General features: G+C 42.1%; 5 protein-coding genes across 7 annotated transcripts in view; all 5 read right to left on the minus strand.

Annotated features, from left to right (window-relative positions):
• Positions 1-15,793: 15,793 nt before the first annotated feature.
• srcin1b (SRC kinase signaling inhibitor 1b) lies at positions 15,794-56,160 on the minus strand. The gene is made up of 18 exons (XM_071545760.1): positions 55,910-56,160; positions 53,849-53,876; positions 48,402-48,428; positions 37,761-37,962; positions 35,540-35,669; positions 34,701-34,872; positions 29,861-30,789; positions 29,207-29,296; positions 28,919-28,959; positions 25,889-26,049; positions 25,593-25,768; positions 24,610-24,740; positions 22,614-22,761; positions 21,523-21,820; positions 20,462-20,807; positions 19,746-19,903; positions 18,433-18,579; positions 15,794-15,952 (listed from the first exon to the last, which is right to left on the minus strand). Exons 1-18 carry the CDS (start codon positions 55,951-55,953, stop codon positions 15,794-15,796), a joined length of 3,387 nt encoding a protein of 1,128 aa, XP_071401861.1. The 5' UTR covers positions 55,954-56,160.
• Positions 56,161-86,582: 30,422 nt separating this feature from the next.
• grb7 (growth factor receptor bound protein 7) lies at positions 86,583-101,144 on the minus strand. 3 transcript variants are annotated; one of them, XM_071545729.1, is made up of 15 exons: positions 101,000-101,144; positions 97,894-98,068; positions 96,757-96,883; positions 93,379-93,535; positions 93,166-93,287; positions 92,125-92,199; positions 91,559-91,696; positions 91,166-91,276; positions 90,349-90,447; positions 90,006-90,089; positions 89,765-89,875; positions 89,327-89,384; positions 89,112-89,199; positions 88,778-88,862; positions 86,583-88,609 (listed from the first exon to the last, which is right to left on the minus strand). In XM_071545729.1, the coding sequence occupies exons 2-15, from the start codon at positions 98,058-98,060 to the stop codon at positions 88,463-88,465; spliced, it is 1,569 nt and encodes a 522-aa protein (XP_071401830.1). In that variant the 5' UTR covers positions 98,061-98,068; positions 101,000-101,144; the 3' UTR covers positions 86,583-88,462. The 3 variants fall into 3 exon arrangements, with proteins under 3 accessions (XP_071401830.1, XP_071401829.1, XP_071401831.1); XM_071545728.1 differs by having other exon boundaries at positions 88,769-88,862; XM_071545730.1 differs by lacking the exons at positions 96,757-96,883; positions 97,894-98,068; positions 101,000-101,144 and adding an exon at positions 95,823-95,899 and having other exon boundaries at positions 88,769-88,862.
• A 1,762-nt stretch (positions 101,145-102,906) lies between these two features.
• Positions 102,907-108,331, minus strand: arf2b (ARF GTPase 2b). Its single transcript, XM_071545726.1, has 5 exons — positions 108,264-108,331; positions 106,866-107,023; positions 106,349-106,459; positions 104,062-104,186; positions 102,907-103,863 (listed from the first exon to the last, which is right to left on the minus strand). Exons 2-5 carry the CDS (start codon positions 107,011-107,013, stop codon positions 103,702-103,704), a joined length of 546 nt encoding a protein of 181 aa, XP_071401827.1. The 5' UTR covers positions 107,014-107,023; positions 108,264-108,331; the 3' UTR covers positions 102,907-103,701.
• Positions 108,332-121,975: 13,644 nt separating this feature from the next.
• On the minus strand, positions 121,976-139,809 carry grnb (granulin b). The gene is given in 18 exon segments (XM_071545743.1): positions 121,976-124,135; positions 125,303-125,560; positions 126,439-126,672; positions 127,261-127,524; positions 128,033-128,269; positions 129,204-129,437; positions 129,899-129,996; positions 130,698-130,854; positions 131,672-131,716; positions 131,718-131,764; positions 132,038-132,167; positions 133,258-133,367; positions 134,140-134,281; positions 135,177-135,290; positions 136,468-136,608; positions 138,149-138,289; positions 139,296-139,385; positions 139,688-139,809. Coding segments are annotated over 17 exon segments (2,502 nt in total). The 5' UTR covers positions 139,299-139,385; positions 139,688-139,809; the 3' UTR covers positions 121,976-123,988.
• Positions 139,810-140,007: 198 nt separating this feature from the next.
• The window catches only part of LOC139666500 (protein FAM171A2), a 10,207-nt gene continuing 6,035 nt past the window's right edge, over positions 140,008-144,179 (minus strand). The window contains exon 8 of the mRNA XM_071545750.1: positions 140,008-144,092. Coding sequence (XP_071401851.1) covers positions 142,601-144,092 — 1,492 coding nt within the window. The 3' untranslated portion in view covers positions 140,008-142,600. The remainder of the gene's footprint in view (positions 144,093-144,179) is intronic.

A 144,179-nucleotide genomic window follows, 5' to 3' on the forward strand; every position in this document is an offset into this window, starting at 1 on the left:
AATTTAGCACAAAATGAGCAGAACACAAGAAAACTGCCAAACTGTGCAAATGCATCTTTGGACTGTTGACACTTGCTCTACATCTGTTATATTCTGCTGTTCATGCTTTAAACAGCCAATTGCAGTGTCAACTTACAACTTAGAATTTTATAGTTGATTTGCACAATGTTGACAACAGCATGTGTTAGACTCGTGTTGGCTGAATGCTACAGCTCACTTCAAAAAAGTGCAACAGATGCGGTCAAGCACAAACACTGTTGCACATAAGCACTGACAAAGCAGTGGAGTGACAATGTAGGCTATCGCTTTCATTTTTATGACATTATTGGGCTTCAGTTGATGAAATGGAGTGTAACAGATGGAGAAGAGAAGAGAAAGGCCACTATCTTATCACAAGAGAAGCAGCACACAGAAAAACAAAAATAAGCTCCAAAATGGCCACCTGGGAACAAACCAAAACTTGATATCTGAGAGCGACCTCTTGTGAAAGACATCAGGTTTAAATCCTGGACAAGCCCTTGTTGAGATATTTTTACTCTTCCTGGAAGTTGCAGCTTTAGAGGTTGGTCATTGCGGCAGGAGAACAATTTGTGCTTCGCTGCCCATGACCTCTGGTTCCTGCAGATCTTTAATTCATCAAATGAAACTTTCTTGCAAAAACAAAAGCTTCTTGAGTTTATCTCCTGAGAACATTGCTTACTTGGCTGATTATGCTGTTTCCCCCCTGTTTTCTCAGGTTCAGTGGTGTGATGGTCAGCACTCTGGACAAGCAATTTGAGTTTGAGTGACTGTGTATTTAGTAGTCCGCTTTTCCAGCCAACCTGACTTGAAATATTTGGTTTGTCAGTGTGCAGCCACTCAACTCCGACCATATTAGACAGAGGTTTGTCTTATTTGAATATATATTTATTAAAAGGAGTCTCATGAGAGGAAGAGATGCACACAGCAGGAGGCTACATACACTTCTTCAAAGAGAAAGAGATTGAACCAGTCCTTTATGTATCTTCCAAGGACGTACAGAATGTGCTGACATTAGAACAGGTCACCAAAGTAGAGTAGAAGCAACACATGTTATGGCACAAGGGTTACAGTGAGGTGACCATACATCATGAAAAATTACATTCCCCAGTTCAGCTTTAATTTACTCTTTATTTATCATAATGTTATGAAGGACAACAATGATGAGAAACAATTATCTTTTCCATGAGCACCTCTGCATACATAAAATGATCAGCAAAACATATTTAGTAGAATGCCCACACCAAACACAACAGAACACATACATGAAATTACATAATTTAACAAGACATACTGCAACATTATCAAGTAAAATAAAATAAGAAAATAAAAGTAAAAATAAGGGCAAATGCTTATCACTTTACTGAATCAGCACAAAGAACATTTTCTGTTACTCTGAAGAAATTTCAAATGAACCTTGAATGAACATGAAAAATATCACATCATGGAGCCCTGATTTAATAATAGCAGTTTGAAAGGTAGAAAAGCAAGAGAAGATGTAGTTTTGTCGACTTCATGACTTACTGCTGTTGTAACAGCTTGCCTCAAGATTTTCTCAGTGAAGCTAAAAGTTTCACTAGTTCTGCTCTCATCTTCTCAAATTCCTCTGTGGTTTGCTTACATCGCCTTGCTGCTTCTTCAATATGAGTGTCAGAGAAAGTTTTCTTCATCATGGTTACAGCAGCCAGAGTGTTCATGCTCTGTCCAGCAACACTCTGTACAATCGCGCTGAAGGACATTTTGTGCAACATGTCACTGCTCTTTTTGATGGTTTTCAGCTCTTCCACAAGTGGTTTTATAGTTTCTAGGAAATCTTGTCCAGTCTGGTGAATGATCTTTACTTCCTTTATCTCCTTATTTGACTCTGTAGTTTCATCTAGAGGGCAAAACTGATTAACTATTCCCCCAATTGTAGCTGCTGCAAACCCTGCACCGCAACATGCACCAAGTGCACCACCAATCCCACCGCCTACTATACCGACTGTCCCACCACAAATACCTCCTATTGCACCACCAGCTGAACCGCCAACAGTGCTCCATACTACATCACAAACTACACCATGAACCGAACTACCAACTGCCTCAGCTGCGCAACCGACTGCACCGCCAACAGCACTGAACACTGTGCCTCCAGCTGTGCCACCAATTACACTACCAACAAAACCACCAACTGTACCAACTGCACTAATATCACCACAAAATTTGGCAGAAGCTGCCACACGTGTAGCAGCCAATAATGTAATAACTACCGTTAATGTAATAACTGCCAATAACGTAATAATTTTTCCGTTCTGAATGTAATAAAAGTCGATAATGTAATAACTGGCCAATAATGTAATACCTTTTCTGAGCCAATAACGTAATAACTTTTTGCGCATAATGTAATAAGTTATTACATTATTAGCTGGGTTAAAAAAAAAAATCATGAAAATGTAATAACTGGAGCCGATAATGTAATAATATACTTCTATCACTTTAAGTTTTATTTATTGGCTATTAAGTGTCACACTTCCATGACACTTACCCTTACTGTTGCCTATTTCAAATAGCTGCTCAAAAACCTGACCACACACACACACACACATACACACACACACACACTAGGAATTAGGACTATTTATTTGTTTGTGGTACATTAATCGGTTGGTGAAAACTAAGTCTTCGACACAAGCTCTGAAGGACCAGGGTTGAAGATTAATTTGAGATGCAGCTCAGCACTGTGTCAAGTTTTTCTAGTAATAAATCTGTAATAAACATCGTGTTTTGGTTAGGCGCCTATTCAAATTCTGAAAGTTTAGAGTGTATAAGGGCTTAGAACATTGTAATGGAAGTATATGATGGCCATTCCCATGCTCAATTATGTCTCATAAGTTGCTGCAGCAATTGTTGGGTTGATACCATTTGTTACACATTTGGTGCAAAATATAACCATTTTTGACCACTTAAGCATTGATAAAAATGGTCAAAAATCCCTCCAAAATACTACATTAAGACACCAAGACCTTGAGGAACACCATAGAAAAATTCATGCTGTGCTTTGGTATTAAAAACTATTGACATTTGAAGATTTCTGTAAGAATTGCATTTTTCTGCGATTGGATGGCAAGCACTTCTGTTCTGGAAAGTGTTCAGAACCCCCCCCATTTTTTTTTGTGTGTGTGTGTGTGGGGGGGGGGGTTCTGAGGGGGGTTCTGGGGGGGTTCTTTTGCCAAAAACTGCATGGGATTAGCATAAAGTGGGCATGTCTGTAAAGGGGAGACTCGTGGGTACCCATAGAACTCATTTTCATTCAGATATCTTGAGGTGAGAGGTCAAGGGACCCCTTTGAAAATGGCCATGCCAGTTTTTCCCTTACCGAAATTTAGCCTAACTTTGGAGTGTTATTTAGCCCCCTTCGCGACAAGCTTGGTTGGTACCAATGCATGCCTTAGGTCGTCTAGTTACCTCCACCAAGGAGGTTATGTTTTCGGTGCTGTTTGTTTGTTTGTCTGTTTGTTTGTCTGTTAGCAGGATTACGGAAAAACTGCTGGCCCGATTTTCATGAAACTTCGTGGAAGGGTGTAGCATGGGCCAAGGAAGAACCCATTAAATTTTGGAGCGGATCCGAATTCGACTCACGAACAAGCAATAATAGCATGCACCTTGGCGGAGGTCTGCGCTCTCCGAGTGCCCTTCTAGTTTTATATGATACCAGTATCTTCACTCTAGCTTTAAAACTGAGCCAGCTACAGCCTCTGGAAGACAGTAATGTCGGCCGAGGGCGCAGACACCCCCGCAGGCCTTAATTAGAATGATCTCACAAATTTGTATATCCTCTTGCACTAAATATATAAGAAATGTTAATCTATGTGTATGAATCTCAACTAAATAAACTGTATTTGCTAAATTAAATTAAATCACTAATTACCTTTCAACATGTGTGATAAGGAAGACAGAAGTTTGCAGACAAAGGAAGAAAGCCTAATGTCAGAGTCACATGACTGGATAACTTCTGGATAACATCTAGTGGTCAATTATGGGGACTGCCAAAGAAAATACACGTCTTCAAGAATGATAGATATATAGATATAATTTGCTTTGGTTTTAGAGTCTTTGTCGAGCTTGTCATGACTGTGTATTCAAATAGCCAGGGATGTAAATAGGGCAAGTGTTCTGATTTGGTAATACATTTTCATGTAACCTTTCAGGAGTCAGGTTTGGGAGAGAGAGAGAGAGAGAGAGAGAGAGAGGGAGAAGAGAGAGAGAGAGAGAGAAAGAGAGAGTGCTGAATAGCTATAATAGTGTGGTTGAAACAGTTTCCTTGAAAAAGTGATTTAAATATGTTTAATTAAAGATGACATTTTTCATGAAAAGAAATGGTGGTCTTTGTATTCGAGGACAAAGCATCTTCAAAGAGGTATAGATTTCATATTATACAACATAAGAGTAATTGTCTGTGTTTGCGAACATGTGTGCTCGCTCTTCATTTGGTATTCAAATGGTTAAGGAGTAGAAGGCAGGGCTGGAGATAAGTCTAACCATCAAGTACCACAAACAAATAAATAGTCATGTAATAACTTATCACATTATGCGTAAAAAGTTATTACGTTATTGGTTCAGAAAATGTATTACATTATTGGCCAGTTATTACATTATCGACTTTTATTACATTAAGAACAGAAAAATTATTACATTATTGGTAGTTATTACATTATTGGCTGCTACAAGCACCAACTGCACCAAAGGCCCCACATACTCCACCAGTAACCGCCCCAACGGCTGCACCAAGCACTGCACCTCCAGACACACCAAACAAGCCTCGCACTTTCTTGCGCTTATGAGTTTCCTCATGCATGTCATGAACACTGACAGCTATCTCTCTGATCTTCTCTGAAGCTGTTTGAAGACAGTCTCTGTGTTGATCGTAGAGATCTGCGAACGATGTCGAACTTTCTAGGAGTTTGCCCTTTAGGTCAGTGGAAGACACAGTCGACAGTGTGTCCATACTGTCACTTTCAAAACCAACTTCTGGATTTTCCATGCTTGATGTTTTCCGCAAAGATCCACTTGATGTATACTTGAAGAAAGTGGAGTGTTCAGTTGTAGGAAGTAATGTGTAATGCTGTGCAGACCGGTGTACTGCTCACTGACTGTGGGATAACTGTCAAGATCCATAAACCAGTGGTGGATTTTCCCCCGCACAAAACCACAGTTCAGTTTGTCCTTGGCAAGTCTGAAGTCTTGTTCCTATTTTTCTGCCTGAGAAAAAAAGAGAAGATTAGGAGCTTGTCTGGCCTATTCTGACATCCCTTATATTAAATATGAGGTACATTCTTTGGTCCAATGCCTAACAAGAAAATATGTACACAGAAATATGTATCCCCCCATTATTATTTCAGAGTTGTCTGTGAACCTTCAATCTAACAGCTTCAAATGGAGACAGAGCATGTGCTAGCCTGCACTGACAGTGCTGCTGTCTGCTTTCCTTTTGTCATTGTTCTGGTTTGGGCAGTTTGCAATCCAAAGCTTGAAAGTTGACAGTTGTAAAAAAAATATTGTTCCTGATCCTAATGCAGCCTTCTGCCCAAACAACTCTTAACGTAGCAAGGACTGCTCTATGCCAAAGTGTGACACGGAGCTAAAAACAAGCTGTTGCTATATTGTCTTGTCTGTCAAATGAATGTTGAGTATATAATGGAAACATTTGGAAGAAATAACATATGTTAAGACTTAGGCTGTTGTAAATAAACTATTACATGCAGACTTATATTGCTGGAAGTAAGTGAATCTACACATTAAGATTGATTTAAGTTGTTATAGTTTCATCCTGTAAATCACATATACATGAATTTAATTTGTACTTACATGTAGAGTTTGTTGCCTACTCCACTTGTTTAAGTGCAGTGCCAACTACAATAGCAATTTTGTTTTTCCTTTTCTTGTAACTTTAGTGATGCTGTTGCTCTCATGTTCTCTAAATAGATGGTATGCACACAGCAAAGAAAAAATAGATCTCTATACTGAAAGACTGATTCGTTCAGTAGAAAAAGAGCTGCTACCAGGAAGTGAAGTGGAGAACGGAAGAATAGAAGGGCAGGTCCGTGCAGAGACAGGAGATTAAAGAGAATAAAAGAACACGTCAAACTAGAATAGCTTTGGACACACAATTACCACATATTCATAATTAGATCTATTGTATTTATTGCATATATAAGATGATATATAAATTGCGTCTTTGCAGTGTTACACATATTTCCAACACACTGGCAATGAAGAGGAGTGCAGGAGTAGATGGAGGAGCTGGCTCTGGATTTCTAATTGAACAAGAAGCCACTGACACCTGTCAGCATGTAGGGTGAGGATGTGGAGGTGGTACAGCCTCACCAGCTCTCAGGGAGCACATCAACAGCAAATTGGACTGGTCTGATCACACAGATGCACTCTTACATGAAAGTACTGTCTTTATTGAGCAGGCTCAAGTCATTTAATGTGTGCAACACATTAGTCCACATCCTCTAGCCATCAGTAGTTGCCAGCATACTTTTATTTCTGCCTGGAAGCGGTAGCAGAGGAGAGGATGAGGTTCAAACTGAACTCCATCTTGCATAATAACTCACACTCTCCCTATGATGAGCTGATGCAGTTACGAATCACCTTTTGCCTCTGGCTCATCTCCCCGAGGCGTAGAGGAGCACTTAAGCGCTCATTAGTGCCGACTGCCACAGTGAACCGAGCCTTTGTTAATTAGGAAGGTGCTGATGTCTGGCTGTCTGCTGCAATGCTCTGGACTGCTCTCAACATCTGCCCTTGCACAGACCTGATCTGCATCCATGCACATGACTTATGCATAATCCTGTACATATCTTTGTATATGAGCTGGTGCCTCTGGATGTATGTTTCTTTCATCTGTAAATGCTAACAATGCACATTTACATGGCTAGACTCATGTCTGTATGGTCTGGACATATTTCTGAGCATACATTACCATATTTCTGTACATATGCACTGCAAAAAATGCCTAGTCATTTAGTCTCATATACTACAGTCATATTGTTATAGGCCTACTGACAATGGGGTGAGATAATTCAACTCATCTCCAATGCAATTTGTGCAGAATAAGGCAAATCACTCCACTGGTATCAAGAATATGACACTTGATTTCTAGAATATTCTTGAAACAAGTTGATTTGCATTGGAAACAAGTGGCAGTATCTCACCTTGGCAGATTTTTTCCACTTTTTTCCAAGAAAAGTAAGATTTTAAGGCTCAGTATTGGATTAAATGACTTGTTAAAATTGACATTTTTGCAGTGTGATACCTCCACCTCTAAATCTAATAATGTGAATACCTTATAATGCATACTTGGAATCATTTCTGTATTTGCTCTACCATCCCTGACACATCCGCTTCAACCTGTAAATCTGTCAGTGAAGATGTGTCTTTACTTATTTGCAGTATTATCTTCAACGTGTTCAATTGCTGTAATTACTTGAATTATCTTACACTCTATTTGCCTTACTGGTCTCTGATAACTCAATTTCTCCACGGGAATCATTAAACTTTCATCTAATCTAAATGAGTGCATGCTGTAACTAATCACGTTAATCATAACAGTGGAATTCAAATCTAATCAAAAGCATGTTTGGTTAGTTTTAGACATTACCAGTTTTGACACACAGTTATGACATTTATTTGTCCATGGGAGGCATTAAAAACTCTACAAATGAAAAAGGCCATTTACTGCATCAAAGGACATTTAAAAGCATCCCATATGTAACATAACATATGTTCATAGCTAATGATTACTTTAATTTAATTTTAGACTAGATTAATTTTATTATGAATTAAAAACTTTGTTTAAAGCATTTACTGTTACTTAGTAAACTGTTAAATAACAACAATTATAGTTAACTATTTCATAGTAAACAATAAAATAATAATTAACTAATATAAAATCATGACACATTTACAATTTAGTAAGGACGGTTATTATGAAGTGTTACCGCCTTCTCTAGTATCAAACCAACAGACTGAAAAATTGAAATCTTATTTCAACTATTGCTTTTATGAGCACATATTAATTATAATCTATCCTCTATTCTATAAATTCATTAAATGTATGCGTCCTTTATACAATACTTGATTGCTGTAACGCAAAATGATCTTCAAGGTACAATAAAGATTTACTCTCTAGACTAGTAGTGATGCCACAATCACCAGGATAAAGATGTAGAAAGAGGCAGATATAACACAAGATGTGCTTGATACACCCAGAGGAACTGGAGAGACAATCATATGCGTATGTGAGCTATATTTGAGAAAGTTTGAACGTCATAATAGACCCTACACACCGTTCTCACTATTCATCAATTCGCCATGAATCATTTCTTGAGAGGTCCATTATCAACCCGAGTTTTATCACTTTATATCAGACTGTGGACAATGGACATGGACAAGACTTTGAAATCTCCTGTTAAGTATCTAAGGAAAAGCCAGGTAATGACATATCCTCATGGCCTTTCAATTACCTACTCAATGTTACATCTTAAAGAATGAGTAAAGATGTAAACAATATCCTGAATGCTGCAGGATATGAGCAGTAACACAAATTTGCTGCCTGCCTGTGAGGTTTACTGCCTTCTTCCTGCCCAATGGATTTATGCAGCATTTCACATGAACTTACGTTTCTGCAATACTACACTACTTGAAGTTATATTGTATGCAGTAAGTTGAGCTGTTAAACTTACATGTACTGGACAAACTGTACAGGATAAACAGGCTTAAAATATATCAACATCTTCTCATGTTGGTTGCAGATCCACATGTAAGGATTTCTTTGTCATGCAATCAAATTATTGTGAATAACTTGAGTCAATATAATTCAGAAGATGCAGCGGATCATTGCAGACACTGAATAGATGAGTCACTTACAACCACCTTGTATAAGAGGGTCACTTTTATTGTCACAAAACCACAACAGGAACGTACAAAAGCAGCAACCTTTGTTTGGTTGATTTTTCTCACACGAAGCAGCAACTTTACTTTCAATACACAAAGTTGCATGGTGTTTTGCACTGTAAGTTGGTCTTTAGTATACTGGTTCTGTAGTAGGTTATCATTCTTCTTCACAATTCACAAACAACACTTATCCCACACGGCAAGCATCACTCTCAGACTCAAGGAACAGTATAGTTGATATACAATATTTCAAATACTCTTTCGCAATAGTTTTAATAATCTTTTTTCTTTATTCTGACAGTAAAAGGGGCCTTACCTACCCATTTGAACATAATACAAAATCTATTTTACTGTACAGTTTTCATTTACTCTATTATACACTCACAAGTATACATAGAATTATTGACAATAAAATGAGACCTCTGTTGACCGAGCGTGCAGATTTCCAGGAATGTATACAGTATGCATGCCATTTTGGATTATTTTTCTCTCTAAAAAAATTCACATAAAAATCAATTTGTATGATGTTACTTGGGTCTATATACATGATTTGAACATCCACAAACAATTTTGAACAATCACACATTCATCAAGAAACCATCGATAGAATTTAAACTGTATAGTCTGTATAGTGTACATACATGGTCCACTATTGATTATAATAGAGGAAGACAGCTACAAAATGGGGTATCCTATCAGTGAGTTGATCTTTTTTAGAGGAAGAAGGATATGTGCTTTCATAATGTGGTGATGTGGTGCTATAAGTAGTTCACAACCGTCTTCCATTGCTAACTGGTATATTCTTTTATACGTCTCTGTGATTTCTATTGTGATCATGATTTGTTCTATGGTTAAAGAAGAAAAAATAATTTCTTAAAAAACAACACAAAAAATCATTTACAGAATAAATGTGTTACATGCTTATGAATCCTCTTTTTCAAGTATAAAAATACAAAAAAGCTTGATTATATAAAACATAGATGACACTTTCTTTTTTACATGTTAATAAAGTAATCTCTTCAAACAATAACTAAATGGTCATATAATATACTTACAATATATCTGTGAAGTGATTTAGGTTATACTTTAACTGCTGTATTTCTATTTTTGTGTTAGATTTTAGTGCTATCTCAGAGACTACTAATACATTCCATAAACGTATTAACTATATATTGTAACTTCCTTATGTAATTTATTTTCTGCCAGTGGTATAAAAACATACTCACAGTGTGAGATTCTGTGGCATGCTCTTGATATTTCTCCCTCCAGCAAAATGTCAAACAGCACATAGCCTGTGGATTATTTATCTTGTCATTTGCATTTGCATTACACCACAGTTTAATGTGTTATTCACGCAAAAACCTTTGATTCCAACTCTCCATATGGCGATGATGTACCTACCATGCCAAAACCAGGGTTAGATTATAACTACAAAGCAATCTTTGAGCAGTAAAACTCTGAAAACATGCATGATGCCTTTAAAATTGTAGCTAAAATATCGTGTTTGATTGTACGATATGCTGGATGATGGATTTGCAGCGTAGGTGTTGAGGTGTTAAAAGATCCCCTGCACTATTTTGACTCTGTTCCCTCATAATAAAATAGTTTACCAAAGTATATATTGCAAGTCCAGAGCAGACAAGAAATGCAACTACTTTCACATGTTTTTATCTTCATCTAATGTGGAAGGAAAGAAGAAAACTATGATAGGGGAAACTTTTTCTCCTGTCTAACTTGATCATTTTAAGAAACTGTCGTGAGTCTTAACATCCCATTTGGCTCCCAAGTGCATTAATTTGGTGACCTCTTGTTGATACGGTCAGACAAAGGTTAAGACGTCCAAGCTGCTCATTGTAAATCTGACAAATTAATTTCAAAATTTGAAGCCTTCAAGAACTGAACTAGTTTTTAGGAGTCCAAAGCCAGAGTGATGCGAGTAGCCACTCCTCACGTAACTAGTCCAGCTGAGACCTGAGAGACCTGAGAAGCAGATAGAAAATGAAGAGAGCAAAGCGAGAGAGAAAGGAATGACTGGCTCTGGTGAACCAAAGTACAGACCAAAAAGATGTGTGGAAAAAAGCTCAAATTGGCTCCCAGTGCAGGGAAACGTCAGCGAAACTGAAGCTTGGCCAGAGGGATGAGTGGGGTTGCTGCAGAAGAAGAAGCAATAACTGACTAAAGTTCAGCACTGCCCAAGATGCAGATGCACAAAGCAAGCAAAGAGAAAAAAAAAATTGAGAGCAATAAATGTTAAAAATCCAGAAACAATAGGTTAAAAAGTTGAATGAAAAAAGGAAGCGGTGAAAAGGAGAGACAAAAAAAGGAAAAAGACAAAAAATCAAACTTTGCAAACAGACAAATGTATTTTTCAGATGAGTTTCTCTCAAAAACCTTCATCTATGAAGCCCTCTGATCTGCTGTGCGTGTCGCTGAATTGCGTCAAGGTAGCTACGGGGGTTGCTGTGTGACTTATGAGTCATTGGAGCTGAACGGTCCCCCCTGCACTACTTCGATCTCCTGATTGGCCACTGGGGATGCCGGGTTTGGTGCATCGGCGTGACAGTCCTCGTGCTTGTGGATAGATCAGAGCGAGAGAGAGAAGCGTATGTGGCTGTCGCTAAGCTGCACATAGGCAGAAATGATGCCGCACAAAGGCAGAAATGATGCTGTGATCATTATTGCTCTGCTGTCAGGGCTTTGGGACAAGCAATCTGTCCTTATTCAGCTCTTCCTTTTCGCTGTATGATGGAGAGGGGAGGGGACGGAAGGAGAGAGGGCTCAGGAATAGGGGGAAATGGAATCTAAGGCAGGGATAGAGAGGGAGGATAACGTAATGCAGAGGAGAGGAGAGCAGAGGAGAGGGGAGAGGAGGGGTTGGGAGAACAGAGAGGAGAATGGGAGGAGAGAGAACGAGCGAGAAAGACAGAAGCGGATGAGAGGAAAGGGGAGGAGCAGAGATCAGAGGAGAGGAGAGGAGAGGAGAGTAGAGGAGAGGAGAGGAGATGAGGAGAGGAGAGGAGGAGAGGAGGAGAGGGGAGGAGATGGGAGAAGCACAGTATTTGATTTGACTTTTTCCCCGCTGCTGGCTAGCAGTTCCACCACATGTAGGGTTTTATGCAGACTTCAAAGCTGCGATTGGCCATATCAATCACACCATGCTCAGCACAGAACAACACTCATTTTCAGCCTGTCTGAAAGTGTTTCAGTGTTGCAATGACCGCAGCCCTTATTAGCCAAGACTCTTGGGTGCTGCTAAGAAAACATTTACTTGCATCTGAGCTGATCTTCTCTTAACATCACAGCAACTGCAGAAGTCTCAAAGGCCCCTTTAAAAACCAAATAAACAAAGTAAGTGAAAAAGCAACCAAAATGTGGACGTTGGCTAGTCCCCCTTTGATGCCAGTGCTAATGAATGGCTTTGCCCATTAGTGAACAAGAGATTTTCCCTCTGATTAGATGTCTATGGGCCACACATGGCTGGTGACGGTTTGTCCATCCAAATGTTCAATGAGGCAAAAGGGTTATGAGGACAAACCAGTTACGTTCACAAAGATTAATGACCCAGGCCGTTTACGGCACCGGGCATGTGGACAAAAGCATGGCTACAGTGGAAATGCATGCCTGTGGGGTGCCAAGTGAGCCGGTAGACTGTTGTTGAAGGCTTAAATTTAGTGTCACTGGTGGCAGGCTGTATTCTGCACATGATGGATGGGTCTTGGGTGTGTCCTTGGGAGGCCTGTATAGCCCCAAGTGAGATATGGTATAGCGGTGCATGGTAACATGACAGAAAACTACTGTAAGTATAGAATCCACAGCGCATGAACCCCACTTTGCAAAGGATAAGATCAAAGTAAAGTCACAGTTTTGGCTAAAAGTGATCAGACGAAGAGGGATTTTTGATGTGTTGGTGAGGCTAAAGGGACTGCTACGCTGCCTGGAAAAAAGATTGGCTCAATACAATACCCTTAAAAAGCTACTCAAGTCTTCTCAACACTCATATTGTGTGTAACTGTGTTAGAGAAGGAGGGAAGATTCCAAGGTTGACAACAGCTCGAGTCAAACGATAAGGGAAAACAGTTTCTGGTGACACGGTGCTCCTTCGTGCCTCGGGGGGACACTGGTACATCTGTGGCTCTCCGAGTGCTCCCAGGAACACAAGGACTAGAGGAGACAGGTGCACCGCCCCTGCTTGCAAGGGATTTAGGGTATAAAGTACACCGCCTCTCTTCATGCAGTAAAGCAGCAACATTTCCATCAACTTCTAATTCATCCCTATTTTTAGATGCGAACAGAAATCAACAGTAGGCACATAAGTGCATCCTGGTCCACTCTACCTATGACTACACAGGTCAACAAAAATATAAAGTCTGTGCTTTGAGATAAAATTTGTAGCATTTGGTCATATTATTTTGGCACTTCTTCCAGATGGATGCTGTTCTGTAGTCTAATAGCCTCTGGTTACTGGACTAGATTCCAAGTTTTGTCAACAAACACTTTCAAAATCCAAATGCATTCATTTGCCTGAGGCAAATACACACATTATACACACATTACACCACTTCTGCTGATCTTGACACAGGCAGCGTGTGAAATTTACTGCATCCTTCACTACAAAAAGGTGTGAAAAATAAATGCTAAAAAAAAAAAAAAAAAAAATCACAGTGAGTCAGATGGTGAACAGTTGCAGCTAATTCTCATTGCTTGATAATGACTGAAACTTTTGTTGCTGCCCAGTAATGCCTCCCATATGTCTGAAAGGGCATGCTCTTTATACAATATACATGGGGTTTCATTTGACCTACAAACCACAATACGGTATGTACAGGACGACAGAGATGCATTTATGCCTACTGATGTTGAACCACTGTAAAATAATCACTCACATTATTTGCATGTTACAAACACAGTAAATTGTACAAGTAATTTTGCTTGTATTGATTACAGACAGTAAACTATATTGCACTGTGTTGAAGAAGTTGCCTGATAGTATATCTGTTTCTGTATGCTATTAACACCATATTTGACAGCATATCAAGCCATGGGTTCACTCCTGACTGTGTAGGAGTTGTAGCAGAAAAGGTTCTTGGGGATTTCTATGAAAATATGAATGATCCCTAAAGTAAGTTACTCTCTCAGATTCAGCAGGTGTATTGAATGTGAGGAGAAAAAACCCAATAAGGGCAATGGGTGCACTTGGAGGCACAAATAATATGCCACATTTGAGTCTGAGACCAGCACAAAACACAAGCTCTCATGAACAGTAATTCTTGCGGTCCTTATCTGGGGGCAGTGTAATGTTTGCCCAGATGGCAACACTGTGTCAGATGGAGGTCAGCCATGTTAGCCATGAGCTAATTACTGTTACGGCTAATGGGAGGTATTGTCAAGGACACTGTGCTTTCTGGGGGTTTTGTAGGTTTTTGGAAAAAAAAAAAAACCTTGAGAAACTCTGAAAGGAATGTTTCTAATGGATGAGGTAAGTTTGATGGTTAAAAAAATAATTTGTAAGTTGGACTCTGGGGAAATATGGGCTCCGTTTCAAGCCAAAAGGAAACCCTTTGAACTTAAACAATCCATCGGAATAGATTCCTGGAACTGCCCCAAATGTAGCATTGGTATCTAGGAGTTAACTAACGGAAAAGATGATTATGGCTATTGAGAGAAATGAGGGGATTGGGGTGAGTGGCTAAGGTGCTCCCCAACTGAGAACGAGAGGCTTGCTGTGTTATCACTGCCTCTCTCAGGGAATTTTCTGAAGCTCTTTTTAGAGGAACTTGGTAAAGGGTGGGTCAAAGCTGTTCCACTCAGCATGTCAGAAGCAGCTTGAAGTGTCTGCAGGAGCAGATAAGACGAATAGAGCTTCACATCTGAGCGGAGCGCATGAGAGTTCACCTGGAAAATACCAAGTCTCGGAAGTGTATTGTGTTTTACCTCTGGTACTATCCACTACCTCAGTCATCCTTTCATTAGGTTATTGTCACTACTCAAATACAGGTTTTGGACTTTACTTTCTCTTTGCATGTTTCTTGTTTCTTTGATTTGTAAACACAAAGCAGGATTTTACTGTGAACTGAAATGCACATTTGACCTGCTATTTGAGAACTCGTCTACAAAACTAACTTTTTTTTACAGGTGACCTTTGAACTTGTGCTTAACACTCATTCAGCATCAATGCTGTTAAGGAAACTCTAAGCAAGCTAATTTAATGGATCGCCTCTTGATAATGCCTGTGCTGGACCTTGGAGGCTCATAATACCTGTTCAAAACCTTATTGAAATACTTAGAACTTATTGAATACTCCCTGCCAACCTTGGGATTTTAAAGGATGGATAACGCAAAAAGAACAGCATGTAGTAATTATTTGATGAATAGAGTGAGAGAAGAGGGAAATGAATCAGGGAGAGAATACATGGCTGGATCGTGGTGGAAGGTCAGCAATTTGACTTTGAGATGTGAAATAATTCCGTGGCATTATTGAAGATTATGTAGCACATTGGAGGCAAAGAATGTATCTGTATAGATCTGACTATTATCATACAGCTAGTTTAATCAGTCACAAGCACCACCAAGACCTTCCTCAGAAAATCAAAACACCAACATACTTGCACGACAAAAACTTGTTCTCTAAGCAAGCTAGGTTAGATCCAGTAACTCAAATGTCAAAACACACATCAACAACTGTTGCTGAAAATCAAGATTTTTGTAGATATTTCCCCTCTCCTTTTGTGTGATCTCATGTTGTCTGCTGGTACAGTTTTTCTCATCTCCCCGAAGTCGCAGGGGAGAAACCTCCGCAGGGTGGAGAGGGGGTCAGACTCTAGCGTGAGAGGCGGCTGTTTTAGAAGTGGAATACCTGCTGCTGGCCCTGGATCTTTGGGAAATCCTCTTTCTGCTTGCGGGTCTTGGGTCGCTCCAGGCTGCCCTGCTGGAGGTGTTTGAGCCTGGCCGCCACAGTGGGCTGGGGTCCCTTGGCCGGGCCGGGTGAGTTACTGGCATTCTGTGGGTGCAAGGAGAAAGCAGAAAGCATCGTTTGAGCCATTTGAATGAGTTATTTTACAATGATGATGGATGGTCGTAACCTCAGGAACCTCACATCATCACACGTACCAGTCTTGTCCATTCTGTTTTTCACTCGCTTTTTGCTCAAGTACATATAAAGTGATATTTTACTTTAGTAGAACATATTCACTGTTCAATGCGTACACCTCTATAGCAGTTCAGAAGCTATCAACCTCCAAAATTAGCTGTCTAGGGGATTTGCTGTCACCACCGGCATTTATGTTTTTTCTCCAGTTTTCAATATTGGTAATTGCGACAGGCAAAATTATTTCTTGAAAAGAATAATCTAGGAAAAAGGAAGAATAATACTACTTAGATATACTTTTCCTTGTTTGTAGATGTTAAAATTTGGTTTTCAAAATGAAAGTAATGAAATGACAAATGACAGAGAGTGTTCAGTTTTAGTGCTTGACCACTCATTAATTATGATATGCGTGCTAAAAAATGGAAAATGTTCTGCCATAGGGAAATATCATTTTAAGGACCAATATAAGAAACCATCATGTTTTCATTCTGCTGACATTAATCACTGTTGGCAAGAATGCAATTTTAATGACAGCACAGTGCCTTAAATACCTTTACTGAGTAAAAAAAGACCTGAATTTAAAACATCAGGTATGGAAATAAATTCCTGCAGAGAAACATTTCCGTCTGAAGTGGTGAACCTTAAAATCCCCTTACTTTCCCCCCTTTACTGTCCTTCATTTTGACAGCTACCTGCTTAGGCGCTGTTGTGTGATAATTGCAACAAAAACAAGACCTTTTACTCAGCTAAATATGTCACTAGAGCTGTCAGCAAGTTATATATACTCTAGCTCTACTTATACTCTGTGTGCATGCGTCAAGCACACTGACTCACTCCAAATCTCACCGTCAATAACAAGGTTGTACGGATATATATCTACATGGCTGGTTAACACAGAAAACCAAACAAAGTTTAGGGCAAGTTTCCCAAACATTTGTACAAAGATCATCTTATATATAATGCATTAAAGCTCTCAGGAAGCCTGCTGCAGAAGGCTGGAAGTCAATAGAGGAGAGGAATTGTTAGCAAGGTTAGAAAGAGAAGTTCAGTTTAACTACCTCATGATACACCGTCTGGATCAATACACAACTTCTCACTCACTACACTCCACTCTACAGCTGCAATCATACTGTACACCATGCTGCATGCTGTTTCAGTGTGAATAGCTATAAAATATTGAATACTGGATGGATATACAGTATGTAGAGTGTTATTTATACTCAATAGTATGCATTGCACTGTCCCGTGAGAGGTCCTGTTGTCTTTCTACCTACTATCAGTATAGTGCTGAAACGATTATCGATTATATTAATTAATCGATAATTATGAATCGATTATAATTCATAGTAAAAATATGTCTAAGTAAGTAAGCAATTTTAAGAATCACTTTGGTGTCTGGTAAATTGTAATGGGCATTTGTCATTATTTTTGCCATCTTCTAGACTAAATGATTGATTGATTAATCGAAAAAATAATCACTAGATTAATCGTTCATGAAACCAAGTGTTAGTTGCAGCCCTACATCAGTATATTTTGTGAAGCTGTCATTAGATCTCTCTTTTTGTAAGTATGTCTCTCTACCAACGTTACCAAGACACATTTATTGTGCTTGGTGTGTTAAATGATTTTGGTTCTCGTTTGACTGAATGGCATATAGTAAAGTGAAGTGAAGTGAATTTTAACACTGAATTTTCCTGTGTTTGACAGTTCGCAGAATTGTTGCACTCTGACAAACTGATATCCAACAATTTTCTCAAAGTGTGTCTTTTGGAGAACCTGTAAATATACAGGTCTTTGAAATCAATGATCGGAACACTGACAAACAAATCGCTCTCTCTCTAAGTCGTTGCTGAGTGAAACCCAACTGTTACAACCACATGTTCTGTGTTGCGCTTTTAGAGGTGCGTTTCATTTTCACTGTGGCTTATCCTGAACAGAGGTAGTTGACACTTATTTGCGCATTAGTAGTTCTTTAGGCTTGAGTAGTAAATAAAAGGGGGAAAGGAAGGTAAAGGAACAAGCATTGGAAATAGAAGCAAGTCCACAGGCAAGGCAGAGTGAGAGGGCTGTAGGTTCAGTAAGGGAAGCTTCACATTTACCTTTCTTCCCAAGGACCCAAAGGTGCAGGGAGGGGAAGCAGTGGCCCTTGGCAGGGTGTTGGACCGTATATTACAAGGGGAATCTTTTACTGAGGCTCTCTGAAATATCTGTACGGTGGGTTGTCGTATGGAACAGTGCGGCAAAGACATGTTATCACATTGATATGGCACATTGCATTCATAAGAAAATTCAGCAACCACATAAACAATTTCCATCTTATTTGGCGACAACTAGAGAGAGACTAATTTATGGTACATCTGGATGCCCAATCATGCATTTCTAAATTGTAATACCTCTAGCTCAGCGATAATCTTCTCTTCATCGTCCTCATCTTGAATGGCCGATGCTGCGATGACAGGCGGGGTGGAGGCGGGTCGAGGGGTGTCAGAGGGGGTCCGCCTCAACTTTACCAGAGTTTTAGGCATGTCGCCATCCTCTTCCTGCTTTAGGCAAAATAAAGATGTTAAAACCTCTACACACAGACATAGACCTATTACAGGAAAAGTTCACATTGTATAAACCCCTGTGGTAGTTTATCCAAAATCAACCATGCATTACCTTTAAATGTGTATTTTGAGTATCACAAAGGCCTCACTGACGATTGTTCCTAAATCCCTACTGTTCATACACTCAGTGGCCACTTTATTAGATATACCTCCCCATTCATGTCAAGAGCTCGCTCTTCTAGACAGTGAGTCATGTGGCTGTGACTCAATATATATAGCATGCAGACAAGGTCGAGAGTGGGCAAGAGGCGTGACATGAACAACTTTGAATGTGGTATGTTCGTTGGTGCCAGCTGGGTCAATGTCTATAGTTTTTGATGCAATAAACAAAAAAACATCCAGACAGCAGCAGCCCTGTGGGCAAAACCTTTTTGGCATTTATGGTTAAATAGGTATATGTTATGATATGAATTAGCTAGCAAAGTGAAGAAGTAATATTTCAACCTGCTATTTCATTGTGACTATAAATGGATATTTCTAACAAGATAATATCACAAAATATCACAAAGCATGCATCGTCTGTAGATGGTTCCAGATGGCTCTAGATGGTTCCAGGAACATGGCAGTGACTTTAGATTATTCCAATGGAACAGGATTTTTGTAGCATGAATGCACTGCTGAAAGATCTGCAGGAACTGCCTGGACCAAGATCCCCATGTGGATGGTTTTCTGGCACCTTGTTGAATCCGTGTCTAGAAGATTTCAAGCTGTTCTGCAGACAAAAGTGAGTTCTATGGTACTAAGATATACCTAATAAATCTATATTGGAGCTTAGGGCAAGTTTCTCCATGGAGAAAGGTCAGGGAGGCTTGAGATTGGATAGAAGCCCGTCCCTGCCTGAGAACTCATAAACCTAAATATTGCCCTTGGCCGGGAGATAATTCACTTTGGTTCAATAGTACGTGTTTCGTTTCCTATGTATGAGACCCTGGTTCCAACGTGGTTTGTTATACATACTAAAGAGCCTGGTATCTTGAGCTGTGGGTCAGGATCCAAAATGGGTCACAGGCCTGTTTCCGTCGAGTTTTCATGAGACTATTAAGACGGTATTCCAAGGTGAGATTTAATATATAATTTATGTTCAGGTATCCCTGATCGACAGTACTGTCTCTCACCTTCAGACTCTTGGTGGTGACAATGACCTCCCCGGTGCGGTTGGTGGTGAGGCCGTGGACCGACGGGAAGCTGCGGCGAGGCGGAGGGGGAGGCGGGGACTTGGAGGGCTTCTCTGTACGGTACCTGGCCACAGTGAGCTCCGCTGTAAACACACAGCAGCAACGATATGGAGTCTTAGTACAGTCATAGCATGATAAGACTTGGGTCACAAATAACTCATAATTGGCTGCTGCTCAGTCATAACAAAAACAAAATTAAAACAGCACACAGATCAAAAATAGAACTTTTTAGTTTATTATTTATTTTATTTACTCAGGGACAAACACATTAAACATTGTTTTATATATAAAATAAAAAACAGATGCCATTCATGCAGCAACTGATTTGCAACCCATGTCCCTGACAAGGCTTTTGGAGTTAAAACAGAAAGTAAAGGAATAAAGTAAAGGAATAGAAGGACAGAAATAGAGGACCAGAAACATTAAAATACAATACAGGTAAAAAAGGAGACTAAGATATTAGTAGTACATAAAATACAATACATTTAAGAAGAACTCAAGTATTAAAATGTGTGTTTTCATAGTAACAAAAATGCACTGCTACAACAGTCCACTTCAGCCATAACATGAGTCTTAAAAAACTGCAACATCGTTATCTTGGAAACTTCATAGACAGTAGTGAAAAAAAAGAAACAACTCACCCGACCCACGCCGTGAGCCAGCCCCATCCATACTGTTCAGCTTCTGGGCGGCCATCTGCACCTTGCCGGGCTGCTGGTCCCCGCTGGGCGTGGCGGTGTTGGTGGTGGCAGCCGCCGCAGAGCCGGTGGTCCCGGCTGCGGGAGAGGTGGCCGTGGTGGAGGTTATAGGGATGGTGATCTGAGGCTTGGGCGGCACGGCCGGCTTGTTGATGTGCCGGGCAGCGAAGTCCAGGTCCGGGATGGCCTTCATCAGCTCGGCCTGTGTCTCCTCCAGCAAGCGGTTGATGTCCTGGGCGCTGAACTGGGTCAAGCTGGCCCGCTTCTCCTCCCAGTCCCGTTCCGCCGCCTGACATATATACAGATATAGACATATATACTAATGGGCTATAACATGCCACAAACCAGTACAGACAGATACAGGCACAGGCACAGATGCAGAAACACACACATATTTCAGACACATTCATTCATGCATACACTGTGCTTTCTATGGTTAACACAGAGATAAAAGCAATGGCATACCTATTGATGCTGGTGTGTGTATAGGATCTCAGTAAGACTTTTAACTACCTTCAGATGCAAGTGTGAATGCAGGCTGACATGTTTACAGTCAGTGTTGAATAATGTACATTGAGCCTTGGATGATATGTATGAATCTGATCCAAAAATGAAGAAAAAGGCATTTAAAATCCACATGAAATTAACTCTCAATACTTTAACTTTCTGGAAAACAGAGTATCTTTCATGATGACTTCATGCTGCACTAGTAATTATAAATTTCCAACCAATAAAACCATCAGATTTTTTAACAATCCCACTCCTCTGAACCCCTCCCATCAAATAAAATAGCCTTTCTCTCCCTGACTCATATTCCATTGGTTTAGACTTTTGAATGATCCCTTACTGTATTATGTCCCGCCCCAACATCCTGTTTCAACAGGAAATGCATCAGATCAAGGAAGTAACGATGCCATTTCATGGGGTCTTTAACACGCCACACACACATGTGCACAAATACATACACATACAAACACACATTATCCAAATCAACAGCTGATTACCAGTCTGACTTCAGCCGACACAGACTTATCCGCAGGACGGCGAGTCGGCAGGTCATCGAGAGCCCGATTTCTAAAAGCCATTGACGGCTGGATGTCCTGCTCCGGGCCTGAGGCGTCGATGTCTCCACCTGACACCGGCATCCAGTTGGCCAGGCCGGCACTGCTGCTCAGGTCATTGAGACTGAGGGGAGGACTGTTGAGGATGTCCAGGTCGGAGCTCCGCCCCGTGTCCTCGCTTCTCTTCTGAGGTTGGCTGGACAGGTCTTCGGGGCCCTTCCACACGCCCTCGGTGACTTGTCTGTACATAAAGGGGGGATACAATACACTACAATACACACAGGAGAGCATGAAGGTCCTGGACGGTGTTACAGAAGCCATTCTGAAACTGCAGTTTACCAAAGTGCAAACTATTTCACAATGGCAGAAGTTAAATTACGTTCTAACTGCTCTAGAAATAACATAGTTTGTCAAACCAACGACACTTTTATGACAGTACTTTATCTATATTCATTGTAAAGCATGATTATATCTGAATCCAGAATGTCGTATATATATAATACAAAAAACATGACGTTATTAGATTCATATCGTAATTAAATCTATCGATCCAGTTTTGAGATTGCCTCAGATTTCTCCCTTTTATTTCTAGCCTGACTTATTTTATCCTCTCCACTTATAGTCTAGTAACATATTCTTTCATGAAGACCAGGATTTTTTAAAATGGACATCTATTTTTTGCAGTTTTTGCAGTGAGTGTCAGTCAGTTGAAGCCTCCAGCTTGTACATCTCAGCACAATGCAAAAGACATTGCATTTCCCATATTCCAAAATGACAGTAACAGCCTGGATTGAATTCTCACGAATTCCGTTTGTCTACACAGAAGTAGGTAAAACTTTGAAGACACATATAGACTTACAGCGATTGAACTGTAGAACAGGCTTACAGAAAATCACAATAAAAACTGAAGCACCATAAGGCTACAACAGGTCTAAAAGAGGAGCAGATGTGCGCTATGCAAGCAGACCTGGTTTATTAAGAACACAATATTCAAGATAACTGAGGGGTGCTGAGGAGTGTTTGAGACGGTGTACCTGCGTAGCGTGGTGAGTGCGTCGGTCATGGTGTTGCAGCGCTTCAGCAGGGCGTCCAGCCGGTGAGGCTCCTCCTTCAGGAACTTAACGGCCTCCACCTCCACCCTCAGCACCACCCGCATCTTACTCTGCAGGCTGGGGAATTGGTCTGGATGAGAAGGAGAGATGGGAGAGATGTGTGTGTGTGAGGGAGGTGTTATCGAGGAAGGGAGAGAGAAAAAAAACACAAAGATCAAGGGAGGAAAGAGACAGAATGAGAGGGGGAGAGAAAAAAAGGCAGACGGGGGAAGAGAGAAAGTGGCATGTCAAGGGGATGCGTTGGGATGATGACATATGGAAGAATGAAGGTGGGGAGCGAGGGAGGTAAGGAGGAAGGCAGGGGAGATTATGGTAGAAAAGACATAAAGGGAAGACAGGATGCTGTTACTGTCACGGCTCTTTGAAGACACTGGATTTTCCTGTCATACCGAGAAAGCTTGGATTCGGTAAAGGTAGGTCAAATGAGAGGGGAGGGCATGCTGGATGTGGGGAGCAGCAGAAATATAAAGGAATAACATAAATAAAGAGAGTGTGTGTGTGTCTGTATCTGATGTGTGCATGCACATTGTTGCTTTTCGACACACTTTGTGCATTTATACGGGAGAGAGAAATTCAAAGCCACCATTTAAAATCAATAAGACTGGGATGAACTTGTTGTTTGTAAAACACGCAGTAAACGTCTCTTTTTTGTGTGTGCACATCGTCACGTCCCCCGCTGGGTCCCAGTGTATTCTCTGCCCCCCCCCCCCCCCCCCGCCATTCCCCCACATTGTGAAACAACCTTGATGATTCTTGTGTGACAGCACCATGCCACGCGCCTCCATTTCTAGACGATGCCCTGCTGTACACTTAATTATACAATAGTCACCCCTGAAAACTGCCTGGTCACCGCTAAAATACTGAATAGAAGCATAATGCTGCATTCATGGGCTCGTAGGTGGACATGCAAGCCAGGAGTGGTCAGTCTACACGATATTATAATGAGCTCTCCTAGGGTCGACCAACATGCTTGTAAATATTCATGTTGGAGAGTGGAGGTATACAGGTCAAAGTGGCAGGACAAAAGGCTAAACTGAAACTTCATGAATATCAATTTATGAAAAGAAAAGCCATAAATATTCATCTGTGACTTTTCGTAGCATAACTTCGGCACACAGCATTGTAGCACTCCTGAACTGTGACCCGTTCCCACCGCAGAGACGGAAACTAACTTCGGGTTTTAAGAGTAACCCATTTTTAAAAGTTTGTCAGCTTACTTCTGCTGGAGTAATTAAAGTAATGTCAGTGAGTATTTACACCTACTTTTAATTGATTATGTGTTATTTTCAGATATAAAAATGTTGAGTTGATATCTGTAATAACAATAAAGAATACTGACATTATACCTTTATTGATGCGAGCTAAAAGAAAATCAACCCCAAACACTAATGAGTATCAGCTGGCAAAGACAACGCCAAAATGAATAATCCATTACTTTTGGGAAGGTACTTGAGTATTTTTTAGCAAGCTACTAATTTACTGTTACTTCTTACAAATCTGAGAAATTTACAGTGCCAACAACATCATTCCAATTTAATGTTCAGTCAGGTATTACAGAAGATATTAGCATTCAGCTTTATCTAAAGGAATCTGCAGATGCTGTCACTAATATTGTTATTTTGTGAAGCTTACAGTGCCATGGGAGGATGCGGTAGATCAAGCATATGAAAGGAAAGTGCTGAGGCATACTGAGCAAACAGCAGAGGGGGAGCAGCAGGGTTGGAAAGCTACAGTTGGATGCTGAGCGTTTGAAGGGAAGTCGTCTTAAAAACAACTACTAGGTGAATTAGGCATTCGTGACAATTCAAGCTTAAAGCAGGCGGTAAAGGAGATGTTCGAGGCAGTGGTGGGAGCTGGCTGTCACACTGCAATCACACCGCATCTCTGCACACACAGGAGGTAAACAGGAGGAGCTTACTCTTGAGCTCGGTGAGCGTCTCTCCCAGCATCCTCAGCTCCTTGCTCTTCTGCTCCACGTCCTGCTCGGTCACCAGGCCGTGGTTGACCGATGAGTTCCTCTGCAGCTCCTCCACAGACTTCTCCAGGTCACTGGGGAAGACCAGGTCACAGATTCATGTCGCCGGACTGGACACTAAACGTGGTAAATGATGTTAGATCTGAGGGATTTAACGAGGGATTTAAACAAGAACGTCCGCTGGCTGAGTTGTGGTAGCAGGAAGCTAGGTGATAGCTTCCTGCTACCACAACTCAGCCAGCGGACGTTCTTGTTTAAATCCCTCGTCTCGTTTGTACGATGCCACAGGAACCCCATCGGTCAAATCCATTTGATTTTCAGCGGAGGCCAAGCCCTCTTGTTAAGTGTGCTTTTAAGTACTAACTGCAAACTGAATCTGTGTCAAAACAATTATTCTTGTTGAGAACGAATAGGGTAGCTAGAATTTAAGAATTAAAGGTAGTGTTTATAGCAGAAAAAAACTAATCGTAATATGGTCAGCCAGAATTAAAAATACACTTTTGGCAAGGTCCATTGCAACCATTGCATCCATTTAGACTCTAAGAGTAGAATTAGGCCCACAACTAAAAAACTGACCTTAATCTTCACAATAACATTAGAGACCATATGGCTTCAGATCACTACTCCTATGCTAATGTCCTTTCTAAGTATGGGCTCCTAATTGCCACTGCAAGCACAACTCATTTATCTAACTATTCCTTTAGAGCTGCAGTCATTCTGCATGCCATGCTGTTTGAATGCACATGGTGATAGAACACTAAATGTATATTTGTAGAATATGTATAGCCTATTGTCCCTGTACTCAGCATGTCAGTATGAACTGTGAAACATACATTGTCAATATGCCTCTGCACCGATGCTACCAAGATAAATTCCTCTACATTTATTGCGCTTCTGCAAATAAAGTGATTCTGTCCTGAACTCACTGCAGCTGCTGGATGAGCAGCTCCTCCTGGTTGAGGTACTTGAGTCTCTCTTCCTCCACCAGGAGGCGCTGTCTCTGGAGAGGGTCCTCCTGGGTGCGCATGGCGTCCAGCATCATGAGGCTGAGCTCGGACTCTGTCTGCCTCAGCAGGGACAGGACTGAGTCCTGGTTCTCCAACTGGGAGACACACACACACACACACACAAATGACACAAATATACACATTCATTCATTCATTGATTCACACACACACACAAACTAAGCAGTATTATGTTTCATACCCACGTGCATACACACCTGCATGTTGCGCAGCTGAGAGAGCTGTTTGCGCAGCGCGTTGGTGTTCTGCTGCAGGCCTTGTAGGTGGAGCTGCATCTGCAAACGGGACACTGTGACTGGCTGGCTGGCTCCGGAGGGCGGGGGCGGCATCAGGGCCAATGGAGCCGATGGTGTCAAAGCTGCCCATCAGAAAGCAGATTTTAATTCAGTGGTCCTTCTCTCAGCTTTGTTTTGCGTTCCTTTATAGCACACTGGAACTGATAGAAGTTGTCCCAAAAATACTGATAGAGGATCTGAAGTTTGTTTTGATGAATGAATAAGGGAATACTTGCCTATGTGGCGTATCTTTGACTATCATCAAAAAAAGTAAAAAAGAAAAAAAGAAGAATAGAGTGCAGAGCAAGACAGAAGCGCTGAAATGGGATGGGCCAGTAGTTAGCAACCAGAATGTCCACCTTGGAGACATTATTAATAATAATAATAATAATAATAATAACAATAATAATACTAATAATAATAATAATAATAATAATAATAATAATAATAATAATAATAATGATAACAATAATAATAATAATAATAACAATAATAACAATAATAATCAGGACATTACCTGCCACACATGTTTTCTATCTTGCAATGCACTCGCTTAAGCTTTAATGGAAGTGGTCCTTCAAAATATTGATTGCTCTAGGTTACAAAGATTTGGTATCAGCAATCCAGGACAAGTTCTATCTGTAGGTCAGGGAAGGGACTACAGTGTTACACACAGATTTAACAATGATAAACAGCATGGGAAGGCTTCGGGGACAAACAGGGCCAGCAGTCACAACAGTATTTCCACTAAATCCAGGTTTCTCACTGCAGAGAGTCCCCAGAGAGCCTGAAAGTATGGGTGTTTCTGAAATAGGAATAACATCAGATATCCATTGAAATGACAATGAATGCGATGCTCTGCGACAGTAATTAGGGTGTTGAGTCACACGCATCATGCTGCACAAGACAAAGGGACAGTAATTAGAAGACAGCCAATCAATAACAGATAGTGGTTTTCTGGGTTGCATTTCAAGTCTACTTCTTTCATCCATGATAAAATCCTGCCTCCAGACTCCAGACTGTGAAGACGTAGCACTCCTGCATCACAGAAAGCCGTTATCCTCAGTTGATTGAATGCCACCAGTTGGGCTAACACGCTCGCTGAAAGTAATATCTCGTTTTGGTGGAATGTTTTCACGTTTCAGTGCAGAAACCTCCACAGACGTAAGGGAGCAGTCAACCTCCAACTTTAGCTGCCCCCGAGGATGCTCTGTCACCACCAGCATTCAGGATTTTTTCCCCCCTCCAATATTGAATACTGCAAAAAATTTAATTCTCAAAAAGTATCCAGGACTTAAAATAAAATATGATACCTGGATCTACTTTTCCTTGTTTGTGAAAGTATGAGTTTTAACTGCAGGTGTTCAAAATGATAATAAACTGGTGCTGAAAGTGGGTTGTCAAGAGCAGACCTTTATGGTGGTTGACATTCACTTCCCAAGACGTATGTGCACTAAAAAAATTTAATGTTCTACTAAAGTGAAATATGACTTAACATAAAATGTCACACCAGAATCTCAACATTTTCATATGTGCCTACCCTACTAATGTCCCACATAATGCACCAAGCAGCACTCACTTCACCTCACAAATAGCAGAACAAATCAATAATTTCATTCTGTAGTGAAGGCAGACTATCCTTTAAAAATGGGGAGATTAAAAGAACAAGGTAAGAAAGAGGTGAAGTGAAACTGAGAGAGTCCAACTGATATTCTAGAAACTCTGAACATGAGAGTGGGAGCTACTGTAGGGGATCTGACCATAGCTAATTCAAGACTGTGCTTTGGCAGGGTGTGTGACGAGCGCAGTGGGCAGTGCCTCCGAAACCCTGCAGTCGTCCTTAGCCAAAAATGTCTTTCTGCTGCCTCACCAGTTCTGATGAATAAGTGGAATGTCCTGATTTCAGCTGCAAGCACAAAGACTGTCCACAGATAACAGTGTGAGTCAATGGAACTGTGACTGGTTGGGGGAAAATATGCAGTTTCATCATTCTGACAGACAGACAAGTGTCTGATAGATCTAAAGATACGAGTGTGAAGCACTGCAGTTTTAGCTTTCAGAGTTGGAGGAAATCTGTGAAGCTTATCTGATATTTAGGAGGAATACAAATTTATGTTCAACAAAAACTCTCCGCAAGAGAAAATATGACACTTCAGCTTTGCAACAGACCCAACATATTCAATCCAAGTCTATCATATAAGATGAAATCAATGTTTCCAATGTTTATACACAATCAGATACAAGGGAATGTTAATTCAACCATAACTTTAAGTCACCACATCTCTTCCACTTGGCTCCTTAACACCGAGGGTAACAGCTCATACTGAAAGACCTCTCAAAAGAAAACAATAAATTGTGTTTTTATTCACCAACAACATGTTCAGCCTTACTCTAACTCTTGGATGTTTGAATGGAACAACTCTGGCTTCTACCAACACCTCACTCTGATCAATCCACGCAGAACAAAGACAATAACAGAAGATGAAAACTTGACAAAACAGCATTTCGTTGTTTAAGATTTAATGAAACTCAAATGGTTTCCAACTCAAAAGATTGGAAAACAGGGGAATTGAAGGACGCCAACTAGGAGGCAGATAAGTCCTTCGGGGAGACACACACAGAGGGGTAGACGGGGGAACAGGTACCAGAGACTTCAGGAACACATAGCTACCTTTCTTTTTTTTAGATCGTCCAGCTAAAACAAGAAGCATGGGCAGCGGTTACACAGCAGCAAAAGCTGACACATACTGTATGCAGAAGCTTGCAGAGTGAGGCACATTGATCACACACTGCATGAGGCACTTTAAGAATTATGAAAAAAAAAATGAAATAGCAGCACTGTGAGAAGGAGTGCTAATTTATGTGGCTATCAAACAGCAGACAGCAGTGGGAAGCAGTGACAGCCAGTGATAGGTTTTTCTTTTTCTTTTTTTTTTCCCAGTGAGCACTTACTGTCAGTTCCTGAGCAGTCACTGGCCGACTCAATCTTCTCCCTAGAAGAGACAGTGTTAAAGTACTTAGAGCCAGAACACACTATCTGCTTAGCTGCTGTTTGCTGCTATATATTCGGTATTTACTTTCCTGAGTGCGTGTGTTTGGGCGTGTATGTCTGTCTGTGGAGTGTGTTTTGCAAGTATGTGATTATGCATGCCCGAATCAGAATATTTTTCTGTGTGTACATGTGCGTGTCTCTCTTTGTGCGTGTGTGAGTGTGTGTGTGTGTGCATGTGTGTGTCTTACGGGCTGTCTGCGTCGGGCCCCCTGCTCAGAACACTCTGCAGCAGACCTGTCAGGCTGGCTATCTGCTTCTCCATAGCTTCCATGCGCTCCCTGGACACACACACCAAAAGATATGTAGCATACTATAAATAACAGCTAGACACAAATTGCACATAATGCACATGTTGTTAGGAATGCTATCATTTCCCCAGTGTTTGCCCTATATTTTTTGCCCCAGTTGTGAGAGGAAGTAAGTATGGTATTGGTTCAACATCCATCCGTGTTTCAATCCTAGATTTGGTTTAGTGTGCCGGTTGTATTGATAAAACTGTTAATTAATAATATATTCTTTATATGACAAAAGCATTAATTCTTAACATTGGTCGCACAGTGCTGTGTGTATTTTTAGAGGAAAATCAGGCTAAATTACAGTGAGTTACTCTCAATTTCATATTGCTTTTAGTAGTGGTGATAAATTTCGAGCTGTGGTAGCCAGCTACTGCTCAATGAATAGAGAGGAATAGCAGGTGTTTGCATACATATCGTTTGCATACATATAGTAATTATAGTATAATGGGCACAGCATGCATAACACAGTCATACTCAGATTATATGTACAATAGCATACATGCAGAAACACAGGGAAACAAATCCATGTGGTACAGGCTGTCCTACCTGGTCTCGGTCTCATTCCCCAGCAGAGGTGAGCCAAAGCCTCCGGCCCCCCCTCCCTCCCCTCCAGGCACGGCCATCAGACAGAGCTGCTCTGAGGCCAGACTGAGCCCTGAGCCCTGGCCCCTGGCTTTGGGACTGTCCCCAAACACAGAGGAGGTCACAGAGTCCCTCCGCAGACTCTGCCTCCCGGGGGATCCCCGGCTGGGCATGGTGCCCGCGTAGGAATCTCTCATGTCGGGCATCTTCTGCGGGGACGAGGGCGGCGGCACCCGGAACCCCATGGCCAGCATGGACGCGGCATAGGCGTCATTATACAGCGGTCCTCCTGGCCTGTAGAGAGCGCCACTTTCCATCAGCTCTCCTTGTAGGGCGGCTGCTGAATAGGAAGTGAGGGAACGCACCGATCCAGCGCCTCCCCCTCCTCCCCCTCCTCCACGGCGATACAGGGAGCCATAGGGATCCGCTCTGGCCGGGAGAGGGGAGTGAGGGCCTCCCGCCATGCTCAGTCGGCTGGTGTCCGGCCCCAGGGAGTAGGGGTCAGCGTAGATCCCCCCTCCACCGCGATCATCCCCCCGCAGCAGTACCATGCTCCTGGACCCGCCCACTTCCTCGTCGGGCTTCACATCCCTGCGCTCCAGGATGGCACTGGGCGAGGCGCAGAAGGCCGACTGGGAGTGATGGGGCTGGTGAAGCTGCTGGGGGTGGTGGGGAGAGGAGTGGTGGGAGTGGGGGTGGGGGTGGGGCAGGGAATGGGTGTGGTGGGGGGGCCCGGCGTAGGAGGACGGTCGGCCGCCACTGTAGAGGAGGCGGGCGCGGGACGGTGAACCTTGGGGAGGCGAGGCAGAGGAGGTGGAGTGCTGGGAGGAGACGGGCGGGTTGCTGAGGCGGCGGTTGGGCGGGGAGTCCTGAGGGGCGTACACCATCTCCCTCTGTCATTAATGAAAGCAGAGATGTAACAAGTATAGAAATCCTACATTTTGTATGCAGGGTCATGCCGAATTTACCAGAACACCCTACCGATTAGTAATAAAGTCTCAAATTATATTTTCCGATGTGTGTTTTTTGCCAATAAGCAAGGCAAAAACAAATTCCCAATTTTTTAATGAACATTGGTGTGGTAGGAGGGCCTTCAAACAACAACAAAAACATAAGCCTCGCCCGCTTCTGTGTTTCTGAATGCAGAAATCTCCGCTGCACGTGTGCAACGGCTGCTCACTTTGTTTCACTCTGTACCATTCAGGACCCTCTGTTGATATTTACTAGTCATATTATGCTTAAGTAAAGCAGTAATATTACATATTTAACCTTTAACTGCTTCAGTATTAATGCAGGGTTGATAGTAGATCCTTGATGGGGACTTTTATAATGGTTACCAATGTAGAAATTAGCTCTAAATTGCACCCTAAACTGTATTTTGAGTTGCAGTTGATAGTTTATTGAGTGGCCGAGCATGAACAGATTATCTTTAGGCGTCTATACCAAATATAACAGAACAAAACAAAGCAGAGCAGAAGAGAACGGAGAGCAGCAGACTGCGGCGGAACTGAAAGCGTTGCATTGGAGGGTACCAGCCAAGAGTAACAGATACAGCAAGGGGACACAAAAGAAGACAAGACTGTAATTGCATATGACGCACACAGCTATCTCCTGGAGACGATGCAAATTGAAAAACCAATATTTCCACATAATAACCCTTAGGCTTCTTTCAATAGCACCCTGTGGACACACTCACAGCAGACTAATGACTCTAGTGCCATCATCTTCCATCTTGTATCTTAGCAACAGCCTCATATCAACGACACTATCCTATAGCATGTCGAAGAGATTCAGACATTTCAGTCTACCTCCAAGGCCCCCTGAAGTTAGCAGACGTCCATCACAGGTAAACTCAACAGGATCGTCCCCTGGCATTGTTCTGAGCCGGCCTTTCTCAAGCTGCGGAAGATCTACCAATCAATCTCATCCTGAACCATACTCTGTCCTCCAGTCCCATGCCTGGATGGAACACTGCAGTCCTGGTCATGCTTTTGCGATCTGTAATCAGGGAATAATCTCAACTCTGCTGGCTAGGGTTCAACATTTGTGCACACACACACACACACACACACACACACACACACACACGTCCCAGTCACTCACCTTGGTAATGGAAGAAGCAGCCGGTGTATCTTACACACATAAAACTCAAGGTAAGCCTGCTGGTTCGATAAGGCTGTAAAACGCTAGGGAGATTTCTGAGCTGTGCACAAGCTGAGGATGGCAACGGAGCCCGGGGGGGGAGAAGGAACAGTTGACCTCCAAAACATACCGGGCAGCTGCAAATCATGCATGCAGGCAGGCAGGAAGGCACACACACACACACACATACATACACAGGCATGCAAACGGAGGCCCAGGGTTTTTGATTGACAAGAACAAAAGCGGCAGATGTGTCAAAACTGCCCTGCAATGGACAGCACTCGTTTCCCTTCCACTCCTTTAGATTCACGCTCCATTTTCTTCACAGTGAGCACTACCGTCCCTTTTTAGATATAGCCATAAGTTCATTGAGCTCCAGTTTATAATTTAGTTTATTCTATAAAAGCAGTATTCTCTAACGCTTTAAATTACTGCTCTCTAATTGCCATAATCACGGTGTAATTAGACAGTAACAAAATGCAAGTTGTTGTACAGAAAATATTAACACTGCAAAATAAAATGATATTGGGCACTGTTTCTCTATCTGTTGGCAGTGGTTTATTTTTCTCCAGCTGTAACCAAATCCATAAAGCATTAGCAAATACTAATCATGCTAATCATTCTGCTGCCGTGCTTGTTTTGCCAGCAGCTCATTGATGATTCAAGATAAATTATCTTGTGGCTCATCAACATGACCACAACTGCTGTACGTAAGGGATACTACAGGTACTGCGAATACTACTACCACAACTACTACTACTAATACTAGTATTAATAGTGATCAAAAGAAAAGAAAGAACAATATCTTCTTTAAACTTCTTAAAGGTCCCATATTCTACACTTTCCAGTGTTATTTTATGTCTTGAGGTCCATTCAAAGCTGTTTGTGTGGTGTCATGTACCAAAAACACTCTCAATCCATTTTTATATTTTCCAGCATCTCTCTGAGCCTTGCCAACAACAGGCTGTTTCTGTGTCTTTAAGGCTCATTAATATTAATGACTCCTCTGTTCTAACCGTTTCAGGAGTGAAATGTGAGACACCACAGCCCGGCAGTGACAGGTAGGGAAAACTCTCCGGTTAATAAACAATGACAACCGCTCAACTGCTTTGAAAAAAAAAGACTTTGTTAGTCTATTATTTCTTACAAAAATGATAATGAGTGAACCTTTGTGACGCCACAAAGTTACGGAAGTCCAAACGGCTCGTTTAGAGGCTCTGTTTTCTAATATGGATTGTGTGGATTTAGTTGGCGACCGTGTATTTTGATACTTTCACCATGTTTAGATAGCACATCCAACTCTCTATAATCAAAGAGGCAAGGGAAATCCCGTTTTACATGATATGGGACCTTTAAAACAAAGTCACAGTAAAAACTATTAGATAGCCTACTCATCTCAAAACCTACACCTACATGCAATGGTGATCACTACCACCACAGCTACAGTACAACTACTACTACAACCACCACCACTATTAGTACTAGTAATAGTATTGCTATTACTAGTAATACGGTTACTACAATACACATCGTCTGCATCCATGACCCAGTCCTCAGCTGAACTGGGCCTCAGCCCACCATCTAGGAATAGTGTTTATGCTATTTTGCAATCTGTCAGCATCCAGCCCAGTCAGCACTGCTGATCCAAAGGATTGGCAGTGGTTCAAGAGTGGCACCAGTGGTGTTGGTGTAAGGTCACATAACTCATTCACGCCCACTTGTTTAATGGAGAGGGGCTGAGCCTAATTTATGCTTGGACACATTATTTAATGCATACTAGTCAAGTATCAATGTTATGCCAGTGGGAGGTGGATGGTGGTGGGGGTGTACATAAATAATCATTTCATAGGGGATTGCCGTTGAATTTAAACTTCAAAATGTATTATTCTTGGGATTATTTGTAAAAGTTCACTCCTATCTCCCACGGGCAGAAAAACAAAACAGTGTGTCCCGCCCACTAATCTATTACCATAAACCAAAGTCTACAGCTCAATTGGTAAAGAATGAAAAGGTGACTGTGAATGCAGCAGGATAATTTTCTTGGCATCAGTTCATCTGGCTCAGAACTGACAGCACTACTATAGGCTAATAAAAAGCTAATTTGGATGAAAAGTTCATACAAATATTGTATAAATTCACAGTCATTCTCTTATTCATTGTCTATGGCAGTGATTCTCAACCTCTTTCATATCAAGGACCCCTAATTTAGTCTATTTTAGTATGGACACCCATTTGATGAGATTTTTTTGTAAACAAAACAATGGTGAAGTTTAACAATTCATGAATTTGCTGGGGACCCCCTGGAACCCCCTTAAGGACCACTGGTGGTCCCCAGACCCCACACTGAGAACCACTGGTCTATGGTGTATGTCTAGGCCAAGCATCGATATGACATCACAGGCTAGAGTCTTCGATTTTTTGATTTTTCGATCTTTGGGTTCAATATGTTCACATTCATAAAGCAGTGATTGGACTTTCCTGCGGCATATATAAATGATAAATGTAAGATGTAAATTCTTAAAATGAGTGGTATTGAGTGCTGCAGGAAAACATATCTGTGTTCTTGCACTTGCGCAAAGATGCAGGGATAGAATGACATATGACATATACGCACACGCACAAACATGTAGACGCATTCACACACACACACACACGTACATACCCGGAGGTCTCCGTTAGCCAGGTGTGGGTTGTGGTGTCCAGGATAGGTACCATAGATGGGCTCCTTGCAATAAATCTTTATTACGCAGCGGTCCTGAACATCCCGAGGGTCCTCCAGCTCATAGAAGACATTACGCGTCTCATCTTTGATCAGAAGAGCCGTGCTGGGACACCTGAACATCAATAGTCATTAAAAAAAATGAAGAATAAAACACTGATAAATTGTCTACGCAAAGACTATTTCAACACCTATTACCCACTAATAGCAAGTGATGTATATTCATTTGCAGGTATATTGGAAGATCTTTAACTGCATGAGGTGCCGATAATGAGAGAATCAACTGGACGCAGACTGTTATTGAGCTCTCAAGGAATTTAATATTCAGCGAATGGAGTTGAGAGTGTCCTCAAGTGAGTGTCCGTCTCTTCACTTTGCTTGTATGCTCACTGTGGCTGGATTGCGTCCAGATTTTGTAGAATTTCAATCACACTGCCAGCCTCACCACTATTTCTAGTTTTGAAGATCCGATAGCATTGTGAACAAAATCCGATTTATTAGGCTACATCCAGACCTGACGCTTTCTGTCACATCCTGGTGTGATCGAATGATAAAACTTTGAAATGCATTAAAATGAAAAGTGTAACTGTAGCCCTAGAGAGTTCAAAAACAATCTAGAACATATGGGCAATTCAATACACATTTCAACAATGTCTATAGTCCTTATATCACATTTTTGAGAATTATGCATACTTCTTCTTCAAGTGCAGTTAAACCCTTTGAGAGAAAACAGTGCTTTCAGTTAAAGTCAGAGAGAGCACTTGGATGTAGCGCCAGTGTACCTGAGCATGGCCATGGTGAGCCTCTGGGGGAACATGTGCACTATGAGGGCCCTCAGAGTCTCCAGGCTGGTCAGCTCATGGGTCAGGTGCACCCTCCGTGTCTCCTCCCCGAGCTGGAGGAACAAGATGCCTGGATTTATGGATGGGGAGGAGGGAAGAAGGAGATCCAAAATGGTTGAAGGGTGGGGGGTGAGGGAGGGGATGAAGATAGTGATTGGAAATTGGTTGAGGAAAAGAGGGAAAACCAGAGCGTGGAAAGGGAAGGAATGGGAGAAAGGATGAGAAAAGGTTGAAAATAAGAAAGCATGGGAGAGGGATTGAAGCAGTTGAACCATTGTTCAAACAGTTGGGAAATTGGGAGGGAATGAAAGAGAGGGAGTGGGAGAGAGAAGCAGTCATTCCACTTGTCAATTCACACATACACACACACACGCATATATAATGTGTTTTCCTTTATAAACATCGCATGGAGGATTGAGAGGATGTTATATCCATAATTGCAATGGACTTTGCCAAATTAATTTTCAACAATTATGCCATTTCAAAACAGGAACTCATACAATTGCTGTAGCACTTTAATAAACCGAGCATTTAGCATTCCTCTCCACTCTCGATAAATATCCAGTCAATAGAGATAGAGAATGATAGTGAACGTCGGTGTAAGTGGAGAACAATACATGGAGGGCGGGAGCATACCCACATGTCCCTGGGCTCTCTTAGTGAATACAAATTAAATCAATTTACAGTTTCAAATATGTCTTGTCCCCAGTGACGGTGTGGTGGTTAAAAACATTAATCAAATAGCAACATGCACACGCAATGCGCACATCTCAAAAAGCCATTGCAGACAGGTGCTGGACAGAGTGAAACCCAGAATATAAGAAGAAACAAGTCCGCACACTGACAGCTCCCATTTCAGTGCTTTGAAACAGGAGCTGTCAGTGTGCGGACTTGTTTCTTCTTATATGTAGAGGTTAAAACCCCAATATCCAGACCCACATGTGCTCCTGCTGGCCTACTGTCTCAATAAAGCAAAAATGTGAGATGAGTGGATTGTTACAAGTTTTAATCTATTATGAGGATGTAAGCAAATTTAAAGGAAAGTGTGCCATTATGGTCAGAATCTCAAAGTTTCTTGTAGGGTAACTCTTTGGTGAAACCAATAATGTTTCTAAGGTAAAACTATCACTCTCCACTGCTCCTTAATTAATACAGAACACATCTAAAGTCTCATGAGAGTGCACATCATTATCACCAACATCATATTAGCTAGAAGCTGCAATGGCTGGAAGTGTGGAAATACAACAAACATCAACAAAAAATAAACATTTGCTTAGTGTCACTATAAATGTATGGTGTAGCCCAATTAATTTTGAGCTGTGTGAGAGTTGTATTCCTTTTACACTTCTACAAGAAAATCCAACTTGCGTAAACTTGGCAAAAAACCTTGTGGATCCAGAAGCTGATTCTGCAGCCCAAACTGCTCAAAGCCCAATGCAGTGCACATGCAAATGAGTGTTCCCCATCATTAGTGCACCAGATTGGTCACAGAAAAGCTGGAGCGTGTGAGAACTTAATGCCTGCAAGTATCGGTTTCCTGAAATTCACCTGTCACAATTAAGAGCAGGGCGGTTTGGACCAAAACTTCTCCTGAGAAACAGCAGTCTCAGGAAATTTTGTGAAATGAGCACAAAACACAAACACAGATTACATGTTGTGCACACAAAATATGTGAAGCTTACAATCCTCCACCACAGATTATGTTGCACGAGCATGAACTGTACACACCATTTTCACCTGTGTCATTTTCACCATTTTCACCTATCACATGAATAGGTTAGCTAACAATTTGAGTTTAGTCAAGTAAAACAACTTTTAACAGTTAAGGGCTAGGTTTTTTTCAGGGTTAAATGAGAAACTTTCAATAAAAATTAAAACTTCTTCATGTAATCCTCCAGTGGTGGGAAAACGTATTTCTCTCACTTTTGTGCATGGAGGACGTATTCACGTTTTAAGACATCATGCTCATTTCACGAAATTTCGGGAGAACAGGCTCAAAACTTCAGTAGCTAAACCTTGTGGGAGGTTAAAAGGTTTTTGGTAGACTCATTTCCACTGTAACTGGTATAACAGATGGACCCATATGGTATCTTTCAATGAAGGCCAAAAGTTGCAGTGTGGCGCATAATATAGGCTATGTTCTTAAAGGCGATGGGCTGACCTGGTGCCCGCAGCTTGGCCTGGCTGGAGGAGCGGGCCAGAGGCAGGCTCTGGCGGAGCCGGTTCATCCGGTTAAAGCCGATGGGGACATCGGCCTCCGACATGGTCTCCAGACTTTCAGCTGACGCAAAGGAAACCCTGCTGGCCTGGTCGGCTAGAGCCGGCTGTGTGGGGCTGGGTCGCGTCACCCGCGGTGTTCGGGCCTGTGAGACAGACGCAAGAAGTTGACAAAGAGACACACACAGGTACAGTAACAGACAAAGAAAGAAAGAGAACAGATGACGAAGAGAGAACAATTATTTCTGCCGTGATGACAATGCAATAATCAATGACTTGACACCAAAAAAGGTAGCACACCACAAAAACAGACAATAGCCTGGGGAAATCAATGCAGAGAAACAAAGTAGCAACTGAAAAATAAAGCTTTTAGTACACAGGCACAGACAAAACAAACAGTTTACCTCAGACAAAACAGCCTTGGTATCTCGCTCTAACAACAGAATCACAACAAAAAGGAAGCTGAATCCCAAAGACAAAATTAGACTTCCACGGACAGAACAACACAGCCAGCCAGACTAAACAAACCAGTACGAACCAGACTAAACACGAGAGTCGCCCAGCAATTGCCCTCAGAATAGTCCACCTGCATTAATCATGACGGACAAAAACTACAAAAGATGTTGCCAGCCACAAGTCTGTTCAATTAAATTTTCAAAAGAGGAGAACAGAGGGTGTAAAAAGGGTGAAAAGAAAGCACTTTCTTGGCAAGCAGCAGCAGTTGCGCAGTGAAGTGTTTCTGGAGAACGATAAAATACACGGATGTTATTATTCTGTACAGCACTGGGAAAAGCAGTGGACCCGAGAGGACTAAAACTAGCTAGCCTCACCACTTCAGTAAAGAATGAAGCAAACAAGACCGATGTACCTCGATGCTAATGACCACAATAAAGCCACACTCTAGCTTGACAGTCTCCTCTGGTGATGCAGATGACCGCTGATATTTCACCTGTCCAATTTGAGCCGCTGGGGGGCCCAAATCGTGAAGGACCCCCTCATTACAGCACTATCAGGAGCTGCTAGAGCAGGTTGCTTTTTAATGAATCCTTACTGACAGACATTTTCCAGCCCAAAGACTACAGTAATGAGCTCCCACAGTGCTGTGTGAAGCCAGCTCAGATTGCCCTATGCATCTGTGGACTCTCCCTAGCCTCACCAACACTGTGGGCTCCGTTTGATTTCTTGACGCTTCAGTGTGAACGAGCTGTCTGCATGCGGGCATCGCACTCAGCCATGCAAGTGTACAGCAACACACACAAAACACTAACATACATGCTCTCAAGTGAATTAAGTGCACACAAATCTGGGAACATGCGCCCATGGACACATCAAGCATCAAATGTACATAGGGAACATGGACACATGCACACGCAGACACGCCTGCACACACAATCTGTTGCACTAAATAATGCTACGTGGGACTTGGCTCCCTCTGCGTTAATAGAGTTTACTGAAAATGCTGAAAACACCCACATACAGTACACACATCTGTCAGCATTGAGAACAGCCTGACAGATTGTGTGTGCTGCTTCTCATTTGTTTGGAGATTTATGGTCTCGGTGTGCGCTTGTCAGCCAGTAGCAGCATACCTTCTGCCTTCTACCTCATAAGCATCAAGCTGTTGAGGAGAAAAGATTGCGGCAACCGGGAATTAGAAAGTTTGTGTTTAGCCGACTGTGGAAAAAAAGAAGAAAGGGAGAGCAGGAGAGGTTAGGGAAAGAGAGGAATGGGGAGCTAAGGGAGCATGCCAAAACGAAAAGCACAGGAGGAATGAAACGCAGAGGGGAAAGAGAATGAGAGAAAAAGAGCAAGGCAAAGCTCTACAGAGAACGGGTGAGCATCTCACAGAGGGATGTAAAGAATAGGGGAGCGCTACATTGGCTGGCTATCTTTCCTAATTAGTTTCCATTTTCCCTTTTAAGATTAGCTGCAGAGGACCTTCTCTTCTAGTGCTCATGAGAGAGAGAGAGAGAGAAAGAGAGAGAGAGGGCAAGCTTGGCTGCACCCTGAACACCAGTGTTTTATTTCCCGCTGTCTACATTCACCCGGATGACATTTTCACCGCAGTGACGCCCAATAAACCTCCCTACAGCCTTTCTCAATGGACCTCATCGCCTTCATCCTCTCCCGGGATCGTTCACACGGCTGTCCCTGCAGTTATCTCATTATAAGTGACTTGGGTTGCAATGATTACTCATGACAGGGAAATGGTTGATAGTAATCTCTACAAGCAGACTTGTAAGATGATAAAATTCACAAATTCATGGAACCTACTATTATCGTGTCAATAATGCCATGTGTAATGGCATGCTCTTAGAAAAGCTAGAAAAATGACTGGAAGACTTATCAGTTTTTTTGGCAAAGGATACTAAAATAAATAAATACATAAAATGAAGGTTCACACTTTAAAAACGGTTCCAAAAGGAAGGGCTCTTAGCTATGTTTCTGATTAGTACTTTTATACCTCTGGAGACCCATCCTTGCAAAACAGATCTTACAGAGGATTCTTGAAGATAAATGTTCTAAGATTTACAGTAACCTTGTTTTAACTCCATTCATCTCCTGTTTTATTTGATTAATGTTCATTAATTTCTGGTGTGAAAATGTAGCATCAAAGACTAAATAATCCACTGAAAGTACTGTTTGAATAGTCAGAGATCAGAGAGGGTTTGCTGAGATCTCTAGAAGGTTGGGGAAACACTCTCCATTAAAATGTCACTAAATCTAATGCAGTTAACAGTGTGATGTTCTGGTCAGGGAAACTCCATCAGCCAACATCCCAGAAGAGATGATTATTTCATCAAAGCATGTTGTTAACAATGTGACAATCATCTCCTAAGCAACTGCACCACTATTGTTCCTATAAAAACTTGATGGGACATCCTGTGTTGCTCTCCAAGAGATGATCAGAAGGTTGAAATTCTAAGAAGAGAAACTATAATAATTTTACTGTATTATTGCCAATAATGACAAATTTCTTTGGCATGTTAAGTCTCAGTCAATGTATACATTAAACTCAGATGTATCCCTCTTTTCTCAGAGAGTGTTCTGCCTCAGTAGCAAACTGAATAACCCACAATGGTGCAAACTACGTATTAGCCTACTAGCTCATATGAACCTAAAGGCATGTGTGAATGCAAAGTGAGTGCAGTGCAGTACATCAAAGCAATGTTTGACCTTAGTATCTCCACGGTGCATGTACAGTATGAGCGTAGGTTCCTATGTGGCACACTGGCACAGTCATACCACGGACTGCACAAAATGTCCTTATTTTTCACTCATATTTTCTTGCATGAAGGATTCTATGGCTCTCATAAAGGGAGAACATTTGGGTGAGACTTATAATGAAATTTAAACAAAGATCTAAATCAAAATGGGCTCTACAGTTTCACATAAAATAAAAAAATAAAAAAACAGTGATGTGAAACACTGAAATAAAACAATGAAAACAGGTGTAAATAACTTCCCCCTCTTATTCTACCTTTCTGTCTGACTGTGAATCTTTCAAAAATAGAACTGGGAAAGTTTCCTTTCAGAAGCAAACTTTCTGAGCTCTCTTTGTCACAATTGTATTCTCCACTCTTGGCCAAGAGATTACAACAGATAGCCAACACTATTACAGTTGTAGGTGACAAAACAACAGAAATCAAATGTTGTAGAATTATGCACTGACATGTTGACATAACATTTGTAACTGTTGACAACATCATCTAGCCTAAAACCAGGAGGTTTCACTCAACTAGAGTCATTTATCTCATTTACATAACAATTAGCCCACAGCTGGCCCATACCCACCCCTCGCTACCAATAACACAGTCTGCGTTAACACCCAGAATCCAACCCTGCCTAGCAGAGTCGCTAATGATAATCACAATAATAACAACAACCTTACGCCAACTCCCCAGTCATTTTTAATTGGAAGATTAAAATTACCTTGACTGTAAGTAAATCAAGAACATACCAGGTAAGCTTCATTACTATTATACAAAATGTTGTGCAGCTTTTGACATCTCATTGGGTTTGTTCATAATTTGTAGTTAACCTGAGTAACTGGCCTATGTCGCCGGATGGTCATTTCATGACCGAGTGGTAATGTTAGGTAGCTAGCGGAGCATGTAACTATAATGTGGTGAGCTGCTAAGTCTGGAATGGGAAGTGAAGGTAATAAAATTAGAGCATAGCAACAACGTCATCAGCTGGTAAGTCATGAAATTACCAAAACGTCTCTAAATAGGTTACCTCTCTGGAATGTAATGTCTTAGTTGGGCTATTGTGTTATTGTCAAGAGAAACTCCACTTCAGTAGGCATTTCTTTAAATGTGTCAATGAGATTAAAGTAATCAAAGAAACCAGCAATACACATTAATTTAAAAATACATGTGTTTCAGTCTGAAGTAATCAAGCAAAATATTCAACAATTAAGTTGTAAGCAATTAAGGAGTAACATCTCACTGAATCTACAGAGAGCAGTTGTGAATTAGGCCTCCCTCATGTTCAGCAGATGCCTTGTATGTACAGCAGGCTACATTATATACATGACATGGTAAGTTTCAATCATGTAGCCCCTTACCTCTACTTCTAGCATCTTGTTTTAAAATATCAAACGATCTTCATCTTCATCATAGTTTGTTCTTGAACTTGGTTTGTTTTTGTCCTTGATATCATATGAGGAATCTGTAGAGGTTTGCAGTATAATATCCACAGTCCTTGTTATTGTCTTTCACAATCCCCAAACCGAACATCATACTTGCCCCTTGCTGAGCGTTATGACCCATCTTGTCATGCACTGATTGGCTGGCCAGACCCAGATTTTCCACCCAAATTTTCCATCGGCCAAAGGTCTTGACTGATAAGGCAGCTGTGCACAGCTGCACCGAGCCCCCCCACCCAGAACCCCCCACCCAACTGCCACGCACCCCACCTCCGAGATTTCACGGGCGTTACAGCTACAGTTGTGGCATTCCATTCCACTGAGATCGGTAATTGAGAGGATCTGAACCCCTGACAGTGTAAGGACATATTGTACTAATATCTCACAAAATCCAGTGTTGTGATTAGAAATGTAACGTTAATTAGCATTTTGTTTTCTATAATGCAACCATTACTGAACCAGGCAAGTTGACTAGCAGGTGAAGGAAGGGAAGAACATCCACATGACGCTCTCACTTGTGAGCTGCCCAATATAGCCGCAGCCATTTCCGGCAGAGCCGCTCCACAGGAGCAGTTGGGGGTTAATTGCCTTGCTCAAGGGCACTTGTTGTTGAGTGAGAGGACGACGCCTCTGGTTCACTTTCCCTGCCCAGATTTCCCCAGCTGAACTTAACTAGTGAGTCAAGCTGGCAGCATTTTGATCACAAGCTTTGTACACTTCGTCAGGGAGTCATTGTTTGACCTTGATATTTCCAGACAATATGTAGATATTACTGGCTCATGCATTTCCATGTTATATAATGTCATATACAGTAAATACAATAGACAATGAAAACCCTTGTGAACAATGCAATCAGCCAAGTCTATATAAATGTGTTGCTATTTTTATATAAAGTATATCCTACTAAAGATACATATGTCATCCACAGAAAATGTAGAAGAAAGTTTCCATACTGTCCTTCCTTTCCCTGTTACAGAGAGTTCATCCTTATTAATGCGTAGCCTGCTAAGTGAACCTTGCTGTCTTGGCAGATGGCAGTGAAGTGTCAGTAAGTGATTCTGGCCACGTGCCCCAGCATAACGCCGGTCGGCAAGGGAGGAACGCTGCAGCAGTAGGCCTCCTAAGCCTTTTAGCGGTGGAAAACACTCCCGCTATTCTCTGACTCAGATTGGGGAATAGCGATTTTCCACCGAACACCATATCAACAGCCAAACAGCGCAAGGGCAACAAAAGGAGTTGTCTGAATGGTTTAGAGTTGAGCTAGCTCACTGGGACAAATGTGGCAGAGGTAGTCTAGGGATGTCCCTCTGTATAGAGATGCCCTGGTCAAAGGGTGTTTACGAGACATGTGGAACACAGATGAGCTCCTTGCAAAGCTTCCAGGCTCCCTGAAGTGTTGCAAATCCTCTCTGAAAAAAGTTTTGTTGTAGATATTTGCAGATGACTTTATCATTCGCCTTTACCATGCCAGCCAGCCAGCCACCCTTGTCCTGTCTTGTTTAAGATAACAGAGTTAACTAGAAGGGCACTAGGAGAGCGCAGACCTCCACCAAGGTTCGTGCTATTATTGCTTGTTCGTGAGTCGAATCCGGATCCACTCCAAAATTTAATGGGTTCTTCCTTGGCCCATGCTACACCCTTCCACGAAATTTCATGAAAATCGGGCCAGTAGTTTTTCCGTAATCCTGCTAACAGACAAACAAACAGACAAACAAACAAACTAGAAGGGCACTTGGAGAGCGCAGACCTCCGCCAAGGCCAATAGTCCAGTCTGCTATGATATGCAAATTTCGTGAGTCGGATCCGGATCCGCTCCAAAATTTAATGGGTTCTTCCTCGGCCCATGCTACACCCTTCCACAAAGTTTCATGAAAATCAGCGCAGTAGTTTTTCTGTAATCCTACTAACAGACAAACAAACGGCACCGAAAACATAACCTCCTTGGTGGAGGTAAAAATCACAATTTACAATCCAGTTTAGAAGACCAAAAGCACTGCCACTAACATGTGTATGGCCCATAAGTGGAGTTCTAAGCTTAAGTAAATAATTAATCCTACATTCAAAAGCCATACATGATTAATCTATCGTTTGATAGTTGCCAAGCTCTTCAGCTGTAAATGACTAGGACACGGTTTGATACCAATAATAATTTACATGAGGGTAAGATCCACAGCATAGACTGCCTTCACTCTGTATGGAATGTTTTTAAGAGGGGGTTATTTTTCTACACCATTCTGCCCTGTTATATCTGGATAACCAATCTACCTGCCAAACTACACACCAATCAATAATCCATTGAGAAGCAGCCATGCAAACCTTTTCTTTATAGAACTCTTTTAAAAAAGTGGAGTTCCGCTCAACTTAAGAATGCTTATCTCACTTTTGCATGCTACATTAGTTCCAAACTAGAAAATGAACAATTATTCAGCTACTGGACAAGGACAAACTCTTGTCTCTGGCTATGGTATAATATGGTAATGGTGTGGTATGATGGTATGGTATGGTATGATAGTACTGAACGTTCCCTAGTGCAGACCAAACCCTCCAAGGACACATGAAAACTGAAAATTCCCCTTTAACTCTTTCCTTTGCTTTGAACAAGCACAAGAAATTCCCACAAGCCATAGGCTCCATTATTATTCCCTCGGAAATGAAGACGGCTGATGAGTATTTGTATTGGAATACTAGAGACTTCAATATGGTCCTCTCTCCCGCCTAAGCCCATAGTCTTTGAGTATAGTACGCTCCTCCAGATTCAACACTGAGGCGAAGAGAGGAGACAATAAGATGTGATTGCTTTTGCAGCTCCAGACAGAAAGACAAGAGCACAAGAGACGCAAAATGGGGCATTAATATTTGTATTAGTCAGGCTGGGAGCGACGAGGAGAGGAGAATTATGCAGTGCTCCACTCCATTGTTACTGACACGGTCAGTGGCAGCAGCAGTATCAGGCTATGGTGTGTGAATCCATGGTCTTCCCTATGGAGTGCAGTTTAAACAAGCAGACAATCCCCTCCGTTTTGTTTCAGGATGTGAGAGAGAATGTCTTGAAATGTGTGTGTGTGTGTGTGTGTGTGTGTGTGTGTGTGTGTGTGTGTGTGTATGCATGCAAACACACAATATATGGATACTTGATTCACATTTACAGTTTCCATGCCCACTGCAAAGTCCATGTGTGCATGAAAATATATGGATGCATGCATCTAAGATATTTGTATGCTAATCTGCCATGTGTCTATAGTGTGTGCATCGCCCGTGTTTGTGTGTGCATTTAGAGAGCTGGCGAACCAATGAAACATCAAAAGGAACCAGTGGGGGACTGTTAAAAACACACACACACACACACACACACACAGAAGCAAAGCTGCTGCAGGGGTTTCTATTGCATCAGAAGAGGAGGCGAGACTCCCTGACTCCCTGAGAGGAAGGGGGGCGATAACCAATCCTGTATAAGCTGCAGGCCGGCAACAAACGGGGGATTCAATAAAGCCAGCCAGCATGTGTGTGTGTGTCACCAGCTAAACAGATGAGGGAAATGTACTGGCGTACGAGCAAGCCACTGCTACTGTACATAACAATTACGAACACACTGCATGAAAATGTGGAATTTGAACTAAAATTGGAAAATACATGCATATGACACAATTATAGAGGACGTTTTTTTTTTTTTAAATGGTTACATCATAATGTATTTTCTAACTGTACAATACTTTTAGTATTGGTACTATCAGTACTATCATGCTCTACGCCATTTCCTACCTTACCTTGTATCAGGCTCATTAACATTTTTTAATTGTATGTAAAATACATTGTAGTAAGTTCTAAGGCAGCACCGGTACTCTTGTTGCCATTTCAGAAAATCCTTCAGCTCTGTCTGTATTCGCTGTATCAGCAATAGGAATGCAAGGGGCCTTTCAGAATATCAAGTAATTTCATGGTTAAGATGCTGGAGGCCTACAGCAAGTGCTTAGGTTAGCATATGCTCAACAGTACCATCTCCCGTGGGCTACATCAAAGTAAGGGTCAAAAGGGTCTGCTCAGTGAACATAATGTATTCATGTGTGAGGTGGAGCTAATGATGCATTATAGCCTTTCTGTTGCTCTTTACAGAGTCTTGTGTGACCTTGTCATGCTTAGAGGGAAACCTTGACATTTGAATTTTAGGGTGCAAATACACCTACAGTTTGTTTTCTTTGGTCAGACCCATAGTTGAAAAGTTTACTTTGTTGCATTTTTGTATTTGGTTCATTTGGATTCACACTGCCCACTGTCATGTAACCTGTCATCGAGCGAGATCGGAGATTTTGGCAGCGGAGCAGGGGAGGTCAAAACAAATCTGATTCCAGTCTCTGTAACTTTAGATAAGAATGATGAACTGTGCTCTTTCCTGTAATTTACCATCTCTGGTCTTCATGCCAGGTAAGAACACTTGAATAAATAGCCAAAAATGAGCACCAGTCCAGACTGCGGTTTGCCCTCGGTTTATGTTGTTATGCTTGACTTTGCAAGTATGACTCACTGCTGGCTATCAGATGTCAACATCCGTCTCCCTATACCCATAAACCTATATGGAATTCTGGATTCGGATTTGTTCTGACTCCCCTGCTCCCCGGCTGACAAAATCTTTAATCTTGCGGGATGACTGGACTCTGTCCAATCAATGAGCTACATATGAGTCCATGTGACTTTTGTTTACAAGCCCTAGTTCACTTGTATTCGGGCAGTGTGAACCTAAACGAACCAAATACAAAATTGCTACAAAGTAAACTTTTCAACTATGGTTTGGACCAAAGATACTGAGAGGTGTGATCAGACCCTAAACATGCCTGGTATGAACAATATCTAAGTCTGTAAATTTTCTTTGCTACATTACTATGTAATGGGAGAAAATGTTATTCTCAGTTTGTAAGAGCTTGTCAGCACTTACTCATCACTCATTGAAACCAATGTCAGTTGCATAGTGCAAACTGCGAACTAGCAAGATAGCTTGCAGCTAGCCGTACGTATTGATTTGAATGAGGACCGCTAACAGCCCCCATTTTTAGATTAACTTAAGTGCCACTTGAGAACACTTTTCATCACAATCTAGCGAGACTAGAAAATAACAGACTCCAACTGAAAATATGAAGGTATTCTTTTGATGGTGACAAGGCATTCACTGTGGGTTTTAATAATCATAGAGATTAGTTTGTAAATCAGATAAAATACAGTGGTAAATCAGACTGGCCAGGTTACTGAATTACTGATAAAACCCAGCTTCAGAGGCGTTCAACAGTCTGAGAGGCGTACCATGTGCTTGCAACATCATGGGTTTGAATTCAGCTCATGTCAACCTCTCTCTCTCATATTTTCCACCACACTGAACAGTATACTGTGTAATAAAGTTGAAATGCCGTTAAAATTACCTTATAAAACAAGACTTGATCAAGAGGATGTGAATAATTGTAATTCTAGCCCTTTCCATAAAATTCTAGCACTTTCCACTTTCACAGTTGTCTCTTTTATTACCCTTGGGACTGCTCAAAAGCTCTTCTACAGCTAATCAAATAATTACCCAGGTGTTACTCTCCTGAGGGCCACAAGCAGTGAAACTTGCAATTGTTGCAGATGAGGTGCAACTTTACAGTCTGTGAGAGGTTTTCAGGAAGGTTATTTCCCTGCCTGCAACCAATCAATAGCTGTGTTCTGTTCAAAGACTTTTGTTAGCTTGCTCAGACAGAAATGCTGAGATCAAAGCTCACAGCACAAGAGCCATATCCAACCTTGGTGAAGAGTGAGGCCTAAATGTGTGTGTCAACATGTGACCAATACTAAATGAGGAGAAGAGAAGACAAGTACGCATGCACATACACAATGGAGAGTGATCCTATTAGAGACAAATCCACATAGAGGCACAGATTTACGCGAAAACACAAACCCAATATTGGCACTGACCTTGAAGCTCCAGTAGTTTGGTTGTTGCTAGGGGGCAAGAAAAAGAAAGAGCAAGGGAGACAGAGGGAGACAGGGAGAGAAAAAGCGAGAAAAAAAAGGATTGAGTGTTAGACATTTTCCCATGCGTTTAGCTGGACAACTCTGTCCCCATAACAGATCAAGGAGAGGAATGGATGGATGGAAACAGAGCTGAGGGGAGCAAAAGGGAGAGGTTGACGGGAAATGCTTTGTCACTCAGTCCCCCTGTGAAGCCACTGAAGTGATAACGCAAAGTGCGACTAATAAAGTTTAATGGTACATTATTTTATGGGAAGAGAAGGGAGAGAAACACATTTTGGATGTCTCAAAATGTCTACACCACTTTGCTCAAAATGAGTGAAAAATTCCTAGTAAAGCATAAACAAACATTCAAATAAATGGTCAAATTTTCTGTACATCAGGCTCAATGAGAAAATGATGGGCTAATTATTGTGATGATAGCCAGATTAACTTCCGTTGTCCTTCACTGCCATCATAATAGGCTTTTAATTGCTTGTAATTGCTTCTCAGCAATTAATCAAATGTTTACAGTGACTTCACACACACTAATGATGCAGGCCCAGGCAGCTCCCAAATTCAACCCCACGCTCTCTCTGTAGACACACAATTGGCTGGCTTGTCCCCAGGAGCAGGATTAAAGCAATATACAGACACAGGATTAAGTAGCTTGACATTTTCGCTATATCTGGGTAGCAGCCAACGTTCATGTCAAAGTTCTTCTGATTCTTTAAGGTACAGCTACTGAGGCTATGTGTGGTTATCCATGACATGACATTCAATTGACAACTTATTGCCCTAATAACTAATGTTATTAGGATTCACTGGCAACTGTACACTGTACTTCCTGGTTCATGTTTGGTCATGATTGGTGTGCAACCAACTCAAGATTCAGTCATCTTGAACTGCTGACTAAATGAAGAGTGTATTGTGTAAATTCCAATAAGGCACAGGTGTGGAGCTCTTGCTAAAGAGCCACAGTACGCTGAAAAATTTCCACTCATCATTTGGGCTGATGATGATGTAATGATAATGCCATCAGTCATGGCATCATCATCAGCATCCAAACACAAGGTCTCTGTGTCCCTGGATCCTGGGTCTTTTTAAATCCTGATGCCGATGAGAAAAAGAGAAGTACGAAAAAGACAGACTGGGAAAGCTCCTGCTAACCTGCAAGACAAATGACCTTGCGAGGATAAAAGGGTATTTTGCAATCTGTCTGTCATAAGCAAGAAGAGATTATTGATATGATATGTAGTCATAACAGTTGACATATGCAATATAGCTGCACATACTGATTCTGTAGCTAAAGATTCATTGTCATCAACAGCTGTCATCTCCCTAAGCTAGTAACCGTTACTGCCTGCTCAATCATGTCAATAAAGTGTAACGTTATGGACATTTCATAATTTCATGACCTAATTTAAAAGGTGCCAAGCAAAATGTACCCATAGCTGCACTAGGACACAATACCAACTCTACAATGACTGATACAAATCCCAGTTGTCATGTGGCATGAGTCACAAAGCCTGCATAGCAGATACAACCAGTCTGTATTTATTCAACTCTTTTTCATTAAGATGCACTCCCCATCACAGCCAATCAGCCACCTTGTTTTGACCTACTCCAAATTCAATGAGGCATCCCCTATGGGTTAATCAGTGTAATGACACAGTGAATGATGCATCTCAACACAGTGGTGAGATGCATCACTGATTCCCTCAAGTTTTGTCAAAATCCAGTCAGCATTGCCTGAAATCTTGTTTGTGACGGACGGACGAACAAACCATGGAAGTTTTCTGTTTTACTGAAACAGGCTTTCCTTAGAGTCATAGTTCCTCAGCATGTTTTGGATAGGACATTTAGTATGAAGGTATTCTTGCAGCAAAAACTAGAACTTGCATAATGGAATTTACATTCACAGAAAAGATTATGAATGGGAGGTGAGGGGGTTTATGGTTCTATGGCAAATGTGTGGTCAATCAGAAGAGAAATTTTATGCAGCTTTTTGCTATTTTTTCATGGCAACCTAAAAAAAATACAGATTTCATCAAATAAACCTCAAATTGTTGGAAGGATATATACTCCAGATCATCCCCAGCGATGTATGTTTTATCACCATTCAGTACTTCATAAGATATTCATATTGGATTGGATTACAACAAAGCAAAAGTGAGAGTGCGCGGATTCAAAATCTGTGACGCAGTTGCTATTGCATTAAAACAAATATTGACTTGCACACTTGTATATATTTTGTGTGACTTTGTGTTAAAGTTAGAGCACAGGTGTATGAATATTTTCTTTAAGTGTAAATTACATCATGTAAGTTCGTAGGTGATTTGCTACAAAAATGCTTTCATAATTAAGGTGTGGTGCAGGTGAAATACATCCATGTTTTGGAGGGAAGAATCTGTGTTTTTGGGTGCTTTTTAGTCCCTAATATTTTGTCTGCTCTCTCCTGGAAAATGCTAAATTGCAACTTTTACTTTTCATCTCTCTTTATTCTGAATAAGAAGTGTAGGAAGCGGGATGGGCTAAGAAGCATTGGGGATGAAAGAGCAACAGGCCTGTGGGCTGCTCTGACCCAGATTCAGATTCAGCTTTGTGTGGCTTGCAGGCCTCCGTCCAAGCCTGCTGTCCAAGTTAGCACAATTGTACCTGATCTGGTGTCACCCAGCCTCAGTCAGCCTCCACTGCACTACAAACAAACAAACAACACAAACAAACAAATAAACAATGATTTTTTTTTTCTCCCTAGGGACGCCGGCACTGGGCTAGCTGGCTGCAGTCCCATCTTCCTGCCTCATCATGTTTCTCTTTGTCTTATTTGCTTTCTTATCTCCATGGTATTGTTCATTTTATTGTTTTGTCCCTGCACCTATTGCACACTCAGCTGTCCTGGTGGGGGATTCCTCTTTGAACTGGCCCACCAAAGGTTTCTTCCATTTTTTTCCCTATAAGGTTTTCTTGGGAGTGTTTCCTGGTCTTCACTGAGGGTCTAAGGTTGGTGGAGCCGGGTAGGTTAGGCTCAGCTAGATAGGTTAGATCGGCCTGTTATATCTTTTCAACAAGCTATTTTGTGTCATTTTGTGTGTTATTTTGTTGCATACTATAATACATCATTTTGTCCTGTGACTGATTGTTGATCAGTTAGATTTAGGCAGTCTCTTCTCTGTAAAGTCCTTTGACACATGCTTGTGATGAAGGGCTGTATAAATAAACTTGACTTGACTAGGCAAAAATCAAAAATCTGCATGCCCAGTGCTGATATGAACTCTTTGGCATCTCACACAGTAATTGGTATTTTGTCCTTGCTTTGTTCAATTGTCTCATGTTCATAAATTCCCCTATTTTTTCATGTTTTGCACAGGGATCTCAGTCATTCTACTGACAAAATCTGCTTTTCAGCCAACTGATCCAGTGATATCCTTGTTCAGTTGTACCTTCCCTAACTGGTAATGTACTCTTGATACCTCACAGAAGCAACATATCAATCACCATGTTACTGACTTACTGTCCATCTCAATATATCCATCATGACCACATGTTCACCGATACCTCCATTCAAGCCATTCTTTTTCTATTTTTGGTGTGAGATGCTTTTATAAGCTTGGGGTTTCTGTTGACTGTTTCTGGAGATGCATAAGAACACTCTCACAATTCTGCTACCCCCACATGGAATAACCTACAGAAAGAAACTGAAGAAATTGTTTAGTTTAAAGTTCGGTCTATGGAAGATGAATAAATGAAAATTGTCTTCTTCGATTAAGCCAATTGAGGACTGTACTACTGTTTTCTCCCTTTCTTTTTCTCTCTCTTTCTCTTTCATTTATTCTGAGACTGTCTTTTAATACAAATTTCTTATTATATGTGTGCTATTTTATTGCTTTTCTGTCTGCAATTTTATGTGTTGCTGCTGTCTTGGCCAGGACTCCATAATTGAAGCGATTCTATATCTCAGCGAGACCAATTTGGATAAATAAAGCGTAATCAAATAAAATAATAGTCATATAGTCATCCTTCTCATAGGTACTTGTCAAAATTTGCTCTGCATAGAAACACAGGGCCAAATAAATCAGGAAAAAGACACCCATCTCGTTATAATCCCTAATATATCTTATCCTTCACACAGAGTTGTGCACTGTGTAATCATCCACTCATATGGTTAATTCACCTTAAATTGGCATGCCCAAATCTACCGCCAAGTCACTCCTCAAATAATTTAATGCACTAACAAGCGGACATTTTTTGGAACATAAAATCTGTCTCATCCAAAACAAACAGGCCCCCTATGTACCGTGACTCAGTGATTACTGCCTGCAATATTTCTCAATCACTTGAGCTGAAATCCCATGGCGCACATATGCACAGAGACAGACAGGGCTTAGAGACAGGAAAGAGCAGAGAGAGAGAGAGAGACAGACAGAGAGAGACAGAGACAGAGAGAGAGAAATGAGTAGAGCGACATGCATGCCTGACCTGCATGCCAAGTAGCCATCTTTGTACCCACCCTCCTTTTTCCTCACTCCCTGTCCTCCTTCCTCTCCAGTCCATGCATACCCAACCTAACATGCACACCAGCCCCCATGTGCACACACACATACACTAATAAACACATGCGTTTATGCCTACAGACATCATACAGACATCTTTTTTTTTTTGTTTCTCCCACTCTTACAGACATGCACACGTGTACACGCACATTCACATACATACATGCGCACACACACAGTATAGATCACCCTCCTCAGTCGGATACTGCGGCATCACAGCCACACCTGGCCAACACCTGCCTGCTTGTGAACAAATAACCCCCCCCCCCCCCTTCCACACACACACACACACACACACACACACGCTCACTCACTCACAATATACAGAGAGGGCGGAGGAGATGAGTTGTGTGCTCATCAGGTCTACCTGTGCCAGTCCCTACGCACACTATGTCACCTATACTGTACGCACATATGCCTCCACATGAGAGCATGCAGACACACACACACACACACCCAGTCAGGTAGTTTACAGCACTCCATCATGTACAGCTATATCATTATCTATACTGTCTATGCACTATATTTTCCTCTCTCTGTCTCCATCCTTATCTTTATCCCTTTCTCTCATGCAGCAGGAGAAGCAGCATCTATCCACACAGTTATGGCAGCACCACAGAGGATTTGGAAACGGTGAAATGTCTCAGCTGAGAGAAAAGGGATGCAAGGACGGGGTTAGAGAGTTACCGTTGCTACTTAATGAGCCTGTCGGCCGCCTGGCGCGTCCTCCCGCTCCACACGCCTCCCTCTTCCTCCTCCCCCCTCTCCATTTTTTCACTGCGGCTCTGTGTCTTTCCCGCGCCCCGAGGATCCGCTAGAGTCCCCCCTCGCTGGTACCCGTAGTAGCGCCTAGCAGGCAGTTAGCATCTCGCTCTCTCTCCCCCTCCTCCTCCTCCTTCTCCTTCTCTCCTCTCTCTCTCTCTCTCTCTCTCTCTCTCTCTCTCGCTCCCTCTGTCTGTGTCACTCTCTCTCTCTCCCCTTGTCCCTGACAAAAATGCAGCAGCTTCAACCTCTCTCTTCCCCTCTCCGTCTCTCCCTGTCGTCCTCTCTCTCTCTCCCACTGCTGCTGCCTCTCAGTCAGTACAGCGTGTGCCGCTTCTCTCTCCTCCAAGCTCAGGCATTGCCAACCATATGATATCACTCAGTTGCCTTATATGGGAAACGGTGGGTTGCCATGACGACAGCAGACTCCACCTGTTTCTCTCTCCCCATCTCTCTCTCTCTCTCTCTCTCTCTCTCTCTCTCTCTCTCTCTCAGTCCACCTTTTTCGCAGGGAGATAGATGGTCTGGTTAGGGTAAATACACACAGCACATGGAAAGCAAAGAGAGGGTGGAGGGGAAGGAGGATGGACTTAAGAGATGAGAGGAGAGAGAGCACACTCAGACGTGATGGATAGAAGTATTCCCACGGAGGTGATTGGAGGGAGACGTAAGGAGGGATGGAGGGATAGAGAGAGCAGACTGCACAGAGCAAAGCTCTAGCAGGCTTTTCTGTTTTGACCATCTGTGACAGGTATCAAGTCAGAGCATTTGCTGATGGATGGGAGGAGAAAAAGGAGGATTTGAAGAGTAGAGAAGGAGAGAGGCGAGGGATTGGATAGGGCAACGAGTTCAGTATTTCACATTCGAAATGATCCATCTATCATTTTTTTCACTGTCTCACTTGAATCCCTGTCTCCGTTTTATTCTGCTGCTGACTCTTTTTGATAATTACCGCTCAAAACTGACCACTGCTGACCTGGCAAGCTGGTCATTAAAATGTCTCTATTGTGTGTCCAAGGCCCTAGAGACATCTCACCACAAAATGTACTGTGCTCCATATTGTGCGTTTTCAAGCCCACCAACATGCTTATTCTTTACCTTAGAAAACAGTCACAAGTCAAAGCACACTGGACACATGTTGGTTTGCATATGTGAACATATGACAGTTCCCATTTCCCATGTGAAAATTACATTTTCACCTGTCAATTGTGTCATATGACAAATAGTAGGCAGTTGAAAAATCACTTAATACACATAATAATTGAAATTTTCACATCTGAAGTAAAAAAAAACGGTCAGAATACAACATGTGTCCAAACAGCACATGTGCATTGAATTCACATGTAGGATTACACATGAGATATCCTGTTAAAAATGCCTGGATAAGTTCATATGAGAAACCCAACTAAGGAAGTTTGCATATACCAATATTAGATGGGATGATCAGGCATAAATAGACCATAAATAGACCCTTGCTTTTTGTGTTTCACCTTCAAAAGCTCAGTTTCCAAGGTAGTATTTGAAATATTCTAGTCGTTTGTGCAGTGGTATTTCTGACAATGAAATGAATTAAATGAAAAACCTTAACCGGGATATGCGTTATTATCCAGAATACTGTACGCATTCACAGGTCAAACACACACATTGTGTCTCCACAAACCAGTGCAGTCAGACACATTTATTGCTAATTTAAAACCTGATAGTGAGTAAAAATGTCTCTGAAACTAGCTCCATGGTTATTTTTGACCTGCAACTTCTATTATGCTTCCCTACCAAGTGTTGATACTACATGCTTTTTGAAGGTATAAAGTGTATACAGTGCCCAAAATTTGTCTCTAGATAGTAAATTTCTTTTGGCCCTCCAAACGATTCTAGGAGGCGGTAAGATATTCTTACTTTGGTCTATTATGCTGAAAATGAATTATAGGTGAGTGATTTTGAGATATCTTGCTTATTATAGGGCTTATTAACAAGCATCTTAATGATATAAGAGATGAAACCACCCATCATAATAATACCCATGTTTCTATGTCAAAACATGAAAGCATCCCTTGTCCAAAGCCTTGTTTTGTGTGTTGCTCTTCAGCTAATTAGGTGTGAGTCATGTACTGTCAAGCTACCTGTCGTCCACCAGCAGGAGAGCCCTGGGACACCGACACGCTGCAGGGGCTGTTGGAGTACTTGTTTTTCTGGAGGTCCATGAAGGCGTCCCGCTGGCGCTCTATGTCAGCCTTGTGGATGCTGTTCAGGGCCTCCAGGCTCTTGGCGGCCACGGCGTTGTGCCGGCGGTCCAGCGAGGACGACGTGAACCCCCCATTCGTGTTATCAGGGAACCGCCGGGCCCCGCGCCCCCCGCCGGCGGCCAGGGTGTGGTAATCCCGCGGGAACTCGGCATCACCGGCAGAGATCATGGGACCCTTTCTCTTCTCTCGACCTGTTGGGGGTTGGGGAGGGGGGGGGGGGGGGGGTCAGGGGGGTCAGGGGGGTTAGAGGTGGGAGCATGGGGACAGGGAGGTGGATTTAAAGAGGAGAGAGTAGGGGGAGATGGGAAGGGAAGGAGGTAGAGGTGAGAAAACTGTACACACATTTGGTGACATTATTAGATCATATGATAAAACTATAAAATATTAGTAACACTTGATTCATGGTGTATGGGAAATAATCTACCTAAACACATTACATTGCACAACAACAATATACTGGGAGTAAGTAGGGAGGTTATTACTAATATTGCAGAGCTTTAATTAGTGCGAAACATTATATCAGATTACACTTCACAGATTTTATAGACACACCCACAGGTTGATAGCAGCAACCTTGAGGCATGTCGAGTCTGAGCGGTAGTGAAGGAGTGTTTATGTGCGGCCTAACACTGCTCCAGCACTGTGACATGCGTACACTGATTTTGTCCTTGAGCAACCCTGCACAGTATACTAACATCTAGAAGAAACGGTGCTCTTTCTCTCTTTTTCTCTCTTTCTTTCTCTCATCTCTCTAACCACTCTGCATACCGCAGGCAGATATTGTGCTGTACACAAACGCAGTGCACACATGGATGCACACGCACGCATGTAAATGAACACACAGGCCGGAGCACACAGACACAGACACGCAAACAACGTGCAAACACACATACAAACACACCTCTAGCTATATAGCCCTTTCCAAAACAGCTGCAACATCTGTCTATTCCGACAACTGCAACTGTCCTGGGAAGCCTGAGGCAGAGCCACTGTTGCACAGCAAGGTCCCCTGCTATTATATGACAGCAGAATTGTCACACGTGTGTCAAAATCAGTCTAAGTAAAGTGACATAAATGGTCATGATGTCCTCCTGTATGGAGAACGGTTTAGTGCCCCCTTGTGACCGTGGATACACAAAGCATGGTGAAAAAGCATAAGGAAATTTGATATTAGTTCCAGTAATTTAAGTCTTTTGTTTTCATAATAGCAAAAAAAACCTGATAGATGTGACATTTTGTCTTGATATTAGGATGTAACGAAGGTTAAGAGTGTAAAGTGTCTAGAAATGAGAATACATTTGTTGACATTACCCTTTAGGGGGAAGCACATAAGACGGAGGAGCAATACCAAGCTGACACACTATTGCTCGAGTCAAATAAATGGAGCTTCAATCAGAACAAAGCCAATCTCTGCTGAGTTTTCAGGCTCTCTCTCTCTTTCACTTGACTCTAGTTAGAAGGAGAGTAGAAAGAATAGATCTGGACACATAGACACATAGATACAGATATGAGTATAGTGTCTAAGGCGTGCACATCATAAACACTGTGTACAACATGCTTTAAAATGGATCATTGTCCATTTCTTACTTGTTATCTGTTTCTGTAAGTAGAGTTTATCCAAAGTGTAAATCACATGGCTTATGGCCTTTCTGCCGGACAGAGGATCTATTCTCTATTGATCTGTGCTATTTGGACCCTTTATTTGCCTGCAGGGCTGCCAAGGAGCATTGAAGCAAGACCTTAAAGTCATTAGCTCACAGTTAAGAAACTATGTAATGAGGTTTATGCAGAATGAGCATGTGCAAGCTCAGCTAATAACTAGAGTAATTTAGTCCCTCATAAGGTATAAGTTGTGCATTATTACAACACATTACTTTAAATCTATCAAAACTATATAATAATGGCACACTGGGTAACAGTAGTATATCAATGATATTGTGGAGAAACGGTGGTAAAACTATACATATGCTCATTTTGTTTTTTCCTGAATTGCTAGTTTCCATGGCCATTTATGCATTGAATTAGAGACACCTGCCCCTAAATTCAAAAAATACATTGGCATCAATAAAATACAAGCATTAATTCATTCATTCCTGCAAAACCGACTTTTTGCACATGGATTTTGCCCGACAACAGCAGTATTTGTAGCTGTAAAGTGTCTGTGGTTTAGTTTGAACTAATGAAGAAAGGTATTTGAGTTGGTCACAGATGTAAATCTTCGCATAGGAGGGATGGGGCATTCCAATGTGTATCCATGGCAGAAAAAAAGAGAGTGTAATAAAAGAGAGAGAGAGTGGGACAGGAAGAGAGAGCATCTAGACTAGGGCTTGTCATTGTAATTTATGTGAAGCCTCCAGTAAACTCCTACAGTGTGGCGAAAAGTATGTGGGACAAAAGGAGGCTATATTTTGCCATGAGAGGGCCTGCTGGTCATTTGCTGCAGGATGCCCACACTGGAGCAGCAACACCTGCTGCTGCACTTACTGTACAAGCCTATTTTATAAAGGACAACTGTGTTAGTATCATGAAGCCTATCACAACATCTGTCCTATTTGTTAATTTGATTTATCCGGGGAAGGGTTTCGCTGAGCATGCATGCTCTTTTACAGCACCGCCCCCCGCTTTACATTCATACAATGACATACATTCACAACTGGGAGCTGCCCAGTACAACTAGTCTTGAACTGTTGCCCACTGAGCAGCTTACTGGGATCAAAGTGATGTCTTGCACAAGGGCAGCTCACTGGTAGCTGGGGAGGGAAAAGTATTAATCCTTCAATTTCCCTGCACAGATATTCCCTGTTTGCCCACGGATTCAAACCGGCGACCTTTTGGTCACAAGCCCACTACTCAAACCTGTCATCACAAAAAGAGTATGCCCTTTGACACCTTTCAGCTCCAATTCGGTGTGAGTTTCATTTTCATATTCAGTTCTAATTTTGATTCTCTCTTGATTTTGATTCTGAATCCATTTCTCTTTTCTTTTTTCTTTTCTTTTCTTTTCTTTTCTTTTCTTTTCTTTTCTTTTCTTTTCTTTTCTTTTCTTTTCTTTTCTTTTCTTTCTGTGGACTAGTCTTTTAGTTTTGTCTATTCAACCAGAGGCACATACCTGCACATATTACTTTAGTCATCATTTTACTCATCCATGTGAAAAAACTGCTCTCGCATCATGTTTTTTCTAAGCTCCAACATGTCATTATTGCTGCCGGTGGTAGTTAATGGGCTGCCACCTCCTCCCAGCTTGCTCCTGGCAACACCTCTGTTATTATAGCTGTGCTAATGCTAACAGCACTACTAGTACAGTTGATGAATTGCCCTTTAATTTTCTCACTATACTCCCATTGTTGAATTTTTTACTGAGATGTTGTCACCCTAGGGAAGATGGTACAATTTGTCAACTTCTTCAACTTCACTCATATGCATATATGTACTTTTATACATGAATAATACAGAGCTAAAATGTGCACAAGCCTCCATGTGTAATACTATTAATATAGAACAATATTGCTATACTTGTGAGGGCCGTCCATTAATTTACTAACCACTAAGCCTAATCCTAAATTCAATTAAACATAACCACCCCTACCTTGACCTTAAAATCCTCTTTTCAAAGAGGACCAGCTAAAATGTACTCACTGGTTCCCACAAGTGTAGTAATACAAGTGTACACACACACAAACACATACACCTCTCTCTCTCTCTCTCTCTCTCTCTCTCTCTCTCTCTCTCTCTCTCTCTCTCTCAAAAACACATACACACCTTCCCTTTAAAGGTCCCATGCTGGCCCATCCAGAAGATTCATTATTCTGTGTTCATTATAGTTGAGGTGGGGGGCTAAAAACCAGTGAGTGATTGTCATTGTGCCATTGATACCATATTTCAGCTGTCCTGGACACATTCCAAAAGGCTGTGCTCAAGGCCACGTCCAAACATTTCTCATTACAGGGGGAGAGCTGCAACCTTGGCCACTGGTGGCCGGGGTCTGACAGAGGCCATTTGTTAGTTTTATGGTTTCATCGCGCTGAGGTCTAATCATTTGTACTTGTCTGAGCTGGAGTACGAGTCCATGCCTTGCCCAAATTTAATTCAAATTATTTTCTTTCTTGACTATTTGACTTGGTAGCTGTAGTGTAATGGATGCAGAGTATACAGTCACTGAAACATACAGGGTCACAGTATATCTGCCCCCAAAACTACCACTACTGTACCATTCTTTAGTCCTTGGTTTGCTTACTGATATATTTCCCTTCTTGATAGTATTTCCTCCCTACCGCGCCTCCCTTTTCCCCTCTGCCTTTTTTGCTCCCTTGTCACTGATTCATTCATTTATTCATGTATTCATTTTTCCATAATCTCAATCATATTCCAACCAGTGGCATACTGCCACTGGCCGGGACTAGGTTAGTCCTTTTCTCTCTCTCTCTCCCTCCCTCCCTCCCTCTCTCTCTCTCTCTCTCTGTCTCTCACTCGCTCTCTCTCCCTCTGCCTGTCTCTGTCTCTCTCTGTGTGTCTCTCTCTCTCTCTCTCTCTCTCTCTCTCTCTCTCTCTCTCTCTCTCTCTCTCTCTCTCTCTCTCTCTCTCTCCCTCCCGCTCTCTCTCTATCTCTATCACAAATTCTCCATTCTCTATTCATCAGAGACTATTGATTAAGGAGGAAAGCACTGTGGCAGGGATGAATGAAAGAGGAACGGTGCTCCTCCATCCACAAATTATAATATCCAGCTCTCCAGGGCACTCGAAAATTAAAATAAAACCCAAACAAGATCAGAACGCGGACGCCGAGCGTGCTATATTTGGAACAAGGTCTGCCTTTGCTGAATACAAAATTTCCACAAACTGTTGCCAGCAGGAAGGCGTTGGATGCAGGATCACAGGGATCCAACATACTGTTGTTACACTTAAAAAGGACAGGAGATTGCCTCGTAGGACTACCTTTGCAACCTCCACCATCCATATTAAGAAGAGGCTGTGCTCCACATTCAGGTACCATGTACCTTAGACTAGATAGGTTCACTATTCACAGAGTCGTATAACCTTTGAGTATAGATTTAGTAGTAGTAGTAATAGTAGTAGTAGTAGTAGTAGAACTAGTAGTATTCCTGCTGTTGTGGCAGAACAATGCCTCTAACACAATGCAATTGATGCCATCAGTCAAGATAAGACATTTGTCAGAAGTCCTCCCTCCATTCTAGCTCCCGCTGCTTTTTCGGCCTCAAGTTCAATTTTCACTTCTAAGAGTGCTCTATAATTCATCTTCAGCTGCAAGATTATTAAAAAGAAAGTGATGGCGTGTCTCAAAATACCAGAGTGACGTTTAAAAATGACTTCAGCATGCCTCCTGATTTGAGAGCCAGCCCAGAGCAATCGGCCGCCAAAACCACCCAAAACCACCAACACCCGCCACCCATCACCCAGTCCTGCGGTCTCTCTCACTCTCTCTCACTCCCTCTCACTCTCACCACCGTTCGCCCCACAGCTGCACCGTAAACAGAGCTGAAGGACACTTTAACCCTCCCCATCTTGTCTCTCAAAAGCCTTGATCGTGGGTCCTGACAGATCGCTTTGATAAGCACAGATGGAGGGAAGGGAGAAGGAGGGAGAGAGAGGAGAGAGACGGGGTGATGGAGAAAAAGAGAGAGTGTACTATTGAGTCCCAGGACAAAATGCTGAAACACATCTGAAGAATGTGTCCAGGGGAAACACGCTGGTGTGTGCCTGCATGTGTGTGTGTGTGTGTCCCGGACAAATTGGTTCTCCTAAAGATAAACATCATTGCACCATGGAAACTCAATGTCCTCTAGCGGGAAAGCACAGCCAGCTCATCCCTCTCCTCTCCTCTCCTCCCCTCCTCCCCTCTCCTCTCCTCTCCTCCTCTCCTCCTCTCCTCTCCTCTCCTCTCCTCTCCTCTCCTCTCCTCTCCTCTCCTCTATTAGAACTTCATCTCTCTCCTCCCACGCCTCTATCCCCCCCCCTCTCCTTTTCTACCCGCCACCCACGCAACATAGAACAACAACCCCTACGTCTTCGTATACCACGCCATATGAATTTCAATTGAACACTAATTATGGCATAAATATTCAAATCGCCTGTAGCCACAGTCCTAAGCCTAGAGCCAACACACATACAGTGGCAGCATGAATCACAAGGGATTGCATAAGATGACAGAATAGTGTGAAAGCACACTTGAGTCTTTTTGCAAAAAATAAATGTCTATTTCTTACACTAATGGGAAGATGTGACTAGTCATACTAGAACGATACTGAAGACTTTTTTTGTCTCCACTGTCACATGAGTGACATGTGAAAGTAAAACCAGAGGGCCCGGGTATTTTCTTTTTCACAATTTAAGGTTTCTGCTCCTCCCCAAACGTGTACTAAGTGCAAAGTGAAGACATAAAAGTGTGAAGGCGGGAGAGCAAAAAAAGCTTTAAACTTGGCAGATGTTTTTTCCTTTTTTCCTTTAGTTCAAGCCTTGACTCCCAATCTGTGGCTACAGCGCCGCTTCACAGGGACAAGAAACCACAGTATACAAGCAGAGTGCTAAGATATAAATAGCCAGCGTCTCCTTGCTAAACACATCCACTACACCTTATAGTAAGGTTCACGGCCGATGTGCTGAATGCCTTTGGAAGGAAGGAATCAGACACCCTGTAATTACAATCAGGAGCATGTTTCATCTGCTGGGGAAGTGGAGCTGAAAAGACCTTCACAGTGAGCTTCGCAAGGTACAAAATGTGCAGCGGTGGTGATTTGTGATAAAATAAAAAACTAAATTTGAGTGTGAAATAACCAGAGAAGTCATTGAGATGGCATTGTTAGTCACACTGCAGTGCATGGATTTCAGGCTAAAAAAAAAAAAAAAATGTGTGAAAGTTGCAAATTGTGTGTGTGTGTCTGCTTACATGTTGTATAATGACGTGTTATTCTTGAGGTTCAGCAAGACAGGCTTTCATAAAAGTACGTTTATAGCTCAGATAGTCCTGCGTGATTCATCCATGTGACATTTATCCACCGTTGATGCTGTTATACGGTCAGTAAGCATTGACATTTATCACTGTATCAACATTAGCCTGGCCTGTATGATGGCACTTTCTTCTGGGTGTCATCTTGGAAAACATGTGCCAGCCAGGCCACTTGTTGCACACTGAGAACAAACCAGTGGGCAGACTTCTTCACATCGCTAGGAGAAAATCTTGAATTGGAAGTTACATCTTCAAAGAGAATAATAATTCATGACAGAAGGAAAAGGGGACTTGGATTCATCATGAGAACTGAAACATGCCCATCTAGTTCAGTCTCTGTTCAATTTGACATCCTCTCTGATCCTCTAACTGTCTCGTATTGGATCTATACTGCATGCTCAGTGAATTTGAGCCCTGCCTGCTATTTTTTTTTCCACCCAAAACATCACTCTCAAATCAGCTCATCTTGGTCCAAAGATTAGGCTCTGAGACACTCAGTGCATCAATTTACCAATACGCAAGATCTGATCTATCCCTTGTGCTATTAAACTAGGATGAGAGCCCACCTGATTTAGATACTGGATGAAAGGGTGATGGATGACTGCAGGTACGTCACTGGGGTTATTCAAGTAGGCACCTCCAATCACAGATGCCTTATTGATTTTACCCCATAACACTTTCAGAGGACTCATTGCAGAAAGTAGACGCACACACCCAAAACTTACACTACCAGTCAAAAGTTTGGACACACACATTTTTACTTATTTTTTACTATTTTTCACATTTTAGAATAATAGTAAAGGCATCAAAACTATGAAATAACACAAATGGAATTATGCAGTGACAAAAAAAAGTATTAAACAAATCAAAACTATCTTATATTTTAGATTCTTTAAAGTAGACACCTTTTGCCTTGATGGAAATGAAAAGGCTTTAGAAAGAAATTCATACATAGGCATCAACTTCACTATATATATTTGTCTAAAAAAAACTAATTTCAAGCATTTAAGCATAAGCCTTTAGATCAAAATGGCTTTCAGAGAATGAAAAACATAGTACATTCAATCAGGTGTGTCCAAACTTTTGACTGGTAGTGTAGACTCGTGGAAAACTATTTATAAGACAGGAAAAGAAAGTCACACTCTTTACCTCCTTACTGTGTTTTTTAATACCCTGACAAAGGCATTTGTGCTGAAATATTGTTCCTTATTAAGAAACACAGTAAGGAGGCAAAGAGTCAGAAGGAAATCTCAGAACCACCTGCCTCTACTCCCACTAACAGCACTGATTTACACTCACTGCACCCACACCAGACTCACACAGTCCACCTACACCTAGGCTCACCCTTCGCCCGCTTCTCACCCAACAACAGGACCGGAGCCCAGTCTGAGGCCACACATCAATCCGAACTGCGAGAGGAAGTCCTCTTAATTAGAAAGTGATATTTTTGGCGCATCTTAGCCCAGGCCACGTCCTGAGGGTGAGTAATTGGTGTCATTGAGTGAACAGTGGGACAGGATGAGTCAGGGATCGAGATCTATTAGTGGCCACTAATCAGTGTCTCAGACCGGGCGCTGGGACCCGGCCAGCTCACTGGACGACTGCTGCCCTCGCTTTCTGCTGTGCGCTCACTGTGTTGGACTGTAAATAAGTGAAAGGCCAGTGTCTTCTGTTACACATTTGACTTCAAAGCATATTACTGCCATTCTACCCATTGATATATAAATAACAGGCCTTTTTCATTAAGCAATTTAAACAATTTGGAGAACAGCTGAAAGCTTTAACAAACGCTTTCCCTTTTCCTATTTCATTCATATTTTGAAAATGTAGACAATTTTGTAGGCAGGGGTTTTTGAATGGCTATATAGTGTATATTCCCTGAATAACTAATTATTTACTTCCATGCATAAAATCATTTTATCAGAGTAGCTGTCACTTTTCAAATGGTGGATATCTCATTTTGTAAGGAAACTCTTCAGTATTAATGTATGCAACGCAAAACATTTTGGCCGCAACTAGGACAAGTCTGAGTCTTTGAAATCCTGGCAGGCATGATTCATTTATAAAAATAAGCGCTGACACAGAACTTAAACATCTTTCATCGTTTTTGGATATAAATATCAACGATTGAAGCCAAAATGTGGTTGCAACTACGTAGACGAGAACTATGATTAAACTGTGTTTTTTTGCTGTATTTAGGTAGATGTTTTCATCAAAAAGAAAAAGCAGAAGAAGACCTGAGAGCAGCAAGTGTGGTTTGCCTGACGGTCTGTTTTGAGGCACAACCTGGCATGCCAAGGTAGCAGTTGTGTTTCTGCAGGAAAGCTTTGAAATGGAATATAGCAGTCTGATCTGTGAAGAAGAGAGTATTGAGAGAACTGAGGTGAACGCTGCCAAAATAATCATAAATGAAGTTGAGTACACATGGACATGGAGCAGGTGACTCAAAATTACAGAATTCACTGAAGAACTTCAGTGAGCAGGCTGCAGTAATGCACACTCATTTAAATTCATCTCATTAAAATCATCTCAGATCTGTCTCAAGAACACTTAAGCTGTAATGTATCAGAAACTGCAGCAATTAATCAAGTATCTTGAGTGAATTTCTCATGGTTTCAAAACGCTTGTGTCAAAATTATTTACTAGAAGTGGTCATTTTGCTCACACATCAACTCAAATACGCTTTGCCTGCAAATGATGTGCTGGGATGATTTGCGCACCAGCCAATACCTAACTGGCAACATGTTACATAAATATTCAACAATGGTCATAAGTCAACTGGTATGGGAAAAATGGAGTGGGCCAGGCAATTAACAAGACTGATGTGCTCTGAGGAAAAGGGAAGCAAGTGGGAAATCCACTCAGCTGAGAAGGCGGTTTCAAAGGAGGAAAGAGTGTGTGTGTGTGTGTGTGTGTGTGTGTGTGTGTGTGTGTGTGTGTGTGTGTGTGTGTCTGTGTCTGTGTATGTATGTTTGTGAGCCAACGCATGCATATTTCAGAAATTCAAAGCTTACAGTTGCCTTGCTGATAAAGAAATCCCACCACCATATGTGCCAACTGCTTACACAAATTATACACAAATCCAAAAATAACTATGAACCCTGCAAAAGCTCATTCTGAGACTTAACGGGAATCTTCTTTTACCTGGGATTTCAAAAAGTCTTTAATCTTTCAAACCACTCCTCACGCAAGAGAACAAATTCAAACGTGCGCTACGACCCAGTGGATCTGTAATTTCACCATTTATCTGGTGCAATAGAGCAATTTCCTTAAACCTGCCCATGCTGTAGGCTCTTTATTTAACAGAGACATGAGGTGAAGCCTTTGCGTTGCTTTGTATGTGAAATGCACAGTGTAAACGCACAACCCCCTTCCCTCTTTCCCACTTCCCACGTTTTACTTCATTCCAATATCGCTAATAGAGCCAGACTCAGACGGCCCCCGGTCTGCCTCCGTCTGCGTTTGTTATCCCTGATCTCTCCCTTACTGTCCGTGTCCCCCGTCTCCTCTTAGCCCTTGGCATGTGAGGCTGACAGCTCAGTGGGCTCTGAGCCAAAGCTAATACTACTGTGTGTTGTAGGTCAGCCCTCGAGGGGTGGGGGGGGGCAAAGACACAATCACAATACAGTTAACAGAGGGGGCATGCCCTGGTGGATCAGCGGGTCATGTTCCTGCAACACTGTGGGGTTGAATCTGGCTCGTAGTTCGTATGTCTTCCCTTTTCTCTCTCCCTCCCGTCTTCCCTGCCTCTCTCCATAGCATAAAACAAACTGGACGCTGGACCAATGCACTACTGGTCACTCACTGCGCTAACCATGCTGTATCTCTTGCTTGAATGCACATAGCTATTAGAATACTGAATGTTTAATGTATATATATATATATATGTAGCATGTTTTGCAGTGTTCACTGCACTGCATAAGGTCCTGCTGTAGGTGGTGTATTATTATATAGTGTGAATCTCTAAGTTGTCAATATTCCTGCACCAACAGTCAAATTCCTGTACATTTATAGTACTTGGTGATTAAAGCAATTATGATTCAGAATCTAAAAAATTTAAGGAAAAAAAATGACTTGGACCTCTAATGACTAATGGTTTCTTAGCAACTGGATACTTCATAGTTTATGGTTTGTCTGCATTACATCAACCAACACACACATTCCCACTGAAGGATAAGATCGTTTTCCATTATGACTGCAATAACTTTGTTAGTGTGCTACCCACAAGACAGACACCACTATCATTAGTTCATATTCTTAATATGAAACTTTAGAGCAACATTGAGATTTGACAGCTTTGAGAACACAATTACACTGAAAATCTTTGGCAAGATCATGACAGCAAGTAGGGCAATAGCTTTGCCTTTTTGTTTTTTTTTAAGAAATCAGTTACAACACTATGAATTGCTTCTGATCTTGAGGCAATTTGTCAGGCAGGCCTGATTCTGTGGTAAACATTGGATCAAAGAAATCATAAGGAAAACCTCAGCGACGACTCAGATTCAACCTCAATTCTGCCACTCTGCCACTTCTCTGAGGAGCAGGACAACTTCATTCCAATGTGTTTCTCCAGGAAGGGAAGGCCCCTGCTGTCTAGAGATTTACAAACTGATATCAAACCGGCATCAAAGTGAATTCTGAAGTCCTAGATTCGTTGCTAGATTCCCCAGGAAAAAAAACATACATCAACTTCAAACAGCTTAAAATTGATTGGGAGGCAACGGTGCTCTCACCGGGTTTGGTATACAAACTTTACACACCTCACAAAAAAAAACTATTCTCTTAGATATAGCAACGAACAGAAAAGCCTGAAAGAGCGCTGAAAGCAAATATAAAATGAGAGACCCGCCTCACGGTGCTCTCAGGCGCCGCTTCTTCCACATTACCATTTCCCTCTCTCAGATCCCCTGCACGCTGATTCTGTGACAAATACAAATTAATTGCACGAGAATGAATAATCTATTTGCATGTCCATTTACATTTCAACCAATTGCAGCGTGTCCCCTCAGCGTGTCTCAGCATGTAGAAATATTAATATGGCCCTAGAGAGCGAGAGAGAGGGAGAGAGAGAGAGAGCGAGAGCGAGAAGAGAGAGAGAAGGGCTGGATGTGCCTTTTAAGAGGAGGTATAGGGGTGAAGTCTTTGCGGCCGGTGTCCCACATACTAGAGAACAACTAGTAGCGCTCATTTCCACCTGAAGGTCAAGCCGGGTTAGCTGGCTGCCTGCCGCATACTTTCCTGGCCCCACATGACAAAACACTGCTCAGTTTGTCTTTTCACTCCTCCTTCCTCTGTCCTCTCCTTCTTCCCTCCATCTCCTCTGTCTATCCTCTAGCCCCTCTCCTCTCCTCTCTCCTGTTTCCATTCCCTCTTCGCTCTCTCTCTCTCTCTCTCTCTCTCTCTCTCTCTCTCTCTCTCTCTCTCTCTTTTTTTTTTAGTTCTCTTGGGGCTATGCAAAGAAGCCGGATAATCTTGGTGCATGCAGCCTGCAAGAGTGTTCTGCAGAGAATGACACTCGCTGGCTGGATCACTACAGCGACGATTCCAAAATCCGCCGGTGCATAATGTGTCAGAAACGAATGGAGCATACCTGGCTATGGTCCTGTGCAGGTTGGTTCCCCTCTTGCCGAGGCTCTACATGGCACTGGTGTGTGTGTGCATGTGTGTGTCTGTACATATGTGTGTGTGTGTGTGTGTGTGTGTGTGAGAGGGAGAAAGAGAGGGAGAGAGAGAGAGAGAGTACTGAGTGCTGTTGAGGAGACAGGAAGAGTGCACTGTGCAGTGTTGAAGATTGGAGGCAGGGTACTCAGTGTGTGCTAAGACAGCGCGTGTGCCTCTCTCTCTTTCCCTCTCTCTCTCTCTTTCTCTCTCTCTCTCTCTCTCTCTCTCTCTCTCTGAGTATAATCCTTTCCACAGTCTACGGGGACAAGCTGCAAATGAACCAGCTCTATCTCCTCTCTCTCCCTCCCTCTCTCTCTACTTCTCTCTTGCACTGTATCTCGGCTTTGCACATGAGCCCCGAGCAGAATTACCCTCCCCATGCCTCCACCTTGCAGCAGATAAGGCAGGATGCAGTGAGCAGCCTTGCCCTTAATGACTGCTACAACTCTATCATCTCTCTTCCCTTCTTTTTTCCACCACTAAGGGGTTTTAAAACGCCATCGCGTCCCGCACTTGTTTGTGCCGCAGCGACTCTGGTGTGTGATTAGACAGCCACTCCAGCGGTGTTATTTAGACACGCATGTTTATTGTTTACACAAGCACTTGGGAGGCGATAAACACCTTGGTGTCATTTGCGGACTAACACAGGGTTTTTGTGTCTGGCTTGTTTGTGCAGTGGCTACATCGGCGTTTGAAGTTTTCTGTATTCATTTCTGGTAGCGCTTCATTTTCTGTGCACTATGCAAATATTGTTAGTGAGTCACGCTATCCTTTTATCCCATCTGAAAATGTCTTGCATTATATTATACCATACAGCAGTATGGTGCATGTGTTAGGAGACGCGATTAACTTCACGTTGCCCCAGAAAGCACTCGGCCCCCTAGAGTTTTGCACATTGTGCGTATTAAAGCATATAATAGTATTTCTGATCATAATAATGCTTTTAGAATGTGTTCACAATGTGTTTTTTATCTTATAATGCCTTCAAGTGCAGTTATTAAATTTTCTAATGCTAATGTCCTCGAGTACTCCTCTAAATATACCGGGATTTCATTAGTTACTGATGCTTTTCTTTTCCAAATGAGGAAAAATAACTATTAAAAAAACGCCATTTATTTTGTCATTACAGTGGCGATACTGTAATGACACTATTCAGTCATCATTCAGGCAATTTTATACATTAAGCTCTGGATATATGCAACCTATTCATGTCATTCACTGTAATTCATTGCTGCATGCTACCTACATTGAGCAATCAGCAGCATACAGAACAAATTGCTTGTGATGTTAAGAAGTATGCATTTCCTCCAGTGGGGTTTATTCATCCAGATTGTGACAGCAACATGTAATCGTTTTGATACTGTAATGTTGCTGTTGTGTGTGTATGTGAATGTGTATGTGTGTGCGTGTGTGTGTGTGTGTGTGTGTGTGTGTGTATGCATGTCTGTATCCATAATGTGCGCCTGTGCCTGTTTAGAACAATTTCCTCTTCCTACATACCCACTCAAACGCTCTGCTTCCTTATTTAGCCCGAGTGTTTCTCCCCACCCACATACTAGTGTGTGTCCATGATGCTACAGCGCTCGAACACGTCAAACCTCACGCCTGCCCATGATGGCCGAGGGGGAATGCAAGCCCAGTGGATTATGAGCGTGTCAAATTGGCAGAATGTATTAGCGTCACGCCAATCACCACCACATTTACCCCCACGAGTCAATTATCAAGATAGATAGCTCAAACAGATAATAGCCCGCAATAGCGCTCGGACCCATTTTCTGCTTAGTGGACAGAGAGGAGGGGAGAGAGAGAGAGAGATGGAGAGGGGAGAGAGGGGAAAGAGGGGAAGGAAAGTAAGCATTAGTGATGTTGTGATAGGAAGAAAATGCTACTTTCAGCACAGCTAAAATCAGATTGGGTAGAAGGAGATGGAAGGAGGGAAGAGGCAAAAAGGCCTTATATTGGTGCAGACTGCCTCTGGATCTGGGCTGAGGGCCCGGGTGGCAGAAATATGGAGGGAGAGGCACACTTGTCATCCCAATGAAATCATTCTCCGAGGCTGTTGAGGCAAGGGAAAGCTACAGAGAGATGAGATCCTGCAGTCTGTGAATGTGTGTGTGTGCGTGCGTGCGTGTATGTTTGTGTTATGGTGCGGAGGGGTTGCAAAGTGTGTATGTGAGTGTGTATCTGTGCAAGACATGGAGCGAGACGAGCGAAAGAGACAGAAAAGTAAGAGCAAGAAAGTGTTTGCTGATTATATCGTGCTTGCTTGGGTCTCTCTCTCTCTCTCTCTCTGTCTCTCTCTCTTGCTCTCTCTTTCTCTCTCTCTTTCTCTCACCCAACATACACAGAATTATCTTTTTTTCAAATCTGCTGTTTTTTTCTCTCAACACCAATCAACACGAGATGATTGACGTCATCATATCATGTCAATATTTAATCCAATGAACCAAAAGAATCATCCATTCATAGCAGAGTAATCTGCATCTCTGTATCTTGTTTGCTTAACATTTTTACATGTTGGCAGGGATTTTTCTGATGCTTTCATCCAGAGCGACATACAATGAGACCAAAAGTAGAATAAGCTTCAATTCATTGTTTACCTACAAGCAGCCAGTAAAGAGCGCAAGGTTCAAGGCCACAGAGCTCTGACAATGTTCCTGTGACCATAAATTTCAACATCCCCCTCTCCATTTCTCCGGTTTCTTTCTCCATTCTTTTTCTTTCTTTCTTCCCCTCCGCTCCTCTTGCCTCCATCTCTCTTCCCCTCCCTCTCTCCATCTCTGCCCCCTCTCTCCTCACTTTAAAGAGCCCTCTGTTCCGCTGGACAGAGGCTTTTCATTTGACTGTCAGATAGGGGGTTTCAGAAGGACCATTTCGTATAATCAGCAAATGAGTAGCTTGTTAAACGTAGCTCACTGTAATTTAGTCATCAACTCGGCACAACAGCGTTTATTTTGTTTGCTTTCAGAGGATGCGTGTCAAAACCGTCACGCCAGCTTCAGAGGCAACAAACACTGGGGAGAGATCACATCTGTCACATAGCGCATGTGGTAAATGAGACCCTGATGCTGATGGCTGGATACAGACACACAAAGACCAGCCCACACACACACACACACCCACACAAACACATATACATGCATGAAGGCAGACACTCATATTTATGCCTTCACCTTGCATGCCCAAAATGTCAACTTCTCAGGAATTAAGCTTTATTTTGATATTGACGAGCTTACTTTTTGGAAATTATACAGTGAGTTTTCAATGATTTTCATGGGTTCAACAGTCATAAACATTTTATCAACCCTTAAAACAGATATGCTCGCAATATGAAGTGAAATTAGAAGCTAAATGTTACAACCCAAAGAACGGGTATTGCAGCAAGTCTCTTTGAGTTCAAGAGTTTGAAAGAAGAGTCAAGTGCCAAGTCCCAGTCTGCTTAAACAACATTACACCCAGCTGATGACATTATGTCTAATTAAGCCGTTAGTATATCAGGTACTAGTTAAATACAATGACAATGTGACCCAAATGAAGGTATTGACAGGAACCACAAGTGTACATCACCACTTAATATGGTATACTGTCCTGCAATAGCAAAATTTAAAGGATAAGGTCGGTGTTTTTTAATGCATTGCTTACCATCAACAAATCCTATGAAAATAACAAAATCAACAATGCGTTTGATCTACTCCCGTTACTTTCTGACTTCCCACGTACCGTTTTTAGCCGTCAACCTGGAAGTCATTGGCTCCAATTGTAAGTTGAAAACCTTGAAATACAGCTCACAAAGACATAGTTTCAATTTTAAAAATCACTAACTGTTACCACGAAAAGTCAGACTGTTGTAGTTATTACCAGACCAAATTCAAATGGGAACAAATTCTTCATTACACCAGGGACTATTTTCGGAAAAAGTCGGCTGATGAAATATGCTGCCAGAGCAACGGCATGGCTCTTTGACGTGTTTTTAATCGTTTTTTTAATACAATGGAGTTCTATGGCTGCTGGGACATGGCTTCATTGGGCACCGGCTACATGGACGAGACTTGTTGGCAAAACAAAATCACTGCTGATTTTTATTTTGATAGGATTTGTTGATGGTAAGCAATGCATTAAAAAAACACCAGCCTTATCCTGTAAGTCTTTAATGCTATTCAAATTTACACTGTTGCTGATGCTGTTTTGTTTGTCGGAACTGTACATCAGAGTATGACGCTTAGATGCATTATAGTCATGCGAAACATAAATAGAAAAATAATTTCTAACATAATGTAACAATGCCATTCTTTTACAGACACTCATTGTTCACGAGTCACAAATCTAGTGGTCGTCGGGTCTGAAGTCTGAAGCCACTTGAGTGTGATTTGCGAACTGGAGTCCCCATTCCTGCCTCATAATCCTTCAGTTCAAGCAAACAGGACTAGGTGTCTCTGGTGATGGCCGGGCCGTGCTGGCCGTGCCTCCAGCATGCGCACTTCGAAATGTTTAAACTGGCAATATGTTAAACCCCAGGGCAATGCATGGTGATGGGCCAGCAGCACAGCCAAAAACATGAAAACCAACAAAGCTGCAGTCATGAGGTTTTCGCCTGACCGTGGCAATATAAACACACAAGCAAACAAGCACACACACACACACACACACACACAGCGGTGCTTCCTTTACCCTACAACCCCTCTCCTCTGTCAGACGCAGACCCATTTCCTCTGCGACAGTGTGGGCACTGGAAGTTGATTCCTCATTGCTTTCTGTGCTCTGATGTGTGACAGTAATGCTATCTGATAGGCTGTTCTCTACCAGAGATGTCACTAAAATAGCAATCCCTTATCAAGGACAAAATGTTACAGCTGGTAAAAAAAAAAAAATCTTGAGATGAATATCTGTGATTCAGGCTTTCAGAGAAGTTGTCAAATTAGACACTGAATTTATTTCCCACTGCACTAGAAATGCCAGCCAAGTGAATATGTGATAGCAACAGCAAGACCTTGAAGTCACCCCCCCACACACTCACATTCAGACACCCGCACACACACACACGCACACACTCTTTGCAACATTCACAGCTCCATCACACTTCTAAATGCTTGTGGTCCTTGTGGACTCCAACAAAGGCCATGTTCACTTATTCCTTCTGTTTTGAAAACCAATCTGTACTGTTTTTGTAGAACAATAAAAAAGAAAAGAGTCATCCGGAGACTATACCCTATTTTGTTCAATACCATTCAAGCACATGAAACTGATGGAAAGCGCAGCACATAACAAGAAACGTGTGCAAAACGCAGCTCTCCATGTTTCATACTGCCTTCAAATCCACCCACTGCTGAGAACAAGGAAGACTTGCAAGTTGCAGCCGGAGAAGCTGATTGGCTGGTTTTTCCACAGACGTCTGAACCAAACTTCAGCGAACACACAGACTGGGACCACGGACCCGCTGAGGGGAGTAGGAGGAACTTTTTCAAGTGTAACTGTAAATTCTGGCAGAGGTGCTCCGCATTTTGAACACTGAACATGAAAATTCAATGTTAGACAAGATATTTTTTCATAGACATTTTGACTACGTTTGAGCTTTCTCACAACACTCTCTCTCTCCCATCCGTCCTGTCGGCCTTCACTGTGACTGCCCAATAAAGAAGAATTTTAAAAATCTGAAATTGCAATATAATATTTAATAATTGTGAAAATTACTGATGGCAATAGATATTTTGTCAAGCTTCTAGAGAGGAAGCTTTTCTCTGGTAGCGACGAGTTTAAATGAGGACACATCGATGTCAAACTGCCTGCATTAGCAGGCCTCTTAGTTCATTATCAGCAGTTTGTGTCCAGCGACTGTCAATTGGAAGAGACAGCGGCTGCTACTGAGAAAAACGTGGTGCAGCAGCTTGCAAGCTAGCTGATTTATTATAGAAACCGCCGTTCCTTCCACGGAAAACATCTCCCCGTCTAATCCTTTCATTTTATCTCCACTTGTATTAGCTCCTTGAAGCCGGGACACAGAAATACTTCTGAGAAACCCTAACAAACACTTGAAGGCTGTTTTACTGTTTTATGTGACTTCCCTTCTTCTCCCTGTCAGATTTTTTTTGGGGCGATATACAATATCTCATCTTTATCCTATCCAAGCTTATCCCATATCCATTTGTCCTCATACAGCGGGTTTTGTCTGGGATGGATACCTGGTTATTTCAAAATCTTTTTTTTTCTCCCCGGCAGACTTCTTAAGCAATCCTACATGACAATCTTCCACATCTGTCCTCTACAGTATCACCGGCTTTTTCTATTACCTTGCACGGGCTGCTAACCATAATAGACATTCTCCTTTGAAAATGATTCGCTGTTCCCAAATCTTCCGACGTCCTCGCCTGTCTCTCCGTATTGTCATTACGTTTGGCTAATGCCTATAGGCTAGGATCTGCCAGGGGATCTGCAAGTTAAAGGTAAAAGGTTGTGGCACTGAATTGGAAAAATAGCAAAACAGCAGCTGTACAAACACGATTGGGAGGATTGGTACTCCGTGCACGGTCCTGCTGCACGTTAGTTATCTCAGGCCTTACTCCGGCTCGGAACGGATAAAAAGGTCTGAGATGCACCCAGGGGCCAAACCGGGCCGAGGCAGTGAAATCTTTAAGTGGACAGAAAGACGGGCCGAGAGTTTCCTGCCCAGAGAGGCTGAAGCAGATGTGGTGAGATTCCATATGCGTTTTTGGTGGATGCTTTTATCCAAGGCAACTTGCAATACCAAGTGCATTTTTTAGTATGGGTGGACTTTACTGCCAGTGTGAATGACTCTCCTCACCATGACTTCTTCCTACTTACACCACAGTGCTGGTTAAAAGCCTTGCACTGGAGATTTGGATAAACAGAAGATTTGAGAGACTCAATAAGCAGAAGAAGAAGAAGTTGTTGTAAACTAGATCACAAGAAAAAATGGATCTTTCTCCAGGTCACGCCAGGATAAAAAATATGTTTAGTTTCTCAGCTCAAGAGGCTTCAGTGAGCACAACGCCTGACAGACTATCCTGGGTCAGCTTTATGGAGCTGGGAAAGCCAAATTAACTGAGATTCATTGTCAATAACTCTTTACAGCGAGGCACTGTCAATATTTCATTACTTTTCTGTGAGAGGGAAGGCACTTTTGTTGACTCAAATCCCCTTGTCCTCTGTGCATCCATTTAACCACCGACCTGCGCCTCAGGCTGCAGCTACAAAGAGACTCTAAAAGTCTTCAAATATGACAATAGATTGACCTTTGTCCTACAAAATAACTCAATGTGTGGTTAGTTAAGGATCACTTCTCATCAATAAAACAAGTTGACATATTATCACATTTTAGTAATATGCAAAACATAGGCATAGTGAGTAGGGAGACCGCCTTTCAACCGGAGGACCGTCCGTCCTGCAGAAACGTCCTTGAACAAGACACTGAATCCTCCCAGCTGTTCTGCAGCTGATCCTGCACTCTGACCAACAACATGTGGAAATGGAACAAATATATCCCATTCAAACAAAAGGAGAATCCATACATTATGCAGGTGTGAAACAAACAAATGCTGTGATTATCATTACATGATTTGTTTGTATGCAGTGTGACTACATTTAAGACTGAAAGGACAAGCTGCAGAGGTTTTGCTCATAAAAAGCAGGATTTTAACCTTCCTCTACTGATGGGTATTATAAATCTCTATGTTGCTTAGATGTCTTTTTAGGGTTAAATTTTAAGTTACAACTAACAGATTGTCCAGACATATGTTCAATTCAATAGATTTCACAAGGAAATTTGGCATTGTAGCTGTAAAATAGAGGTAAAACACAACACAATCGAATGTTGCACGTTGCTGTAAGGAAACAGCTAAAAAATAGAATTCAAAAATCCCTTTTTTCCCCTTATTTGGGCCGGCTGAGTCAATAAAAACAAAGACATTTATTCCATGGTTCTGCCATAATTAATTCAGTAATGAGTTAAGTTCAAGAAAATTAGCTGTGCAGTTTTTATTACCTAGGAGGCATACTTTGAAGCCAGCTAAGCTGTTCTGCTCACTGTTTTATGAGGCAAATGTGTCTGGGTGTGGAAGGAAATTACTAAATTGTGTTTTGAATGACATGGCCAAATGAGAGAATGTATCAAGAGAAAAAGGACGGGGCCCAAAACCGACAGCAGGTAATTTGTACAGATGATGATAAATTCCTTCATGTAACACAGAAGGTTCTAGTAGAATGGAAGAAGATTAACCTTATTAATTTCTTTAAGTACTGTGTCAGGGAGGCCTTGTCACTTTCTGAGGCATCTATCAAAATGATGAGGTCTATAGTGTTAAAAGCTCTGTTCTATATACACACACCGGCCACTTCATTAGGTACACATGTTCAACTGCTCGTTAACACAAATATCTAATCAGCCAATCACGTGGCAGCAACTCAATGCATTTAGGCATGTAGACATGGTCAAGACGATCTGCTGAAGTTCAAACCAAGCATCAGCGTGGAGAAGAACGGTGATTTAAGTGACTTTGAACGTGGCATGGTTGTTGGTGGTTTGAGTATTTCAGAAACTGCTGATCTACTGGGATTTTCACGCACAAACATCTCTAGGGTTTACAGAGAATGGTTCGAAAAAGAGAAAATATCCAGTGAGGGGCAGTTCTCTGGGTGAAAATGCCTTGTTGATGGCAGAGGTCAGAGGAGAAAGGCCAGACTGGTTCGAGCTGATAGAAAGGCAACAGTAACTCAAATAACCACTCGTTACAACCGAGGTATACAGAAGAGCATCTCTGAACGCACAACACGTCGAACCTTGAAGCAGATGGGCTACAGCAGCAGAAGACCACACCGGGTGCCACTCCTGTCAGCTACGAACAGGAAACTGAGGCTACAATTCACACGGGCTCACCAAAATTGGACAATAGAAGATTGGAAAAACGTTGCCTGGTCTGATGAGTCTCGATTTCTGCTGCGACATTCAGATGGTCGGGTCAGAATTTGGCGTAAACAACATGAAAGCAGGGATCCATCCTGCCTTGTATCAACGGTTCAGGCTGGTGGTGGTGGTGTAATGGTGTGGGGGATATTTTCTTGGCACACTTTGGGCCCCTTAGTACCAATTAGGTATTGTTTAAACGCCTCAGCCTACCTGAGTATTGTTGCTGACCATGTCCATCCCTTTATGACCACAGTGTACCCATCTTCTAATGGCTACTTCCAGCAGGATAACCCGCCATGTCACAAAGCTCAAATCATCTCAAACTGGTTTCTTGAACATGACAATGAGTTTACTGTACTCAAATGGCCGCCACAGTCACCAGATCTCAATCCAATAGAGCACCTTTGGGATGTGGTGGAACGGGAGATTCATATCATGGATGTGCAGCCGACAAATCTGCAGCAACTGCGTGATGTCAATATGGACCAAAATCTCTGAGGAAAGTTTCCAGCACCTTGTTGAATCTATGCCACGAAGAATTAAGGCAGTTCTGAAGGCCAAAGGGGGTCCAACCCGGTACTAGCAAGGTGTACCTAATGAAGTGGCCGGTGAGTGTATATATACAGTATATCTGCAGTCTCAACACTGCAGGGTTCCCTGAAATCACAATTTCTCCAAAATGTTGTAGTAAATTATGTCAGAAGAAGCAGCATCAGATGTGAAAATCAACAGACTCTCACTTAAATGTTAGAGTGCAAAGCGGCTCGTTCGATAACAGACTTCCACGAGTCAACAGTGGAGTCACCTCACCTTTACCTGGTGGCTTTGTGGCAACCGCATCAATCAGCCCTCTGATGTCGGCACCCCCCGTTCTGCAGCTCACACTCTTTCCCCTTCATCTCTCCTTCACTCTCTCTCTCCCTCTCCCTCTCTCTCTCTCTCTCTCTCTCCCCTTCTCCCACCTTCTCCCTCTTCTTCCATCCTTCCATCTCCTTCCAGATGTCAACAAGTTTGATCAGGATGACATGGGAAAACTGCTGTTTGGCTGCCGCTCCCTGCCTTCCTGAGACAGCTGTCTGACAGATCCTCCAGCCTGTCTCTTCTCCTTCTCTTTTGCTCCTCCGTCACTTGTGATTTCCACACGCTTGATCACCCACCTACCACTCCTTCCCCACCTCTCTCCTGGGGAGGGGGGGAGGGAGGGGGGGGTTGCTTTGGTATGTCATTGAGGTGACTTGACTCACACAGCCATGCGTCGCAGAGAAATAAGTTTGAGATGTTCAAGGACAACTGCGGTCTGTGTTTCCAAACGCTCCGTTCAGATTTAATCCTCTCAGCGATTTAAGAGTGAGACAGCATGCGGAATGTGACAGGCCACATATTGAACGGCGGAAGGCGTTTAAAAGATAGCTGCCGTTTTATCTCTGAACATGCTCCAGACACTTGTGCTTGAATCATCTCTTTCTCTGGCACAGATTTGTGTGATCTGCGCATAGTGGTGGTGGATGTGAGTGTGTCTAATGTGTGTGTGCGTGTGTGTGTGTGTGTGTGTGTGGGTGGGTGGGTGGGTGGGTGGGGGGGGGGTACTCCCTACATAGGCATCATATAAATCAATACTGATTAAAGATAAAGTGAAGATCTCCATTATGGGCTCTACCACTCTAGACAGAGACGGTCAATTTCATGTCAGCAATAGGGATGCAGAGGCGAGCGTCCCACCTAAATTCAGCAGTTAATGCACAATACAGTTATCCTATCTATTTTTTAGGCAAATATAAATCTTTATGATGGTATATATATCATAGTAACTAGTATCACACTGTAATTAAAATTAGGTGAGAGTCTTTTAAGGAAAAAAAATATTTTTGTCTGTATAGCTGGTTGTGTGCCTTATGATGATCACACACTGGAGGTCAAATAGTTTCCCTGCTTGTTTTTATTCCACTAAATGGTCAACAATCTGCCTGTAAACTATACAGCACTGTCTGATACCACTCTTCCCATCTCTGTCCATGTCTCTCCCTCTCTCTCTCTCTCCAACAATACCCTCTGTAAATCCATCAATAGCCTTCTTTCAGTGTGCCACAGAAGCCAGCCACAGAGCGCCTCAACATCAACAGTCTCCCGTCCACACAGCCAGTAAACAAGGCGGACAGCTGCCAGACAGCAAGCAACAGCCACCGCATCTCACCAGACACCCATCACCCCAGACACTCCATGCTCTCAATATCAGCTGCAAAAGATACAATTAAAATACACTTCAAATAGAGTTCAAAGATGGTATGCTACTTAAAACTGTTAATTGTAACAGTATTAATGCAGTATCATTTCAAACTGGCCCATAATGAAAAAGAACTGACAGATTTTAGAAGGATAGCTTACTTTACAAATTAGATATCCCGACTTTAATATTATAGGAATACTATAGGCTAATACTACAGGAGATTTAAAAAAAAAAAAAAAAACACCAAGTACGATACGGTCACTGTAAACAAACTATCGAGCACCGTAGCCACACTTTAAGTCCGTATATGATTATTACAGTGATGTTTCCTTTCCTTTCCTTAGAGGAACCTTCTACTTCAATGCATCTTATATAAAGCGTGCAAGCAAAGACAGATATGCGGCAAAAGCGGCGACACACAGCAGCAGCATGAGTGAAGCAGAAAGCATGACAATGAAGGAAACCCAGAGAGCGGGGGTAAACAGCGGCGGTACAGCGGTAGTTTCCCAGCACCCCCAGCGCGTCAGAGAAAGGCACTCAAGTTAGAAATACCTGCAACTACAGAATGGACGGAGAGAGAGGGGACATGCCTGGGAAGGAGGAATTGCCCATTCTCCGCCTCGATACACCTGTTTACTGTCCTCTACCCGTGCCAGCCTACTTTCTCCTTTTTTGTCTTCTGTCTCTTTTATCCTCTGCTTTCTTCCCCATTCATTCCCCGCATGTGGTTCTTCTTGCTTGCTCTCTTTCTGTTGCTCCAGTTTTTTTTTTGTTTTTTTGTTATCCCTGTCTTCTCTCTGCGCCCATGTCCCACTTCAGGTCTTCTGGCCCGGGCTGTGTCAGCATGTGTGTGTGCGTGTGAACCACTGGGCAGACTGGGGATGCTGTGAGTGTGTGTATGTGTGTGTGTGTGTGTGTGTATGTGTGTGTGTGGTGGGTGTGAGAGCACGCTGGAGTGCAGAGGCGCTCCTAACCATGTCTTAGCATGGCCACTGAATAAACTCATGTTTTATGGATGCGGCGCCCTCCCCACTCCGTCCCTCTTAAAGGGCCTGCGCACCCGCTCCCCGCGCCTTTGATCTTCGGTCTGTCATACGCATTGGATTTGAATCATGCGCGCACACTTATCTGCGGGAAAACAGAAATCAGTGTGTATCAGAAATTCAATATCAGTATGTGAACTTGATGCTTTATTTCAGTGGAGTGCAGTGAGGGAAGGAGCTGATCGAGGGATGATAAGGAATCCAGAAAAAAAAAAAAAGTGAACGCAGATGTTTCGCTGACACTTTCACCAGACAAAACTAATGGTGCCGATGAATAATGAATACCAGCAAGCATAGTTTGGCATAGCAAACAGTGAAATCATGAAGGGCATTGTGCGTAAATGTGTGTGTGTGTGTGTGTGTGTGGGAGTGTTTGTGGATGTGGGTGTGTCTGACGAAACATTGCAGACACAGCTGATCTCTGATAGGTGTGTGTGTGTGTGTGTGTGTGTGTGTGTGTGTGTGCATAACAAAAGATATAGTCCAAGTAAATCCTCCGGCTGTAATTCAATCCTGAGTTGAAGGCCATGAATTAATGAGAGAGGGCCTGTGTGTGTGTGTGTGTGTGTGTGTGTGTGTGTGTGTGTGTGTGTGTGTCCAGGGTCAGAGGCGCTGTATGTCATGCACACGATGACACCAGATAATAAGGACACAGGGGATGAGATAGCGTTCCGCCACCACATACACACACACGCCGGGTTGGAAAAGTAGTGAAGTAGCGAGGGAAGACAAACTGCTGCATATGGCTCAGGAAAAAGCCTCATGTGTGTGTTTATGTTATGTGTGTTACAGTAATGTTAATGCACATTGATATGAGTTCAGCACTGAATCCCAAGACAAGAAAAACAAATTACAAACACAGTACAGGATGCTTGTGTATTGTGTATGTGAGTGGCTGTCCTGCTGTCTGCATGCAGCCATGTTTACTGGCTGCTAGACTGAGTTGACTTGCTGGTAAATAAAACATAGTGATAAATTAAAGATAAGCTTTCTGGGCGTTGAGTGTGCGGATGCTCCAGTCGTAACGCTACAGCCGGAGTGTGTTCACTTTGCCCTTGAGCTACTCGCCTGGCCCTCGTACCCAATTACCTCACACCCTGCTCATACTACAGGTGGGTAATAGAAAAAATATATCAGTATGATGCATGCTCAGCCTTGGTTTCTCTCTCATGGAATCTCATTGGCCCCTCGTTCGTATGGGAACATCCTCTGCGCCTTTCTATAGGAGGTGAAGTAATTACCGCGCCAACTCACAGCCCTAGGAGGGACAAATCACACCCGCAAGAAAGAGGAGGAAGGGAAAAATTAATTACACAGGCAGGGGAACACTAGGTGACGGGATGAGACGAGGGGAAAAAAAGAGTAGAGAGGAGTGTGTGAGAGGAGTGGAGGGGATACCCAACCTTTACCTAAATTAGCATTGGGCAAACCCATGTCTTAGCCTAATTAACATTGGATCTGGACCTTAGGTGGGGTCACAGTATAGCCACCGAAGTGGAGCAAGACTACGGAAAGCAGGGAAGGAGGGAGGAAGACATAGGAAGGGGGATAGGTGTTAAAACCCCATGTGAGGGAAGAGAGACGGAGAGGGAACTGAAAGGTTACAGTTGACAGGCGGAGAGAGAGAGTGAAAGAGAGAAGCAGACAGTGGGAAAACAGATGAAGAGGCAGGCAGACACAAACACAGAGAGAGGAAAAAAGAGATAAAGAAAGCAGATCTGTCTATCCATACATGTATATGGAGAGAGAGACAGACAGACTGAGAGAGAGAGACACACAGAGGGAGAGAGAGACGGTGAGATGATGACAGATTCGTGGATTCATGGCTGACCAGTGACAGCAAGAGCAGCTCCCCTCTCGCTGTGTCTGGCCAGGGAGCTGAATAATGAATCTGGATGCAGGCGACGCAGCAGACAGATACAGTAACACATACATCACACAGAGACACGCCTCAGCAGCAATTACTGGAGAGAGAGAGAGAGAGAGAGAGGATAAGAGAGATAGAGAGATAACTTTAAGAAGACTGATATGGTCTTCCCGAAAACGCCCAGATGTCAGGAAGACAGACAGCAGTTCACCTCTCTAGACTGCACCATATTTTATACCTGCTTTGGCCTGATCATAATAGCCTCATTTAGCTTCAATACGGGCCATGAATGCACTAAAAGAAAATTCGATGACATTAATGTACCTAATAAAACGTGGTGCAAAATGTTTGGTAGTGTAATCCAGCCGACTGTATGGAAGTGAGATGTTAGACTGATATCAGCAGGTCAGAGTGACAGGAGGAGAGGCAAAGAGCTGCTCTGAATTCATGTAATATACTGTATATTGCCTATTCGTTTATCTGCATTGTGTAGATAGATAGATAGATAGATAGATAGATAGATAGATAGGTAGGTAGATAAATAGATAGATAGATAGATAGATAGATAGATAGATAGATAGAAAGAAATTGGGAGTGGATGAGATACAGAAAGCGAGAGACAGTGCATATCAGAATTAGAACAAATTAATATATAATTCATAATAATTCAATAATGTTTACACTTGATCATTTTAATTTCTGGTAAACAATACAGCATCAAAAGTGTCTTGATCTCCAGTTGAAAATCAATGTGGAGCCAGACTGACCAGACAGACTGACCTTATAACATGGAAATTCAGATCATAAATCTGTCAAGCCTATCATGAAAAACGATTCAAGCATCCATGCAACTAATCTTAATAAATGCAGCCAAGGCCATTCTGTAAACTTTGTGTTATATATATACAGCCGCAGTGCAATTCAGCCATTCTGCAGAACTGAGACAAAACATGTCCTGCAAAGAAGAGTGCTTCTTTGATTAAGTGAAAATGTGCACACATTCTTGCATCATTTTTTTTCATACATAATGAAAGAATCACCCACTGCTCAAGTTTTCCTTAAATTATCTGCTGTGTTTGTCTGGAATCTACTATTAAGTGACGTAAAATGTTCACAACAATCAGGCATACAGATACTTTGATCTCAATGCCTGAATGTGAATAATCAGACTGAAACTGGGTCAGGTAAACACTTTTGTCTGTTACTTTAATTAAGGTTCTAGTCTGAGTTTTGGAGGACTGTTTGGAAATGCATCAAATAATGATTAAACAAGTGAACGGAGAGGCAGCCAAGCAGTTTGCATTTGGAAAGCATTGCAGCAGAAGCATTATCTACAGACTCACAGTGAATCAGGAGCATCACAGGAAAGGTGTCGATACAAAAAAGGAATAGGTTCCCACTGGGGTTTTATTAGTGGCCTAGCTGAAAGCTGAATAGCTATTCCCTATTTCTTTTTTTATTGTTCTCTCCAAACCTTTGGAGTCTACTTCTACATTCAGCCAGGGACTCAGTTCCAACTTTAAAATGTCCAGGTCCGTTAGGAGATGTGCCGATGTATTCATGTTTTTTGATAGTCCTTATACTTTTTGAGATATTCTTTATGTTTTCTCATATAAAAATGAATGTCAGAGAGTGAATATTGACATGGTGATCAAACTGTAAACACTTCTCAAGCTAAAGCAAGAACATTTCACACCTAATATTTTCTCCAGGAAATTTGCTTGTCTAGTTCACGGCTGCGATTTACACCTCGAAAACAGCAATTCACAATCCCTACTGGTTGTGTGTATTTCTTTTCCATAAATTAGCACCTCCTCTCTGCAATATATGATAGTTTGTGCAAGTGTTGTGTATTCTTTCCCAGGACTCAAGGCACCTGTGTAATTATCTGCTATGTTTGCCATGCTAGTGAAACACAATGACATAACAATATCCCTCATTTGCTTTCCCACTGGTGTCCAGCATCCTCGTTTTCCAGCATTTTAAACCAGGATCTTACTATAGGGACATATAGTGTGTTTGTGGTGCTCAATAGTGAGTTACAGTGACCTTATCATGCTTTATGGTATTTTTATGTCCTTTGCTATCGTTGTAACTCTCCTACAATATTCCAATAATATCCCTATAAGGAGTTATAGATTTGCTGTGATATTTGTATGGTATCTTTCAAAAAAACTATTATTGGATTGTTATAGTTTTTCTCTTAAAGTCTGAGAAGACTTGCTGAAAATGCTCCCCAGGGCGAAAAACTGACAATATGGGCCTTACTCGTGATTTACCAAAGCAATTTGCCGATAACTGATTGTTGTGTATGGGCGCCTCTGGGCTCGTGTTCTCAACTGTCCTGTTTTCCTCCCATAAAGGCAGCATTCTCCCAGCTGAGTTATGCTCCTGAGACTGTGAAGTGTTTGGTGCAAACAAAACTTCATAAGTAGGCTAATTCAATTATTATAGTTACAGTATCAACACACAATGTTCCAGTATGGCTGTGGTGAAGATGCTGCAAACGCAAACCACTCCAGTGGCAAGGCCGCACATTGCATTTCAGTGAGGCAAGTATTGCAGTGGTAAATTAAAAGATGGGTAAACTATGACCGCCAGTCAGCGATTACTGTAAAGCAAACAACCACCAACATAAGCACAAATCAACTGTATTTTCAGAAAAGCACTGATTTATGTCTTTCTCCTAAAAAGAGCACATCGTCATATAACAATAATGCTATTTACTACATCTATGAGTGTGTAAGCTTAAAAAGGTGAATAAAGTGTATTGTTTGCAACTTTATTTACCTGAATTCTCTCTCATTTTTGCATTTTGATTATTTCCAGCATTCTTCAGCCTCTTTGCTTTCCTGAAGTGTATAAATAAAAAGGTGGCTGAAGAGAGTTTAAGTGGGCTTAACCTCCATTACCTCCCTTAGTGCAGCTGTTTTAAAGGTGAAGCAAATGGGTGTATGATGAATTGAATATATTCAGAGAATTACATTTAATCTACAAAATGACAGACCCATACTACTTAGAAGTGTTAAATATTTGACTCTTTCACAGAATGTTAAAAGCTAGAGCGCACCCCCATAATTTTTTTCTCTCCCAAGAAAAAAAAATATATATTCTGTGCTTTTTAAAGAACTATTGAATTTATATCACTTTGAACAGAGGAAGGTCAAATTTGGATAGCTCATACTTTCCGCTCCTGCACCCGAAGAAATTAAATCAGAGCTCATACTTCTAATTGTGCTGCACATTTCTGAGTTCTCCTCTTTGAAGCCTATCTGACCCATCCATTCCCTTCCTCTTTTTTTTTTTTTTTTTTTTACCCCTTAATTTACCTGCCCATCTAGGCCGACGGGGGAAAATTTGTTACCATGGCAACCCCTCCATGGAGGGCTGCAGTCAAAACGAAGGGTTACCAGAGAACACTGGTATTTAACCGCACACACACACACACACACACACAGATGTGCACACCCACAGACACAGAGTAGGTCACTAGAGAAATCAGCTCTTTAGCTTGTGAAGCCACAGTGCAAAGCTCAGAGCGATCCAGCAGAGGATCTGTGATCTCTGCTGCATCGCAGGGGTGCAGACTGCCAGGAACTCCACAATAACCTTGAGGCAGCCTTTCATGTTGTTCCACCACTGGTTTTCTCAGCATTCAGTCTGGGTTATTTTTCCCCCCCCGTTAGTCTAATTTTGGACTGATAAAGGCTTTATTATAATTTCAGACAGTGCTGCAATTCCTTTCTGGGCTAGGCCCTTACCGTATGCACACTGAATGTTTCCATAGCACTGTTTGAATAAATGTGCGTGTGCATGATTTATCAAAACCATTCTACAACCTTTTTTACCTTCTTTTTTCTAATACTACATACATAACAGAGTGATTTGAATCTTAAGAACAATCTATGTTTAGTGTGAAATTATTTATTAAACTTAAAAAAAAAGAAAACGGGTGGATCTGAAAACATTTATATAAAACTAACAATTCTGATCCTATTCAATAAAAGAAAGAAATGTGGCAAAAAGTAAACTGGCCTTGCACACTGAATGAATTATGACAATGTATATGCTGACATTTTAGCACCTGATCTTAAAAAAAAAAAAAAAACAGCTAACAGCAAGTGCAAAATATTCAAGATAAAAGAATACATGCTACAACAAGACCCTCTACAACAATATATTTTCATATACCCCCCCAACAGTTGTTTATGTTTGTTTATGTATAGTTGTATGGTTGTTTAAACACCATAATGCTGCAATTTTAAGCTCTTAATATGTAAGAAAATATAGCTTCCCATCACCATCATTGTGCAAATATAGCAATGAAAGAGTGTTTACAGTTGTACTAATTACAGTTTGTTCTTATTAAACTATCTTGTGGCATTGTTTATAAGGCACAAATAAGGACTGAATGCAGAAAAACATTATAAAAATCAGCACAACTCTATTCTTACATGCTACATGATTGCAACCTGGGGCACTTTCATGAGGGTGCAACAGTTAGATGCATTTATCACACTGCTACAGTTGTTGGATTCATCACAATATCCTTAAATATCAAAATAATTCTCTTAAATATCAATATCAAATACATGCATTCCTCACTGCTGAAAAAACATGCCCCTGTTAATTCCTCAATGCCAAGCTATTGTTAGCTTTGATTCCACTATCTGGTGACTGCAGGCTGTCCTCTGGTGGTCACAATTGTAAGTTCCTCACTGAAACCTGGTGAAGCCACAGTCAGTTCATGCTTGCCACAGCTCTTCTGCTGATGTCCTCATCACCATGGAAATCCTGAAGCTCTTATGGTTGTATGTAACTGAATCAAACAGCACATAACAGTCCTCTGATCCCCAAAGTGCTAAAAGTCTGTCCGAAATGGCTAATTAAGACGTCTCCGTAGGGACTGCAACTCGCTAATTAAAACATAAAAACCCAGCTATGTCTGGGATTGCACATTAGTCAAATATAATTTAAAAAAGCTACTGGTTGGAGGCTGCAGGATTCAGACTATACAGACAATATACTCATGTCTGGTCCTGTATGTTCTATAGGTTTTCCTGGCCCAGGGTTCCCATGGGTGCTCATCTCAGACTGGAAGCACGTGAAACCCAAGAGAATCCACACCATTATCACATGGACTGCATCTCTAAACTGCATTGGTGCTTTGGTGGTCGGAGAATCCAGTTGTGCGATTAGATGCGACGTTGCTGTGAAGCCCAAGGGTGACAAATAACGTGAACATGAGCCTGTTGCATAGACACAGATGAAGACTCCAAAACTAAAAACATTTTCCTCATGAAGACCTCCAATGAAAAAAAAACCCATCTTAATCTACACTACCAGTCAAAAGTTTGGACATACCTGATTGAATGTACTGTTTCATTATCTTAAAGCCATTTTGATCTACAGCTTATGCTTAAATGCTTGAACAAATAAATAGTGAAGTTAATGCCTATGTATGAATTTCTTTCCAAAGCCTTTGCCTTTCAATCAAGGCAAAGGGTGGCTACTTTAAAGAATCTAAAATATAATTTCGTTTTGATTTGTTTAACACTCTTTTGGTCACTGCATAATTCCATTTATGTTATTTCATAGTTTTGACGTCTTTACTATTATTCTAAAATGTGGAAAATAGTATGCAAATCCACGCAAACGGATGCATTTGTGTCTAACCCTAAGTAAAGGAGACACTGAAGGCACCATGGAACTAAAGGTCAGAGGTCAGAGGGGCTATCTTGAGTGCAGAGGATGATGCTGGCGTCATACAGAGGGAACGTGGACCTTTAAGGTTTTAGAGTGCTACACAGATGCAAGGGTGCTTGAGGCAGACCGGCAGGATGCCCTTGTTGATTTGGTGGAACTCCACCAGTTGCAGAAGGTCTATGAAGAGAGTCAAGCCGTCGTCCATGGTGAAGTACTTCCTACCTCCCTCCTCACACTGCAAAGGGAAGAGAACCTTATTTACAGTGAGGATATACCACAAAGCAAGCGAGTTTTGCCTTTTCCCTGAAGTGATAAAACACAGAACTAGTTGTACAGTACAACTACTGTATGAGTACAAACACTGATCATCTTTGACAGAATGATGGGAACTCACAGGGATTACCAGATAATGTTTGGTTTTCAGCTTGTAACACAGCGAGAGGACGAAGCACTGAGCATGCTGCTGGCTCTCACGAATGAGGAACATCCTAAACCCACACACAAACACACACACACACACACACACACACACACACACACACACACACACACCAACCTAGAGTAAATGTCATGTACACAGAAAAAACACTACAGATATTATTCACTCAAGATACATCTGTACATGGGAGCATGAATAATGCATCGGCCAATGTTTTATCATTGAATAATGAATAATGAACTAGACTCTGAAAGGGATTTGAAAAGCCACGGATCCTCGCCGTAGTTCCTCCACTCACCCGTCTACCAGCCCCTGTTCCTCTATCAGTCTCTGCGCTTCCTTCCTGGAAACGCCACCATGAAACCACAGCTGGGTCCTGTGGATGGCTGGATACACGCATGTGTGCACACACACACACACACACACACACACACACACACACAGAGGGGATGAGCCTAAACAGCCTAAACACAGGTGATGTAATATCTGTCTCTGAGTCTTGAGTGGACTTACAGGAGGGTCGTGCTCCAGAGTTCAGGTTGGGCAGACTGCACCTCAGGGCTTCTCTCCTCTGTGCCAGCAAAGAGGAGAGAGGCAAAAACAACAGAAAAGGTCACAATTTGAGACATTTTACATCCCCCTTACCTCCTGCCCTCCCTCTGTTTATCTATCCTCCCTCCCATCTCAGTCAAACCCATCCTGTCTCTCTCTTTCTCACAAATTCCTCTATCATTATGCCTTCCACCAATTTTGCCTCTCTCCAAGCTGAAGGCCTCACCCTCACCGCCTCTATCCCTTCTCCCTCCCTCCCTCCCTTCATCCATCTCTCTCCATCTCAACCTCACAGCCTGTCCCTCCCCCCCATCCCTCCCGGCTCACCATCTTAGCCTGACCTTCCTCTTTCCCTCCGTCTCACTCCATCCATCCATCCGTCCCTCCCTCCCTCCTCACCCTCCAGGCTTGTCCCTCCTCCCTCTCAGCGCTCTGGGCCTCCCTGGGGTTCTGGATGACCCGCCCTCCAGCCTTCCCTGAGAAGTCCATCGCCACCAGGCTGGACTCCGTCTGCACACACACACACACACACACACACACACACGCTCAGTTGAAAGAAGGCATAACAGCATAAATGTAAGATGACACTCCTCTAATTATTGCTCAGACTCCTCTACATTGCATCCTCTGATGAGCTCACTTTGCCATCTGTGTGCTTGGTTCCCTCCAGGCATCGCGGAGCCAACTTGGATAACTGGTAGTTGCACTGAAGCTGCTTCCCATACTGACCACACACACACACACACACACACACACACACGGAAGAAGGTAATTAAATGATTTACTGATTTTACTGTCTACACTTTGACCAAGAGGAAATGAGATATCCTTTACAGAAACAGTTTAGAGAATGTAATCAGCTGTTGTTTGCTAAATACTGAGTAGTGAACATCAGGTTACAATATGCTTCCCAAATGGATTTATAGTGCATTAGAATGAAAGTTTTAGATTATTTTATTGTTGGGATTTTATTGTTGTAAAACCTTGAACAGCCTGAATGCGGACGTCCAACAGGTGCGTGTCTGTTCATTCTCAGCACACAGGAGCTTCAGGTCCTGAGCACGGACATGGTTTCTGGAAGGCTACACACACACATACACACATACACACACAGTTCAGTGAATACAGCAGAAATACAAAGTGAATATATTACCGAACTTGTCCCTATCTTGTACAGTTTAGTCCAATTTCAGAACATGAACAAGTTTCTCCAAAACCCAGAAACAAGGGAAGCAAAACTCCAGGCTGAAGAACTGCTCTGCTGGCAGTATATGGGAGACCAACTTTGTGGACACTGTGACAATACCCAGGGGGATTTTTCAGGTATACAAGTAAATATTCTGGTTCTGAACTGTTAGCACTACTATCATATGAATCTACTGTGCAATAACAAATTATCGGTGTGTACTATTCATGTATTTTACCCCATGTTATTGAAATTCTATGAGTTCTCAAATCATTGTCTATGGTGCAGGACATGGACTCATTTCTTGACAACCTCACAAAATGAGAGTATTAGTTCCCTGGATTCTGCTACTGGAAAACAGAAGTATTACAATGAACACAAATATTGACTCAACAGTCCACAATCACAAGAATAATATGCATGCTAAAGGGGGGATTTTTGCTTTGACTTGGACACAGGCCAACGGCGCACACAGACACACAAACCCCAGAGTCAAACATTTCTCAAATCCCCAGGGTAAAACTGTTCCCAACACATTGTTCCATCTGGTTTGAGGACATTTTTTCTGCATAATCCTGTCTTGGTTGCGGCGAGAGCCCCGAGGAAGTGGTTACCTTGATGCAGAAGGTGAAGTCGGCGGGGGCTCCGTACAGCTTACGACTGTTGGCCACAGTGTAGACGTTCAGGTCCTCCAGATCAGCCACGTACTGCAGGTGGCGAGGCTCCTAGGCCGCACACATGCATGAAAATCAGATTTGCTCATCAAATGCAATTGCATATCATGCATTCACAACATTTTCAGGACCGGATGTCTAACATGCACCCTCATGTTAGAGGTGCATGTTATAAAAAGGCGAGTCAGTCATTGATTTAAACTCTAGCTGTTCTGTTTGCACACACTTCCTTGCTCTTTGTTTTCCTTTAACGTTTCATAATGTGAGCGCTGTGAAGCCCTCTGTGACTGTAACTGTGATTGAGGGCTACACAGTTACACTTGACCTGCTGACCTTGGAGGAGCCCTTGGTGGAGCAGTAGAGGCCGGAGGGTCGGAGGAAGAAGTAGACCCTCTTCCAGGCCTTGCGGCTGGGCTCCCTCACATGCAGGAAGCCCTGGATCTCCGGACACGTCCCAGATCTGAGCAGGTTCTGCTGGGGCAAATACAACTCACTAATAATGTCACTGTTATCAGCCAAAAACTTCCCGAATCCAATTATGGGACTTTTTAAATGGACCAAAAGATGGACCCAATCTTTTATATGTTTAGTAACCCATGAAACACATTTGAAGCCCATCGTATAACTTCTTAATCCCAGAATATAAAACCTTTTAAAGATTTTTTTCATCTGACAGCAGGAATCTGATGTATAATGGAACTAAGTGTAGTTTTTAGCTTCATATCGCTATAAGTCATGAATCTCAAATGTTTTTACATCTCAGCTTATTAATCACTTCTTTAGTTTATCAATATTGTTACACATGGGTGAAATGCACTGAGGTCATGAAAAAAATAATTTGCATTTGCAGCCTTTGTGTTTGTGTTTGCATTTACAGCCTTTGTCTTCTATTGGCTTACCTGAATGAGCTCTGATGACGTCATCCCCTTGGTGACATCAGCGCTGTCGGAGATCATGCACTCTGGGAAGAAGAGCTGGGAAAGGGAAGGAGACAGCTGTCAATTAAGGCCTCCGAAGAGGAAAGGCTCATTTACGAGACAAAGCAGCAGTGTCTGGCGGCGTCCTGCTCCCCTATCACTTCATCAGCCCCACGGATCAGATCATTCTGCTTAGGGCCGCGACTGTTTGACTACGAAGATCAAATATACCTTTCAGGAATTATACTCCTATTTAAGATGGCTTAGAGGCAACATATGACGTGTATCTTTGTTTAGACAAATCGTTGAGTAAATAAACCCTCATGCAAATAAAGCCAAATGTGTTCCTGAAATTGAGAGTCTGCTTTCCAACATAAGTGAGAGAGAGAGAGCGCGACAGAGAGAGCAAGAGAGAGAGAGAGAGAGAGAGAGAGAGAGTGTGTCTGCATAAGCATGTGAATGTGTGTGTTTTTATCGAAAGTCCTTTCCATAACCACTTGGAGTGTTAGTGCCAAACTCCAGCCATCAATCTACACAGAACATACGTATGTGTAAATGTACACTATGTGATTGTGATGAGGCCCCAAAGGTGAGATGTTATGCAGCAAGTGTGAGCCTAATTGTATATGCGGTGAAATTTAGTGAAGTCCTGTGGGTGTAAGTGTAGGTCTACGGAGGTAGATAAGTATAGGGGTGGGATGATAAATTCACAGGATCTCTCACAAGGGAGAGATCCTGCGCATTGGGAAATATCTGAAGCATGAAGTCTGTGTGTCTGCACCGGCACACTACCTGTCAATCAACAGACGTCACTAACTGCTGTGACATCACACCTTGTCAGCCTGAACTGTAGCCACCTCTGGTGTGCTGTCACACGCTTACGGCGATTGTGAGACTCTGACTTGATGTAAATGATGTGATGTAAATGGAAGCGATGGATATTTAGGGTGTGGATTATTACAGGTTGACAATAAGTTGAGGATTTAAAAAGAGTGTAGGCTGTGTGCGTGTGGGTCCGCGTACCACGGGTTTTCTGAAGAACTCGTACTTGGCGTAGTTTTTGCGGAACAGGAGCTTGGTGTCTCCCTTGACGGACCAGGTTGCCTGAACCTCCAGCACTACCTCGTGGTCCTCCAGACATCTCTCTGAGGAGACAGGAGAATAGTCAGACAGTAGTTCCAATTTGGCAGTTGGTGCTCATTTTAAATTTCCGTTTATATCGTGGTGGGGTCTTACCCAGGCCCAGGGTGGGGTGGAGTTCGATGAGAGCCCAGTTCTCCTGGTCGCTGCAGTGTGCCGTCTGGACCAGCATGTGGCACACCTCCCTGGCTGTGGCTGCTGGAGAAACCCACATGGACCTGCTGTGGCTGTCCTCTCCACACACCTTAATCAACTGGTGGGGGATGGTACAATTAAAAGGGAGTCGTTACATCTTATATTTGTGGAATGTCGACCAAAAGTGAATAGTTGACAAGCGACTAATCACCCGCCCATATGCACATGAAGCTCACAGTCCCTGCCTGAGGCGTTGAAAGACCACAAATCTCTCTTGGCCAAGACAGATACGCCTTTGATCAATTCAAACATGCTATGAAGAACTGAAAAGTGTTGGTGCCCAGCTCCAGACAGTAAATTAAATGGGGTTGAGTGCACCAAATCAAGGTGATAGGGTAGGTAAAAAAGTGACAGAAACTTTATGGCATGCACATAATACACATGTAACAATTAATAAAATAGGCAAGATGTATTAAAAATAAGTGGTAAAACAGTTACACAAATAGACAAAACAAATCCTTAACCCCGCCCAAAAGGCACACACTGTCGTAATTGAAAACAAGTACATTAGAAAGAGCTGCCATCATTAAATAGCGATGAAATGGGAAATAAAAAGTTTAGTTTGTGATCCAACCACCAACATAAAACAAAAATCAAGTATATTTTCATAAAATCATTCATTTGTGCTTCTTTACTCCTTCAATAACCCTATCCTCATATGATGTACAGCTTGATTACTATGATATGTGTGATATGAAAAAGGCGAGTAAACTAAGTGTAGGAGGGTTTACCCTCCAGTACATCTGTGGCTGGCACACTAGGTTTCAGTGCACAACATACATTTTACAGTGACGGAAAACAGCTGGTATTGGCACTGTTTCAGCATAGCTACAATCGTGACAAGAAGCCAAGATGTGAGGCCAAGAACCTGTCAGCGGCACTGCAGTGACAGACAGAGCCATCACTTATTTAATAGGCCTTGACACTGGGAGGGAGGGCTCTTCAATTCGTTCCTAATTTTAGACTGGCACTGGGGCCTGACCTGTGTTTTTCTCAATCTTGTCCCACTGTCTGTTAACCTTCTCTCTCAAAAGACATATTTCTCCCTATTCTAGCTTGAGGTGAAATAAACGTGTGCTTACAACACAGGTTTCATAACCTTTGCTGCAAGTCATTCCATCTGTCTCCCATCTTTTCTGTATCTCTCCACTGCAAAAAAATAATCTTAAAAATGTAAATCTTCTTCTCCTGCCTTTTTACATCCTCGCTCTCTCCTCCCTGTCTGTTGGGGAATAGGTGCGATAGGAGAGGCAGCCAGGCATGCAGAGTGTCGGCGTGCCCGACGCCACTGAGGTGAACCAGGTGCAGGTTATTCCAGGGTCATGACGTTTGTGCAGAGCATGCCGTCTGACACAGTGTCTGGCTCCAGCAGCAAACCTCGACCCAAGGAAAACAAACCTGCCCAACCTGAAAACTGCGGCTGTCAATCAACGAGTCCTGACTGGTTGGGTGAGACCCGGCGACAGTCAGGGCAAATAATGGCTAAGTATCAAGTAGAGAGCCTCGTGGGGGACGGTGCCGGAACATTCTTTCAGTGGAAACCACTCAGTTCAATATCCGGCCAGTCCACTTTGACTGCTGAATGGTTTTATTAAACAGCTGGGGAGGTGGGTGAAAATATGTCTCTCTTTACTCAAAAAATATACAATTCCTGTGCTTAGGACCCAAAGCAATGCACGTCAACAATGGAGATTACAATCAAATATAAAAAATGTATAACCTTAAATTAAATCGCATCATTTCACACATTCACATCAGAATACTCTAACGATCTGAAATGGTGTTGATCTTATGGAGTAAGTGTTATTTAAATTGCTAATCCATACTAAACCGATTTTACAGTACACAATGCCTGAGGCAATTGCTGACCTAGAAATGCACACCTTGCAAAAAGGCATAGAGCAGGTAAAGTCTGAGATGTGTTTTACTGTGTATCAACACACACAGAGCTACACATACTAGAAAAGGAAATAAAGTGTCAACTGAGGAAACCATTGTTTCTATGAGGAAATACAGAGTTTAAACTATGTGCTCTTTATCAGGGTGTTAGGTGCCTGAACACATGATTTCAGTTGTCTATTGGACTGAACTGGAGACGGCTTCTGCCTGTCACTTCTGCCCTTTCACAGAAATAAAAGGTTGAATTCTTCAGTTTTATATCCCACATTATAAATCTAGATACTTTCACGATTTTAGTACCTGGTTTCTGTGTTCTCTAGTTTGGAATGCTTTGGAAAGCTCAGATATTATTTAATGTGACATGTGGCACAGAGTTAAAATCACCTGCCAAAATTATGAAAAATGGCCTAAAATAACAGCATTTTCATTTGTCTCTTCACACATACCATTAATATTTAAGACCGACAGACAAAACAGTCAGCAGAAAGTGACTAAGAAGTTGTGTTTTTCTCTCTCTCACTCCCACCATCTCTCCACATCCCCACTCCAGCTCCCCTCGTCCCCTTACAGCTGGGCAGGTGCAGTGGAAAGTAAAAAGAAAAAAATACAATCAGCTGTGGGTCTGCACAAAAGACCCAAGCATCACTAATGTGTTTGTATGTGCGTGTATATGTACAGTTCCAGTAAGTATATAACGCCCTGGGGCAAGCGTGGCACAGTGACAGATTGTTTCCCAACATTAATTACAGACAAGCTTTCTCTGGCAGCATTTGTGAATTAAAATATGCCAGAACAGGCAGAAACTCAGGTCACGTCATAATAATTAACAATATGCTCTTAGGCCTTTCTGTCAATCACAGGAACCATAACCAGCTATGTTTTACTCGCACTATCAGCAAACAAGTTAAAGAATTCATTTGCTGATGTTGCTGAGGTTACTTGACAACATTTTTAAATATCTGGGCAAGTGTGATCAGCACGGAAAAAGTCTTAATTGTGGATCCAGCCCCCTCAGTTGTCAGTTGTCTTTCAGAAGTAATTGGGTGGGCAAATCATGTGGGTAACGTCGGACTGGGACTTCAATGGCTAAGATTTGCTGATTAGTTAGGATTTTAATTCAAAATTGAAAATGGGATAGCGAAATGGAAAGGGAATCAAAATGGTGTGGTGATTTCAGACTGGACAATGAAGGTCAGTTTGGTTTAACAGACCAAACTATCCCTTTATACACAACTTCAAACTCAAGGATGAACCTGATAGTTATAGGAAACACAGCAGACCTCAGAACTCAGCTAGACACTTAGCGGCTCAGTCTAAAAACCTTTTCAGATGCAATAGAATAGGAGGGGACAGGCTTCCAAACAAGGCTTTTGAACTTACATGTTTGTCACTTGACGGTGGAGGGAGTGAACTGATGAGCACTGGAGACTGCGAGGGGCTGCACAGCTCTGGAAAGGGATTGGGTATGGAGGGGACAGAGGAAGACAGTGACTCCCCGCCTTTAAACCTGGAAAAGTTATTGAAATGAATAAATGAATACAGGGTCAGGTAAGGTCAGAACCAGCCTGAAGACATTCTACAGTTAGCATTATTATTATTATTATCATAGTGAGTATTATTTACTCAAACGGACTAAGATTGTCTTTTCAAAAAACTATATTTTATATAATAGCGTGGCATTAAGCTATATCTGTTTTTGGCATTCACTCCTGTAAACCGTAATAGTAGGCCTGCATTTGGAAAAAAATAGTAGCAGTTTCGATTAGATTCCTTTTAGGTAATTACAATGCAAACAGGCAGTACAAAAGCAACACAGATGTTTCTGCTGCTACCAACAGGCTTATGATTCACTTGACCTTGAATGAATATTGGATTCTGTAATATCTTCAGAAAAATAAGCCATGAATAATTAAAGAGACAACCCATGCCCGTATTCTCTTGATAATGACTTGTAATTTACCATGTTTTTTTGTTGTTTTTTTCACCATTTACACCATTAATATGGAAATAAGGGAGCTGTAATCAAAGGCTTACCAAGAAAACGTTGCTTTCTTTCTTTTCAACTGTTTTATTAATTTAGGGCAGAGGAAACAGAAGTACCAAGGCAACGTAATGAAACGAGGAAGTGAAAGAAAAACACCTCTCCACAGTTGGTGTTCAGCAGTTAACACAGTGACCCGGACAACGTGTGTACTCCCAGCCCGCTCTACAAACCTCTTTTTATTACTCCTGACCAGTGTTTTGTGTATTTAGGGCTTGGTGTATCTTGAATAATAATCTCTTTGTTTTGAAGAAACTAGCCGCTTGTCAAAACATCAGATGACGTGGCTCATGGCCTGAAGGTGACTCACTGACTTGAGTCAATATCTACCGCCTACTTGGCAAAGCCTACTGAGTCATGTCCAGTATGTGTGAGTACTATATATGTAGCAACCCAATCAGCTCCCGCTCAGAATGACTAATGGTTTCAGTGTGTGTGTGTGTGTGTGTTTGTGTACACCTGCTTGTTGGTCATACCTGTTTGCGGTGATGAGGATGGGCTGGGAGCGCCGTACGGAGGGAGAGTCAGCGACCAGCGGGGCCAGGGTGAGAGAGGAGCTCCCCAGCAACGCCTCCTCTCCTCCGGACGGCTCCTGTCTGTCCGAACCCCCAAACACCTCTGTCCACGGGCCTGCCACCTCCATCACAGCACCTAAGGGGGAATGAGGGAGCCATAGGTGGGATTCTCAACCGTATACTGTGGCAGAAGGGGGCCTGGTGATTAGAGGCTGTCACATAACTGGAAGGTGACAGGTTCTTTTTGGTTTTTGATAAATGTCTACCTTTGCGCATTTATCCAGTAACATATTAATGGATGTGCCTGCATACAGACATTTGCATACAGTTGAGATGCACATATACCATCTTTTCCCTGCTAATACCAATTCCAAGTACTTAACTTTTAATGTTGGATCTATTACTTTCAATGAACAATTTAGCCTTAATCCATTTTCCTCCATTTCCTCCAGATTTAACATCCTTCTGTGTTTTAATAAAGGCAAACCTTTATTTCTGCCTTATGCCTTTATTTCTGATGTTATACACGACTCTTTGTATCCGACGTTAGTAATGTTCCCCATTACTTTTCTATTTTAGATCTGCAACCTAGTATCTATCTATCTAAAATAATACCTATGCTAAAAAAAAAAATTCTATACAGTGCTACAAGAAATACAGCTCAAAGGTGAGTCACGCTGTAGCTGCAAAATAGTATTATATGGCCCAGTGCCAAATAAACATATGAACCAGAATTTCCACACACTACATGACAAATATCCCAACACCTACTATGTGTGTATGGCATTTGCATATAAAGCATATTTGCCACAGACAGTTCAAACACCTGTCTGGAACTTAGTTTACGGCCTGCCACAATACACACACGCCTGTCTAAAAAACTGAATGGTGAATGAGTATCTGTACAGTGATATGCATAGTCTACTGTATAATATGTCTTGCATTGTCCCTTTGCACTGTATGCAAGGTCCTGTTCTCCTTGTACCACGTGTCAACATACTATATACCAAGACAAATGCTTGTACATTTAGTGTAAAGTGATCCTGATTTTTCCTGAAAGCCAATAAAGCAATAAAGGTAATTTGGGTCAAGTTAGGCTGCTTAGATTTATCAACTGTCAAACAAGCAACTGCACATTATAATCTTTAAAACAAGAGATAAACCCTAACCCTAACCCATTTCACTATGGTTTCAACACAGGTGTGCAGGAAAAAAAACACTAAACGGTGAATACGACATTAAGTAATAGGAAAGAGACTATATGTTTTAAACTTGAAATGCACTAAAAATCTAAACTGAAGAAACTCATATTTTCGATGGATTGTGTTTTTGAGCACCAAGTGACGTGTCCTGCAAAGCCTTCAAAATCCTAAGACCTCCCACCCCCCCTCACCCCATTATATGGAAAATATAGGTGGCAGAGTGCTAAGACTCCACTCTTGCTGAGTTTCTTTTCTTTAATATCCAGTTACTGGGGAAATTGCTCAAATTCACCAAAAAGCAAACGCCTGACTCGAACATAGGAGGTTTAAGTTGATTTTGTGTTGATTTTACTACTTGCAGGTTATGGTTCAGCTGAAACATAACCTTCTCTAGATTATACTCTGTTCTGTCAAAATATCTGACAAAATACCCACATGACAGGGTTTGTTGTCTTACTGTTGCAATGCAGAACATGCAGCATGTAATGCGGAGAACCGCTGGCAGCCTGCAGTTTGGAGAGGGACTAAGTGCTTTGATGGGGCAGGGAGGCAGGGGGGCTGGGCTGGCAGAGAGTTTGAGTAATTGCCCTTTTTTCTCCACAGCAAACCGCAGCGGACGGAGAACAGCAAACACAAAGACCCAGTGTGCACTAGTGGTTTAAAACCTGTCTCCATCTATCAGGTGAGGTGAGGATCCTATTTGAAAGATTTGTGTGTGTGTGTTCAGGAGCAAAAGGTTGTCATGACATCAATATCAGTAGGCTTGAATACAATAGGACGCCTAACCCTACCTACAACCTGTTTCCCCAAGCGGGGAGCCAACAACACAATGAAAAGTATAATGTCCCAGACTCAGTATTCACAAAATTCACCTGACCTTTTTGCAACCCTTCAGCATTTCCAGCCAGCATGGTGTACTGCCATAAACACTGATCGTTGGCTGGTTGTCATCTGATCACTAAGGAAAAAGTGTAATCCTATGTAAAACTATGAGTCCCTTTTTTATTTTTTCATTTTCCATCATACGCACAACATATATAACCATACATACACAATACATGACACTAAAGACAAATACATAACAAAATACATGACACAATACATTTTCCTCTTTTTTGTTCAAAACAATGAGTCCCCAAAGATATATTACAGTGATATATTACAGCATAAGAATAAAATGCTACGTCCAATAAGGTCCCTGTAAACTCACTATTTAGTAGACTACATAATATTATGGTGATTTTTCATTTGGGCAAACACTTATTATTCGCCTACTAACACCTACTGAGTGATTAACACAAACCCTGTCTGTTGTTTGCCTTCCAAAATGACAGTGTGGTGGTGCAAAGGAATACTGTTCCACAGAACCATCTTACAGTGGCCTCTCCTAAGAAATATTAGATTAGGCTACTGTGATTCTTTTGGCAAAATGTCTTTCTAATTATGTGATGAGGACATGCTGTACTAACTCCTGACTCCCTTTAACCTAAAAGCCTATTCTAGAGCCTGAAATCTAAGCAGGTAGTGCATGGTTCAGACACAGCTGTTGACATTGTGCCAAGACACTTCATACTGAAACTGAAGAAAATGCCTGCCCAGTAGCCACTGAACCTGGGTTTTGACATGGCCGGTACATTTAGTCACCCGACCTACCTGAATAAGCCTTAATTTAGGTTGACACCAAGTGAATGGCCAGGTAACTTCGCCATACACATCCACCTACGTATCCCCCCCTCTCTATATTCACCTGCTGTTTGCTGTGTACGCTTAAACCCAGCCTGCACCTGTTGTTTGAACTCAAGAGCTTGTTTGCATCTGCACACAGCAGCGCGTGCCGAAAACTAAAAGAAACCTAGACTACCTACCAGGGTATTTGTCTCGTCGCGCGGTGAGTATCAGCTGTCAGGCATCGTGTTTATCCCAATGAGAGAGTTAGCTGTGTTGTGTGATTTCTTAAGTCTGGCTCATGAAACGGGACGCCGCACCGCCAAGTCCCAACAACATTATTGATGTCGGGAACATCCGCTGAACTCTGCTGTCCCCCTGCAGGGAGGGAGGGGCCTGTCAGGTGTGCAGGAAGCAGGAAGGTAAGGCAGCCCATTTCCCACTGCCACTGGGGAGTTTCAGAGTTACAATGCAATTCTTAGGCCTAATGGAATGATAAATCACATTATTGCCCCTGTAGATGCTGGATTAAAAGTGTAGCCTAGAGAATTAATGAGGATTTCCAGGCAGTCACACACTGGAAACAGACATTGGGACAAATATTATTATAGGTCCATTAATAATGTTGCTGTTAGTAGGCCTACACTTACGAAAAAGATCTATAATAGGCTATTCATTTTACATGGTCGCTATACAAATAGAAAATCTATAAATCCCTATAGGAATATTATAGTGAAAGGAGATAAAAACAAATGCCTTAAAAGTCACGATCTAAGTCTTTATTTCAATATTATAATTAATTTTCATTAAGGTAGAGTTGGTACAATTGCCAATAACTACTGTTTACAGTATAAATATATAAATAATATAAATAATCAAAACACTTGTAGGTTGTTTTGGATAAATTTAAAGGATTCAAAGTTCATACTGAATCAGATAGGTGTGTAATAAACGTAATATAATAAAATAATAATAATCAACATTAATAGCTTATTTACTGCACGTGACAGTTTGAATCAGATCTTATTTGTTCTACACGGACACCATAAAATCTAGGCTACCACAATCCTGCCCCACTTGAATTGTCCTACATAAAAAAAACATCTTAATAGGCATAATCGAAACCCAAGTGATGTCACTCCGCACACCAAATTGTAGGATCGAATCATGTTTATTAATGTGTTCAGGAAATCCCCACAGAAACAGTTTGCAGGGGAACTTACAGATTTACAATCATTCTTGACAGAAGTGCCAGCTTAACCCCCACGGTTCCACACTGAGGACGCTGAAGCTCATGACCAGTTAACGACGCACCCATCCCCCCCTAACAGGTCTACCACCAGTCCCTCCAGCTCAAGGATGAGGTACTGCTACCAGTACTTGCTCTGTTGTTTTTTAGTAACTCAATCATGAAGCGTACAGTGCTGTAATGTACAGTAGCCTGTTAGCACCCAGACATTTGAGCTAGGCTTCCTTCCTTCATATGCCTGAAGCGTTTACAGTTAAGAGCCTTCATATTTGGTGCTTTTCCTTCATCCCAACCAGGAAATTAGACAGCTGGATGCTTACAGCTTTTGTTGCCAATGTATTACTGCCAACCTTTAGTGACATGAATCTCTTGAAACATCTGCGGTTTAGGCCCTCAAGGATACACTACTTTCATATACAGGATTTGTCATACTGCTCAAATGCATTTGGTTCAGCAGTCATGGTACAAATAGAAATGCTAAAACTAGATACAGAAAAACAACACATGTAACATTTCTTAAAGGAATAGCGTTTGAAGCTTTTGAATGTATGAGGACACCAATCTCAAGTTGCCAGTTGAAACCACTGTTTTTGAAATGCCCAACACCATGTTTTGGTGACCTACTTCAGTACAGGAGCATTGTCAGAGTCATTAATTATGCTGAAGATCATCACACAAAATCCAATTCAATTTGGGGAGTCAAATGTCAGCTACTAAAAATTTTGAAATGACAGAAAACTTGCATATACTTTAATATTCTAATTTCAAAGCGAATTTAACTTTTTAAGAATTCTACCGAAAGATTGTTGGCTTGCCTTGTGCTTCATGGTCTCGCTTACTGGGGGGAGAAAGGTAGTGTTCATTGGAGAACCATTGCTAAGAATAATCTGTTATATTCCAATATAATAATAAAACAAACAGCATGATTTTCAAATGACACAAGAATGATCGAGGATGGGCGTTTTTTTTTTCTTTTTGATTTGCTTCAACCTGATACAGGTTACGATGCAATTTACTGAATCTCTTTTACAGGTGGGTTGAGGTTTCAAAATCAAACAGGTTAAAATGAACATCCTAGCATTCAGTCTACATTGGGTGAACATGTCTGGTTAACACAGATATATACTACAGAGAGAGAGGGAAGGAGAGCTTGCACCCTTGCTCTTTCTTTGCCTTATGAAAACCATGCTTCCTGTGGAGAGTAAGGGTAGGGAGAAGGGGGCCGTGCAAGACTGAGAGTGGGGGTAGGCTGAGTGGGGTAGGAACTGAGTTTGGTGGATGGAGGAGGGGCTTGAAGAGCCAGACCACTGTTTCCACAGGAGGTGTGTAAAAGGCACGCCAGGGTTACTCCCAATCCCAGCCAATGGACACAGAGACGCCTTCACACCCACACGCACTCACTGAACACGCACACACACGGTACACACACACCCACACGCGCACACACAAGCAGCACAGGCTAGAGCCCCATGACAAGAGAGGAAGGGAGAAGGCAGAGGGGGGAAAGGTGGGGAATGGAGGATGTTCTTGGAAGAAAGAGCTGGGGTTGAAGATGAGGTCAGATGGGAGCGAAGGGGCCTGGATCCGGTGCTGCCACTGTGTTGAAACAGAAAAAAATAAACGACAAACAAAAATCAAAACTGGTGGAATGGATCATTTCTGGTTCTTAAGTTGGTTGGAGAGCCAGTCCAGGCCCTCGTACAGGCCGTCCCCACTGGTGGCGCAGGTGGCCTGGATGTACCAGTTACGCTGGCGGAGGGCGTGCAAGCCCAGCTTGTCTGTGATCTCTGCAGCATTCATAGCGTTGGGGAGGTCCTGGGAAAAGAGGGCACAGTCTGTCATGATGCAATGTTGGATATTTAAAATGCAGCCAGAGTACCATCCTTACTGTGTATAGCAGCCAGGCCTCCAATGAAAAGCTAAGATCTTCAATCTCAGCGTTATAGTTCAAACATGACTTTTATAGTTCAAAAATGACTGAACATTTTGTCAGAAACAAAAACGTAAGCTCACCTGTTTATTCGCAAAAACAAGCAGCACGGCGTCTCTGAGCTCGTCCTCAGCAAGCATTCTTGACAGCTCCTCCCTCGCCTCGTTCACTCTCTCCCTGTCATTGCTGTCCACCACAAAGATAAGCCCTGCATACAAAGATGCATGATTACACATTTAATGACCAGTGGATGGATATGACAGCACTGTCCCATAGGTTTACAATGTACTTGGGGGTTGGGGGTGAGGAATGTGGTGCAAGTAGATATACAATGTATATAAGCCTTAGTAAGTAAGCCTTACTCCTTAATAGAATAACTAATAAATTATGACTTCCCATACTGAAATCTCTTTTTTAATGAGCAGAAATCTACTGGTTCCAAAGCTTTCCTCTATCGCAGATCAAAAGCTGTAATTTTGTTAAGCTAATAATATATTCATCACAAGTGGTTCATACTGCTTATTTGACCTGAAGTAAAAGCCAAAAACTCCAATATCCATGCCATTTCATGGATCAGTACAGTCCAAATCTTGTTGGTTTATAATGTGGCCTGAAATTTTCCCTCCTCAAAATGTCTTGGTAAAATGCAATTAAAAAATATATCCGAGAAGGCGTATGTCACTGAGGTGCATACCAAATGATACAAATGAAACAAGACTAAAATACAAACCCTTGAAGACTACGCTAATAAATTGGACACTCAAAAATGCTAAATAATGAGGTCATTTGTCAGGTGAAAGCTATCCCTTTCTGTGAGTTGGCAGAACACAACCAAACACTAAACTGGAAAACACTTCTGCATTCATGTCACATAGAAAAGATACACTTTCTACTGGATAACACTGTTCACCTCAGCTATCAAATTCAAATAAAGACAATATCAACACTAAATATTACATGAGAACTCAGGGTTTGGCGATGGACCCCCTCTGAATTCTTACATCACCAACAAGAAAATATCTGCAGTCAAGTATAGGGAATGATTCTTTCATTTTAAATAAAATTAACAAAGTGTACAAGTTTTATCACATTGGTTATTTTGTGATCTTTACTTTTAAAAAAGATGGCAGGACACAACTATTTGCTGGATTCTTGAGCATGTAATTTATTTATAATTTGGTGTATATCATAAACTCAAATTGTACCACTCACTAAGTACATGTCTAAGTGTGAAAATGCTGATCACAGACAACCAAAGTTGACAAAATACTTGACTCATGGCGTGTGACAGCTTCAAATGCAGTTTAAATTTGCTGCTTTGAGCTGTCAAACTGACAAATGAAGTAAATGCAGCATAAAACTCACAACATTGTGAGAAAGCAAGTAATGTCTGTAGTGTGCTTTGATGGCAGGCAGACTCACAGTCCGACCATATCATGTCAATAAAATTACAAGGGCACCTGTTATTTCCCTCTTTCAACTAACTTTTTTAAAGATTATTTTTGGTCATTTTTGCCTTTATTCGACACCTCAAACTGAAGAGACAGGACGGATGGGGAGAGCGAAGGGGGGTGACATGCGACAAGGGTCCCAGGCTGGATTCAAACCCAGGACCTAGCAATTACATGGTACACGCCTTAGCCACAGAGCCCCCGCCCCTCTTTCAACCTAATTTATTTCAGGCTCTGTATTATGGCTCTGTATTTGTTTCAGCACATTCTGAGTTGGATTGCCATCCCTATGGCTCACCAAATGTACAAACAAATTATTCTCTAAACAATGTAACAGTGGAAGAAACAGTCAAACAGAAAACTACAGTGTATATTTAGTAGTAAGGTATGTTGTTGCCAGAATACTTTACACTTTGGTATTATTTTGATAAATAAAACTATATTGAACTGTCACTAGCCAACTTCAATTTCACACTTGCATGCTCACGATGTGGATGGTGGTATTGTGTGGTAGCTGCTAGATGTGCAAGAGATGCAAAGACGAGCTAAAGCAGGAGTACTGGTGTCTGTGTGTGAATGATTGGAGATGGCAGTGAACCTGCCGAATCAACCAAAATTAGTCACACAATAGCATTTGGAACAACTCAATCTAAAACTAAAAAAAAAAAATACCTTGGCAGTGAGAATTTACCTGCAAGTTACATCAGTGTATGTGTAACACTTGATAGTCTTAAATTATAGTGCCTACACATATTCAAATACTTACAAATCTGCAGGAGTAGCAGAGGTGTGAACACAATAAAACCACTGAGAATTCAATGGTGAATGAGTCACTGGATCACAAGCTTTAAAATCATCTTTTATGCACCAATGAGACCACCTATGGCCAATAATGCCAGCTAAGGTAAGCCCCCCTCACCTTGAGTGTTCTGGAAGTAGTGGCGCCACAGCGGCCTGATTTTGTCCTGACCGCCCACGTCCCACACTGTGAAGCTGATGTTCTTGTATTCTACCGTTTCAACGTTAAAACCTGGACAAAACAGAAGAAACACAGGTGAATCAGTAATTGACGACAGAATTCAAGTTTTAAAGGCTGGCACTCGATTTGCCAGGCATAACTAAGATCAGCACCCAACACTTTATGCACTTAAGATTTCTATGGACCCAAAACACAATCCATGCCAAGATTCACTTGGCAGGAACTTGCAGAGCTAGATGAGAAGATTCCATTACCAGGTAGCATCGTTAAAACGCGACTGAGGCCAGCTGAGGCCTATGGTACATTCAACTCAATTTACTTAAAACTCTATTTTTTCTGACTGTTGGAGCCTTACATAAAATTAATAAACAGTAAGCAATAAACACTGTTAATACAACCAAAAAATACAACTGTAAAGTCAGCCAAATGGATGAACTCAATATACAGATGTCCTTACCAATGGTGGGAATGGTGGTGACTATCTCTCCAAGTTTGAGTTTGTACAGGATGGTCGTTTTGCCAGCAGCATCTAGACCGACCATGAGAATCCTCATCTCTTTCTTGCCAAACAGGCCCTTGAATAAGCTTGTAAATACATTCCCCATGGTGACGAATCTGTCCAGAGAGAGGGAGGCAGACAGGGTTAGGAGAGAACGACATCAATAGTGTTACAGGGGGGTTAGAGAAAAAGTATATTATTGATGTTAAGACACCATCAAATATTAATTATACCACATTATCAACGATGTAGCCGGCATGCTAAGGGCAATAAACACACTATTATTTTATTGAAAACGTCAGCCTATTCATCGTGACAGCATTGACAAATGACCAAAACAAGTTGGTGATAACAGATTGTCTAGGCATCTTGTGAACGTAAGAACTGATGATATGGATAATTGTCGTTGTACAAAACAAAACATCTCGAGAGGTAGGCAATTGAAGGTAACAGCAGTGTCGTGCTTGGTGGTTAAACGTCGCTATCAGCGTTTCGTTTAGAGGATACGTGACAGCATTCCGTAACGTCAGCGTTAACCATCATCTAACGTTTCCCTGCATACATTTAATTGCTTATCTAGCTGGTACACGCCGTATTGTGAATTAGAAAATTAGTTAACCGCACTAATAACTGAACAGCTAATCACCGGATCAGGAGGGCCTGTTCTGGCTGGCTAGCTCCATATCTAACGGCAGCAGGGGGATGTGGGAACTGTCACAAGACGCTAGCTAGCTAACAACACCTCGACCTTAGCAAAGGGCCAATTGACAAACAATCCAGCTAACGTTACAGCGGGTCTAGGTAAGAGCAAAAGATAACAGCGCAACGTATATGGCAAATCATTAATATTTTATTTTTAACGGATAACTAAAGCTAACTAGCGTTTAGCCGGCTACCTCAACTCAAAGCAGCTTAGTGTTGGTTAAGGGCGGATGCATCGTAGCAAGCCAACACCTAGGCAATTGCTAACTTAGCTAGCTCGGTTGCGTTAGCTTGCTGCTAGCGGGCGATTCAACCTCGCGAAACCTGAAACTGACCAATTAGCACCACAGTTTTGAAAACAAGGCGAGTCATGTGTAGCATAATATGTTGCACGAAGCTGTCGATGGAATCTATTTCCAGTAATCACCGGCATCCACAATGACATATCTTTGATCGGTCTACCAACGGTACTGTTTTAGCTAGCTAGCTTGCTAACGTACCGTTAGCTAAATGCCGCGTCAGTGTAGAGAGGAAATGGTGACGTCATTTCAATAATATACAACAAATAAACAAGACGTTTGTACAGGACAATCGTCAGTTCCGATAGTAGAGCTTTTCTTTGTCAAAAAACGTTACATTTGTGCTGATTATTACCTTAGAAAGACAGCTTCTCGATCTTTCTGTTCTCTTTCACCGTCACTCCAAAATGGCGTCTTGCGCAACCAGGGAGACACCGGTGTACGGGCACTTCCCACTATCAAATCCTATCCAATCATATCACCTACAGTGTAAAAACTAACCCGCCTCTTTTTTGCTGTTGTCCTATCACATGATCAACAGATTTCAGTGTGCACAAATCTCGAGGAAGTGAACCGCATGAAAGTTTATTCAAGTTTCAGCCACAGCCATTTAATTTAAAAAGTGGGTTACACCAGACTGATAGTATTTCGTAAACCTTTAGCTATGTCGTATACTTTCCCCACTAATATGGCGTATTGCCACAACTCCAGCTACTGGGACTCCCAAAATGCTGTGGCTGTCGTTTGAAACACCTATTTCATTATCATGTTATTGTTGGATCACAGTAGTTTGCCTACTATGCTTTGTGTTGGAATCCTAAATCTGTCAGCATTCTGTGATATGGCTAAAATGATAGAATTTGGTATTCACATTGTCCACAGCTCCTGGTGTAATTACCCTTTTGCTGATGGTCAGAGCAGGCTGTTTTAAGGCAGTGTGGCCAGGCAGCCCTTTAGCTTCTGATTGTTGATATATTGTAGTTACTGAACAACTGAACAGCCTTTTGAAGTGAGTAGGGTCCACTGATCCTTTTAGCCTTGTTCCGACAAGGCACATTCTGAACTGAACAGGGTTTCAAGCCACCATGGGCAGGTGTACTATTTGCTTCTGATTGCTGTAGTATTTAGCAAGTTGTTTCAAGCCACTAGGGTCAGCCGTCTCATTAGCCTGTATTAAGAATGATGAAGCTGGGTTAGAAAATGATCAGTTGTGATGTTGTTTAGTGAAGGAAAGAGCTGAGTCTGATTTGCGTCAAAACGGGGTCTTTACAGGAGGCTTGAGGACCAAAATTTGCTATTGGGCCTCCTGAAGGTTTTGTGGGCCTAATTTAACAAAATATCTGCAATGGGTGGGGCCCACTTGATTGACCCTAATGACAACACCCCTTTCCTCCAGCATCAAAGCCAGATTTCTAGATAAATGTTGACAATATAGTCATAGTACAAGTAGGGATTTGTAAGGTGGTGGGGGGGCTGTGTATGGCTCACCTCAAAAAGCTGCCAGAGCAGCGAGTACAATGAGCTTTGGACACAGCAACTCCCCCAATATTATATCAATTTTTTCAACTTTTAAAAATAGGTTTGACTTCAAAAACCAATGTTATCAAGTCAAAAATTACTGACAGGCAATACAGTATGATTCTGATTAAAATAAATTTCACAGAAATACACAATGGACACACACTGGTCATTTTTGCACCACAAAAATGTATATCAACAACTCCAACTCTACTCTGCAGTCATTAATTACTGCAACACCTTGCTTCCTACCTGAAGTAAGCTGGAGGAGAGGGGGAATGAAGGGAGGTGAAGAGAAAAGAAGGAGACGAGGCAGAAGAGAACAGCTTCTTTGCTTATGAGGACATATAGTCATTTATTAAGATATAAAACTTTGGCAATTATTCACTGATGTTTTAAGCAGCTTCTCTCATCATAAACCCTATTAGGACACCAGGTAACATGCCAGCACGAACACTAGTTTCCAGGTCTTGGAGGAAAGGAAGCAGTATCCTGAGAATTGGACAGGTTCCTTGAACTGCCTCCTTTGCCCCAATGAAAAATTGTGCATGGATCTGAATATGTGGGTTAGAGCAAGATAAAAAAAAAATACACAGTTGAAAAACTGATGATACATATACTGATACAGGCAGTTGACTAACCTCAAATTCCTACCAAAAGCATTGGCCATCCAACATTTACTCATGAAACTCAATCATGTCAACAATACAGCATCCAAACAAACATGTAAGCAGTTATCTGACAACATGGCTTTAGCCAACAACAGGAAAACCCCATGCCTAAGTTAGTGCAAACAACAAAAATTAACAAAAATGGTTGTCTCATTCCCGAAGTTCCAGCTTGCCATCCTTGATCCTCCAGCTCCAGCGCTGGCATCTGTCAGGGGCAGGGACACAGCGGAGCCACAGACCAGACTCCTGGATCTCTTGCTGGAAGGACACCATCTTCCTGTCCAGGGTCTCCAGACTGAAGGCTTTCACTGAGATCTGAACGACAGATGGGACATTCATGTGATTTGTCAATCATCAAACACATCAGACACATACTGAATGAAGTGATGTGAATTCCAGTGGCATTTCCCTGCTTGTTTCATGCATCTGAAATGGCACAAGTATCAATGTTCCTCAATCAGTTTTGGGGCTCATTTGACTCTCCTAGACCTGAGGAATAGGAATTTGTATGAATTCTTAAATTGGGTGGTATTCCCCTTTAAGTTCCATCTCTCCTTAAATTCCCCCCGTACAAAGCAGAAGCAAAAGAGGCAAATTCATATTACATATACTGAAAACCTTCCCAAGTGCTTGAACAAGCAGTTTTGACATCAATCAGTTGTCTCTTACCTGATCACTAATTCCTATAGCAACATGGCCCACTTTGACCTGCCGACGTTCACGAATCCTCAGACACTCTCCATGGATGTTCTCAATCCAGATGTCAACACCTGGAGTGGCAGATCACAAAACAGTGACGCCAACAGTAGTCAACTACCATATAGCTTAGTGGGCAGGAGGCAATCATCCATGAGGAATCGATGCCTGCAATCTTACCTTCGAAACAGTATGAGGATGGCTGATTTGCTGAGACCAACCACTCCAGGTGGCCGTCTGTCTGGCTGTTGTAGGAGGAGAAGACTCCAGAGCTGAGATCATCAGACCAACGATCAGAGTCCTTGGAAATGGAAAGAAATTTTCCTTTTGGTCTGCTGCAGGGTTTTGATTTTTGACACACATGTCTTAGTGTCTGCATCCATACACACCTTGTCTGAGGCGTCTATCTGGGATGTGTCCGAGCAGCTGAAGCAGGACGGAGGGTGATCTCGGGGTTCTGGGGAAAGGCTCTGGATCGTGTTGCCTATAGCTACACCTAATGAGAGACGACATATTGGCAATTTCTCTTACAACCATAGTATTCAATTAGCTATTATGGTCAAGCTCTCCTTCCCCATAAATATTGCTGTTGCCATGTGAAAACCTTGTAACTCAGTTTTGGTGATTTTCATGTTTTCACTTCAATTGAAGTATTACATGGTGTTCTACGGGTTGAGAATTCTACCATTATTGATAATTGAGTCTATCATAGGGTATATGTATCTTAGTTCCTGAAAGTTGGTATTTTGGAGGTACTGTACAAGTTTTTCACCAGACAGCGACAATATGCAACAGAAGAAAGGTTAGTCATAGCTTAACCAGACATTACAGGCACCATTTTAACTTGTGATATGTAGTATCTGAATAACCATTTGTTCACAGCAGAGGAGTGAAATTTATTTTGGATATGTATTTCGGTTGGAAAAAGTAGAAGGGTGTTGCCCAGCTGTCCTTACATCTTATAAAAACACAGAGCTTTTCTGACTCACCGTCTCTGAGGTATTCCAGTTCTGGTTCTGATCCCCATGAATGGACAGTTGTTTGTTGGCCTTTACGCAGCAAAGGGAAATGTGCTTGGAGAGCATGGAAATATTCTGTGGACAAGGAAGAGTCCCAGTCTTCCTCCTCCTCCTCCTCCTCTTCCTCCTCCTCCTCCCAATCCCCCTCATAGGCCCTGTCATTTTTTGGCCACACTCCCTTTTTCAGAGAATATTCCTCCTCTCCCATGTATATATCCACTTCAGAATCTGACCCTGTTTCCCAGTCTTTGTCATCTGCAACGTAATCATCCCGCAAGGATTTTGGCTGCGATTCCCATTCCCTAGTCAGGGAATCTGTCTCCACTTCAGAGTCTTGGTCTAGTTCTGAGACGCCCTCCTCCCAGTCGCCGCTGTCCTCATCCACCGCCCTCGTTCTCCAGGGGCTCACCCAGTACATCGTGGGTGCAGAGATGGCAGCTGATGCTGGCTTGGCTGCGGTCAAGGGGATCCCAGGGGACAAAGTGCAGGGTATGTCTCCATTCTGGCTCCTGCCATGATCCACTTTCTCACAGACACCTTTGACAGACCAGTGACTGAGACCTCCAACTGTGGAGCAAAAATTTTCTGTCAGTGTTCTCAATACTCCAAATAATGTCACAACAGCTGTAACTACTTCAGTAATTGGAAAGGAGAAAGGAGATCAAGGCTTTCAATCAATATTTGGTCAAATATGAATAGTACAGAGAGTAAAGTTTTGATCAAGTTCAATGCACTCCACTGCCTTATAAGGCCAATAACTAATGCAACAACCTGCTCTGAGGGCCTTGGTGGTCTTCTTCCTGAGCTCCCTGGCTGATGCCCGTCTGTCAGGATCCTTCTGGAGGCCGGCCCTGAACACTTTGGCGGTGAAATGGTTACAGTTGGAGGGCACCTCCCATAGAGGTGGAGGCTCACTGACAATCTGACCAACAGATGACAAGAAATGTCAGAATATCTGTCTGCTATATTGAACACAGTGTTTATGTTTGGGATAGGGATGAAATTTAGTTCTGTCAATTCAGGGTTTGACATTAAAATACCTCCCACATTGTCTACATTAATATCTTATTGGAGCAGCATCTAGCTCAACATATTGAAAACAGTAGGCTATTATAGCTTGTGCCACACAGCCACAATCACGTACAATGACCTACTGTACTATCACATTGCTTTTTTCTAGCAAATGTTTTGTTTTTGTGTCAGAAAATAGCTGTATTTTTGGGAGGAGTTTAGTCATGCCAAGATCATCTTAATATGACGCAGACTAAACCCGAGCGCTTTGTGCTAATAATGATTTTTCCCATGAGGGGAAAAAAAGGAGACACTGACCTTGAGACACAGTGGATGGGAATAGTAGCGTATCCAGGGGTGGCATCCATTGAGCATGTGCAGTAGCATGCAGCAGCTGCTCCACACGTCCGCCTTGGCACAGCGCTGGTCCCCCTGCGCCACCTCGGGCGCCATGTGGGTCTCCGTGCCAGGGAAGCCAGACCCTGGGGCACGGACAGACAGTAACTCAGTTGTCATCTCTCCCCTACCTTCCCTTCCCCCCTAAATCACATCCCCCTTCTCTCCTGTCTTCCTTCTCTGCTAGCGCCTGAACATGCTCCTGTTTTGTTTATACCCTATCTCCCTGGTTCTTACTTCTATATTTAGCAGTTTTCGATCTCCAGTAGGTAGACAGGAATATTTGTTACATCTATTGTCTTGGTAGTGTGGCTTCAGTCACGTTTACCATTAGGGGAAGATCCAGGTAGGTAAGAACCATTAGAACCAATACAATACAAATCAGTACAATCAGTGTTGCCTTTTATCAGCTTAACAAATATAGGCTACCCTGTGAGTTATAAAAGATCAATAACTCTTTGAATTGCAGCTGCTTTATTTCTGTCAGTAGAATTGGAAAGTAATTGAATTTTAGCAGTGGTAAGTCAAAAGCCTGGAGCCTGGGCACTGCTTTTCTCTCCATTTGTATTTATTTATTTATTTAGGTTGTAGTTCACTCACCCCTGAATGCCTTGGTATTCTGTCCATTGTCATCTAATGTCTCAGAGAGACCAAAGTCACAGAGGAACGTGTCTCTGCAGTCCGCGGACAGCAGCACATTGTCAACTGGAATAAAATCAGTAGATATAGGCGTTAATGAGAGTATATTTAGAGAATAATAAGAGAATATTTTCAACTTGTGTTTATTATGAAATGGTTGACTGAGAAATTAGGAGTCCAAGTGTTGATAGGAGCCATAGACTGTCAGATTGATGGGTACACATGGGGTGATACTTCTTATCTTCTGACACTAGAGGGTGTGCTGGGCAACATCTTCAAAAATGTCAGCGATATACTGTAGAATACACACAGGCATGTTTTCCACCCCCTCATAGAGATCTCATACGATTAGACTGGTTAATTTGGTGGCTAGTGAACCTGCTCACTGGAAGGGCAGGATGGAGGGGCTTGTTTTGAATGGGTCCCTCCCTACCCAATCCTCTCAGTACGGATTACTGAGGGTTTAGGGGCGAGGGGTCAGTTTAGGATTAGGTACTATCACTGGTGGAGCGAGGTCACTGTGGACCCAGTAGACATTGTATGGGGCTCCTTCTCTATATTTTTGATTGATTGATTGATATGTTTATTTGAGTGTCCTGCACCATTTATGGTGCCCAGCCCGTATGGGCTTACAAGACACTAGACAACAACAACAGTCAGGATGGCCACATGACACATCATAATATACAGTTCCACAAATTCAAAAAGAGAACACTTCATAAACATTCAATTTCCATGACAGAAATGACCGATGTTGGATACAATGTTCTCTGTCTTAGTTGCCATGCATTTTCTATAAATCTTGCTAAAACAAAAATCTCCTCATTAAAGAGCCAACTCAACATATCACCTTCAGACAACCAAAACAAATCAGGGTTCTTCAACTGAATTTTTTCAAATAGATGATTCCTCAAATCGCTGTACATAGGACAGTGAAACATAAAATGAAATTCATCCTCAACAACACCAAGATCACAGAAAACACATAAACGCAGCTCTTCAGGAATACCTTTATATCTGCCTACCTCAATTGCCAGTGGTAAGGTACCAGTTCTTAACTGAGCACATAAGTGCTCCTGATAGTATTAATTCCATTGTTACTGCATGGAGAGATGGGGCACTGTGGTTACATTAGCCTACATTTGAATAAACTACAACCCCCCAAACTAGGCATTACAAATCATTTAGTAAACTGAAATAAAAATAAATGAAATGATTCAGTAGATCCCACTCATCTGGTGTGCAAAGCAGGTGAAAATAAACACAAAAAATTAGTCACAAATACTATTTGACCCAGCCTTAATACCTTTGATATCCAGGTGCAGGACGTGTCTATGGTGCAGGTGTTCCAGCGCCCCCAGTACCTGACAGAGGTAGTGCAGTGCTAAATCCTCAGGTAGGTTGCCCCTCTCTTTTAGTAGCTGGGCCAAACAACCTGAGGATGTTTAGACAAGTCTCATTACTTCAGTTATGACTAAATACGATTTTTTGCATTCCATTGGCTGTAAACTAGGCATTCATGTTGATTATGACAAAGTAAAGGTGTTTGTTTGTTATTTCCACACTGGAGAAAGTTTACCTGGCTTCAGGTTCATGAAGAGCACGATGTTCAGCCCCTCCCTCACCGCCCCGAAGAGCTCCACCACATGAGGAGAGTTGAGAGCGCTCCACGTGCTCACCTCCTCACTGCTGAAGTGACTCAGCGGAATCTGGAAAGGATGACATTCAGCTAAACACCATTTCAATTATCAGTTTCTGAGGCAAGTTCAGCTTGAGACTTAATTATCATTTCTGTACTGTAGAGCTAAGATTGTGGTTTCAAAAGCTTTGGATGGTATGTATTTCTTGGCTTTCTTGGCTTACCCTTTTGGCTGCACACTCAAATCCAGTCCCTTTGTCCCGTATACAGAACACATCACCATACGAGCCGTTCTGGATGTGGTGAAGGGTGCAGTATTCTTCTCCCTCCCTGTACTTAGAGCTACTGGGCTGGAGTTGCTGAAAGATACAAAAAGTACACAACCAAAGCACAGATGAGAGATTGACTGTAGGGAATCTATATGGTCAGTAGGCGTAGTATTGAAGTATTAAAGGCATGTAACTGAGACAGTATGGATGAAAAGGGAAGTAGCACATCATGTATTTTAGGCATATGTAAGCATATTAACGTCAGATATCAGCAAAACCTAATGAATGTAAATGTCTTACATTATGAAATATGAGTCCTTCATTGACATGTACATTGGTCTTCCACTCATTCGGAGTGTGCTTTAACAGATCTTTGAAGAAAGGTGAAGCAAAGTGCCTCGGCATCCGCGTCACTCTGCCTCTCAGTCCATCCAGCACTGTGTCAATATCAGACACAGCCCCAACACTATCTGTACACAGAGATGTAGACTCAACACTAAGAGTACAGGTGGAGTCAGACATTCCCAGCAGGCTCTGCGCGCAGCCAGAAGCCCCTGTGGTGGACTCAGACACACTCTGTCGACTGGAGGTAGACTCAAAACCCCACTCAGCATGACATGGGGAGGAGTTAAAGCCAGACACACCCATGAGGTCAAAGGTTGTGTCTGACACGTTCTTTAAGCAGCATACAGAGTCACACCCATCCGTTACACAGCAGGATGAGTCAGACTCGCTCTCATGAGTGCAAATGGATTCCGACTCTTGCTCCAGGCCGCAGTCAGAGTCTGACGCCCCCCTGCCATCAACACTAGATGTGTCTTCTGCATCTATTAATCCGTATTGGTCCTCTGACAGTGACACATCCTCGAGTCTGCTCACACAGTCATACACATCTGCGCAGCTGCAACAGGACGCAGACTCTCCTTCATGCGCATGGGACCGAGACGCCACCCCCAAACTGCAGTCTGCGTGGCTGCAAGGGTGCACGATCCAGTCAGTAAACTGAGGAGGAGGAGGTATGATTTCGGCAGGTGATGTCATCTCGTTATCCGCTGATCTCAGCCAGTCGATCTCCTGCACCCACAGACCCTGGATGATCGGACGCTCCTCCCCTTCCTCCCTCCTCTGTCTTGTTGCCCTGGTCTTCCTCCGCTGCTTCCTGCGAAGGCGGTACTGCGGGAGTTTGGGGGTCTCGTCAAAGTCCTCTTCTTCTGTGTTTGCGGATTTCTCGGTGAGGGACCTGCAGTTCAGAAGATGTATGTTAAAAATACTAACAGAAGCTCTGCAGGTTCAGGGGCCTCTACACCCTGAGATTGACCAATTTTGAGATCAATCAAAATGACTGAGTCCTCACTGTTGTTTTATTTAGTGAGAGGCATAGACAATAAGATACGGGGATGTGGATCATGCGTTGGGAGGTACCTCTGCTTTTCGAGCAGCTGAGGTCTTGAGTAGAGGTATTGTGTGTTGGTGGGGCTGAACTCCTGGGAGTCTTCTCCTGGGACATAGAGTCACATTCTAGGTTAGAGATCATCTACTGGGTGTCATGGAAGATGCAGTCGTATACTCTATTAACATATGCTCTAAAATATGAGTACATTCTCAACATCCACATGCTGCTAACAGGGATGAAAAGTAATTAAGTGCTTTTACATAAGTGCTGTACTTTGTGTTATACTCTATTACTTTTACTTTTAATGCCTAAATTAAAGTTTAAATGGGTGTGGCAGAAGCTTAAAGGTTAGAGAACTGGGCTTATCACCAGAAGGTAAGTGGCTCAATTCCCCAAAATGGTTGGGAAAATCTACGCTATCAACAACAACTATCATAAAGGTGCCATTGAGTAAAGCACTTAACCCCCAATTCCACTAGAGAAACTGTTCAGTAGCCGACAGTAGAGGAGTATGGTTGCACTTCGCAGCTCCCAGGTGTGTAAATGTATGAATATGAAGCAGAGTGGTGCTGAAAAAGAGCATGCATGCTTGGCAAAACAACTTTTACTTTGGAGGACTTTCCTCAGTGCTGTTCCACCAGGGTAATTTTACCTTTATTTAAGTAAGGAATTTGAGTAATTCTAACATCACTGACTACTTCTATACTGATTTCATTCATCACTCCCTGTATGCCATTCTAAGAGTTTCAGTCGGTGCATTTGAGTTATTATTATACATCAGTCTCAACATTTCATATGCCATTTGGTGGAAGCTTTATTAAAAGCACCTTAAAGTGTCATGAATCCACAATGCATACATTTCCAGTATGAATCTCTAGTTTTATTGTTTAACCCCTAAGTCTCTACCAACTATTCACACTTAGGCCCACAATCTTACCCTCAGCCTGTGCGATGATGGACACATAAGGATCGTCTTCAGACTCCTCTTGCCCCTCTGCACCCACATGCTTGGCAGTACCATGCTCCATCACCCAACTCAGATGAGGGCCGATGGCTTGAACCAGCGAGTCCTTTTCATCTTCACACTCTTGGCTGTCGTCCTTGCCAAGAAACGAGAGCCCAGATCCTCCCGTCACTACGATGAACGGTGTGTTGGAGTTAAACATTCTAGGTATGGCCATTGCTCTTGCGCTATAGGTGCTCTTCTAATATATGGGAGCTGGAAGAGGAGAAGAACAAAACACACACTCATTCTCAACAACTGGTGTAGGATGGAATCCAAAAGAATGGCAGAAAACTAGAACATGCACACTGTATTCTGGTAACAACGTGTATAAATGTGTTAACACCCTAAAAGTTGGCAATGTTTTGCAGCCAGAGACACTCCATTTGAAGCTGTGAGTGAGGATAACTGAGCCAGAACAGTTGTTATCCAGACAAAAAGACATTGCAGGACATAAGCTAGGTGGGGCAACAATCTGTCTCATCAATAATTCGACAACTCCCAAATAGAATTCACTTTGGTGTCGGTTCATGAGACATTCAGAGACAACCAGGGAGATGAGTCAACATGCATTTTTTAGTGTGGAGTCTAGGGTCAGACAGCTATATCAGTTTGCCAATATATTGTGTCAATATTGTCCTTTTATTAAAAATCAGATACCAGCCAGACAGTGTCATGTACCTCCGATACGATGGAGGTCCCAGTAGGTGAATATGTTTTTTATTCTTATTATTATTTCAGATGGCTGACCAGAGCAATCATTCCAGTGTGGTGTTGGAATATTTTATTCAACAGTCTGTAAAACCTGCAATGAAACCTGCTTCACCCTGCCTGATCCTGCCTTAACGAGCTGCAACCCACCTAAAACCCACCTTCAATGGAGTTTTAGTGTCACATGGTCTAAATGCTGTTTCAGGGGCTTTTCCACCCTGACAAGAATACTGACAGGAGTACTGAATCCATGTAACTGTAACTACTGCCACAAAATATTGATCGGCAGCTTCAATCCAAAAATATCAGTAGTGGTATCAGCCTTCAAACATCCATGCCGGTCAAACCCTAGTGGAAACAGCAAATTTAGTTATGTATTTGGCAAGCATTTTAATGTGGTGGCATTTGCCATGGCTGGGTGTGAATGAGCAGACACCAGCAGTGATCCTGGCAAGGTGAGTATAAATAGCATGCAGAGCTTTGGCACGCACAGAGCAAGCTGCATGCCTTTCACTGGGCCGGCCAGCTGTCAAAGTCTCTCTTCCTCAGCGCCCGCCATATTGACAGTGAAGACCGGGGGATCAAAACAATTCTTGAAGACCAGACACTTCCCACAAACCCCGCACTTGAAGGGTTTTATGCGCTAAAGACCTCATACAGAAGCTGCTTTTGCCTGAGTACAGTTTGTAGATGGCATAGAGCACAGCAAAGTATGTCTGAAACTGTAAGCATGTCTAAAGCTTAGAAAATCAACAGGAATGTATATATTTGCACACACACAACTATAACTATTCTATAATTGTAGAGTTGTACTATATTTTTGTTCACCCTCATAGAACTCTTTAAAGTAAAAGGAGAGCTACACCTGTGTTGTGCATATTCCTGAGGAAACAAAATAACTAAAACAATCATAATCATGTGATTTCAACTTCTTGGTAGTCAGGTAACACTCAAAAATCTCAATCACAATATGTTCCCTGACACACGAGCACTACATCTTAAAACAGTGGTCCCATATTCTCTGAGCTGAGCAGATCCTGACCCTGGTCATCTGGTGCATCACCAGTTCCGCAGTTTACTTCCTGTCAACTGGACTGTTGGCTTCCCGAAAGCCACTTCCCGCTTAACTCAGTGACCTGAGAGTGAGACCATCTCCACTAAAACAAAGCCAGATTCACAGTGTGGGTTGAAAAGAATCAGCTTACTGAAATACTGTACCAGCTAACAGGAGAATCAGTTGCTCCTTTCCCGCTTCAGGTCTGGGTGAAATCACTCCAGTGGTCCGGTAGAAGTTCCTCTTCCTTCCTGCCTGTCTCTCCGTCTGTCCTGTGTTTATGTGTGTGTGTGTTTCGGTCTCCAAGTGTAACTTACCGGCTTTCTGCCCCACCGGCCCTCCTGATTGGTGGACCATGTGTGTGAGTTATGAGCTCTCGTACCTCACTCACCCCACCCCACCCCTCCCCACCACCACCACCACCCCCTGTCCACCCACACACCCCACCGCCCCCTCCAACCTCCAAAGACACTCTAGCATAGATACTGGACATGCCCTCAGTGACACTTGGACACAGACAAGAGAACTTCTTCACACAGCTCACAACTCATTCTCTGACTTTATACTTGAATGTTTCACCGATTACAGCTTCAGCAACTTTTAAGAAAGAGATGAAAGGTTCTAGCTCTGTGAAGCAACAGATTGTAAGACGATTGTAATAAAAGTTAAAAGTGTTCAAGCAAAAGAATCTTGGCATTTAACTTTTAAGAGCCCAACTTAGATATAAATCATCAGATTTATGGAATTTAATATGAATTCATTCGCCATGCTCAGTCAGTCAGGACTTGTTGTGACTAAGTTTGTAATGTTGATTGAATGTTTCAACCATCATTCAATGAAGTGTGGTGCAAAGACAATGAATAACTAATATCTGCACATTCATGCTTTACTAGTCTGGCCATTGGCACCAATCCAACAATGCTGCTTCCTCTCCACCACATTTGTTGTCCCAAATTCAGATGACTGGAATCTATACATTCCTGAGGGAATTAGCAAAATGCCAGAGGAGGGAGTGTGTGTGTGTGTGTGTGTGTGTGTGTGTATGTGTGTGTGTGTTTTGGGGGGGTCCCTTTCCCTGGCAACATCTGAATGGATCAGTGACTGACCAATAGTGAGGCTGTGGAGAAAGCGTGCTGACACGTCAATGGGTTTTTGTCAGTTCAGTCTTCTCCACTGTTGGTGGGTCAAAGTGGCTATACATAGATCTGGAAAACCTCTCCAGGGTTGTTCGTGCTCCTTCAGGTCTCACTCACAACAATTTATGTCAGAGACGTTGATGGAATTAATATAAATTCTGCTGAATAGGATCTTTGGAAGCTTTAAAGTAGTATACAACCATGAAAAAACCAGATCAGGGCAAGGGTTGATTAAGTTTCAAGGTTTAATATGAAAAATCCGTCACGCCCAAAGGTGTTTAATAATTTAATTATGAGGATAAACCACTTCCTGAATTAAATGATTTGAAACTGAATTGCAGCCAAATCTGTATTGGATCTCTGCATCTCAATAAAAAGGGAGTAGTCTGTTTTAGAGGGCCTTCAGAAAACTAACCCCCCTGTAGAGAACTTATCCCTGATAACAATGCAGCCACACAGGAGAGGAGTAGCTGGCCTCATTTAGAGCTGAAACCTCATCTGTTGTCCATTGTGTTCAACTCAAGCAGAAGCGTCACTATGTGTTTTTGGCCACCAGAGGGCGTATGAAATTGAACTACTCCATACTGGCTGTGCTGGGCTGCCAAGCAGACAGTAAGTGGGACACAACCCCCCCACAGCTGTGCCAGTGAAGGGTCACTGCTTCATTTAATGCTTGTGTCTCTGCTTGCCCATCAACACGTATTTACTTAGGTCGTCATAACAACTTTCTGATGACATGGGCGGTGGGAGGAGTGGGTGGGGTAAGAGGATATGGGTGGAAAAGGCCAAAGGAAGTGCGTGGGCTCATTCCACGAGGGTTTGAACATCCGATGTCAACCGATAATCTCCAAGGATGACATCACTGAATCATCACAGGGAATATTGATATTTTGTACAACTTTATTTCACTCATGAGTCAAAGCTCCCCTCTTCAATAATGTAAAATATTTTAAAGGCTGCTAAAAGTAACAGTCAAAATCATTGCAGAAAATTCCTTCATGAGACAAGACATTTATCTGGAAGTAGCTACGACAAATACAAATGGAACAAAGTAAATCATGTTGACTCAGTTAATATGGGAGTCTAGCTGGAATGAATGCAACTCATAAATATGATGTGGGTAGTGTCCAAATGTCTAGAAACTTAATGTATTTCATCATGGATCCAATCTTAACTGTTTCTTCTGGAAACTTGTAACAATAATTGTAACAATTACAATGTTCTCCTGACTTATAAATGCTTTAGAATCCTTCCAAAACCCTTCTGTGTAAAAATCCACCTCATTACATAATCCTATGGTATTCCTATGAACAAGAACAGCTCATACTCCCAGAGCTAGAAACCAGGGAACACAGGCTCTAATCTGTGATGTCATAGAGAGACCTGGAGCTGCTACACTGAAAATGAATGGAAACCGACTGTGGTAGTTGTAGTGACAATGCTTTTGTGTTTGTTTGAGCTTAGACATACAGTTTAAATTCAACGTAGAGTTAACTTCTCCAAACCGGAAAATAAGGCAATGATGCCATACAATCAGCCTGTCGCAGTGTCCATGTAGTTTGTTTTCCATTCACTGCCTATGGAGCATGCCAGCGACTTGTTTCTTCATGACACTGAAACTGACTTGGCCCTTGTTTCTGTTGATGACAAATCTAGACTGAATTGTCCGATATATAGGACTATATTTGCCCTTTTTTCCATCGATTTTCCCTAATCGAATGGATTTTCCCAGACAAGTTGCACGTAGAAATTGGATAACTGATACTGACCAACCAACATCTCTTGGTGAAATTTAAAAAGGCACAAGTTCTTTTTATGCTCAGTCATTTTTCATTTGCTTTATAATAAAACTAGAGATTCAAATTTCTTACAACTTGCATCAAACAGCTGTGATTATCATGAACTGGCTTGTTTCTTTCTCACTGCTTTATATGAAATGTATCTTGGCTGTATGCTAGCTGTAGGAAAATGAATGAGATAGCTTTATACCATTTCATAATGACTTCTGGGTCTCTCATTGCAATCTTCATTATAAATTCAAACACAGCAAAAAAATTAAATAAAAATCAACCTATATCAAAATCACAGTTACACATACAACTATACAATTGTTCCTAGATTGACAATGCTTTGAATGAGACCAGCACACTTAAGTGAACAACTTGCGCCCATGAAGCAATAAACGGGAGGTGAAGATGGAAACACTTTGGAGTTAGCGACTACATCCTCAACCAATTATACTGCAGTGATTTTATCAAATTTTGCCCAGAATAAGGCGACAAGTACATTCATGTTTCTCACTTAAGTAGAGAAATTAAACAGCACTGGGCAGGAACTCAACTTCAATTAAAAATCCAATAGACCAAGCTGGCTTTGAGAGGAAATAGCCAGCTACATGTTAACCTCCTGTTTCTAATTCAGAGACCCCTAAATGATACTATGTGGTATGTATAGGTTTGCAAAACAAGTTATGTGGTATATAAAGATTTCTTACTACATTTCTCATGGTTATATTATTGTCATCCATTTGTTGCTTATGATTTCCATGAAGTGGGAGTGATGACATGTTCTCTGCCTGGTGCAAAACATGATAACAATTAAAAGTACAACAATATAAATCTCAATAAATTGAGTGGCTGTAATCTTCTAGATTTACCTGATGATAATATATTGTTTTAATTGCCAGAGACAAATTTAGCACGTCTTTCATGTTTTGCACCAAGCCCAAGTTTTCTCCACAACTTTCTCCAAAACTATATTATTTACCTGGTAAATATTATAGTCTACACTTCCCATGAAAGGCAAAACAAACAGGAAGTGGGGAAAAAGAAATGAAAACTATTTGTCCCTTGTCCATAGACAATATGTGCTGCAGACGGGTGTAGGGGACTGAGGGTTGGAGTAGATCAGTGCATCTTGTCTGGATTAAAGTCCAAGGGGGACAAAGTTTCTCTTTTTGTCCCAGAAGGAAGTGTCCCAGATTGGCTGGGTCCGCTGGGTGCAACCTCCGGCCGCCAGGTCACATGAGTATCCTGCAGGACAGCAGTGCTTAGAGTCAGCACAGCATACGGCCTGTCAGAGGAAAAGCAGTTATATTAAGCTTTTCCAGAGTTTTACACAATCAGTTACCATTAAAGGCTGAATTTGTCAGGAGAGAGGCTTTTTAAAGTGTTCAGATATTGATCATGTAGAAAAAAGGACATAAAAACAAGCACGTCTGACTATGACTTTTACAATATGAAATGTCACCTGCAGCTATTACTTTAGTAACATGCCTGTAACAAGAGTCATATTGTACATATTTTCTTTTTCAGCACTGCCCTGCTTCATGTTCACACAAGGATACACTCTACTGGAGCAAAGGGGGCTGATGGGACAGTGGTTGTGGAGGGAGGGGAGAGTGTTACTCATTTTATAATACTAGTTATTCATTTTCCCCACCAACATTTTCCCAGCCAATGTGGGTATTCAAGCCTGCAAACCTCCAGTCAAAAGCTGCTACACCAAACTAGGTTACTACCAGACCAGGTGCATTACAGATTTATCAATAATAAGGCTACACTAAAACTGAAATAAAGAATATCCCATGAATACGTTAACCAAAATTGTTGCCAAGTTCTCTATAGGCTGAACATGACTTATCGTTGTCTAATTCAGACAAGCTATTGGGACCGAATCAAAAAGACAACTTGCTGTAAGCTTGTAGTGCTAGTGTTTCTCTTCAGGAAATAACTGAAGCCACACAAATCCAACAGTAATTTATGTAGAACATCCACCCAACTATTTCATGTTTTAAAGCTTGTTTAACTGATAGATTGATCACTATTTCCCATTTACAACTGTATATTTTTATATATTACATTCATTTTGAATAAAACCATGAGATCTGATTCACTGCTAATTTCCCTCCAGGCATATGGAAAACACTTTCCTCTCAAAGATAAATGATCTGGAATATGAAAGAATAATGGAACTATACGGAGTACTGAATGGGAGCACAATGGGACAGGGTGTTCAACAAGGCGGAATAATAGAAAAGGCTACACTACTGGCTACAGCAGCCTACAGAGTCACTTTGGAGCATGTGACAATGTTCACTGGTCACATTATCCACATTCCAGAGGACAGAGTCAGAAGAGACACCGTTGCAAATTAAATCAACATAGAATGTTTACCAAATCTATTTTTCACAAGAAAATGATTAAATTATGTCAATAGACATACTCTCATAATCTATACCTTGGGTGAGGGGCAGCATGCCCACTCTGTGGCCGAGGTCTTGCAGCACGTGTCCTGCTTGGGGCAGCGAAACTCCCCTGTGCTATCACATGGTACATCCTCCTCCTCGTCGGTGTCCCTCTGCTTGGACTCTACCACTCTGCTCAGGGGGAGGGTGCGGACGAGCAGATTGTGGGCCTTCTTCTCACAGGTTCCAGTCTGCATGTTGCAGGTGTAGCCCTGGGGGCAGCAGTGCTCATGGTCCTCACAGCACACTGCCTGTGGAGCAGGAGAGAGGACGAGACAGAATCTAGCATCTGATAATATATCAGAATTTAATATTCTCAATGCATTTACAAGTGAAGCCATTCAGCAGTTAATGCTGCTGCAAGTCATTCTGCCTTCTGACAAGGGCTGTAAATTTGTACTGAACCACAATGGTGGTTAGGCTTTGGTGATAGGAGATATGTCTTGCTGAAAAACAAATCAGGTGAATTTTAGCTTTACACGGGTGGATGCGTGTTTCATCTTGTCCTGCCAACAAAGGAAACGCCAGGTCACTAACTCTAATTTACATTTGGCATGTGTTTTGGCATGTTGAAATCCAATCCATCAGCTTGAGGAAGACCGTGTGTAATGCAAGCCCATCCTTAATGTTAAAAGGATCTTCCAGGTTTCTAAGTAGGCTTTTTAAATCATGAACCAACAAAGCAAAGCACTTAAACCAGTATTTTGGGGTTTGAGACATTAAAGAGTATTAGTCAGCAATCCTAGTGCAAAACAATGGGGCTAAAAATAAGTAATGCAACTGTTTGGAATATGCTGCTTGTGATTTTACAGGAAAATTGCTTTAAGCCCTCTTGACTTGTACTACAACTGGTAATAAATCCTCTCAATCTTTCGCTCTTGGATTTCAAAAACTAAAACATCAGTGCAAGTGCTTTTAAGATGGACTAAAGGGCTACTATAAATCAGATAGGCTTCTCTAAAACCTGAGCTGTCCTTTTAAATGTTCCTCCACTTAATTTTGATCATTGTCTGTTTATCTGAGCAAATAACAAGCATGCATTTTAAAAAGCTGTCACACAGTTACTAAAAAAATCGATCTTACATCAAGTTAACAATCTATTAAAAATGAAGTCATTGCGGTGCAGCACCTTGACTAGAGGGCAGCAGCCCCACTCTCCTGTTGGCAGTTTACAGCAGGTCGTCCCCGAGGCGCAGCTGCTCTTGTCGTCACATTTGACATCTGCCACGGTGCCAGGCTGTGTGAGGGCGCTCTGCTTGGTGTACCAGGGGATGGCATGGTGGCCCTTTGAGCAGGAGGACCGGTGGGCGTCACAGGTGTAGCCGCTGGGGCAGCAGTGGTCTCCCTCAGTACAACAGACCGCCTGAGGACCAGGAAAGGTGCTGTGATTCTTTCATTCACAAATTCTCAACAACCCCCGCGCGACCACTAATGATGTCTAGAGATTATTTTCATTATCAATTAATCTAACGATTATTTTTTCGATTAATCGTTTAATCTATAAAATGTCAAAAATAATGACAAATGCCCATCACAAGTCACCAGAGCCCAAAGTGATTCTTAAAATTGCTTAATTATTCTGACCAGCAGCCAAAAACACCCAAAGAATTCATTTTATAATGATATGAAATGGAGAAAAGCAAGCAAGTCTTAGTATTTGTGAAGCCGTAACCAGCAAATGTTTGGTATTTTTACATGATAAATGACTACAACGATTAATCGATTAGCAAAATTATAATCGATTAATTTTCTGTCTATCAACTAATCGATTAATTGACTAATCATTTCAGCACAAATGATGTCTACTACATGATGGCCAATTTCTGGAGGCTCTTCAGTGACGAACCTCGTTAAAAGGATGGCCTGGAGGACTGATGATACTAATCACTGAAGTGTAGAGCTTGACAGGGTCTGATGCTGTGAAATCATCATCTTCAATCATCACTCTTACCTTTGGCAGAGGGCAGCAGCCCCACTTGCGGGCCTTGTTCATGAAGCAGCAGGTAGTGTCCTTGGGGCAGCTGGTCTGGGCATCACACATGTTTTTGGCTGGACGGGGTGAACCGGCAACAGCCTGGGTGGGCTCCCTCTGCAGGGCCGGTATCTTCTGGACCCAGGGGAGGCTGAGGTCACCGGGTTTGTCACAAGTCTGCTGGGCTACATTACACTTGTAGCCTTTGGGGCAGCAGTGCTCATGATCATTACAGCACACAGCCTGCGAAGAACAAGAATGAATATCTCTTTTATGTCACAAGAAATCCCTCTAACTCTCAGATGTATGATCTAAGGGGCAGTCAGAGATTTAAAGCAACATGACTTGACATTTAAATAACATACAAATCAATGTATCCCATGCAGTGATTTTCCTCATTTTCCTTTGTTTTTGCTTTGATCACTGAGTTTATAATGGAAGTTTATCGTGTTATGTCTGAATAAACTACAAGAATAAACACTTAAAATACCACATTGGACTGTCTCATCTTCTATCTCATCCACTTCAATAAAGAAGTCAATTTTCTTAAAGACTTAATATTAAAAAAACCTTTGGCATGAGATGGTTGCTCTGTTTAACCTATTAACAACGAACTGAGAATGAATGTTCTAAACTGCAATTACAACTGACATTTTTACTTTATTGAATTGACTCCAACTCTAAAACACATCCCTGTACTTCCCCCTGACATATGCTCAATATGGCCTTTCACACTGAAGGAGATACTGACTTGAGGTAGGGGGCAGCATGCCCAGTGCCCAGAGTTCTGCTTGCAGCAGGTGGTTCCTCCCGGGCACATGGTTTGCCTGTCACATTTCTCATCGTGCCCTTCCATGGTCAGAGTGGACACCTTCTCCACCCAGGGCAGGGAGGGCATGGAGCCCGAGGGGTCGTCACAGGTCTCAGCCTCCAGGTTACACACTGTGGCGTGTGGGCAGCAGTGGACGTGGTCGTCGCAGCATACAGCCTACGCACACAGAATATAGACTGAAAATAGATGGCATGGATTTCAGAAATTCTCTCTTCTCGGTGCTCCTGACATAAAATGGAAACAATGATAGAACTTTGCTATAACTTCAAATATACCACTTAAAAAATCAAAAGGATCAACTAAGTTCTCAGGAGCACTTTTTGTTTTTCCTAACCCAGCCTCATTTTCAATTCAAAGATTCTCACAGATGAATAATCACGAAGTTACTCACTGGTTTAAGAAATAATTTCCTTCATAGTGCAAAATGTTGGAGGGAACAGTTCACTTGAGACCAGAAGTGTGAAGTTCATCTGATTTTCATTTGGTTTTGTGTTGTACTGAATTATTGAGTATATACATCATACCAAAGCATCATTTTATTGTGGATATAATAACGTTTTAAGGGCCAAATCTATAATTGCAATAAAATCACCCCACTGAAACCCTGTCAACCCAGTATTGGGTTCATTTACCTAGCAATTTCTCGAATAAATTTTTTGCTCTGAAACTAATTGCATGAACATTTGATACAATGTCTGTGATGAGTAAATATTTTGTTTTGCATATATTTTGAGGCTGTAAGAGGTTTGTTTGTTAGAAGTGTTGGTAAACATATATATGTTATTTGCCATCTAGAAGTCAAACTCTTAAATAAAACATTTTCCCTATTTTGTTTTTTTTTGTGATGATTTACTGTAGTTTTGGCTCTATTTTGGACTATTATTGTTTGCATTCTTCATTTTGATAATAAGTGGAAATTCAATTCACTGGTTCTATACTTGTATGTCCTTCAGGGGAAAAAGGGCTAAATCATGTGATTTTTGTGTCTAGCAGTGGTGGCCTTCCACTTCTCATAGAATGAAGAAGGGACGTTGTAATCCACTCATAATTAAAGATCAGCAGCAGCGTCACCCTTCCAGTCCTCTACTACCTCAGGCAGAGGACAGCAGGCCCAGTCTCCAGCGGGGGTCTTGCAGCAGGTGGCTTTTCCTGGGCACGATGTGGACGTGTCACACTTGACGTTATCAGTCAGTAAGCTGAAGGCGGGCACCTTGCCGAGCCAGGGCATCATGGCATTGCCCGAGGGATCATCACATGTGGAGGCTGCCAGATTACAAATGGTGCCGTGGGGACAGCAGTGCAGGTGGTCCTCACAACACACTGCCTATGAGGAGGAGCAAGTACATTGTAGTAGGGTTACACAATATTGACAAAATTGCATTACATGTAGGCCTGTCTATTTCTACATGGGTTTTTCTTCAGCAACTGAAAAAATGTCAAACCAAACTACAATGGGTGTGTAGGTGCATTAAGTATTTTCTTGATGATGTGTTACTTGATTTGCAGGGCAGAGATTCTGCACAGTACCAGAAAGCTGTCTGAAACACATTGCCCTCCATGAATAGACAGTCAAACAGGGAGATGCAGTGAGACTGAATATTGGAGTACCACAATACATTACACAGTTTGTGTTAATCACGTCAGAGAGGCTACTTGTGGAGATCAAATGAATGAAATATGCATGATCTAAGAAATCAGGTCATGTGCTGAGCACTGTGGAGCCAGACAAAGGGTCAGCCACAGTCCATCTGTCTCACTCACACACACACACTACTATGCTAGTACCTTAGGTAGCGGGCAACAGGCCCATTCCCCCTGTGAAGATTTACAGCAGGTGTTTCCCTCAGCGCAGGCTACAGAGTCATTGCAGGGAACAGAATGGACTGAAAGATAAACAGATAATTATAAACTAAATTATTATCTACAACCATGTAAACAAGTTCCATTTAAAAATGGGAATACAAATCAACTGAAGGATTCATATGCAGTTTGTTATTGCTGTGATCTAGGGCAGCCAGGTCAATATTTGTGAACATGAAAAGCTTTCAAAGCCAGAAACCAGAGAACTATGATTTGAACATGTGATGTCATCAAAATCTACCTGGCTGGGCTGTCCAGGTAGATCTGGAGCTCCCACTTTAATCATTTTCTACAGTGTTTCCCATACATAGACTAATCTGTAGCATACCACCACAATCGGCACGGCCGCCACAAAATAAAAGTTGGTCAATATATAGAAATTTATCTAAACTGATTCGCATCAGGTTATGTCCTCTGTCACACCAGACTAATCTGGCAAGGCTGGGGCACTCACTCAGCTGTTGCTTGCTGTGCGCAGTCTGACCTAAAAAAAAAAAAGCTGTGTCCAGTTTCAAGTCAACATCATCACAAGTAAACTGTCAACCTGTGGGAAACACAGCATGATCAAGAGGGCCTTGGACTCTCTTGCTTCTAGCTTTTGACTTGGAGACTTGTTCATGTTTACAAATCTAGACTGAACTGTGCAATATATGTCATGAGACTAACTCCCACATGTGAATTCCGCTTTAAGATGGATTTTCTCCATCAGTGACAACCATCTCACTCTGACCTGCGTTCTGTACTGCTGTGGGTGTCGTCGCAGCGGCAGGGATCTTCATGGCCATGGTGGTTTCTCCCTGAGCCGACACACAGGTGCTGTGGACCAGGTCACACTCAGTGCCCGATGGACAGCAGTGGAGGTGGTCCGAACAACACACCGCCTGGAGGAAGAGGACAGGTAATCAATAATTATGAGTATGGTGAATTCATGCTCTCCAGCCCCGAATCAATTCCCCTTGAACCATCACCTCAGCAACAGGGAATTGAAAGTGAAGTTCCATCTATAATATAAGGTTTTTATAGGTTGCAGTGGCGCTGCTCCAATCCATATAAAGCTAAATAGTATATACAAGTGTAGAACAAATCTTCTGTCTATCCAAGCAGAAAAGAAATCAATTTCATTAATGTCTGCTAAAAAGAACTGCTCCTTCAGCTGAAAACGGTGACATTTCTGCTGACTGATGAGTGAATGTAATATCCTCTTAAGTTCTCACCACAGTACTGAGTCACTGTGCTGGGAACAGGGAACTGTTTGACATGGGAAAATTCAAGCTTGGCCTCAGCTGCACCTTCAAAATTTCCGTCCAAACCACAACCAAACCTAACAGCATATCCATTCTATTGTGAGGCCGTCTATACCTGAATGCTTTGTCACAGTCTTGAGAAAATCACTTTCTACAAATGTGGCTGTTTTTTTTATTGAGCTGTTTTTGATCACTAAAAGTAAGTAAAAGTCCTATTATTTTGAAGGTTTAAGTTAATTCTTCATAATGTAGCACAAACCTCTTGTATTTCAGAAAGAACTATAAAACATCAGCATGAATGCGACATGGAACTGGACAGAATCCTGACTTGAATAAAAACCAACAAAGTGAGAAATCGGGCCCAACTCCGACCAAAACTGATTGGTTCTTGCTGGTTTCCCATTTGGTTTGGGCAGGAACGTCCAGCCCTAGAGCAGGTTAGCTGGCTACTCACATTGGGCATAGGACAGCAGCCGTACGTGCCGTTGGCCATCTGGCAGCCATGTGGTCTCGTCAGGACACTTCGACATCTTGTCTGGACAGTCAACTGACAGGGAGAGACACCAGGACAGACGAGGGGTTTGATGATGATTACTTGTGACAATGACACAAGGTCAGTGAAAATGCTTGTCCAGCTATGTTTCAGGCAGAAATGCATAATATACGACTTTCATCTTGTGTAATGCTTTATAGCTCTAGGAGCTTTTTTGTTATTCAATTCATTCATTCAATTGAATTTACAGTGTCCTCAAACTTAAAATTAGCATGAAAAGGCATATGAAAAAGATTCAGTTTATCTTACTAGTAATAACCGTCTCACCATCATTGGGGAGAGCAGGGATCTTCTTCAACAGTGGGACCTGTGTCTCACTGGACTTGCACATCTCATGCTCTAGGTCACATGTTGTGTTGCCAGGGCAACAGTGGAGATGGTCACTGCAGCACACGGCCTGTTCATGATTCAACATCACACATAAGTCAAAGAATGGAAGTTTGTTGTTTTCACAACTAAGGACACTTGTGTACATCCGGGTTGTTTAAATCTAACGCACCTGGCTTCAGTCTCACACTATGAAACTATCTCACACCAAACTAAATCTCACAACAAACAACATATGAGTTAGCATTGCTTTGCATGCTCCTGTTACCTATACTGAAGTATAACTAGGAGCAACATGTATCAGTGAAATATCAGCAACAACTGTGTGCAACAAATCAATGTGCAGAATGTGAAGAATTTCAACTATCAAAATTTGTGGTCCATACAGGACAGTAGATTGTGTTCATAGTGTTAATATATGGTAAGATATTAATCCAAAGATTCCAATACGAAGGAATACACCAAACCAAACCAAATTAGAGTCCTTAATAAACTCTTCTGCTAAATGAACGGAGCATACATCTCCCAGTCATTACCTAATGGACTGTGTGGATGTAATACACTGGGGCCTGTGTGTATGAGAAAATAAATCGCAAGAATGCACAACACAGTCTATGACCTCTTGCCGCCATATTCACCACCTTGAGATTTGCTGATCAAAGAAATCCATTTCTCTGCTCAGGATTGTGAGCAGCAGCTCTGAAATACCTACAGCCTGTTTACACCAGTCTACTGCTTTACATGACAGTAGATCACAGGGAGAAAATGAGGGGTTATCTGTAAATACAGCATCATTACTGTTACCCTAATTTCTGTAATTATGGTGTAGAGGAACAAATTATATGGTAAATTATGAGTTGTTACAAATACCATCTACTGTGAGAGGAAGGAAGATTAGACAGTTTTTCTCTAGCTTTATCTGAAGCTGTAACTAAATGCAGTTTGACCAGTAAATATTCAATCAAGGTCAGATAAATCCTAACCTTACTGGTAGCTACCAGATCCAGCTGTATCAAAGTTGGCTACATTCTTTTGCCGTTTATTTACACTTTAATAACGATAAAGAGCTGTAATCTGAAGCTCCTTCCAAATTGGAGACACCTAACAACATCAAAAATAAATTCTATTACATTGTATTATTGTGACGGAGCGACACATACCTCTGGGTATGGGCAGCAGCCATAGTCTCCGCTGGTTAGTAAGCAACAGGTGGTACTATCTGGGCAACTGCTCTTCCCACCAGGGCAAGTCACTGAAGCAACGCTAGCAGCTACATAAACACGAAGACCATAGAGAGAAATACGCTCATTAGTTATTATTGCAATATCGTAGAGAGATTGAAGGACTTCAGTGACCTATTTTCACCTTATCACTCATCAAAGAATTTCTTTTTCCAAGTTTCCAAGTTTTTTCAAGTGGTTCTTTGGCCTGAGAAAAGTATATGACCAACATGAAATTAGAAGGCTAAGACCCAAGTAACAACAGCAAAATGTAACCACTGCTAATAGAATGTGGACAAATAGCTTTGGCACCGATGGGAAAATAATGTCATGTGAAAGTGTTTTATTTGCTTAATCGCTTATCCAATTAGGCTCTACATATCCACATATCAAATCGGACAGTCTGTAGTGCGACTGTATAGTCATCAGGCATCATTTTACATCCAAAGTAATAAGAACAGATAGCCTACACATGAAAAAAGAGCAATCTAAAATACATTTGGAGCTCATAGTATCATTGGCCTCCTTCACATGTAGAATATTACATTGCTGGATTAACTTTTCTGGCAAAGGTAGCAGGTCTGGCTTGTTCAAACCACCAACAACTGCTCCCCAAGACAGAGAGGCAGGACTCAAATTAAAATTATTGTCATTTTGTCACAGTGGTCCTTAATATTTTAAATTTAGCTCTATGATGAGGAATTTCAGTGGAATCTATACCTATTCATTATGCCCTGAGGATGCTAGTTGTTTTGTCTCAACTGCATTTTTTTGCATCCCTGAGAGCTGCCATCTGATTTGTTACTATGCAGAATAGCCCACCTGGCTTATTCTCCCTCCTTCTGGCAGGCAGTTTCTCCAGCATGGGAAAGGCCTCTAGTGTGGCCGACAAACACTTTGAGTGAGTAAGGTCACACGTGGTTCCCTCGGGGCAGCAGTGGCGCTTATCCTCACAGCACACCGCCTGCAGAGAGAGGGAAATCATGTCTGCCACTTACGATACCCTTGAGTAAGGCACACCATTTCCTGCAGATAATGGAAAAGTGCAGAGGTGCAACTTGAGCGCTGACAATAGCTGAGGTTTACAAATGTAACAGGAGCAAAGTGAAACAGAATTCTGTGCTTTCTCATTCAGAAAATGAGTAAGTAAAGCTCGGCTGCCAAATTAATGATGTATAATTGTGTATCGAGATTTTAATTACCAGGATAAATATTTGCAGAATTTGAAGATATGTGCACATTTAGTTTAATTTCATTTTGAACAACTGTTGTACTATCAAAACAAATGCCCCATTAACGTTTTCCACACTGAATGAATAAACCCATTGAATAAACCCAAATGAATAAACCCATTGATAATAGAAAAGTACATAGTCATTTTAGTAACCAAAAAATTAATATTTCAGTTAGCAACAGATGATGTCAAACAATCATAGGCACTGTGCAAACTCTGTCTTAGAGTTGCTGCTCTCAAAGTATTATCCAGTATGATGAGTAGATGAAGGCCAAATAATCAGAATCATTTTAGCCATAAACGTGCAGCCCTAAGATAAAAGCAGGGCAGGAAGCTAACTTTTTTCACAGTGGCGGGTAAATCTTTAAATGACGGTTGGTTATCGACCAGAGTGGCTGCCAAAGTAGACACACTTACCAGCCACATTGAAAGTTGTCCAACTCTGAATTAAGGATTAAGGTTATAAATAATCTTCAGAGAAAATGGTGCAGCAAAATTCTTTTACAAGCACCGAGTGTTTGGGGTTTGTGCCGGGTCTGTGGTTTTAGATTAAATGCAAAGTGTTTAAGTATGCGTGTGGATGTGGATGTGGATGTGTGTGTGAGGGTATACTCATGCATGCTACCTTGGCCAGTGGACAGCAGCCCCAGGAGCCGTCAGGAAGCTGGCAGCAGGTGGTGTCGTCCGGACACTCCGACTCCTGGTCCGGACAAATGACTGCCTTTACTCCCTCTTTGAGCTAGAACCAGCACAACCCATGCATACCAATGACAGGAGCACACATGGTGAGAAACTTCAAAATGGCAAGATCACAAGTGTATTTAGTACTGGAAACATTATTTGTTAGTATTGAATTAGCAAAAAACACAGATTTTAGATTTCATGCATCTTAAATGTCAGCAAACAATGACATTAATCTCCCTCATTCCGCCTACCCATTTCAGCTCTTTAGTAGGGCTGGGTATCATTTAAAAAATTACTCGCTCGACTTCACCACCACAGACTGTATGGGTTGTAGCTGCTGCGGTAGCGGGCCAATCACACGTCGCATTAAATCGAAGAACGCTTGCGGTGATTGGCTGCGAGCAAAACCATACAAATAGTCATTTTTTTCTAGATCTGTGTACAAAAAGTATCGAACGCAGGTATCGTTTGACTGGAGAAGTTACGATACTATTTGGTACTGGGTTATTTCGGTCGATACCTTAAAGGTATCGAGTACCGATACCCAGCCCTACTCTTTAGTACATGGAAATCTATTTCGCATAATACTGTTGTTTAGCAGAGCAAATCAATTACAAATAAAAGTAAGTTGTCAGGCATGAAAAACAGAATGCTGTATTTTGTCAGTGATGCTCAGTGATGCATTTGAAATTTTACAATGGGTTTTTAACAGGTTTCAAGGGACCAGATTATATGAAACACACAACACATAAATTCGAAATTCAAGTCAATTCATGTACGAAAAATGCCAAAATTGCACTTGCTGATCTTTTAATTGCTCAAATCTAAAGGGGCACTCCGGTAAAAGAGAGTCAGTGTGCTCACCGTGCATAAATACAGGTTTTGAATAGAATCAGCCTCAATGAAGGCATATCGTATTACCAGTCTGCTCTGATGAAAAAGAGCCACAAGCAGCCAGCAAAATGCAAACGTAACAAATCTATGGCATGACATATGTGTCACATGTATTGATTGACCCATTTCTCTAAACAATTACATTTGCATGTCCAAAGGTTGAAGTCAAGGAAACTCTATGCAGCACTGACAGTGCAAAGGTCGACAAATAGCTGACATTTCATATGCAAGGCGAGTAAAATGAACACTGATGAGACAGTGAAGAAGAGAATGATGAAGTATTAAGTAAAACAAATTGTGTAGGCAAATTAGACTTGACAAAGCCCTTTTAGTATTACCTGAGGGACTAGTATGAGCCGCTGGGCAGGGAGTCTCCTCACCCATGGCAGTGAAACAGTCTTATTGATACATTTGGAGTGAACCAGATCACACACCGTCCCCTCATAGCAGCAGTGGAGATGGTCCGAACAACACTCAGCCTGCAGATGGTTTTAAACGGGAGATAAGAGTGAAAAAGGCATGGTTTACTGAACCTCAGTAGGCCTAATAGGGGCACTCCGGTTTAAATTAATTTATATAATTTAATTTATATCACTGCACTTTCTGCATATTATGCCCATTTGGAAGAATAGATGTTGGTTCAAATGGTTGAAATCCTGAAGTTCATTGCAACTTTGGATTGAGGAAACTGTGGTTCTTCGCACACCTATACCAAGAGGCAGGTGCATAGGAGAGGACGGGGAAGTCGGCAGAACATAAAAATCGATTCCCGCACACTGTCTGTACTTAAAACATTTATTCGCAACATTTCGGTACTGAGACTGATATTTGCCTGACGAAGGTCTCAGTACCGAAACGTTGCCAATAAATGTTTTAATTGCAAGTACAGATAGAGTGCGGGAATCTCTTTTTATGATCTGCCGACTTCCCAGTCCTCTCCTATGACCTTTGAATTGAGACCTTTGACAGACTGGCATCCAGTTCAAGTATTTCCAGCTGTCTCACACTAAACAAAAAGGTGATAGATTGGCCCAGTGGGCTAAAGAAAACGCTTCACCTTTACTTGTGATGATTACCGAGATTACTGAGATGGTTTTGTACACTGCAAGAATGCCTTACTCGAGGACTAAAGGACATATTTTTCATCCAGCACATAACCCCTATGCAAAAACATGCAGCTGCACTAAAATTAAACATTTAGGCCTGTTTTGTATGATTATTGACTTTTGAGGATTACTGAATTAACAGTAATATGGTAGATAGTATGGTATCTGATATTTAGAACGGATAGCAGTCAGTGTGGAGAATGGATAATGAGTTCATTATTTCTGTAGCGCACTTATCACTGGGACACACATATTCATTCTAGTGCTGGGCAGTAGATATATTTGAATGAAAAATATGAAAAATGCAATATTGAAAATATAAATTTCAATGTATATTTCAACAATATGAGGGAAAATAATCTGCCAAAATCGTCTCTCTATTGCCTCCCATTTGACCTTAACCCCACCCACTTGTAGCTAGTGCGGGTCCTGGCTGTGTGGAAGAAAAATGGAACAAGACAAGAAAATGAAAAGAAGCCCCCAACAAAGGTTACATCACCTCTGTTGTATGGAGATGGTTTGGTTTGGTTTGTCAGATCTGGAACTAACCAGTTTATTGTAAAGTTTGCTTGAGAGAAGCAGCAACAAAGAGTGGCAATACTACAAATCTCTTCCATCAACTCTGGCAAAAGCATGTTGTCGAGTATGAAAAGAAGTGAGTATTTATTTTCAATTGAGATTATCATTTATATTTTGGTATTATATAAGTTGTTCTCAAGTCTGATTTCAGTAAATAACGACATACTGTATATAACATGGAGGTACACTGCTAAATTGTGTCATTAACAAATTTTAGAGAAAATGTTACCATCATCGACGTCTGGTCCATAAATATCGCTGTATCACTTTTGAGTCATATCACGCAGCACTAATTCATTCACTGACTCACACACACACCCGACTGGTAACTCACATTTGGTAGGGGACAGCATCCGTATCCTCCAGCAGGGTTTTTGCAGCAGGTGTTTTTGTCTTCACACATGCCACCATCGGGACAGATCAGCGCTGTGCTCAGGCCCAACAGAGCCAGACACAGGATCCCCATCTGCAGGGTCTGGGGGGAGGGGGGGGGGGGATCAGCCATGCAGCATGACGTAATGTGGTTTTCCAGCAATATAATAAGAACCTACATGACTTATGGTCAATAAACTGTATCTTATCTTCTTGGGTTTCTGTGTGCGCGGGAGAAGATTATTCTTCCTTGCTGTGATAAACCACTAAATCAATACAGCGATGGAGAACAATGTATGTATGCAAGCAAGCATTCCAACTGATAGACAGGATTTCCAATCTAAAGAAACCCAGACTTTTGCTATAAGGTTCATGTCCTCTTTATGCATGTATAGCACTCATACCTCAGGCTTTATCATCAACAGCACCAATACATTACTAAAAACTGTCACTATGTACAAGCTTTAATGCGTATATTGTAAGTTATCAGGGCTTTAGCTTATCCAGCACTCGTAAACATGTGATTGGTACATTGTGACACTGTCTGACAACAAAAAATCCATCTAGTAAGTAAACATTTCTCAAATAAAAAAAAAATTCAAGATAATGCAGTATCTGGTCCAAAATGTATTTTTACAGTAGCAGACAGAACAATTCATTAGCTGTTCTTTCACTGGGATAGATTACTTTTTTTCCTCTCTCATAAGCAACAACTGCACAAACATTGGGTTATTAGGCATTGTCACCATATGAACACAGGGCTGAAGAAATGTGGCATGGATAAGTAGGATTTGATTTAGATGAATAAGTTAGGGGCAGCAGGGTGGCCTAGTAGTTAGAAAGACCACTCTTCATCCAGACAACATTGGTTCAAACTCCATCTTTGCAAGCATCCGCCTGCTGAAGTCCTTGAGCAAGTTATTGAATCCTTACAGCTCCAGGGCTGCTGTACTGTAGCTCACCCTGACCGCTGACCTCCATGGAGGAGGAGAAAAGAAACTTTCCCTATGGGGGAAATCCAACCCAAGAATGGAGTTATAGTGTATAGCACTTAGCTAAAATATCAAGACTATTGCCCAGACATTTGGGTGGCATTAGCTTCCTCTTACCATTGTAAGAAGTTGTCTGAGATGGAGGCAGGAAAAATGATATCAGCTGTTACTCAAACCTGGAACTGCAATGCATACTCCCTTTGTAGCCTGCAGGACAAGAACACACCATCAATCACAATTAACTGTGGAAAAGTGTGACCAGCATTCAAATCAGCCAAGTACCAAACATTACAGTAAGATATGAGACCTGGCCACGAGATAAAACAAAGATTTAGCTGACTTAATGTAGCTGGCTAGATGTTAAGCTTTCTTAAATTACACTGCAGAAAACAACCCAGCCAAGTTAGCTTAGCTGGCTAGGTGGCTAATAATGATGCTAGCTAACCCACCGGTTTGAATGACTTAGCGACACGGTATCTGTCTGAAAAACGGATACCTTTACTTCTTACCTCGTAGGTTTCTTACAACAAGTCCAACTTATCACATGTATGTCGTGTCGCGTATTATATCCCACTTAAAAAGCATTCAAGCTGTGCAAGGCAATTGTGACAGACTGACTGGCAGTTTTTCCCAACACAATTGAATAATCACATGACACCCTCATCATGTGACTTTGCAGCTTATCCTGATCTGGTTTAAAGGTACATTACACTTACTGCACACATAACAGAAAGAGTGGGCCTACATGCTAAATTGCTTTTTCAACACACTTTTACATTACACCCCGTTTACTAAATAAAATCACAAATGCTGAAACGACTGTGGAAACAAATTTATTTCTATTTTGTCTCATGTACAGAAAGAATCAATTTACAGTTTACAAACAACTGACCAGGTTTATGAAGCAAATGATTTCCACACAGGATGTAGGCCTACAGTTTAAACCCTCCTGACCCTCATAGGTACTGTACTATTGGAAACCCTACACCAGGAACAAAGCACAGTTAACCATGTTTGATGTGTCCTCTCGCAGCTTTAGTTCCTTCAGAAGTCATAACCTTGTGTAAATCAATCGTGATTGAATACTCTGTCCAAACACAAGTTCACAACATTGTTCAAGAAAAACTCAATCTACTGAGAAAACATTTCTCATGTAAAACAAAAAACCAGCAAGGAAAGCCACAATTGCACAACTCATAATAATGTCATATCCGGTCCAGAAGGTACATTTACAGCAGAGGACAGAACAAGTCAGTAGGAATTCTTTCATGGCTGTTATTCTTGACACTTTGAACTACATCACATTTTCAGTTTGTACTGTAGGCTACTCACACAGGCTTATGAACAGCAAGCAAATGGTGAAAAGGACCAACAAGTCAGCATGACTTTTATACAGTCTAGAAGATTTCAAAGGTTTTCACTTCATAATCAACCTATCACTCTCCATGACAGGCTTCTGCAAAGAAAAACACTCATAGAAAAATGTTGTCATCTTTAAATTTTGTATTCTGTATTGGTGAGCTGTTAAGATTCAAATCCTCTTCATGATATAGTTAATACAGTTCACAGTTGTTGATGCGTCATAGGCAGTGGTGATGCTAGTTACAGCGGGAGCGTGTTGGTCAGTATGTTATTGTTGTAAACATTTACGACCGGAAGTGAATTTTGTTAGAAGTGGATTAAGGGAAACTCAGTGTATCTTAATCTAACCAAGTTAATTTGGCAACATAATTCAACGCATCAGTGCATCATATTTTGTGCCAAACATCCTGGACAATTTCCAAAAAAGTTTCATTAAAAACACCCTATTCTACAGATTACATGCACATACAGCATCATATACACATAAAATCTCATATAGTTCAAGTTCATACCATTTACAAGTCTGGTGAAAAAAGGATAGATACAAGAAATTATGAATCCAAGGACATAATAGGCGCAAAAAAGTCATTTTGTTATCAATTTTGGCAGGCATGCTCCCCAGAGTGATGTGTGTTGTTATTACTGCAATGCAGTGTGCTTATTAGTGCCCGCTGATATCGACGGGTTAGTTTAGTTGACATGACCGTTCACTAACTGCATTTTAAAAAGGACCTGCATGCCTATCGCTCAATCCTATGTGAAAGAAGGCACTTACAGGAGAGAAGTGGTACAGGCTCTGTCTAGAAACAACCCTTGTAGATCTTGATAGAATAATGAATACATAGGCCTTTAAGTAAGTGATGTTTTTGCTGAGCCATATCTATTTAGACTTAACCCAAGTTTCTTAGGGGTTAGGGGTTGTCTATGCAGGAGCCCAAAGAACTGTGGGGGCTTTTGGTGCCTTCTGTGTATTTCATACATTCATATGCATGCAACCTTCCTGTACCAAGCGGTCTTTCAAATGCCAGGGAGTCTATTTACACAACAGAAATCACAAAGAAGTCTCTATCAGCCAAAAAAAGTCTCAACAACAGGAGAAAGGCAGAAATGCATTATTTTGGCAGAATTGTAGATCACTACTATATATCGATGAACTAGACAGAAAGGATGATAGAAAGAGTTGAACATGATGACCAACATTTCAAATCATTACTATCTGAATAAGTAATTACAATACATGAACACAGTACAGAAGGAAGAGGAAATCAAGTACATCCCTGAAGGAGCAAAATGCACATCTCATGTTGGACTTCAAAGTCAGCATGATCCATCGACAGGGGGCCAAAAAACATTTTACACTATAAGACCATTGAGATTCTCAAGAAAAAAATGATAGTTTGGGCTTTGGGGAGCTGTCTCCTTTTGTGAAATCTTCAACTTTTCCTAGTTATGATTTGGAGGAGAGTAGGAGAGTAGGAGAGTAGGAGAGTAGCGAAGGACACACAGGTGCACATCTACTAACGTCAATGTGGGCCTTTGTGTAGAATACAAGTCCAGGGAAGGAAATGCTAATCCAATCCTCTAAGTGTCCATCATTTCCATATAAAATTGTCATCCACTTCCAAATACTGGATAAACTTGATCCATCATCAAATTTTAGTAAGTGCTTTATTCTTACAACTTATATTTTGCTCTGTAAAATGGCTATTTCCACAGTCAGCATATGCAATGGCTCAGACATTGGTTCGGTGATGTATAGGTGACAAGATTCACAATTAATTGAATAGGTTTCAGTCTACAATAGATCATCTCAGTGAAAACCAATGGAAGTAATTGACAGTGAGACTATGAGAGTGATCAGAAAGTGCAAAAGCACCTCACCAGAAACACACAGATCAAATAAAACCTGATCATTGACCAGTGAAGCATGGTTGTGCTTATTGTGATCTCTTTTGCTGAAATAACACTCTTCTTCCTACTTTTTCATTTTGGATGTAGAAAGATTGCCCATGGGAAAGATTGTTAGAGGTCCAGTGTTCAGTAAGGTGAGTTCAAAAAGCTTACTTCTTGGGATGAAAGACCATGAGAGGCCTGTCTTCAATCTTCTGCCATGGGCTTTTCTTGTTCTCGTCTTTGTCGTCAGGATCATCCTCGGGACTGGTCATGGAATCGCGGCGATTCTCACTATTGCTGCTGCGGCTGCTGTTCACACGACTACGTCCCCTTCTGGGGATGGTGGATCCCCGCGATGAAGGCCCTTCATCCAGAAGAGGGGTGAGGGAATTCTCCTCAGGTGACACTGGGCGTCCCTCGCTACTGCTGGGCTCGCTGTGGTCTGGGTAGGCTAGCTTGGAATAGGTCTTTCCACCACTGCCGCCAATACCATGTCCCTTCCGTCCCCCCGTGCCCCAGCGGTCATCTTTCCCCTTCCGGTTCGCTGCTGACTTGCGTTCCTGGGACTCCAGAGGTGGTTCAAGGTTGATATCTCGGATAGCACTGCTGGGACCCCCAAATCCACCGCCGCCACCACTGAGGTCATTGCCAACATCTATGTAGGAGTGGCGCACATGGGCATTAGCACGTCCATCCAGGGAGATGAACCACGCCCGCGGGTGCTGCTTCACACCCAGTTCCAGTAGCTTCTTCTCAGTCAGAGCCTGCAGTTCTCCATTCATCTGAGCCATGGTGGAGTCATTAAAGAGCACAGGGATGGTCACAGGCCCACCAGAGGAGTCAGAGGCCCAACTCGGTTCCTCTGAGTCATCACCTTGGGATCCACTCTGCTGCCCCTGCTGTTGGCCCTGTTTCTGGGAGTGGTGATGATGCTGCTGGCCTCCTCCCATCTGCGCACCGTCTTTGTCTTGTTCCTTCTGGTCCTTGCCATCTTTGCCAGAGAAGTCAGAGGATAGACGCATGTAGTGGGCTGGGATGACCAGGGTTGGGACCATGCTCCGGTACATGTTCTCCTTCATCTGGTCGATGGAGCTGCAGAAGATGATCTGACCTGGTTGGGTGTTGAGGGAGGTGGGTCTGGCAAGGTTGTCCGCTGCTGATGCTGAATATTCTGGGGGCTTGTCAGATTGGTTTGGCATGTAGCCCTGGAAGCGAGGTGGGGATGGAGGATCGGACGAGTATCCCCGATTGTCGTTGGCATTGTGGTGTCGGTGATATTCAGACTCCTTGTCTTCCATGGGGCTGTAGCTTCGGCTGTAGTCTTCATGCAGTAAAGGGTTGTCCAGGTTGTTGGTCTCTGTGGCGCGAGTAACCTTCATGGGGAAACTTTCACCCCTTTGGGGACCTGAGGCATTTTTTCCTTTCGAGTGCCGCAGCTTGTGAGCTGGAACATGCTTAGCGAAGTCTTCCCTTGAGCTCTGGTAGTCTCGAGCAGGGGACAAGTCAGATTTGCTAGTGTCATTAGAAGGGCCGGATTCAACATGTCCTCCACAGATGAGATTTAGGCGTGAAGTGGATGTGCCCTGGTCTCTCTTAGAGCCATTTAGATTGGAAGTGTGGGATTTGCCTTGCTGTCGGCGTGGTTTCAAACACTTTCGCCTAAAAGGAAACAGAGACTAGAAGTCAGAAATAAACACATACCTTTTGGGGGGGATCCCATAAAGCACCGTGTATCATTCGTGAGAG

This window comes from Centroberyx affinis, unplaced genomic scaffold, assembly GCF_046629955.1.
Source record: "Centroberyx affinis isolate AG114_WGS23_722 - 3 ecotype Tasmania unplaced genomic scaffold, CSIRO-AGI_Caff_v1 ptg005038l_1, whole genome shotgun sequence".
Lineage (NCBI taxonomy): Eukaryota > Metazoa > Chordata > Actinopteri > Beryciformes > Berycidae > Centroberyx > Centroberyx affinis.

Bases quoted from the DNA above. Each gene is read 5' to 3' on its own strand.
- srcin1b (XM_071545760.1), bottom strand. From the start codon at position 55,953: ATGGACCTCCAGAAAAACAAGTACTCCAACAGCCCCTGCAGCGT. The intron at 53,877-55,909 runs GTCGGTGTCCCA...AAGGAGGAGGAG, and splicing joins TCCAACAGCCCCTGCAGCGT to GAGGGGGAGAGAGAGCGAGA. The intron at 20,808-21,522 runs GTAATCAGCTGT...TATATATGTCAG, and splicing joins TGTCGGCTGAAGTCAGACTG to GCGGCGGAACGGGACTGGGA.
- grb7 (XM_071545728.1), bottom strand. From the start codon at position 98,060: ATGGAGGTGGCAGGCCCGTGGACAGAGGTGTTTGGGGGTTCGGACAGA. The intron at 96,884-97,893 runs GTATGACCAACA...TAACTTTTCCAG, and splicing joins ATCCTCATCACCGCAAACAG to GTTTAAAGGCGGGGAGTCAC. The intron at 93,536-96,756 runs GTAAGTTCAAAA...ATCCCCCACCAG, and splicing joins CACCGTCAAGTGACAAACAT to TTGATTAAGGTGTGTGGAGA.
- arf2b (XM_071545726.1), bottom strand. From the start codon at position 107,013: ATGGGGAATGTATTTACAAGCTTATTCAAGGGCCTGTTTGGCAAGAAA. The intron at 106,460-106,865 runs GTAAGGACATCT...TGTTTTGTCCAG, and splicing joins CACCACCATTCCCACCATTG to GTTTTAACGTTGAAACGGTA. The intron at 104,187-106,348 runs GTGAGGGGGGCT...CTTTGTATGCAG, and splicing joins CTACTTCCAGAACACTCAAG to GGCTTATCTTTGTGGTGGAC.